The 125,681-nt window shown below is 49.7% G+C and overlaps 1 protein-coding gene across 3 annotated transcripts; it reads left to right on the forward strand.

Moving 5' to 3' along the window:
* Window positions 1-323: 323 nt before the first annotated feature.
* MRPS5 (mitochondrial ribosomal protein S5) lies at window positions 324-94,394 on the forward strand. Of its 3 annotated transcripts, none has more exons than XM_075925829.1 (11): window positions 324-590; window positions 13,523-13,660; window positions 32,337-32,462; window positions 33,436-33,669; window positions 41,226-41,260; window positions 63,508-63,598; window positions 74,876-74,922; window positions 76,234-76,291; window positions 77,148-77,210; window positions 92,368-92,504; window positions 93,917-94,394. In XM_075925829.1, the coding sequence occupies exons 1-11, from the start codon at window positions 530-532 to the stop codon at window positions 94,139-94,141; spliced, it is 1,215 nt and encodes a 404-aa protein (XP_075781944.1). In that variant the 5' UTR covers window positions 324-529; the 3' UTR covers window positions 94,142-94,394. The 3 variants fall into 3 exon arrangements, with proteins under 3 accessions (XP_075781944.1, XP_075781945.1, XP_075781946.1); XM_075925830.1 differs by having other exon boundaries at window positions 564-697; XM_075925831.1 differs by lacking the exon at window positions 324-590 and adding an exon at window positions 1,382-1,514.
* The last annotated feature ends 31,287 nt before the right edge of the window (window positions 94,395-125,681 follow it).

Here is a 125,681-nt window from a genome sequence, read left to right on the forward strand (position 1 = left end):
TCCTGTAGGCTAGGCCCCAGTGGCTCGGAGGGGGATGGGCGGGGGGTAGCCCGCCTGTGTGAGCAAGGGGCTGGGTCACTGGTTACTCCTGGGGGGCTGGGCTCAAGGCACTGGGGAGGGCGGGGCTGCTGGAGCTGCGCCCTGCACTGGGCCCCCTGCAGGGGAAGCAGCAGGCAGGACCCCCAGGCCCCGCCCCCTCCTCCTACCCCAATGAGAGCGAGGCTGGGGGGGTTAACGGCCCCGCCCCCTCGCCCAATGAGGGCGGGCTGAGCAGGGGGCTCGCGGCAGCTTTAGCGCGCCTCAGCCGAGGGTTAGTGGGGTCCTGATGTAAGGCCCCCGCGGGGCTGCCCACCGCGCTGCCTGTAGCGCCGAGCGGGCCCCTCCCCGGAGAACGCGGGCCGCCGTGTGACGCGTTGTGCTTCCCCGGTCGGTGGCAGTTTCTGCCGCACACATCAGCTCGCCCTTCCCCGCCAAACCCTCTTTCCTGTCAGGCAGTGTGGCGGCCGCTCCCTACGGCGGCCGAGGGGAGATGGCGGCGGCCGCGGCCAGGCGCTTGTGCGGCGCTGGGGTCCTGAGCGCTGCCTGGAGAGGTGAGGCCGCTCGCGCCGCGTCCTGGCGGGACGGCAGCCCCCCTCCCCCCGCGGGAGGTGTCGGCGCGCGGCCGGGCGGGTCCCTCGGCTCCTCGCGCCGCCGTCGGGTAGGAACGCGGGGCCCGGAGCAGCCTCTGTCAGCCCCCCCCCCCCCCGTCACGTGCCCCGCCTCCGCCGCCTTCCGCGGCAGCGTCCCGATTGGGCGCGAGCGCCCCCGAGCGGCGCGGCCGGGCCCTGCCCTGCTGCAGGGGGGGGGGGGGCGAGCGCCCCCGAGCGGCGCGGCCGGGCCCTGCCCTGCTGCAGGGGGGGGGGGGGCGAGCGCCCCCGAGCGGCGCGGCCGGGCCCTGCCCTGCTGCAGGGGGGGGGGGGGCGAGCGCCCCCGAGCGGCGCGGCCGGGCCCTGCCCTGCTGCAGGGGGGGGGGGGCGAGCGCCCCCGAGCGGCGCGGCCGGGCCCTGCCCTGCTGCAGGGGGGGGGGGGGCGAGCGCCCCCGAGCGGCGCGGCCGGGCCCTGCCCTGCTGCAGTGGGGGGGGGGGCGAGCGCCCCCGAGCGGCCGGGCCCTGCCCTGCTGCAGTGGGGGGGGGGGGGGCGAGCGCCCCCGAGCGGCCGGGCCCTGCCCTGCTGCAGTGGGGGGGGGGCGCCCCCGAGCGGCGCGGCCGGGCCCTGCCCTGCTGCAGTGGGGGGGAGGGGGCGAGCGCCCCCGAGCGGCCGGGCCCTGCCCTGCTGCAGTGGGGGGGGGGCGCCCCCGAGCGGCTCCCCGGGCACCCCACGCTCGGTCGAGACGGCCGGGGCAGGAGGACGGTGCCTTCCGCGCCAGAGGAGGAAGGAGCCGGGCACGTGCTTGGGGGCAGCGCAACGACACGTGCACGCTTGTTTCCCGGCTCACTGCACCTGGGCCCTTGGTGCTGGGCGGGAAGGAGCTCAGGGTATGTCTACATGCATCTGACGAAGTGGGTCTTTGCCCACGAAAGCTTATGCTCCTACACTTCAGTTAGTCTATAAGGTGCCACAGGACTCCTCATCGCTTACACTGCAAAATTAATTCGAGCATCTGGGGGAGGGGGCAAAAGAGGCAAAGGAACAGCAGTGGTTGGCTGATTCCCGGCTCACGCCCAGTCCCAGATGCTGCACCGCTCTGTAAATATAAATATACAGGCACATGAAGAGAAAGGAGTACCAATCAAGAGGAAGGCCAGACATAATGAGGTCAATTCAGTCAGGGGGGATGTGACCCACTTCTAGTAGCTGATGCGGAGGTGTGAACACCAAGAGAGGAGAAACTGCTTTTGTAGTTGGCCAGCCATTCACAGTCTTTGTTTAATCCTAAATTGATAGTGTCAAATTTGCAAATGAATTGTAGCTCTGCAGTTTTTCTTTGAAGTCTGTTTTTGAAGTTTTTTGTTGCAGGGTGGATACTTTTAAATCTGCTACTATGTGTCTGTGGCGGCGCGTCGTGGTCCCCTGCCTCCTGCACCCCTGTAGGGGCTCGAACAGACTCCACCAGCCAGTAGAATAGAGGGAGTTTATTGCTTCTCCAGGATACAGCACAGATGTAATCTGGTTACAGGAACTGGGTCTAGGAGGCCTCAGTGCCCCCCCTTGAGATGGGGGGGTGGCTGGGCCCTACAATCCCAGCTCCCTCCCTAGCTCCTTCTCTCCTGCTTCCCAGACCGAAACTAAAGACCGTCCCTTCCAGCCCTACCCCCCAGCCACGGGCGGCATTCCACCTTCCTTTGTTCCTGGGGGTAACTGGTAGAACAGGTTACTTCCCTGTCCCATCAGCTACTCGGCTGGGCCGTGGTACAGACAGCAGCCAGTGGGGATCACCCACAGCCCAAGCCTAGCAACCACAAGGTACCCACACTATGTCACAGTGTCCAGGGAGATTGAAGTGTTCTTCAGGTTTTTATATGTTACCATTCCTAATATCTGATTTGTGTCCGTTTATTCTTTTACGTAGGGACTGTCCAGTTTGGCCAATGCATATGGCAGAGGAGCATTGCTGGCACATGATGGCATATATTACGTTAATAGATGTGCAGGTGAATGAGCCCGTGATGGTGTAGCTGATGTGGTTAGGTCCTGTGATGGTGTCGTTGCTGTAGATATGTGGGCAGAGTGGGCACTGAGGTTTGTTGCAGGGATTGGTTCCTGAGTTGGTTACTGTGGTGCGGTGTATAATTGCTGGTGAGAATTTGCTTCAGGTTGGTGGGCTGTCTGTAGGCGAGGACTGGCCTGCCTCCCAAGGTCTGTGAGAGTTGAGGGATCATTGTCCAGGATGGGTAGTAGATCACTGATGATGCGTTGGAGAGGTTTAGCTGGGGACTCTAGGGCTATGTCTACACTCTCAGCTTCTTGTGTGAGAAATATGCAAATGAGGCTAAGGGTGGAATATCGCCACGCCTCATTTGCATACCTAATGAGCCACCATTTTTGCAGAAGAGGCTCTTGCACCAGAAGGAGCTGTCTACACTTCCCCTTCTTGCACAAGAAAAGCCCTCTTGTGCAATGTCACTATTCTTGCGCAAGAAGGGGAAGTGTACACAGCTCCTTCTGGTGCAAGAGCCTCTTCTGCAAAAATGGTGGCTCGTTAATTTTGTGTGCTCTGCAGCAGCATGATGTCCCTGATGCTATGGGGGAGCCCTGTGCCTTGGGGTCCAGGTCCGGGCAAGCCGGGGATCATATCTGGCCCTCAGGCTTAGATTTCCCACTCCTATCTTTGAGGGAAGAGTCCCCAACCTTTATCATTTTCTACTCTCATGCATTCTCTTCCACATAAGGCTTCCCTGTCTTTGGTACTTCCTGAGACTAAGATAAAGTTACATGATTTATGCTGTGTATTTTAAACATTTCTAGGTTTCTCAACCATGAGTTTCCAGGTTGAGATTTTTTTTATTTAAATTGGATATTTTTAATTTTTCAAATCAATACAATACTAAATTTCTCATTTAAAAATGTTACAATTAAATCTCATCACAAACATTCCACACGTACACTTAGGCCTGGTCTACGCTACAGCAGAAGGTCGAATTAAGATATGCATCTCCAGCTACGTATCTTAAATTGAGTTTCCATGCCATCCACACAGCAGGAAGACTTGCAATAAGGCTAATGTTCCCGTCACCTTCCCTTATTCCCAGGGATTTGGAGCAATCAAATTTTTGAATTCCTCCACTCCAGCTCCGCTCCGGCACCAATAGTGACTGCTGCAGCTCTGCTCTGACTCAAATTAATTTTTAACTAAATAAAAAAGTGTATCCTGTAATTTTGAAAAAACATTTTTATTCAGAGTTTTAAAACAATTTAAATGTCATCAACAATGATACAAACTAGAATCATTCATAATTCAATCTGTAAAAAATTATTGCAGCAATCAAGTCATCTTTCATAGCGTGCCGCAGATCATTTAAAATTAACTTTAAAGCTGAAAACAGTTGCTCTACACAAGCTTGAGTTGTTGGCATGCTCGAAGCAATTCTACAGGCAGCCTGAATGCAGTGTAGGTAGCTGTGAATGGCCTCAAAAACAGACTTACTTTTAGCTTATCAATAGACTCCATCGCCTCACAATCTTACCAAAAGTTTCTCTCGAATGATGCTTCATTACAGTTATGAATCGCAGAAACTCGCCGGCGTCTTTCTTGTTTATCCAGTTCCTTTTCGAAGTCGTCATCTTCTGAAGAATTGGTGCTTGAATTATCTCCATTTCCCTGTGATGGTTGAAGACGCCTCAGGGATGGACGCTCGAACAAGTTCAGAGTGGAGACAGAAATTTGAGAACAACCTGCTATTTCTGAAGGATGTGAACTTTCCAAAACCGTAAATTCGATTGTTGATGACTCCTTTTGTTGTGTTTTGTTTTCATCAACCTCTTTCGCCGAGTTCAAATGTAGCAATAAATTTTGTTTTTCGAGTCGTCGAGCAATATCAAGGAACCCTTCCTTTGCCTTTGGTATTTCCCTTGAGGTAAGAAGAATCCGATGCCGTGAGTCAACGTAAACTCCATCAAGGAAATGAATATTGTCAAAAAGCTTCTCTTCGCATTTCTGCATGGAGGATAGAACTCCTTCTGCAATTTGTCCACCATTTTCTTGCAAGAATTTTGACAGTTTTCACCATTCCTTCATTAAAACTCCTGGGGTTACATTGACAGCTTGAAGATTCACTGTTGTTTGGTTTGGCTTTGCCAAGAGGTCTCGCAGGTTCTTCACTTGGTCTCATTCAGCTTTTGTTAACTTGAGGTCTCTTATTCCGACGGCAGCCACTTGTTCACAGTAAGATTGAAAAACAAGAAACCGATCAATCATCGCAAATGTTGAACCCCAGCGAGTCAGTGTCCAATGATTGAGTTACCCCATGTAGATCAAGCAGAACACTTCGAATACTTGGGGTTTGTAGTTTGACGACTTGTCAAATTTTTGCCAGAAATTTCTTCTCATGTTCTTTGTTCAGTCCATCCCAGATTGCCAACTGAAGAGTGTGAATACCACACCTCATCAGTTGGACTTTTGTGTCGTACTCATGAAGCCATGTTGGAAGTATGAGGCTAAGATCATTAACCCATTGTGCAGCAGCATCCATGTTGAGTTCAATTTCATCCATTCCTTTAGTTCCTTCATCCGGCAAAATAGCTTCAGTTCTGTCCACATCCCTGTTCTCAGAGGTAGAAATGGTTTCATTGTCTTTGCTGAAATTTTTGATGGCACACATCATGTTTGCTGCACTGTCAATGCAGATGCTCAGCACTTGCATTTCACTGATCCCAAATGTTTCTAAGATAGCTTTTACTTGACTTTTCATGTAGGAAGAATTGTGATGCCCTTCAGTGTCGATTATGTCCAAGGTTTTTACCACAGCTTTATCTTTTCCTTCTTCGTAGTACTGAGCATTGATTGCAAGGAAATTTCTGTTTCCACATGTTGCCGCACCCATTTTCAGGTAGTACAATTTTTGCTCCAAAGCTTCCTTGAGCTCTTCGCGACCAGACTCAGCTGTGCTGACAACTAAATGACGAACCGCATTGTGCCCCATCGAAATGCCAAGCTGCCAACCCATTTCACCTGCAATTTTTTGCAATCCCTTGTTCTTTAGCCTGAAGGTAACGAGCAGTGTTGAACTGAAGCAAATCATGTCTATCAGCCCTTCACGGAAAGTATTGGCATCCATGGTGACTGTAACCTTTGAGGACTTCAAATATGAGTCAAGTTTTGTTTGCTGAATTTTGGCATTCTTTTCAGATGAAGCTCTGCAAAAAATCTTTTCTCCAGGAGTTCTCTAAGAGCCAGATGAATGTCGGTTAGCCGTTTCAGCTTTGTTTTGCCTCATCTTCCTGGTCCTTTTTTGTAACCCCAGCCGCATAGTTTTCAGGATGGTTACGTTTTACATGCCGCCAAAGGTTGAAGCTTTTCACGGCACTTGATTCACTTGCCTTGAAGCTACGTGGTTTGAGCTTGCCATTCACTTCCTTTTCCACCTGGCACGTTGCTGCTTTCTTCTTTGCTTTTCCCAAAAGCCCAAATTTGGGCTTTTCAAATTCAAAAGTAAAGACATCGTTGAAATCCTTTTCCGTAAATTGGCTATCAATCATGGTGGTGCAGATTGGATTTTTTTTTGTTGTTGAGGCTATGGCCAGGTCTTCTTGTGCTGCTACCACATCCAAATGTTTCTTGTTACGATCTTCGAAAAGCAATGAACAAAAGCATTACATTTTTTATAGTGTACTTACTTGTGATATCTTAACCACTTAAGGTACTTCAGATTTATTTTGGATTTTCTGGACAAATATGATTCCATTTTCTTTTTACACAATTATTATTAAAGTGTATATTAATATTTTAACACGTTTTTGCAGTTTTAATGAAGTAAGTACTTTTAATATACATAATTAATATACATTTTTATTTATAAATTGCAAGTTTTTCTTATGAAATTTTGTGGTAAAAATATTCAAAATATTTTCCAAGTTTTTTAATTAATATCTCAAAAACGCTTTAATATAGATATATCAATGAAATTTGGTATGTGCTGTAGCGTTAGTACGTGCTATCGCTGTTCTACAGCATTAATTGTTGGGAAGTAAAGAGGCTACACATTACAAGGCTGAAAATAAACACACGTTAATCTAACTATCTAACTAATCTGCGCGAGTACGTACTCGCCTAACCTTGGGTGAAAGCAGTCTGCAGTGCTGCCGGATGTCTGATGATTATCTGATTCTTTAATAAAACATATCGCCAAAAAACTTTGTAATTTTGTATCTGTACATTAAATCTTGATTTTGGCCGAAGTGAGAATAACTATGACATATTACGTAAAGTGGTATGTTAATATCAATTGTTATACAATATGAAACTTTTTGGCACCTTTAGGAATTTCTTGACAAAATATCATTCATTTTGGATTGAAAACGGGGAAAAAAAAACCTGGAGCAGTGGAGCAGTCAAGATTTTCTGTGCTCCAGCTTCGCTCCAGCTCCGGGCAAAAACCTGCAGTGCTCCATGCTCTAGCTCCAGGCTCTGCTCCAAAGCCCTGCTTACTCCTCATGAGGAGCAGAAGTACAAGCACTGATGAGGTCACCCTCTGAGTTCAGTTCAGCAGGTCTTCATTTGGCAGTCCTCTGTAGGCTTCCAGCAGAATGAAGGCTGTTAGTGAATTTCTGCTCCTTTGTTCCTCAGAACAATGTAAAATCAATAATGCCCATCTTATAGCAAAGCTGGAAACAATCAGGCCAGTTGTGTTTCTGATCACAGGGACAGAACTCTTTTCTAGAGGTAGTCTAGGAAGGCTGAAAGACTGTAACTGTGCCCTATATCTTCTGTTCAACACTTGCCTCATCATGGAGTGCCAGGGTTTTCTGACCTGATCATCCTCTTGTCTCCCTCTGGGCCCACACAGGTAGTTTACCCTGTCACATGCCTCTGTTTTTACTTACATTTCTTAAGAAGGCAAATTGCTTAGCCCAAGTTTCATCATAAAAGTTCATGTTTTCAATAAAAAGAGTGTACCAGTAGTCTTCAGAGTTTCACACTGAGCACTTGTGACTTTCTGAAGTGTGACATGAGGTAAGAAACAGGTCACATATTGGTTTCTATGCAAATGAAGTATGGAATGGAAAACACAAGGTAAATGAGTTTATTGACCAACAGAAGTTAAGTAAGATTTGATATTTTCTATGTAGCTATCTTGGAATTTGATCAGTACATCTGTGATTTCCGTACATTAACTTCTCAAACATCGGAGTTGTTTCAGACTGGAGCTTTCCATTCGGTACCCTTGAATTACACCTCACCAATTTTAACTTGATAGTTCTTCGAAAAATAAATCTTATGAATGCAGATCATGCTGCTTAAACCTGCTTCATGCAGTGTTTTTTCTTGCAAGGACAGACTTTAAGAATGCTTTTCTGTATTTAAATTGTGTAGAAAATAATTAGAGCAGCAAAGGGGATTATTAAACTGCCACTGACTATAAAAATTAATTAGTGCCCAGGTTCTGCAGAACACCACATTCCATAGTGAAATAAATTTCTTAAATGTTAAGTTAATTTGCTCTCAAGAATATATTAGGATGTAAGTTAGAATGGAAAGCAAATGGTAGTAATTTCCAACCCGTGGACATGGATCATAGTCCTTATGATTGCATTCCTAGATTCGAAGTGTTAAAGTGATGTATTATTAAAAATAAGGGCAGCATACTACAAAGTTCCACCTCTTCCACAACAACTATTCTTCTGCATATACAGTAGATTAAAAGCTAGGGCCACCATTTTAGAATAGCAAGCAGAGCAATTTCCTCCCTTGGCTCAAGTGAAACCAAGTTTCTTGGGATTTGGCTTTGGCCTCTGGTGGTAGGACTTGGGCTTTGGCTTTCTGCCTAGGCACTCAAAAATGAGGCACTCAAATGCACTCAGCTTAGTATTTAGACTTCTAGCATTTGTATACAAGCACTTATAAAATGTGTCAATATTTAGTAAGTGCATGTATACTAATATTAGAAGTCTAAAAATGCCTGGTAAGGTGCTTCTTTCACCAATAAACATGTTTATTGTCAAGATCCAGACTCCAGAAACACATTTTTCACAGTGCAGTAACAGCAATGATGATATTTCCTAGTCTACTCAAGTGTCTTGTATTCTGGAATTGGCCCACAGTCTACCTGCTGACTAACCCTGATCTAGAGTATACCAACTTGAGCTAACTGTTGCTGTGAAGACAGGCCTTAAAATTAAAATCTTAATTGCTCTATAGTATGTCTGCATTCTAGAAGTAGTCAGAGGCAAGATGCTTTTTAGCGTTTTTAGTACAGAGCAGATAACCCATTATGTGCATTCTTAGAACAAATCCTGACTTAAGTGCTGCCTTTTGGAAAAGTTACAGAAAGCAACTTGTGCAACTAATGTATATGTTTGCATTGCAAAGTGGGTTTTGTATCTAGATGTATGACTTTCCAAACTGTTTCCCCTCCATAAATATTTGTCCTTTTTCTCTGCTTTTTAAAATGTCCATTCGCTCGGTGGGAGTATGTGCACAGCAGTGCGTGGGTATATTAAATACCAGCAGTCAGAGATTCATAATGTGGGAATGGTGGGTTTCTGCTGTATCTTCCTTTCTTCCACTGCAATTCAGAGACCAAAATAGTCAGAATATTGTCAGCAAAGCTGCTTTGGGTCCCTGGATGGCTAAGTGTGATTTTCAGCTCCAGGCTGGAATTCTCTAGCTGTAAGGGCTTGTGTACGCATGGAGTGCTGCATCGGGTAACTGTATCGCAGGAGCACTTGGTGCAGATGCTGCCCATGCTGACTAGAGAAGCGCATTCGTCAGCATAGCACTGTGTGCACCAGGCATTGGGTTGGTAGACCTATGGTGCTCAGTGACTGGATTTTCTACACCAGTGGTCCCCAACACGATGCCTGCAGGCGCTGCGGAGTCCGCAGGCGCCATGGCGCCCGCTGGGGTATTTATGTGCACCCACCTAGTGACCGGGGCCGGCCCAAGCCATTCTTGTGCCCCTGGCCACGGGCGCCCAGTGCATGCACGGCTTCTGCCTCCAGGCGTCTGGCAGCCCCAAAAGGTTGGGGACCACTGTTCTACACTCCTGAGCGACTTCGTTGTACTGATGTAAGTCCCTAGTTCTTACCATAGATTGCAGCCTGATAGCTGCCTCTGTACATAGTGTTGTAGGCAGGGGGGTGAAATCATGGCCACATTCAAGACAATAAGAGTTTTACCATTCATGTCAGGGGAGCCAGGATGCTTAGAAGTCCTGCTAGGAGTAGAAAGGGCTAGGAGTGTAGTGCCCTGGCAGCTGGTTCCTGATCCCTAGGCCTCCTGAGACCAATCTGACTTTTCCCATGACTTTTATTGTTATGATTCCCGTGTTCATCGGGTGTATTTTTCCTTTCCTCTTTTGATGCTTGACTGATGTACTCCATCTATAGAGCCCTGTGTGGATACAAAGTTGGTATCTGCAGATGCAAAAATAATCCCTGGTTATCTGCATCCACGTCTACAGATGCAGATGCCCGTAGATATAAAGAGTCTTCTTTGGGCTAACTATCCCGTTCACTTTTAATGCCTCTCTGGAACTGTTGTGGGCTGCTTTTTTTAAATTTTATCTTATTTTTAAACCAATCACTGTTATTCCCTGATCTTGTTGTCTCTGCATTCGTGTTCTTGGACTCCCATGATCCCTTCACAGTTGGAACAAGGCAAACTGTAATATAGTGTATGGAATTTTTTTAATGGACTTAGAATGTAGAAAAGCAAAGAAACACAGCAAGGTCATTTTCATTAATGAATGTGCTTTCTTTGCTCTTCTATATTTTGTTTTCAAATGAATGTTTTTCATTTTTTCTTACTGTGCTGTACAGTACAGTTTCATGTTGTGTAACCATGATCATTTTGGTTCATGAAGGACATTTACAACCAAACTAGTTAACATGCAAATGACCAATGCCACAGCAGCTTATTCACTTTGATACGCATTATGCAACTAAGATCAAAATCTAGCCCCCAGGGTCTGTGCTGTCCTAGGTACTAAAAGCAGGTTTGTTCTCTGTTGATTAGACATTTTAGTGTGATTAAATATAAAATATTCTTGATTGTGTGGGCACAGATCGTACAAACGAGGCAGCATTTTCACAGACATGAAGAATCTGAGTTTACTTAAGTGCTGGTCATCTGCTGCTGCGGAATTATTTTTGTCAGTTGAGAAGATGCTCAGGTGTATGGGAAGATCATTATTACTGAACTGGAAGAATTGTAAAGGTTGGAGGAGAATTGTTTTACTGGTGAAGTAGTGCTTGAGGTGTGATTAGATTAATAAATGAGTTAAGGCAGGATGGTATTCTGCAAACCATTTTGAAATTATTTCCTTGATAGCAGTTTGCAGCTGTGGAAGATTTAGGAGTGTAACAAGGGAAATTGGAAATATTATAACACAATATGAAATTACATTTGTACTTTAAATGACTTTTTAATGTGCATAATACCCAAAGCTAAAATGAATCATTCATATAATTACCATGAAAAGTTGTTCCAAAATTAATTGTTCATGTAATGTAGATTTCCTGCTTGTTGTTTTAAAAAAAAAAGAGGGGGAGCTGCAGCTTGAAAGAACAAAACTTTAAACCAGAAGTTTGGATTTCTGCATAGTTCAGGTTCTAATAAACAGATTATTTAACCGAATATTATTATACTTTAATATTTATAAATCAAACTTTAACATAAAGGAATCCCCAATGAATTAACCAGGATTTTAAGAATAAACAAGTAACTTTTCTGTTGCTGTTATTTTTTTAGTATCAATTTCTGGGCAACTTTTTATTTTACAGAAATTTAGAGACGCTCAGACTATTTTCAAAATGGACTTTTTAGCAGTCAGACTTTTCTCAGAAATAATTTGCTTTCATTTAAATAAAACTTGATATTTTAAGGGGATTTTTAAAACATCTGCTGATACAGGGCCAAGTGAAATTAATAAATTGTCATGTGTCTAGGAGAATTAATTAATTTCTTCACTTTGAGAAATGGACCACTAGATCAATCCACGGATGTTGCTGGACCAGATTGCTCCAGCAGCAGAGGTTGTGGGTGGCTTGAGAGCGGAGCATGTCCAGTGGTGCTACACACCTTGCGGGGCAGTGGAGCCAGTCAAGTGGAACTGGTGGGGCAGTGGAGCCCATGAAGCCCATGCGGCTGGCGACAGTGGACAGTCTGCGTGGCCAGGGGCAGTAGCCTGGTGGCTGTGAAGGGGAGGCTGGTGCCCCCCGGAGCTCAGAGGCCTGGCTTCCCCTGGTCCAGCAAATTCCCTTGTTCGGTACCAGTCAGGTCCAGGAGCTGTTGCCCAGACCAGGGAGATCCAACCTGTATTGGAAAATAACAATATATGGCAATGATCAATGCTTATTTTGTGCTTTTAAATCTAGTAGGAAAGATTGAATTTTAAGAATCCAGTTTGAGGAAGTAATTTGGGATTTAGATGATTTATAAATAGCTATATTTGAATGACCTTTTTCAAGGTCAGTTTGCTGTGTGGCTATTTGTATTTTAAACATACTGTTTTCATTTATGCAGATTTTTTAGTAAAAAATAATAGCAAATTCAGATTACCCATGTCAGCTCAAATTTCAAGAAATGCGACCCCACGCAAGGGTATAAATAAAATACACTCAACTTCCATTGCTTTGGGCAGAAGCCGGAATGAACAAAACGTTCTGTACCCTGAAAGTCAGCGGACTTACGAAGTGAATTCAAGTCGTATACCTTCTTTTGAAAAAGCTCTGCCCTTATACCAGACGCTCTCACCTGGAGACTCGGGGGGGGGTAGCCCAGTCTGTTCTACAGATACTGGATAGGCCTAGCCCTGTGTGTAGGTGCAGCAACAGAAAAGGTTTCTTCTGTTAGCGTAGAAGTAAAACATTAGATATGTCAGCAGAAGCACTTCTCCATTGACATGACTATGGCTAGGTTGATGGCTGTGCCAGTCAGAAATGTAGGAGTTTTTTCCGTCCCCTGACTGATATAGCTGTACAGCTATAACTTTCAGGTTAGACCAAGTCAGAGGCTTAGAGTAGATCAGATGCTGTCAGTTTCTGGATGGCAGCTTCTCTTGTGTCTAGAACCCAAACAATGGAGGGCTTTAACTGTCAGTGTCAGCACCTTGAACTGTAGTGATAACCAAGTAAGGCCCGAGTACTCCTTGCAGTCCTGATGTAGTATGCTCTCTGTAGCTAGCACAATTAATAAAACAGCTGCTGTCTTCTGCATAAGCTGCACCTTCTGAATGGTCCTTATGTCATGGATCGCATTAATCTGGTCTGCGGGTGACAAGGACATGGATAATTGGCTGGGTCTGCAGGAGAGAAACAATCACCTTTGTACCAAACATATGAGGGAGGCTTTTTTGGCCGCTTATGCTGCCAGAGGCTCCAGAAGCATTTGAGAATCTGGAAACACATCCAAAAGTAACAGAAGGTGGGAAGGGCCTTTCATTTACGGGCAGACATTCTCCTGCCGCACTTTCTAAATGTTTCCTCTCCACCTGCCTTGCCATATGCAGCTTATAAAATTCCTCACTAAACCGTGACGTGATCCTCATTAACACTTTAGGCAGGCATTAGAGTAGCTCTCTTCAGCTACCTGACTTCAGATTGACAGTTGTCTTCAGATTTTCTTTAGAGGGTACCTGATGGATGGAGAATATTCCTCTAATCCTCTTCCAGTGATATGGAAGAAGTCCTCTGTTGTTTAAAAATAAAAATCGGTGTGTGATACCTATCATTGCTCTCCCTTCACCCCAAGTTCCTCAACTCATGCAGTCCGGTGACAGAAGGTAGAAGTTAGCTGAGATAATTGTGGGTTTCCTACAAAAATCAACCTTTTAAAATCTTTTGGCTGATACTTTCAACCTGAAAATAAACATATCTTTATCCACAGGCTCTGTCTCGTTACCGGTGAATAGGAATGGCTGTCGCTATATGAACCTGGCATGGACTGTAGAGACGCGCTGTTACATTTCCGCTCCATGTAGTGTGGCAATACAACAATGCAGGCAAAGCAGTTTTTTCAACAAATGTAAGTCTTGAAAAAGGCCACGTTTTTATAACACAAGCAAAGTTTGTCTAACTCTCTTCTGTTTCTGATACTGATTTTGTCAACATGAAAATCCCATTTTGTACTAACATTTTACATATACTATAGGGCTGCGTCTAGACTGGCATGCTTTTGCGGAAATACTTTTAACTGAAAAGTTTTTCTGTTAAAAATATTTCCGCAAAAGCGCGTCTAGATTGACACGTATGCTTTTGTGCAAAAAGTGCTTTTGCGCAAAAGCATTTGTGGCCAGTCTAGACGCGATTTTGCGCAAGAAAGCCCCGATCGCCACTTTAGCCATCGGGGCTTTTTTGCTCAAAACAGTTCTTCCCTGTCTACACTGGCCCTCTTGCTCAAGTATTCTTGTGCAAGAGGGCTTTTTCCCGAGTGGGAGTGCGAAAGTATTTGCGCAAGAAGCACTGATTTTGTATATTACAAAGTCAGTGCTCTTGCGCAAATTCAAGTGGCCAGTGTAGACAGCGGGCAAGTTTTTGCGCAAAATCTTGCCAGTCTAGATGCACCCTAGTAGTAAACATCAGATAAGATAACTGCAACTGAAAAGCTAATGGGATGGGAAACATTTTTCTTTTCCTTTTTTTCTGTTTACCTTGTACATTTAACAGCATCTGATTTAATAGCTTCCCCTGTATAGTCAGAGTCCAGTCCAACTCCCAGTGAAGCCTTAGATTCATTTTTAGTCAATTAAAAAAAGTGACAGTGTCCATCTAATCATCTGCACAGCTGCAATATTAGACCCTTCCTCCCCCCCCCCCCCACTCTGCAAAGACTTGCACATTTACTTAACTAGACACACTGAATAGTTCCGCGGTAGCCAACAGAACTGCTCACTGGGCATTCAGTTAATCCTGACCGCGTGTTCGCAGGGTCAGCTCTCAAGTAACTGGTCAGCTTGTCTCCATTCTTTAGCTATATACTCTGTCAGGTAAGATGATCTATTCATTTAATCTATTTTAAGGGAATTAGTATGATAAAGATGTAGTGTAGCAATTAGTGACCGCATGATTATTTTGTGAATTAGATATTTTCTTTGTTTCTGCATATTGGATCCATATAAATCCAGGCTTAGATGTTTTCTAGGCTCGAAAGCTTTCCACCCCTATTTCAGTCTTTAGATAACTGGATTAAAGAAAAACACTGTTTTACAGTTTCCTGTTTGACTCTGGACATTCTGAGACAAACTGAACTTGGACCTTTCAAAAATAATTGCAGTAACTAATATAGAGTGAGGGATGATTGTCTCGTCTAGAGTCCCGAGAATGTAAGCACGTAATCCCTTCGTGTGTCTGATGGAACGGAAGCCGTGGGTGGCCTCAGATAGCCAGCAGCCCCAGTTACAATCATTCCTAAAGCCCAGCAAGTTGCCTAACATCTGAGGGGAGCTACGCGTGTAGGTATGGGCTGAGATGCCTGCAGTCTGGTGGCTCTGTACAGAGGTGATTGGAGTTTTAAGCTGGTCCTGTCAGTTGGTGAGACCCTACCACACTAATACCAGCCCTGGCACCTTCCCTTGCAACAAACTCCGTTGCCTGCTTTGTCCACATATTCACTCTGCTGATTCCATTATTGGACTTAACCAATTGAGTTATAAGATCAAGAACACATCTTCCTGCTCATTTAGAAATATAATTTATGCCATCATGTGCCGAAAATGTCCGTCTGCTACGTACATTTGACAAACGTCTCAGACACTTTGGCAAAGAATCAATGCCCACAAAACAGATATCAGACAGGATCACAAAGAAAAAACAGTTTCTTGCCATTTCAACCAGAAAGGGCAGTGTCTCAAGGACTTGATTACCTGCATCCTGCTTCAAAGACCTTTTAACACCAGACTTGAAAGAGAATCCTCTGAACTGCCATTCATGCTTAAATTCGACACTTTACGCCTCGGTCTAAACGAAAACATTAATTATCTTATCCATTACAAAGATAGCCTCCCCAATTATTACCTCTAATATCATTAGCTCACAGACATAAACCTTCCCCTCCCCCATGCCCCTTCTGTTCTGAAATTTGATTTGTCCTTTTCATATGTGTTCATTTTTTTTGATTGTGTCCTTTGGTATATATGGGCGTGCCATTTTTCTTCCACATATTGATCTGAGGAAGTGGGTCTGGCCCATGAAAGCTCGTCACCTAATAAACCATCTTGTTAGTCTTTAAAGTGCTACACAGTCCTGTTTTTTGTTTCACCTTAATGGTATAGGCCTTGGAGACGTGCCAGACTGCCTCCTATTGCCTCTTTGTCAGTAACAGCAAGCACATCCCTGCCGACATCATCGAGCTGCCAGTAGCATGCCTCGCTGTGGTGAACTTTCTCTCCGCTCATTTACACCCTAACCAGGGTTCCCTCTCATTTTTATGTCCATGTGCGGAATGCATTTTGTTAGGAGCCCTAATATGGAAGTGATGTGTGACACACAACGTCCATATTGGTGCACATCACAATACTCATTCCACACGTGGACCATGTGTGGTGGGGGTGAGCAGGGGCAGAGGGCTGAGGTGTGGTGGTCAGGGCTCTGGCTCAGGTGTGGGCTCTGGGGTGAATCTGGGGATCGGGGTGCCGACAGGGACTCAGGAATAGGATGCGGAGGGAGAGTCAGTGCTCCGGGTGGAGCTGAGGGGGAGAGGGTTGGATGAGGTACAGGGTGTCCTGGGGAGAGAGGACTATCCCCAACAATCTCACTGCAGAAGCTCAGGCAAGGGAGAAGCATCTCTCCATGACCGTAGCAGCTCCTGTGAAGGGCACCACTCCGTGGCCCTAGCACATCTGGGCTAGCCTGTGTGGAGGCCACAGTAGGGGCACCGCAACCCCAGCTGTGGCAGGTCTCCGCTCTGGGACCAGTGGGCAGAGGTGCCTCTGGAGCCAGTGGGCGGAGGTGCCTCTCCCCGACCCAGCCCCCGTCACAGTAGCTCTGCTCAGGGGCCGGCGGGCAGAGGCGCCTCTCTCCACCACAACCCTGAGCCCTACATGCAGGGCTTAATAGGCAGCTGTGAAGCCACGCAGCTTAGAGGGAATTTAGAACCTAATGCACCTAAAATGTTGTTTCTGGAAAAGAAAGTAGATGGCTGCTGATCCTGTAGTTCTCTCCCGCTAAATCTTGTTGCCTCTTCCTCTTTAGAAAATGTCCTCGATTTGCTTAATCAAAACACCCTCAAAATTCAAACTGATGAATGTGCTTTGTACGTGTAACAATGTACAATGGCCAAATCCTTTGGCAGACTGTGCATTAGAAATAACACTGAAAATGCAAGTATAAACATTTTCAAGTGAATGTCAACCCAAATGACTGCCATCTGCAATTCGGGAAGAGACCATGCTGTTCTGTCTCCTCATTAAAGGGTTACTTCTCTCACCACAGATTTTTATAAACATTAACAATCTGTTAGCAAGGTCATCTCTACCTCTTGACTGACCTTTCGAATAGTAATTCTCATTTAAGAAAGAGGAATTGCAGTGATCTTAGACAGCTGGACGTCCAAATCCAGACAGCTGGCTGTCCCTTTCTGACCATACAGTATTTAGGGGGTTTCTCTAAGTGAAGCCCTGGGATGGATTCCTTAGGGAGGAACCCATCCCATCCCTAGAGGTTTTTAAGTCCTGGCTTGACAAAGCCCTGGCTAAGATGATTTAGTGGGAGTTGGTCCTGCTTTGGGCAGGGGGCTGGACTCTGTGACTTCCTGAGGTCTCCTCCAGCCCTAGGATTCTGACTCCCTGTCCAGTGGCACATCTAAGTTGTGTTGTCCCAAGTTTTGCTTCTTCTCCTTGGAAAGCTGTTAGGTCTAAATATGCAAATGTGCCTAGTCATTGTGCTTGCTCATCTTGAGACATTCTGGAAGGATCTGGTTTTCAGAAAGTGCTGGACGCCTGCCTCCAGAGAGTTGGGCCATTTATAGTATCTTAAGTTGGTCACCCAAAATGTGAGCCTCTCTAGATCAGCAGTGTCTGTGTACATTACCTCGCTGTCATGGCTACTGGTAGATCAGTGCAAGGCCTGAAGAGTCTGCTTTCCCGCCATACTATGAGGTAGCTGTGTGGGTTCAGAGCTTAGGTTACTGCTATCCTTGTCTGTCAGTGCCTAGAATCTCTTTAGGAGAACGTTTGTAATCTGTTGAAACCCTTGGACTCAGATTTATACCGATGTCTGAGGTTGCCTGTAGCTATTACTCAGTACTAACGTGTAAACTTGAAGGTACAAAACCGAGCCTCTTTATTCAGAACAGGTAATATTCCTTGTGGGTCAAAATCTGTGTGCGTTATGTCGGCATTTCCAGATAGTAACCCTTTCAAAGCCTTTGGTGGTGGTGCCATCCAGATACCAAATGGAAATTATAACTTGAACACAGTTTGCTTCTGTCATCATTACAAGGCCCACACTAACCACTCTTAGAGCCCTGCTCTGGAAACAATGAGGAGACAGCCTGGCCCAGTGATTAGAAATCGAGACAGGGTGTCAGGAGCATGGCTGTCTACCCCTAAACAAGTCTGTCAGTTTCCTTTCTGTAAAAGGAAGGGAATTAATTTTTACCTACTTCACAGTGATCTCAGTTAATTGTAAGGTGCTTTCAGATCTTTTGGTGATAAGAACTAGAAATTCAAAAGACGATAGCACTTTAAGTAGTAACACTGAAGTTGATTATTTTCTTGCAAGGAAAAAGTTCCAAGTGTTGTCAGGCTTCCTAGAAAGCAGATCATTCAGAAACAAAGTTTTTAATATGGTCGTAATTCTGTAAGTTATCACCACGTGGGAGCAAACTCCCTTGGCCGCTGGGCTTCTGCTGCCGAGAACATGAGCCAGTTGTCACACAGGTCCGTGTTCCGGAACAGCCGTGAGACCCAACACTCTGGATGCGCACACAAGCTTACAGAAAACTCTTGGACATGTGTAATGTCAGTAAATGCTCAGCCTGGTATGTTCTGGGGACACTTCCCCCTTGAAGCTCTTCATAAAAGGAGAGTGATATTTAACAGCAGCAAGCAAATGCATTACTGTATTTTAGTCCAAAAAGCTAATTCTGCAGCCGCATTGTGTTTTCTCTAACAAGTCACAATTCTCATATGATAGAGAACTGGTTTAAAGACCATGGGGCTAGAGCTGATAAAGGTATAAACAACAAAGACAAGTAATTGCATCCTGAACGCTAACTTCTTGTCAAAGTACCCAGAGAGAATATCAGCCTTTAATCCAGCAGTATGTTTGTACAGGGTGACTTCAATCCCAATCAGCCATACCTCTTCAGTTACTGGAACAAACACATGTTCCACAACATCTGCTTATGTATACAAGTGCACTACTACTGTGCTACATACAAATCGGTTTTCTTGTGTGTGTATACAATGATTGCTGTCATCCGTAGGGGAGATGGAAAAGGGCATCCAATTCTGAGCCCCTCACTACAGAAAGGATGTGGACGCATTGGAGAGGGTCCAGCAGAGGGCAACCAAAATGATTAGGGGGCTGGAGCACATGACCTATGAGGAGAGGCTGAGGGATCTGGGCTTACTTAGTCTGCAGAAGAGAAGAGTGAGGGGGGATTTGATAGCAGCCTTCAACTTCCTGAAGGGAGGTTCCAAAGAGGATGGAGAGAGGCTGTTCTCAGTAGTGACAAATGCAGAACAAGGAGCAATGGGCTCAAGTTGCAGTGGGGAAGGTCTAGGTGGGATATTAGGAAAAACTCTTTCCCTAGGAGGGTGGGGAAGCGCTGGAACAGGTTCCCTGGGGAGGTGGTGGAATCTCCATCCCTAGAGGTTTTTAAGTCCCCATTTGACAAAGCCCTGGCTGGGATGATTGAGTTGGGGTTGGTCCTGCTTTGGACTCTGTGACCTCCTGAGTAGAGATGTGAAGGATTAGTTGAGTATCTGATAAGCTAATGCTTGTCGCTTCCCCCCTCACTGCCTCGATCAGAAAGAGGCAGCAAGGGGAGGGAGGGGTACTTCAAAGCAGCAGTGCCACTTCCAGCCTGAGGACAGACCCTGGGCTCCATGCAGCGCTGCAGCTTTGAAATGCCTCATGCAGCCCGGGGCTAGCTGGGGTGTCCCCAGGCTGCATGCAGCGCATGGAGTCCGGGATCAGCTGGGGAGTCTAGCTGACTCTAGGCTCCACACTGCGCTTTCGCCTTTGAAGTGTAGCACCAGCCCTAGGCTGTTGCAATACTGCATGAGAACATAAGAACAGCCAGACTGGCTCAGACCAAAGGTCCATCCAGCCCAGTACACTGTCTGCGGACAGGGGCCGATGCCAGGTGTCCCAGAGGGAGTGAACCCAACAGGTAATGATCAAGCGATCTCTCTCCTGCCATCCATCTCCACAGTCTGACAAACAGAGGCTAGGGACACCATTCCTTACCCATCCTGGCTAATAGCCATTTATGGACTTAACCTCTATGAATTTATCTAGTTCTTTTAAACCCTGTTATAGTCCTAGACTTCACAATCTCCTCAAGCAAGGAGTTCCACAGGCTGATTGTGTGCTGTGTGAAGAAGAACTTCCTTTTATTTGTTTTAAACCTGCTGCCCATTAATTTCATTTGGTGGCCCCTATTTCTTATATTATGGGAACAAGTAAATAATGTTTCCTTATTCACTTCTCCACACCACTCATGATTTTATAGACCTCTATCATATCCCCCCTTAGTGTCCTCTTCTCCAAGCTGAAAAGTCCTAGTCTCTCCAATCTCTCCTCATATGGGACCCGTTCCAAACCCCTAATAATTTTAGTTGCCCTTCTCTGAACCTTTTCTAATGACAGTATATCTTTTTTGAGATGAGACCACATCTGTACGCAGTATTCAAGATGTGGTTGTACCATGGATTTATATAAGGGCCATAAGATAGTCTCCGTCTTATTCTCTATCCCTTTTTTAATGATTCCTAATATCCTGTTTGCTTTTTTGACTGCCGCTACGCACTGCGTGGACATCTTCAGAGAACTATCCATGATGACTCCAAGAGCTCTTTCCTGATTAGTTGTAGCTAAATTAGCCCCCATCATATTTTATGTAGAATTGGGGTTATTTTTTCCAATGTGCATTACTTTACATTTATCCACATTAAATTTCATTTGCCGTTTTGTTGCCCAAAGGTGGAGCTGCCCTATCAACTAGTTGAATAGTGAATGCAAAAATGCATTGACTGTTCGACTAGTCAGTTAGTCGATACTTAACATCCTTACTCCTGAGATCTCTTCCAGCCCTAGGATTCTAATGATTCTATGATTCTAAAGCTTTGCATTGCAGAACCCTAACCCTAACCTTCTGTGGTTTATAATAGGTGAGGATGGTAGCCACTTCCCTTGTTCATAAATCAACCTAGTAATGTAAAATTATATTGAAGATACTAATCACTGGTTTAGGAGGCTGTGGTAACTGAAAGGCATTTTACTTGGTATAAAACTTGGCATTTGGGTTCTTTCTAGAAATCTCAGTCCATGTAGCTACTTTTTCATTAGCTTATTATACTCTAGCTCCTTTTCTTTGTCCAGATCAGCAGTTCCCAAACTTTTCAGAATCACATCCCTGTTTTGATTTTTGAGAAATCCTCATACCTCCCCACCTCTTCTTTACCATCATCTAACCCCCCATTTTAACAAAAAATTAAATTCATAATTTAAAATTAAAAATAAACACACAAACTTGGTATAAAAATGTATTTAAAAATAAGCACAAATAGTTTTTCTTGGCACAAAAATTTAATGAAAATGTAATTTAACATAAGAAATAGCAGAAACAAAACAAATTTAATGCGAAGGATGATGTTGCATTTTCTTCACGAGTTGGGAAATCCTAGTTTTCAAAGATGAAAGTGTGCAACACAAATGGTTTTTGACATCCAGTTAATTTCTTTGTTTCGTTTTTAATATGACTAAATTTGAAAAGCTTTTTTCACAGAGGTATGTCAATGAAAACGGAAGAATAATATGTAGCGCTTCTTGAACTTCAGAGTAAGTTGGGAAGTATTTTATCCAAAATTCCTTCACGCTTGAGTTTTCAAAATTATCTTTTGCACTTGAATCATATTTCATTTCAAGTGCTTGTTCTTGCAATACTTCTGGCAATGAATCAACATCAACATTGAATGGATTGTGTACTAATTTATGAACGGGGTTGCTAGAAAAGTTGCCTGGAAAATAGCAGATGAATTCATCAGCAAGGCAGTCAGATGAAACACAATTTTGTTCTTTGCATCCTCTTTACAAAGTTCTTGGAAACCTTCATTTTCAACGGGTGATGAAAATGTCGGAAAAGACAAAGTTAGGCGTCTGAGCTTGAGTTTGATGTTTCCAAAGCTGGATTTTTTCCATAAACGCTTTGATGGCATCATGGTTCGCTATAATGTTTGCAGTATTTCCTTACAGCTTCAAATTTAGGTTGTTCAAAGATTCAAAAATGTTCATGAGGTATGCCGGTGAAAGTTGAAACATTTGGTCCGTTAATGCACATTATAACTTCATTCTTCTGTTGCTTGAGGAAAATTTCCACTTCGTCTTTCAGTTTGAATAATTTCAAAAGCATGTTACTTTTGGAAAGCCATTGTACCTCAATGTGAAACAAAAGAGTTTTATGATCCACTCCCAAATCCGTGCAAAGAGCAGCAAAAAGTCTCGTATTTAAAGCGCTATTCTTCACAAAATTGACAACTTTGATGACCAAATTCAACAATGTTATGTAGGTCATCTGGAAGGGTTTTAGCAGCCAATGCTTGTCTGTGTATGAGACAGTGAGTCATGGTTCTAGCTGGATTTTTTTTTTTTTTTTTGCCTATGTCACAAATCCAGAGCGAGAGCCAAGCATCGCTGGAGCACCGTCTGTCCATACACCAACCAGTTTTCCCCATGAAAGTCTATTTTCTTAAAAAAATGTCAGAAATTATTTTCATAACATCAGAAGTCTTTGATGTGGTCATCAATTCCTTCGAAAAAAGCAGTTCTTTTCACAGTTCCATCGTTAATGAATCGAACATAGACGAGCAACTGACAGCATTGTGCTATATCAGTAGTATCATCACACTGAATTGCGGAAAAAAGGAGAAGCCAACACTGCCTCCACAAGTTGAAGTTTAAGATCTTTCACTAGGTCATCAATGCGACGTTTCATGGAATTGTAGAAAAGAAAAATTTCTTTCAACAAGCAAGGCTTCACAACAGTTTGTCCTATTATGTGCGCTTTCTTGTGCGATGAGCAATGACAGTTCATGAGATGCTTCTACCACTTTGGCCAACGCTTGAAAAGCTCTAGTAGTGTCCAGCTTCATGTGTTTCAAATTTTGAAGGTTAGCAGCAAAAAGCTCTTTTGGTTTGTCTGTCAAAGCGTTATGGTTCTTCATCAAGTGTCGCTCAAAACAACTAGAGAACTGTTGTGGCATACTACTCATTGAGGATGATCAGTCCCGGTTTTTTCCATGACAGGGAAGCCATACTTAATTCCTTTTCTTAATTGTGGCCATAATATATTAATATAAAAAATCTATAAAAAATAATTTTCCTGATTCAAATACATTTAACGGATGCAAGTTATTTTGATAAGTTATCGCGAGTGTTTATTTACTACTACTGTTATGTACTGATGCATGCTGCCTTATATATACCCCATCACCAGTCATCGTGCAAGACTGGCTACCTACTCCCACAATAGAGCAGTCCCAAACGCTCCTGCGAACATGTTAGAAAGTTCGAAAAAGTTTAATCACATTCTACATCGTTCTTCGGCCTCCCCACCGACCAAACCGGTACCCCTACACATCAAAAGGCAAAAACACACACACACACACACACACACACACACACATATTTGCATTTCGTGGTATGAAATTTGAAAATTAATTTTTTTTTACGCTGATTAAAAACAATTCGTTATGAAAATTTCTCAGCCTTGCACTCCCCCTTGGATTGTCTTCATGCCTCCCGGGGTGTGTGTATGCACCCCCCACTTTAGGAACCGATGGTCCAGATGAACTTTCAATGGGCTAATTCTTTCATGCGTGTCTACCCAACGTAAGAAATAGAATCTGTGGGAATAGTAACTGTTCCTTTCCATGTTAAAAGGGGAAAGATCTTTTGAGATAAGAGCATGTCTACTCCAGATGGACATAAATTGTTCCAATGGGAAGAGAGACAGGGATTGACTACTTTTATGGGTGGTTATAATATAAATACCTACATTTGTTCAATGCTGAAGAGCTCTAAAACCAGGAAAAACCAATGTTAAATTTCTACAGTGATGTTGAACAACCTGCATGCTTTGTTATAAATACTGACTAAAACCTGTATGTCTAATCAGAAAAGCAGGAATAGAAAATTACATGTTTATAGCTGAGTTAATTACACTGTGTTGGAGCCCTGAACTTCCTGTCTGATTTTTACCCATGCAGACTAACTTTGTGTTAACAGTTCTGTGTGCTTCAGATTTTTTTTTTTAAGGAAAAGGACCCGCTTTGCAAACCTGAATAATGCTCAGTGCCCAAATCTCCTTATTGGTGTCAAAGGTCACTTCCTTGTCACCCTTTTTTTTTAAAAAACTCTTTAACATTGGAAAGTTTTAACCATCTTTTTTTATAATGAGGTCAACTGGCATGACCTTTGAAGTGCTGTAGCACGAGTACAGCATCCATTAGTGAAGTTCAGGATCCCATTTTCTATTTTAAGCTGCTATTCAGAAGTAAAAACATTTTTCCATTGTTTGACAAAGTAAAGTATTCATAGCAGTTTTCATTTGTTATTAAAGTGACAAGAGTTAGCATATAGCCAGATAAGCTTGTGGTTGGATTTGCTCAGGGTTTGGATCATGCTTTCAGTCTTTACATTTTTAGGTTAAGAATTCAGTCTCTTCATACTGAATTCCCTTTGGGCAAATCACTGAACCTTTAATGTATATATTGAGTTTTGAAATCCTCAGATGGAACATACTATGGAAGGGCTAAGTCTTGTTCATCTACAGTGGAGCAAGATTATTCATTGTGCTACATGCAGGAGCAGGAAAGCATCTTTCAGGATAGCTTTTTCCAGCTCTAAAGTCCTCTCCAGGAGCCCATCAAACAGCACAGTTGTAAGTAGGAAGTAGCTTCTGGGTATCAGGAAATTGCCAATGGCTTCTCAGATGGACAAACTTTGCCTTCTCTGCATCCTGATCAGGTCTCATGGAGCCAAATGATAAACCTGCCTGTTTACAAAACTTTAGTGATGTCACTTACAAATAAGTGGATTTCTTATTGAGACACTGAATAGCCACAGCGTAGGTATGGTTGCTGATGTGTCTACAATAGATGCACTCTGTACAAATCTAGCTGATCACTGTTTCTACATTACCTATGGGAAACTGTTCCCACTGAGTTGTAGGCAATCAGGGTTCGCTTTATTAGCAAGCTATCGTCTGTGTCTGCAAAGGAGAAGGCGCAGGCATTGTCATCCCACTGGTCCTCCTGGGTAGCAGTGAATGAAAGCAGACAAACATTAGGAGCTGCTCAGTGTGACACTGGCGAGTAAAAGCTAGTGTCTTACCCCTGCAAAGACCTGTGTGCATACAGACCTCCCCCCTTGAGGTCAGTGTGGCAGAGAGTCCTGAAGCGAAGTTAAAGAATGCTATTTAAATACTGTTCCAGCACTTCCATAGCTCTTTTGGGGTCTGAAATTTGATGTGGGCCTCCACTCCCACTGTGCTGACAAATAAATCAGCAGCAATATCAATAGTTCGTTGCCATACACAGTTATTGTCTATTCAGTTTTAGAATTGTCCTGGAAATCCACGTAGTGCTGGATGAACACCTGGGCTACATCTACACTGGCATGAATTTCCGAAAATGCTTTTAACGGAAAAGTTTTCCGTTAAAAGCATTTTCGGAAAAGCACGTCTAGATTGGCAGGATGCTTTTCCGCAAAAGCACTTTTTGCGGAAAAGCATCAGTGGCCAATCTAGACGCGGTTTTCCTCAAAAAAAGCCCCGATCGCCATTTTCGCGATCGGGGCTTTTTTGCGGAAAACACTACTGTGTTGTTTACACTGGAAAAAGACTTTTGCCCAAATGGGAGCAGCATAGTATTTCCGGAAAATCACTGACGATCTTACATGCGATCGTCAGTTGCTTTTCCGGAAATTCAAGCAGCCAGTGTAGACAGCTGGCAAGTTTTTCCGCAAAATCAAATGATTTTGCGGAAAAACTTGCCAGTCTAGACACAGCTCTGGTGTTTAAGGGAAGAAGTCTGCCACTAACTTTTAGGCTGCAATGTGCAAACCTTGAACACATGGAAGTTTCATTCCGTATCTGGGATTCTTAATGCTCCTTACATTTCCACTCCATCGATCCCTAGAAGGCTTCTGTTCTTTCCTCCTTCAGCCCCTGAGTAATCCTCAACTTATTCAAACTCCCTGAATGTCCAGAAGCTTAAGTAAATCCTCAGCAAAACCCAAGCTGTTTCTTAGCACAATTTTGGAGTGATTTGGTAGCATGCTGTCTAGAATGCCTATAGAACAGACAGTAGGAGAGATGGCCAGATATGAGTTCTTCAGGAATCTCCAAAGAGAAGCAATAAGATCTTCAGGGGTTGAGAGTGGAGTCACCAGTAAAAAAGGAACAAGGCCTTTTTGAGCGTGGGATGTGTGCGACTTTTTTTTTTTTTTTATAAACTTAGCATTTTATAACAATTTCTATCTAAGAAACTGTCAGTGGTTCCCAAATGTTTACTGAGGTCTTCTCCAACTGCATTTTGTCTCTGGTTGTTACTCACAATTATACATATGTGCCCTGACATCACACCCCTAATCTTGGGCCTGTATAGAAGGGAGCCACTTGGGGGTAGAGGATGTTTGGAGAGGCATAGGAACTGCTGCTGCAGGCAAGTGCATTGCTCTCCAACTAGCCTATCTTCAGGGCACCTCTCAATCTGCTCAAGTATTTTAAAGATTTCCACAAGCATATTTAAACACTGAGTGTGCTTCACAATTAGATTGCTACTTTGTAAGAGTCTAGTTCGGAAGATATCTACTTAATGCTGCTTTTGGGACTAAACCAATTCAGAGGAGTTGATGTTATGAATGCAGCTGGCTAAGTTTTTGAAAATCCTCTAAAGGGTAGACCTCTGCTTATCCTTCTTCAAATCTGCACAGAGAATTCTGCAGACAATTTTGGGTTATTACCCCGGGATTATGGAGGGAAATAGAATCAATCCACATCTTTATCTATTTTTAATGGTAGGCTTCTGTTCTGTGGTCAGACATTTAGTGATAAATGATAAAACTTCCTCCAGCTGTTCTAATGAGTATTTGCTTGCAAATAAGCATTTCACATGCAATTTGAAAATCACACTTAAGCCATTTGCTTCAGAATTGTTCTTGTCTATTCAGTTGAGAGATGTAGGATTTGGTTCTGTGCCAGATGATCTGTAGAATACTTTGCATTTACCTAGCACCTTTTATCCAGAGAAATCAAAATGCTTTACAAATGCACATTTTAAGGGCAGTCCTGAGTGGGAATGGGGACCGGAAGCACAGAAGCAAAGGTCTGGATTAGAAAGGCATGCTACATTTGCTCAACATTGCAAACCTGAAGTGGTTCACGTGTCCAACTTCCATTTTCAAAAGTGACTTCAGTGACTTAGGCTTAGATTCCTGAGAGCCTGTGTCAGTCTGAAAATGGTACTTAGCCATCTGCAGTGCTGAGGGGAGTGGGGCTTCAGGTGAGTGATTAGCTGAGAGGTGGGCAAATACCAGCTTGCAGGCCAGATCTGGTCCACCAGAGTTAGCTCCTGGGGAACACCCACTGCTGTATTTACCTGCATGGCCAGAGGGCCAATGATTGCAGCTCCTATCAAATTCTTTACCATAAAAAATGTATCAGAGGCCATGAACTCTGGTCCCTTGTTTGCTTTCACCTTAGACAAAGTTCAGGGGGAGACCAGCATTTCTCAGATTGGGCCTCCTGACCCAAAAGGGAGTTGTAGGAGGCATGGCTGTATTGTCGCCTTTGCTTTTCACCCTGCCTTCAGCGCTGGGTGGCCAGAGAGTGGGGATTTCTAGCCAGGCACCTAGAAATGCAGGTAGTGCTTTGCCAGCGCTAGTGTAGAGGTAAGGGTGGCAATACCATGCCACACTTCCCTTATTCCTACACTCCTCCCTTCAGAGCTGGGTGGCTAAAGAGTGATGGTATTTATAGAGGGGCCAGCGGCCCAGAAGTAAGCATGACCTTCCCATGCCATCTTTTCTTCTGCACTGCTTTTGGCCACTCTGGCTTCTGGCCACCCAGCTCTGAAGGCAGCATCACTGCCAGCAGCAGCACCATAGAAGTAAGGGTAGCAGTACTGCCGCCTCGCATACAATAATCTTGCAATTCCCTCCTCATCTCCTTTTTGACTCAAGGTTCTGACAATTGCAGCACTGTGACATTTCATATTTAAATAGCTGAAAAAATGAAATTCACAATTTTAAAAATCTTATGACCGTGTGAATTTGGTAGGGTCCTGTTTACAATTGCTGGCAAATTCATGTCAGCTGAAAAAGTTTTTAAAAGCTGTTACAATAAAGAGCGGGAAAGGGTCGTTTGTACCTTAAAATTGTTTTTTTTATGGAAGTTTTCTTTTAATTTTTTTAAACATGCATGTCAGTGCAACATTTATATGAATTTAAAGCTGTTAAATTCAGACTAAACATTCCAAAGTCAAGTGTTTTTTCATCTGTGCCTTTCTGGAGTTAAGTTTTATAGCAGTGTTCTCTGCACACCGTAGTCTGATAAAAAACCTTATTGCTGCTTGTGGGAACACCACATCTAGCAATGCTTTTGCTACTAATGGAAAATACTGCATTTCTTACTCTGATTTTTGTGTGGGAGTGCATGCTCTGGCTAAGTGAAAAATCAAATGAGAAATTGGCTACGTTATTGGGGTGGATTTCGTTAGCTCTGTTTTGATTTCCTTTCGACTTTTGCTTTTGCCTTTTCTAGCAAATATAATAATCTTTTCAGCACCCTTGTTGGTTTGGTTGGTTTTTTCGGTAACATGATTTCACTGCATTTGCTACCACCCGTGGGGATGCCATGACAGAGAGCTTTTCATTTCTGATTTAAATACAGGAGGCCCCCAAGATGCGACCGCCCAGGTTCCGACCCCCCGCACTTACAAAAATGGTTGTAAGTGCAGAAGGGGCTGGAAACCCCCAACTTACGTCCTCTGGAACCAATCGCATCGCAAGTCGAGGGCCTCCTGTATTAGATACTTTGTTGTGATGGGGCCAGCCTTTGAAAAAGCTCTGTCTTGTCTTTGATGCTATACATCTGGACTTAGAGTAAATCAGTATCAATTACCTAAAGAGTCTCTCTCGCATTACAGATCGTGCAAGCAACCCCTTGCCTCTAAAAGCAATGGTGAGCAGCCTGTGGCCCATGGGGTTCTGTGTGCAGCCCACTAGAGATCTTGTTTGCCACTGGACTCTCACAGTGTTGCCACATTCTGCTGGTTCCTGTCTGTGTGGGTTTTTCCTACCAGTGTTACTAAAGTGACACACACTTCAAGCAAGGGCATGTGCTGATTGCACACAATGTTGACTGTAAGGGCCACGCAGTCCATCAGCATCCAGTCAGAGCGCGGCGACAGTTCAGTCAGCACCCCTGCACATTCTAGGGACACAAGCGCTGTGAGCACAACTGCCCTAGACCAGGAGACCATCTTGGTTCCGATAATCTTGAGGCCCACTGAGTGAAAGGGCCCCTCCTGCAGCCCGCTCACTAACCTAGGTTGCCCATCGCTGCTCTAAATCTGCCATGTCATAACTTCAGTAATTGTTTTTCTCTTTATTTGCTTGAGGGGGCAACGTATTTGAAATGAAAAAAATACATGGGGGTGTTTGTGTGTTTTACAAGAGTTAACATATTTGTACACTAACATAAATTTGTCCATAAAATATATTCTCAGCTGAAGGTGATACGGTTGGCCTAGAAATCCACATTTATTATAGAGTCTCTGTAAAGATCGTATAGATGATACAGATTAACTACCATGGCACTAGCAAGCATTACGGTGCTGGGATAAAACACACTTTATCATGGCATGTTCACTAACCTTTTGTAAAATGTACCACTAATGTTAGTTCTTTGAATCCCTGCTGTTAAAATCTGGTAAGTGACTCTTTGGGCATCAGGCAGTATTCAGCAAAATTTGTTTTTAAGTGGAAAAATTTCAGCCTATTAAACAATATTTAATCATTGTATGAAATTAACTCCTCCTTTCCCCAGCACTAATTAGGGGTGTGAATGGTTAGTCGATAGGGGCTGGAGCAGGGCCTGCTACAGGTGGGGGATGTTCCAGCCCCCATCCGCAGCAGACCTGGCCCAGCACACCAGCACAGTCTGGCCAGAACAGCCCCTGCCCGTGGGGGTGGGGGATACTTATTCCCTGTTTAATCGGCTAATCAGTTACACATAAATGGTTAACCAGTTAACTAACAAAATGGGATTTTACATCACAAACACTAATATTGATACACGTGTGATTCCTTCCACATCCCCAATTCATCTTCTTTGTTTCTGCTTTGGGGGAGCTGGGGCTCTCCCTTTCCGAATGAGCTAAACTGTGCCTTTACTCTTGGTAGGCTGAGAGAGATTGGATTTAAAAATTGTGGTGATGTTTGCAGAAAACCGGTCTTAGATAATAGCTTGGTGTCAGCAGTAATTTGCATTCTAATCTTCCTCCCCTTCCAAAGCCTGTGACTCGAGGCAGTCTGCTATCTCAAGGTGGCAAATTTAAAAACTGAGCTACATAAAACCACAAATAACTAACTAACCCTTTTGCAGCCTTGCTAGCATCCCTATCTACATACTGTAACTCCCCAAAGTCATTGTTTGTCCTCAGAGTCAAACCCCCTGTGGTTTATTCCCTGATGTGCTGACTCCATGTTGATTTTTTTCCTCCATATGTTCTCTTTGGATGCAAGCTGGGCTTCTGTTATTCTAGCTTATGGGACTCGACTTGCACAGATAGCTGACTGTCCAGCCTTTGTCTTGCAGAAACCTGTTAGTTGACTCTTCCTTGGACACAGACTTGAAAATGTATTTTCAGTTCATATATCCAGCTCCTTAAACATCATCCGTATGTCTCGAACCGTGCTTGAGAGGAGCAGTATGCCCCAAGCTACCAGGAGAGCTCTCACGTGACGCAGTGTAGTGATCAGTCCCATGGCAACAGTCTGCTAGGTGTAGTAATTTGATGTGTCCTGTTAGGAGTTACTGTTACAAAGCAGTGAGCCCTTTGCCAGCTGGCACCGCGGTGCTCTCTGCCACAGAAGGCAGTTCCTGTTAGTGCCACTCTCAGTGGCTGATGAATGATCTTGTTTTGTTCTGTCTGGTGCACCAAGGCCACTCGTCCATTACACTGTCCACACTGGCTAGGAGCAGTGTGTGTTTAACGGCAGCATTCAAAATAGATTTTAAACCAGGGCTGCTCAGCTTTCGAAGCTCCGGGGGCCATAATGGTACAGAACGTGCCAAGGGCTGCAACTTAAGTGTGGTTGTATATACATGCAAATAGATATGCAAATATATGCAAGTAGCTTTTCACAGTGACAGGTATGAATACAAAGATTAAGGCAGGACTACACAACACGCAGGCCCCATGTAAGTCAGTTCTGCTGCTATTAATAAAATGCAATATTTACCCGATTTCCACCCATGTGACAACACCTTTCATGAGCAATGACAGTCCAGGAATTTAACTAGTAAAATGCTTATCAACAGAAGACCATCCTATTGACTCTTTTTTGCTTTGGCTCCCAGCGGCGGGCCGCATACTGAGCCCTGCGTAAATCCGGACTGCGCGGCGGGCCGCGTGCTGAGCCCTGCGTAAATCCGGACTGCGCGGCGGGCCGCGTGCTGAGCCCTGCGTAAATCCGGACTGCGCGGCGGGCCGCGTGCTGAGCCCTGCGTAAATCCGGACTGCGCGGCGGGCCGCGTGCTGAGCCCCGCGTAAATCCGGACTGCGCGGCGGGCCGCGTGCTGGGCCCTGCGTAAATCCGGACTGCGCGGCGGGCCGCGTGCTGGGCCCTGCGTAAATCCGGACTGCGCGGCGGGCCGCGTGCTGGGCCCCGCGTAAATCCGGACTGCGCGGCGGGCCGCGTGCTGGGCCCCGCGTAAATCCGGACTGCGCGGCGGGCCGCGTGCTGGGCCCCGCGTAACTCCGGACTGCGCGGCGGGCCGCGTGCTGGGCCCCGCGTAACTCCGGACTGCGCGGCGGGCCGCGTGCTGGGCCCCGCGTAAATCCGGACTGCGCGGCGGGCTGCATGCGGCCCACAGGCCACAGGTTGAGTAACCCTGTTTTAAAGCATGTGCTCACCTGGGTACTTCCTTTGCCACCGTATTTATGTGGTTTTGCCTCCTCTGCCGTGCCAGTGCTCACCACGTTAGGAACCACTGTTGTTTTGAACAGGGTTTAAACAGTTGATTCATTTGCTTTGAGACCCAATGTACACAGGACCAAAGAGAGATGGGGTATGTGGAGAGAGCAACAGAGAGCAGATACATGCTTTCTAATTTGGCATTAATGAAGGGGAGAGTTGTTATGAATTCCCAGAACAGAGCAGCTAAGGGTTAGTGTCTTCTTTTGGTCAGTAATGTTACCAGTATTAACTGTTGTGGTACCACTCTTACAAAAGCCATCTCTTTACAGTGACAGCTGATGAGCTGTGGAAAGGAGTTTTGGCAGAGTCTGGTGCTGGAGCAAGGAAGGGAAGAGGAAAGCGAACCAAGAAAAAGTTTAAAAGGGATCTCAATAGAGGCCAGATCATTGGTGAAGGTAAATGCATAAGTAACCACAGGACTAGTAAATAAGTTGTTCTTACGGTTCATAGTGTTTTTGGGTTTGGAATTAGGGTTCCCAGCTTCCTAAACGCACAAAACCGAAACCCTTGCATTGCCCTCTGCTCTGCCCGTTCCTGAGGCCCCGCATCTGTCCTGCTCCTTTTTGTGGCTCCACTCCCACTCACTCCACCCCCCTTCCCTCCATTGCTCTGGGGGGCTCAGGGCAGCGATTTAGGATGGATGAGGAATGATTGCAGGCTCTGGAAGGGAACTTGGATGCAGGAGGGGACTCCGGGCTGGGGCAGAGAGTTGAGGTGTGTTAGGGAGTGCAGGCTCAGCCTGCTCCCAGAAGCCGCCAACATAACTCTGGCCTCTGCGCATTGCCCGTGCCCACAGGCTCCATGCCTGCAGCTCCCATTGGCCATGGCTCCCAGCCAATGAGAGCTGCAGAGCTGGTGCTCCAGGCAGGGGCAACGAATAGAGCCCCGGAGTCTGGCCCTGGATATAGGAGCCAGACATGCTGGCTGCTTCCAGGAACCATGGGGAGCCAGAGCAGGCACAGAGCCTGTCATAGCCTGGGGATGCCACCAAGTGGACTTTAGTGGCTCAGTCTGCAGTGCTGACCAGAGCTACCACTGTTCCTTTCAGTCTGGTGTTTACTCACAAAACGGACATGTGGCAGCTCTATTGGTAGTGCCTGTACACAGTGCAGTGAGCACAAGAGCATAATTTCTGCGCAGTCATGCCAGAGTTAGATGAACCTCTCTTCTTTACAGTAGGTGCTTGTGGTGATGATACTTCATTTCACATAGCTCCAGCTTTTGGGACCAATTCTGTCTTGTGGGAAGCAATAAAAGTGACCATTTCAAACCTCTGTTTTATTAGATTCACCTTGTGCACTGCTGAGTTTTAACCTTCAATTTCCCATTCAGTGTTGGGCAATCTTCTCACGTGTTGTATTTCTTCAGGACGTTCTGGTTTCCTTTGGCCTGGCCTCAATGCGCCTCTGCTGAAAAGTGGAGCAGTCCAGACAATAAGTCAGCGCGACAAAGAGGAGCAGGAGAAGGTACAGTCTGAAATTATCCGGAAGAGGGATGAGTGGGAGAAGAGAAGAAAAACAAAGGTGAAGAGAGAGAGAGGCTGGACTGGAAATTCTTGGGGAGGCATCAGTCTGGGACCACCTGACCCAGGTCCCAATGGAGGTAAGAAGAGTGAATGTAATTTCTTTCTGAGAGAGAGGCTGGGGGGAGGAGTCCATGCTTTCCCAGTGTCGGACTTTTCATTATACGCATTCTATTCTAGGAACTCAAAGAACACTATCTGGTCGGTATGTAAACTAAAGAGTTCGTCATCTGAACTAGACTGACAATTATTATATTAATGTTCAGCACTGATTGACTGCTTCTCAGTTTAGCCTGTTAGTCTGTAAATGTGAAGCTGCTTTGTGTAGGCCTGACGTCTGCAGCCCTCAATACAAGATGTAGCCATATTTGTAGTGTTCCCTTTAGCTTAGTAACAGAAATAAATATTTCATGTGTTGCAAAAACAAGGAAAGAGCGGCAAATAACATGTCTCATTAGAAATACAAGTTATAGGAGATAAGTATAAGACTTGCATATTTAAATCTCTTACACAGACTCAAGACCCTTCATGGCAAGGTGAGCCTAAATTCTGTGCCCTGGGTTCTCTGCAACAGTCTTTTGTGGTGACTAGAAAGTCTGTGGCAGCTTCATTTAAAACAAAAAAGTTATCAACAAATGTGAAAACAAGTAGCAGTCAGCAGAGTAATGCCTGTGAAACAGTTAATTTTGACATTTATATTGTCATGGTTGGGTTTTTCTGGTGCTATTTCACTGCGGTTTACCGGATAGTTCACATTTCTCAGCAGGATTGTTTCAAGCTGTCTGCAGACTCAGATGTAATTCAGCCAATTAAGCTTGATGTTTGGAAAGTTTATTTCAGAGCCATACGAGCATAATTTCTTTTCCTAAACAAAGTCTGGCTTCTGGAGCCTATTTCTGCTGCAAAGGATGGCTTCTGTGGCAGATTTAATGGCTGCAGAACACAGGGAGTCCTTACCAAATTATACGTGTTGAGGTTTTCTTATATTCAGTCCCTATCCCCAATCAGTTTTGGGGGGGCTTAGTATTTGTTTTATATAAATTCCCTACAGTGTGCCAATATTTTCACATAATATGCTGCATGGAATGCCATGCAAAGTTCCAAGGGTGCGTTTGCACCAAAGTCATGGAAACTGGAACCATAAATTCTCTGTGTCTGTCTGTCCAGACTTACCTGCAACTGACAGTGTAATTTTAATGCCCGCTGCCGTCCTTAAATCTCTTTCAGCATCACTGCTCTTGGGTTTCCTCCAAGTGTTGAAATTATTTATAATCATTTCTGAAGCCTACAGAAACTATACAATGGGAATCTCTGTCTTCCGATTAATTTTCCCAGACACATTACCCTGCATGTTTATAAAGTGAATCTCATGTGCCTACTTTCCAGTCTCTCTAGGCCTTTTTTTGTTCTGAGTTGGATACAGAACTCATTCTACTCTGTGAATTCCTAGAAAGCACTGAAAGAGATGCTGTAATTTTCTTCAGTTCTACTTTAAGTCAAAGGTGCATCTTCACTAAAGAGAATTCACACACACACACACACGCGCGCGCGTGCGCGCTAATCCGTTAATTAAAGAATTGGGAAGGAGAATTAGACAAACTGTTCATGAAATCTGCAGTAGAGCAGAGAGCCAGTAATCTGCTGCCTTCTAGTCCTACACTTTAAACACACACAGATGTTCTTATTGGGAGAAATTTGAGTGAAAGATTGAAGGAAAGAGGGAACAAAGGCACTTTGCTACAGACAAAGTGCTGTCAAGTGCACAAAATAAACTGAGAAAGGAAAGGGGATTTTTCCCCCACAAACTTTGAGTTGTAGTTATAAGTGTTGGTTGTTACTACAGAAGGAACAGTGTTTTACAGACAGAAATGTGATTTTTTTTAAAATATCCAAAACACATTTTTTATTTAAACTAGGAGCTGCGCTCCGTGGGGGTAGGCAGCCTGGACTTCCCCCTAGCCACTGGGGCTGGACCAGCCCTCTCTCCCGCTTCTCCCCTGCCTCCCCACCATTGGGCAGGGCCAAGGCCATGCCAGGCCTGGCTCTCTTCCCCCCCCCCCCCCCCCCCCCCCCCCCCCCCCCCCCCCCCCCCCCATCCACTGGGAGAGGCCGGGCCGACTCAAGTCTGAGCCAATCCTGGGTCCCATCCTACCCCCAGCCCTCGGGCAGGGCTGAGGCCAGGCCAGCCCCAGGTCTCCCGCTCAAAGAAATGTTTCAGGAAGCCCTTTAAATTGAATACCCTTTAAAGTACTGAACGAAGATATTATGGTTGATTTGAAATGACAAGGGTTTTTTTTCCTGTAGTTATATAGAAATCTGTATCCTATAAGTCTCATGGTTGTTTGCTTGAATCATTGTAAATTGTCTAATATTCTGTCATTCCAAATAGCCTCAAATAATGCTAGTTAATAGTGTAGACATGATGGAAGGGAGCCATTTATAGAAATATTATTCCTCTAGCGGTATGACAGTCTCCAATCAAAGCATGTATGTTCAGGTCACTCAGGGTAGTCGTCGGAGTGATGCTTATGGAAGTAGGCAGCTCGTGCATGCAAAAGATGAAATACACAAATGGATCATCACTGGAACATACTGCGCCCAAGTGTTTATCCCCCCACCTCCAGCACTGCTTCAGCAGTGAAGAGCTCAGAAGAATAGTGTGTGACTTGGGTCCCGGAATAAATGCGAGCTGTGATTCACTCAAGAAATGAGTAACGGTGCCCCAAGGGTTTGAGATGCAATTGAGAGAGGAAGCTTGGTCTTTTCAGCAAGGCACTGTACTGAACATAAGAACGGCCAGACAGGGTCAGACCAAAGGTCCATCCAGCCCAGTGTCCTGTCTGCCAACAGTGGCCAATACCAGGAGCCCAGAGGGAGGGAACACAACAGGTAATCCTCACATGATCCCTCCCCTGTCACCCACCTCCAGAGAAACAGGCTAGGGAGACCATTCCTACCCATCCTGGCTAATAGCCATCAATGGACCTAACCTCCGTGAATCTATCTAGCTCTTGTTTGAACCCTGTTAAAGTCCTAGCCTTCACCGCATCCTCTGGCAAGGAGTTCCACAGGTTGACTGGGATTCATGATGTACCTAGATTCTGTTTCCAGCTTTTGGGTAAATCACTTAACCTTTCTGTGCCGCACTTCTTCTAACTGTTTCACTTGTCAGTTCCACTGTTGTTGTGTGCACAGCCAGGCACAGATGTCAGAGATTTATCTTTCCTCAGCAATGTCTGTGAAGGTGGGTCAAGCTCCTCTGCTGCCGTGTACCTCTGCACGCTAGTATAAGAGTGGAGCCACCCATCACAGCTCCTGTTTAACGCCAGAGCAAATCCAGGCTGGAGTGAATCAGCTGCTTCCCTCACTCTTCTTTCTGCACAGCTGTAAACTAGCAGTGGGCCGGGCATAGTTAGTGTCAGTTCATGTTGATAGATTTAGGGGTAGGTGTCCTTATTTTCTCTTTTGACCCTTTTTTCTTGGTATTGGGAGGGAGCAATATCTTGCTCACTGGCGTTTAAGTTCTGCAGGATCTGCTCAAAGCCTGTGCTAGTCATCCTGCTTGAAACATCAGTGACAGCTGTCGCATCTGGAGAAGTGGCAAGCCCTGTTTAAAAAGCGTGAGAACGAGTGGTGAAGCAGGGCCGTCACACAGGCAGAGCCTCCCAAGAAAATCAGTTTTTGTACACAGCACCCTGCCAGAGATGATTGTGGGTCTTCCTTCTAGCAGGGACCATAGAGGAAGGTCCAAACTCCCCTAACCCTCCGGGAAAAGGCTTCTATTCCCATTACTTCATCACCCCCTAAGCAAAAGGGGCGTTCAGACCTGAGATCTGAACACATCCCTGAAGGAAATAGAATTCTTGGAGTGCTGGTCCCAGTGAGAATTCTGTGGATGAGATCAGCATGCACCTGAATCTAGAGATTTTCACGAGCAGCATCCATTGGCCTGAGATGTGTACACAGGGTGCGCACACACTTACAGTGGAATTGGCATACACCTAGCTCATCTCACGGGACAGTTACAGTGTAGCCTATAGGGCTAGCCTGCTCACCTATAGATAGATGTGGAGAAATTGGAAAGGGTGCAGAGAAGAGCGACAAGAATGATTAAAGGTCTAGAGAACATGACCTATGAAGCCAGGCTTCATGAACTGGGCTTGTTTAGTTTGGAAAAAAGAAGATTAAGGGGGGACATGATAGCGGTTTTCAAATATCTAAAAGGGTGTCACAAGGAAGAAGGAGAAAATTTGTTCCTCTTGGTTTCTGAGGACAGGACAAGGAGTAATGGGCTTAAAGTGCAGCAGGGGAGGTTTAGATTGGACATTAGGAAAAAATTCCTAACTGTCAGGGTGGTCAAATATTGGAATAAATTGCCAAGGGAGGTGGTGGAATCTCCCTCTCTGGAGATATTTCAGAACAGGTTAGATAGACATCTGTCAGGGATGGTGTAGACGGAGCTTGGTCCTGCCTTGAGGGCGGGGGGCTGGACTCGATGACCTCTCGAGGTCCCTTCCAGTCCTATGATTCTATGATAGATATATTCTTAGAGGTGTGTGATTTGCTATGGTTTTGGTTATATGTTTATTACTAGAGGATTTACCCAGCGTTGCTTGGGCCTCAACTCAATGTTTGTTTTTCTTCATTTGACTCATTTCTCTGAAATGGGGCTGGAGATGAGCGGTTCAGTATTCAGGCTGCTCCAGGGACAGAGGACAACCCCAGCCCTCTCTCTTTGCAGTGGTTTGGAGCCAAGTGAAAGGCGCCTCTCCATGGCCGATGCAGCTCCAGCGAGCACAGCTGTGGGGGGGGCGTGTCTCCTAGTTGGAGTAAGTCCAGGTTCATCTCCCCAGCCAGAGTGAGGGATGCAGCAAACTGCACTTTCCCCTTGCTCCCTGACGAAGGGGAACAGCCAGCAGTGTCACCGTGCGAAAGAACAGCTCGGGGCTTGAGCACTCATCGAATCGCAGGGCTGGCAGAGACCCCAGGAGGCATCAAGTCCAGCCCCCTGCCCAAGGCAGGACCAACCCCCCAACTCAATCAGCCCAGCCAGGGCTTTGTCAAGCCGAGACTTAAACACCTCTAGGGATGGAGACTTCACCCCTTCCTAGGGAAATAGTTTTTGCTAATATCCAACCTAGACCTCCCCCACTGCAACTTGAGGCCATTGCTCCTTCTTCTGCCATCCATCACTACTGAGAACAGCCTTGGAGCACTCCACTTGAAACCGACCGCCAATGAGACATCAAGCCAATGTTCACTACCCGTTGGGCCCGACAATCTAGCCAGCTTTCTATCCACCTTATAGTCCTGTGGTCACCAACAGGTCGAGGCCTCGACCAGTCGATCGCGAGGTGTCCTGTCCACCCCGCCCCCATTTCCTTCCCACCCCCGAGAAGCCCCACTACCTACCTCAAGTGAAAATGGAGGTAGTGTCAGCTTCCCAGGAATGGACAGAAGTCCCGCAGCTTAGCGCCACTTCCGACGATTCCGGAAGTGTGCTAGCTGCTCTGCCAGGTGTACTGTGGGAGGGAGCATCGGCTCCCTGCACTGCAGAGGAGGGGTGAGTCAGTCCCGGGGGAGGCATGTGCGGGGGGGTCGGCCCTGGGGCAGGCACGCGCGGGGCTTCCCTGCGCTGGGGGAGTCGGCCCTGGGGCATGCGCGCGTGAGGCTTCCCTGCTCGGGGCGGGGAGGGTCGGCCCCGGGGCAGGCACATGCTGGTTTCTCTCAGGGAGGGAGGAGGCGAATCCTGGTAGGAGGCAGATGCAGGGGACTCTCTGCCTCCACTGGCACCCCACTTCCCTGACCCCAGCCACAGAATGACGTCCCCACTCCCCTGTCCCCAGCCACAGAATGCTCTGTCCCCTGCTGCAGAACCCTGTTCCCTCTCCCCTGCCCCCAGCCGCAGAACTCTGTCCCCACAAAATGTATAATTATAAATGCTTCATTTTAGATTTAAATAGCATAAATAATAAACAGACCATTTATTTCATAACTATAAACACGTGATTTTAATTTTATATATCACATAATTTAAAAATAAACTGTTTATCAGAGTGTGTAAGTAAGGACTCAGGCTAGCAAGTGATGGACAGGAGGAGACTAGAAAGGGCGGGGCTTCAAGGAAGGGGCGGGGCAGTAGAGCTTCGCCTGTTCTGAGATTTAAGAAGAGATCTTGGGTGTAAAAAAGTTGGAGACCTCTGTTATAGTCCATTTATCCAATCCAGATTCCGTAACTTGCTGGAGGGAGGGGGCACCCCAGCCACCCCCTTTCACATGCTAGGTGATTGTCTCTTTTCTGTTTGGTTTTATGAGAAGCAATTCCATTCCAGCCACATCCTATTTTCCTGACACAACCAACCCTTGACCTTGCTTTAAGTTATGGTAAGAGGAAGCTGTATACGGGATTTGGGGACCCTAGCTCTTGCTGTTTAGGAGTTCTTGGACAGACAGACACTCTCAAATGTGTACAGATGATCATAGAATCATAGGACTGGAAGGGACCTCGAGAGCAGAGAGGGCTCAAGAGCTACTCTTAGAGCCCCTGAGATCTACCGGTAGCTCGCGATCTACTGGTTGGTGACCACAGGTGTAGAGGATAAGTTAAGTTGGAACCAAATCTCTTTAACTATTGAGTTGTTACAAGTATGGAGGAGTGTGGAATATGTTTTTTACTTTCACAATTCAGAGTCAACTAACTCTCATTTTAATTTTTCAGGATAATTTAGAATTAGAATTTTCCATGCTTTTACAAAAATAAAAATAAAGAAGCTTACTGCTGACATTTGAAGCTGAAATATGTAGCAGCATTGTAGGTAGTTGTCACCGTAGTTCCAATGCACCACTGACTTCAGTGGAGAAATGTATTCTGTACTGACATCTTTGTGCAACAATAGAGCTTCCATGCCCTGCAGGAAGAAGCTGCTCTTCTCAGTGTAGAAATGTATTCTGAGTGCCCCAAGTAACTGGAATGAGATCAGTGGTTAGTATCTTTATAGCACCTCTGTCTCATTTTCACTGCAACTCAGTGAAGTTTAGATTCACCGTGCCATCCCGATCTTCTGCTGTGTATGATACTGCGGTATGCGCTTTGCTTCTGACATGATCCATCAGAACCTTACTGACAAGCCAAGTTCCATGTTGTTTTTCATACTGCGTAGTTCCAAACCTGTGTATTTCATCATACCCAAGGGGAGATAACATAAGAATATTTAAGCAATTTACAGAATTGTGCAATATTGTAAGCAAATGGGGAACACTTTTTGGGATTGATCTTGTCTTGTTAAGCTTTTTCCAGTGAGGTTGGGTGGCAAGTGTGTTATCTGAAATGTGTGTACCCTAGAAAAGTAAAGGTCCATGTTACCCTATAAACGTGCTGAATGCCTGGCTTAATTTGAATGTAGGGAGCATAGGTTTCCAAATAATTGTGATACTTTAAATTATCTTTGCAGACCACCATAAAGAAAACCAGCAATGCACTTTAATTTAGTGTATATCAGTTGCAAGCCATACCTACAGAGTCTGCATCCTACAGGGGTTATCAATTACCACCTGTCATCCTAGGTCATCTTAGTGTTGTATGCTGTATTGATAATTAGGAGCAAATAAGTACTTCTGTTTCTTTTTTTTCCAATAGAAACTTACGAAGACTTCGACTCCCGGGTAATTGAGGTAAGCGTTGTAAAAATCTTCAAGGATTTACATTTTAAGAAATAAATAATGTTTAAATCCTGCACTTTAATTATTGGCCTCTGATAAATCCACTTTATTGTGATGGGAGCTAGCTTGAGCAAGGGAAGTATGAAACAATCTTCTGTTTCATATGCACAATAAAATCTGCCGGTCTTTTAACTGATGTTTGATCTTCTATGCTACACAGATAGTATCTAGTTCAGAGGCAGCTTTGTATGACATTGAAAAGACAAATGTTTGATGATAAAGCTTGTGCATGCTTTAGCTTAAGGAAAAACTAAGTTGTTTGAGGACAGAACTCGTCCTCTTATTATCTCCTACTACAAAACAAAGCTTCATTATAGCAAATACCAGTGGTTCTCAAACTGCAGGTCACTCCCACTCCCTCCCGCCCCCGGGGTCTTGTAGTACTTTATCAGAAGGGGGGGTGCGGAGCAATGAAGTTGGAGAGCCCCTGGGGAATACTAGAGCTCCATGTGTGAAGAAGCAGAAAGACAAGTCAATTACAGGAGGTGTGCATGGTTGTTCCTCTCCCTCTTTTTAAAACCAAACAAACCCCCCAAAGTTGTGGGTTTTGTTTTTTCTTTTTTCATCTCACAAATGCCTTACCTTAGGTGCTTCAGACCTATTAGGGCAGTGGTTCCCAAACATCTCCCAAACGCCCCCTTTTTGATTTTTGAGAAACCCTCACGTCCCTTTCTCACCCCCCCCCCCTCACCCCCCCATAGTTGAGCAAAAAAAAAACTGACTGGGGCTGAAAAACAAAAATAGCAGCAAAACTTGGGGGGGGGGGGGCTGGGTTGCCTCGCACCCCCCCAATTTGGGAACCCATGTACTAGGGGATACTCTCATCTGGTATAAACCCAAGCATGTGAAATTTGATGAAGGTGGTGTTGGTAACTACAATCTGAAGGCTGATAATACTGCAGCCGTAATCATAGAGATTAGCATGTATTCTCTAGTTGGATATAATTTTAGCACCTTTTCAACTATTGAGGAAAAGGTGTTGTTAACGAACTCTGTTTACTTTCACTGGTCTTTTTATCTCCTCCTCTTGATAAGCAAGCTACAACACTGGCTATACTCTGTAGATTCCCTCAGACCTATCTCTCAATCTTTAGTCATGGTTAAATATTTTGGAATTATTGTGCATCTTTTTCGGTTTCCTGATTGGTTGCTCCTTTTCTACAAGCTTGGACTTCTGTAAGAGTTGCTACGTTACAGTGCATGCTGTATATCATAAGTACTTAGCAAATGCTACGAAAATGTTCCCAGTTGCCTTCGACATTTTTGATGATGGTGAATGTTAGCATGGCAGTTGAATTCAGATTACTTTATAAAAAATTGTGATCCAAGTATGATCCAAAAACTAAAGTTTTTATTTGTTGAGTTCACACCACAGCACTTTAACACTTGAGAGGAAGATACAAACAAGAACAGTAATACAGTCAAATGTTGCAGATCAGGGAACTACACAAAGTATAAATGCGTTTTTTAGACTTCTACACGACATCACATGGGTGGGTTTTGGTTTTGGTTTTTTGCCTGTAGAGGTAGAGCAGAAGCGGGCAATAAGACAGTGGCCGTGGCTGTTGCCATGGTTAAGCCCTGGCAGGCTGCTACTGCTTTATTTACCTCTGCCGGTACAGAGGTGATGGCAGCTCTGGTTGGCCACGGATCACCATTCCTAGCCAATGGGAGCTGCAGGAAGTGGATTGCAGGTGAATACAGTGGCGATGGCCTGCCAGGAGTTAACCATGGTGATCTGGATCCTGCCTTCAGTCTGTTGCTTGCCCACCATTGCAATAGAGCAATGATTCTGAATGTTATTGACGACAGAAGTTACATGCGTTGTCTGTAATTATGACCTGTAGCGAAGAATTCACCTGCACGATTGTTTAGTTGCTTGTTGTCTGCTTTTCTGTGTGTATTTCTATGGAAAATGTTGTTGGCTGTTGTAAGACTTTTAGTTAGTTAACCTTGGTAAAGTTCATTGTGATCCTTGGGTGCCAAGTGAGGAAGTAATGAGAAGTGGTATTAGTTACTAAGTGTTGTTCATGTAAGTTCCTCACCAGCCATGGCTTTAGGGAACTGGTAGGAGAAAGTTATTTTAAAAGATTTAAAACTTAATTTCAATTCGAAAAAAAACGACAGAACTGGAGACTGTGGTGGGAGGATATAAAGGTTTTATTGCACAGGTCTGGACTGACCCCATTATTTATCAATGGTGGCGTTATTAATGAATTATGTAATTCAGCCCAAAATAGTTAACACTTACCGCTGCCCAGCACATGCCATCCCATATCATGTTTATGCCTCCTCTTATATTAATCGCTCTCTGTTTCATTCACCGTGCTTTAGTTGCTATGGAAACAATGACATTGCCTAGGCCATATGTAGTGATCTTCTTAGATATGGAACAAAGTCGATGTCTGACTCACTTGCATGTGAACAGTGGGAAATATTGTGTCTTTCAGATTGGAAGCAACTGGTTTTAACCCCCCCCCCCCTCCCCCCAAGAGCAGGCTCCACCCTTTCTCCCCTGATGCAGTGAGGCTTGGGCAGTGGTAGCAGCCTGGCCCCTTCAGCCTCCTTCAGATCTCAGTAGCCATTGGACAGCTATGCCCTGAGTGTCTGAGCCCTGCAGAGGTCATGAGCCCGCTGCCTCTGGAGCTGACCTCAAGGTGGGCAGCCAGACACTTGGCTCACACGATCCCTGATCGCTTGTGAAAGTCTTGGCCCAATGTTTCCTTTCCAAAATCATTCTGCTTCCCCCTCCCGGGTATGGAGGGAAAGGTCAGTAATTTGCTGCTTGCGGCAGCTTCCAGGAGACCAGAGGTTTGGGGTCACATTCAGAGACTTGTGAGCCAGCCTTGGGGCCACATGGAATGCCTGCTCCGAGCAGCTTTTTCCAAGCAGTGAGCTGTGCAAGTCACCCTTTCATAGGGCTGCACAGGGAATTCTTCAGAGGGAGTTTCCAGCTGGAAACTGGGAAAGGAAAAGGTACGCCAAAGGCATAAACCACCATGGTGGCCTCTAAAATCTTGTGTTTGAAAAGGTGCACGCTTGCGAGAGCATAAACTTTCTGCTGCCGCTTTCAAGCAAATGTTCAGCTGGTATTTTTAAAAGGTATAAAAGTGCTTATTAACACGGTAGCTTCAGCCCCAAGCTAACTTGGTGGTTACACCTCAATTATATGCTCCTTAGAACAGAGGTGAATAATGGAAGCCGACTGGCCTGCAACAGGAGCCGTACTCATGCATGAATCTTTGATTTTGAATTACAGATAAGTCCTCTTCACTACCGTTGGAATTCTGTATGTGATTGCAAATGCCATAGGAACTCGCTCACACACTGTGGTGCACCCTATGGAAAGCCTTCTCTTTGTCCTGTGGGAGTGGCTCCCTACTTGGAGGGTAAAGAATCCAGACAAATAAATGCCCAATGGGAAGACGGATCAGATCAATGTAACTGAGAAATTTACCAGGGAAGGAATAGCAGTCTTTGGTACCATCCCCTCTCCCTGAAATAGTGAACAGTGTGATCTCCGTGTATGGTGACGGGATCTCACAGCCCATCCCCTGTCAGTGAAATAGTGAACAGTGTGATCTCCGTGTATGGTGACGGGATCTCACAGCCCTGTCGGTGAAATAGTGAATAGTGTGATCTCCGTGTATGGTGAAGAGGTCTCCACAGAGTGGGGTGATGCTGTTTGAAGGCAGGTGGCTGCAGGCAGCAGCAGAAAGCGGTGCAAAACCAGCCAGGGAGATTCTGTGATGCTGGCTGGGCCCTGCAGAATGTGACTAGCCCAGCTTTGGGATATGAATAATATAGTGATACGCAGGGCTTGCTGAACCGTGGCAAGCCCTGCTTGCCAGCCACGCTGTCCGGCACTCTGTGCATGCGCAGATCGCCCGAACCCGGCTCTTCCAGGTTGTAATCTACTTGCCAAGGGTGAGTAGATTATAGTTTGTCGAGCCCTGGTGATATGTACGTAGCATGCGTTCAGTATTTTATCCCTGGCTCCAGGCTAAAGGTTCTCCTGATGCATCTTCCAGCAATAGACCTGAATACAAGGGCCAGATTCCACACTTGATCTTTGTGCAAATCTCCCAAAGACTTCAGAGACACTTGCTGTGAATTAAGGGGAGTATAATGTCCTAAAAGGCAGGTTGGTGCTTCACTGACTTCTGGCCAGTTAAGTACATAGGAGTTCCTGCAGCTGAGACTTTAACTATAGAGTTGTGAATTGGCCTCTTAAACTGTCAGCCCAATGAAAAGCCTGCGTCTCTCCGAGTGCCACTATTCCCCCGCTGTTAGTATCCAGCAGCTCCATTAGTTAATGCAGAATACATCTAGCTCTATTTCTAACCCCGTTTCGAGAGCTGGGGAAAGCTTAGGACATTACGCTCCCTTTAAACCACAGCAGGTCTCCTTAAAGTCTTTGCGAGAGGTGCACAAAGATCAAGTATGGAGTCCAGCCTTGTACCTGGGCTTTCGTCCTGGCTGTGCCACTGGCCTGCTTCGATGAGTCACATTCCCACCCTGGGCCTCACTTTCCAAATCTGTAAGGGTGAAGGGGAGTGATTCTCACCGTGGGTAGCACTTTGAGAGCTCTCGGGCCTGGGAAATACAAGTTGAACCTCTAGTCCAGCAATATCCGTGGTCCGGCATGATTTTAGCGATGGCCGGATGGCCACTTATCATGGGGGGGACCAAGTTTCCCGCAGTCCCATAAAGTTTGTTGGCAGCCCCCAGTCCCGGCTCTGTGCTGTTGTTTAGCTCTAACTTACCCATGAATGTTTTCTCAGAGCCCGGGAATCAGCGGAAGTGCTGGTGATGCTGCTGGACAATATTGTTCTCCTGGGGTTCGGCAGACTCTCTGGTTTGGCACCGCTCAGGTCCCCAGGGGTAGAGAGGTTCAGCCTGTAGCAGTATTCTGCTTATACCATAACTAACCATTGACTTACGAAGCGTCTTGTTGTGTTCAGCGGGAAAGGAGGTTTGCTTTTAGGACCATCATTGCGTTTCTGCCTTTTGTGTCTTAGCCCATCTCTCTCTGCGCTTTCCCCTGAACAGTGGCTACCGCTTCCCCCTGCACTCTTCCCTCTCTATATGCTAACGTGATCAGCCATGAAATAGTTAAATGTCCACATCCGTGTCTTCATTGGGCTTTGTAGTTAATGTCCCAGGAAGATGGACGGGGTGACAGAGTGCTTCACATGGTTTCTTGCATCAGGCTGGATTGGTGTAAACCCTGTTCACCCTGGGAAGTCATCTTCACAACCATTAGGACCAGAAACCCTATTAATATTTTTTAATAAAAGCTGAGAGTCAGCAGATTCGGAACCCTCATGGGGCCACTGCAGCCAATCAAATAAAAGCGTTAGCTATTTCCTGTGAGCACCATTGAAACAGTGCTTTAATAGAACCGAAGCACCATGGGGCTGGAAGAGCCCTTGCAGGCCCTGTGCTCAGGCAGTATGCCATCCCTGATGGCTGTCTAACCGGTTCCTAAAAACAGTAACCCAGTACCCAGACTGGCAGCAGCAGAAACTAAGACTGCCCAGTGTGATAGCTTTTTTTGTTTTCTCTTAACACTGCCTTTAAAGAAAGAGGCAGGTGCCCCAGTGCAAGCTTAAACTTCCAAGGAAGTGCATCCATTTCTCAACACACAGCCAGCTCAGATAACATTGATTCAGCTGCACCCATTATCATGAAAAAAGTGTATCTGGGTAATAAATGTGCAGGCCTGTGCATGTGAGCCCATGTTGCACAGATGGGTAGTGTAGTGTTGGAGCAGGTAAGTCAGCCCCACAGTTCAGGTAGCTACTAGATCTCCGTGCAGAATGCTTTCTTCGGGAGCTTCCATCGTGTCCTGAACGCTCGACACTGGCAGATAGGGCACTGTTCTCCATGCCCTATTTGTTTCCTTTCCTGCTCCTTCTGGGCATTTTTCCATGCTGGAGCTACCACCCTGATGTCACATATGTCTCTCTCCAAACAAAAACAGCTGCAGCAGGCTGGCGACAAGTGTATAAATAAACCCAGCGCCTTGGAAGATACAGTCTCCCTGCCTCCGCTGTTCCCACGGCGGCCTGACTGCTGTGTTCTGTAACTCAGTTGTAAGTTCTTTGAAATAGAAGCTCTTCCTCTTCAGGTGCATCACATTGCCAGTGCCAACAGGGATTCTCATGACAGCAGCGTCAGGGCTGGCTGCGCTGTCGTGGCCCCATCAAGCCCCTCACCTTGGTCCTTTCCAGACTATTGATGGACCCCTTTCAGGCAGCTGATTTGTCTTGCGTACCCCCAAGTTTCACCTCGCTTAAAAACTGCTTGTTTACAAAATCAGACCTAAAAATATGAAAGTCTCACTGTGCACTATTACTGAAAATAGCTTATTTTCCCTTTTTCGTACGATAGAATTATAAAATAGATCCACTGGAATAAAAGTGTTTTACTTACATTTCAGTGTATAGTATAGAGAGTCATTGTACGAAATGTCAGTGTGTACTGACTTCACTAGTGCTTCTTGTGTATCCTGTTGTAAAATTAGGCAGAGGTCTAGATGAGTTGATGTACCCCATGGAAGACCTTTGGGCATCCCCAGTAGTACACATACCTCTGGTTTAAGAACCACTGAGATAGGGAATGCAAAATGTCTTAATGATACCTTTATGAAGATTTCCAAACGTTGTTTGTATTTATCTAGTGGTTGAAAAAAACATCCTGGAAGCAGAAGTTTCAAATACTGGCTGTCGTACCAGGGCTGTCATCCATGGGTGCAAGAGGCAATTTTCTGTCTTTGTTTTTAGCTGCCTCTTGCCTCCCTGTCTTGTCCCCTTGTGTCACCTCTTCTAAATCTGTACCCGGTTGCCTCTTGGTTACAATGGCACTGGCCCATCTTGTGATATATTTTTTCCATACAGAAATGTTGAATTTGGAATTCATTGGCATTTGAAAGGTAGAGAGGGAGATTTGAGGTGAAAATAGGAAGTTCTCCTGACTCCATTAAAATGCATTGGGTAGACAGGTTGGGGTGGGGGGGAACCAATTTTTTTTGCTAATATTGAAATAGCATTTTAAAACTACCTTGGCAATTGACAGAGATGTCCTGTGTGATTGAAAGAGGCAGGGGAGGTAGACTGATAACTATGTCTGAGTTAACACACTAGCAGATCACTGATGGTTAATCTGAAAATGATACACCAGTATAGCAGTCCCAATTAAAATGCTCTTTCAAGCAGCCCTACAACCTGTTTTAGCTCTCTGCAAAGAAAGGGACAAAAGCAATTCCCCGTTGTACTAGTCCCTGCGTCACCAAAATGTGCAGCTAACTGAGGTTCACTGGCAGCTGTACTCCTGACCAGCCATCTGATGGTCCTTGTTGCCCTCTGCTAAATTGGCCACTGCTCTTTGCACTTAATTCCCCCTCCTCCTCCTGTCCTGGCTGAAAGGATAATCCTGTGGGACAGTGGCCTGCTATCTGTGTTATTGCTGTCACTTCCCCAGCTATTGGACCCTTCCTCTGCTCCCGTGGGAGGTCTCCGGGGGGTCCTGGGACCTGTTTTTTCAGACATGCGGGGTACACAGCTTCCCTTCAGTTGGACTTATGAAGGTCTGCACATCTGAAAAGCCAGCCTAAGTTGGACATCCAAAAATCAGAGGCCACTTCTGAAAATGTAGGTAACTGTTCTGTACCACCATTGAGTAGGTGGCAGAGATGGGAATAGCCTTAAGAATCCTGACTTGATATTGTCTCCTGGTTCACTTGTATTCCCTACTCTGTGTCCATCTGTCCTCTCTTCTAGTTAGTGTGAGCTCTGAGACTTTAAAGTTAGACTTCAGTAAGGCATCTGACACACTCTCGTATGACCTTGTCAATAAACTAGGTAAATACAACTTAGATGGGGCTACTATAAGGTGGGAGCAGAACTGGCTGGATAACCGTTCCCAGAGAGTAGTTATTAATGGTTCAGTCATTCTGGAAGGGCATAACAAGTGGGGTTTTGCAGGGATCTGTTTTAGGACCAGTTCTGTTCAATATCTTCATCAGCAATTTAGATCTTGGCACAGAGAGGATGCTTATTAAGTTCGGAGATGTTACCAAGCTGGGAGGGGTTGCAACTGCTTTGGAGGATAGGGTCATAATTCAAAATGATCTGGACAAACTGGAGAAATAATCTGAGGTAAACAGGATGAAGTTGAATAAGGACAAATGCAAAGTGCTCCACTTAGGAAGGAACAATCAGTTTCACACATACAGGATGGGAAGCGACTGTCTAGGAAGGAGCATGGCAGAAAAGGATCTAGGGGTCATAGTGGATCACAAGCAAAATATGAGACAATAGTGTGACGTTGTAGCAAAAAGCAAACCTGATTCTGGGATACATTAACACAAGTGTTGTGAGCAAGACACAAGAAGTCATTCTTCTACCACTCTGCGCTGGTTAGGCCTCAGAGTATTGTGTCCAGTTCTGGGCACCACATTTCAAGAAAGATGTGAAGAAATTGGAGAAGATCCAGAGAAGAGCACCAAAAATGATTAAAGGTCTAGGGAACATGACCTATGAGGGAAGACTGGAGGAATTGGGCTTGCTTAGTTTGGAAAAGAGAAGACTGAGAGGGGACATGAGAGCATCTCCGGGGCCTCTGAGGATAGAACAAGAAGCAATGGCCTTAAACTGCAGCAAGGGAGGTTTAGGTTGGACATTAGGAAAAACTTCCTACCTGTCAGGGTGGTTAAACACTGGAATAAGTTGCCTAGGAGGGTTGTGGAATCCCCATCTCTGGAGATATTTAAGAGCAGGTTAGATAGACACTTGTCAGGGATGATGTAGACGGTGCTTGGCCCTGCCATGAGGACAAGGGTCTGGACTTGGTGATGTCTCGGGGTCCCTTCCAGTTCCAGTGTTCTATGAGTCTGATTCTCTTTTTGTGGTAGGGACTATTCTTTTGTTCCGTTTGTGCAGCACCTGTTGTGATGTGGTCCTGGATTCTGGCCAGGGCTCATATGCGCTATAGTAATAAGCAGGGCTCGACAAATCAGTGTATCTACTCACCTATGGCGAGTAGATTTCAGCTGGTTGCCCAATTCACCGGCGGCGCACACGTGCGCAGTGCGGGGCTGGCGCATGTGCAATGCGGGGCTGGTGAGTGGATTTTACCACGGTTTGTCGAGCCCTGGTAATAAGCCACTAGGCTATTCTTCTTCTTCTGTTTCAAGGGAATAAATTTAAAAATCCACAACCCCAGAGCTGGAAACATTTTAGCATTGATTTGCACCTCCGATGAACTTGAGTAGCTGCGTCTCAACTCCGGACAGGGGTTTCTCCTATGGAAACATTAACAAACGTTTCCTGCTAGGTGGTGAAATGATCCTAGAATTGTTCCATTCCTCTTTCTTCACTAGGAAAAAAAAAGCCTGTGTATGTATAAAAGTTCACAAATGTTTCGTTGGCTCAGATTGTCAGCCTACGCGACTGACTTGGAATGCCTTGATTGATTAAAGTGTTGTGGTGTTTTGTAGGCTTACACAAAATAGGTTTTTGCTTTATTTAGATAGATGATGTGTGTCCAAAGAGTTGCTTCGCTGAGTTTTAATTCACTTAGCCCTGGTGAAGTTTTGCAGAATTTGTTTTCTAAAGATATTTCATCTTTGTTGTTGTGAGTAAACTAACTGAGGGTTCACCATAGACAGTGATATAATCAATAAATCATATACCAGATGTTGTCATTCTGCACGTTAAGTCATATTTTACACCACTCAGTGCAAATTTCAGACTTGTTTTTCTGGGTTACAATAATCGCTAGACAGTTAAGTTCCATCTGTTTTCCCCCATGGAAAGGGGATGAGCAGAAGTTCCCTTTAACTTAATACTTTCATGTCCTCTTTTCCTTTGTGAAGGCAGTTCTTGCTCCAGAGTGGTTGCCTGAAGTAAACAGACTTTCTTGCTGAGAATAAATTTACAGGAGACGTTGGTCATGGCAGCTGATCTGTTTAGGATGCCCACCGCCCAGAGCATTAATGCTTTGAAGGGAAATAAGCAGGAAGGTACAGTCTGAAAGGCCTTAGCTAGTGAGCAAAGAGAAGTCCAGGAGAACAGGTGACTAGCTACCACTGAGTCCTTGTTGAGTTCCTCAGGTACTTTCCATATGGGCAGTGTCTCGCACTCTGCGAAGCATCCCCGGTGTGTGATGAACGGCCTTCGGGGAAGAGGAGCCCGAGCACGAAGGCTCCCCAGGATGGTGACATGCAGTCTCGCTCCTCAGCTTTGCTTGCCTGCAGCCCCCCAATTTATACTTATGCAGAAAGTAATGAACCGGTCTCTCGTCCTCATTCTGCTGAATCCAGTCATCTGAAGAAGGGGGCTGTGCCCTCGAAAGCTCTTGATCCCATCTCCATGTCTTGTAAGTCTATAAAGTGCTACCAGACCTTTTGTTGTTTTTTAAGTTTATTCGAATTTTGTTGCAAGTAAACCAAGGTCCCTTAGAGGTCAAAAACTCCCTGCAGGGAGCCACCCCGACAGGCTGAATTGTGGGTAAAAGAAGAGATACCTGGTAGGAAATGTCCAGCTCTGGGGACAGAAAGGACAGTTACTCCAGCAGCCAAAACCAAGAGGGAACTGTCCCCTTTGTGCTTGCACAGCTGAAGCCTTCCCTGACTTCTCTGGGCTCTGCCCAGTTCTGTAGGAATGGAAGCACCTGCTTCCAAGCCAGGAGCACTTCCCAGCATTGCTGGGGGAGGGGGAGAGGCATCATCTTTCCTCGCTGGTCCATCGCACCCCAGGTGGCCCTTCTCTGTAGCAACAAAATAGACTACAGCCTCTCCTAGGGCTGTTTTGTTCGTGAGAAGCCTGCTGTCGGCACAGCATAAAATCCTTAGAAGCCATGAACTGCATCTTTCCGTGGATGGAAGTGTGTGGATTTTGAAGTTTATTCTCTAACTAGTGTGTCCAAAAAGAATGCATTTCAATTTGGTCACATCTCCGTTGCAGTAGCTAAAACTAAAATACTCTTAGAGCACCCAAGAGATCTTTGCTTTTGTGTAGCTTTATGGTGTGCTGTTGCAAGTGGCTTTCGCTCTTTCAGCTCCATGGCCAGGATGATCACCAGGTTAGATACTACGCACAGGTGTTGGGTAACATTGGAGCCTTCTGTCTGATAGATGGGGGAGGGTTTTTTTTAAATAGTCAAGGTATAACTATTAGATGGAGTTATAAAACTAACCATTGCACTGTACAGTAAGTACTAGAGCAGTTAAAGTCCATTTCTATCTGCTACGTTATATATGAACAGCAGAAATGTTTTTAGGAGAAGCAGAAGGCTGTGTGGTTTTAATAGAGTATTATGGATTTCAGCTGATAACAGTAAGAATTGTGGGTTGTTTGAAATCTGTCAGCGGCAGCAGAGATTGCTGTCATCCAAGGCCAGCTGTGAACTCAAGTAGATAATTGAGTCCCATCATTTATATGGTTGGGAGTATGGGATTTGAAATAAACAAGCCTTGTTAGTAGCCATACTTTAAATAGATGGCATAGCCAGTGTGTCATTTGTACGCAGTGCCCAGTGTTCTCCTGTGCTGCTGCCAGGATGAAAGCTAACCTGCAAGGCTGCCGAGTTTGTCCTGCATTTGCCCTGCTTTTCTCTGCACTTCTGTGGAAGTGAGACTGCTCTCACCAGTGGTTTGTGAAGACTGGCTGGTTTAGCTACTGAAACAGAGTAGTAACATTTGGAGGTGGTACCATTTAAAAGAAGAAAAATCTGCCTTAACTTTTCCCTAAATGTAGATTAAGGTACAAACATACTGAGGATTCCTGTGAGCCAGCCCAGAGGTCATTCCAAAGACAAATTGGCCTCTTCTGAATGCTGAAGCATAGGGCTGTTTGTGGCAAGGTAGGATTTCGTGTCCTGGCCCTCCTGGGTGAGTTGGAGCTTTTGACTGAAACCCCATCCTGTACAAGGAGTGTAATAGTGGAGTCGATGACCTGATACGCAGATTCTGATAGGCTAATAGTATAAACCACACACATCCACCCCACCAGTAAATTTTTTAGCAGGTTGGCCAGCAGCCTGGTTCAGTCCTGGCTTGCTCTGGGTCCAGGACCTACCCCCCCTCCCCCACTGCAGCTCTGCATTTAAAGTGTATTAGGAGCCAGCTGGGCAGGCAGCCTGGCTCAGTTCCAGCTCTCACCAGGTCTGGGAACTCAGACCACCCCCCTGGAAAAGTGCTGCTGCCACCCTGCGCTACTGCCTCTGAGGCAGCAGTGCAGAGTGGCAGGGGTCTTCATGGGAGTGAGGCTGGAGCGCACTGGCTGCCGGTCCCACCCCGGGGAGTATAGTATAGTTGAGTAACTGATAAGAATTCATGAGGTTAATCGACTGTTCAATTAACCGAGATATAACATCCCTATTCTGTACGTCACTTTGCTCATCTGTCAATAATACTTCCGGGCTCACCTTGTTGTTTGCTGAATGCTTTGAGGTCTGAGAATGTAAGGTTCAAAGAAAGCCAAATGGACAGTGCGGCTCGTTATTTAGGGCTTGAGCTAATGAGGATTAATAGCTACGTTACATTTGACAGAGATAACATGCTGGTTTTACTCCTGTAAACGCAAGAGCTCTTCTCCTTTTACCTATAATAAAATCATTTTCTTTCCTCATAATATGAGGCCTTCAGTGAATTGTGTGGCCACATAACCAAAACAGTGTATAACAGTGCACTGCAGCACCTTGCCGCTCAGCAGGGTGAGATTTGGGAAACGAGACCTAGACCATTAATACATCAGCCTGGCATGAAAGCTTGTAAGGGGAGGTTGGAGTTCTTTTGACTCTTGCACACAGGAGAAAGAAAGCTCTAGAAGGAACCCGTGTGCAGTAATAAACAAATGCCCTTGATCAAAGACAGACTGAGTATTGTGCGTGACACTGAAGCTGCCTCTATTTGTAGAAACTAGGGATGTTAGTGTGTAGTCACTTACATGATTAACCAGTAAGATTAACTGATAAGCCCATGTTTAACGACTACGCACCCGCTTGCTGGCTCTGTATCAGTGGTGGTGGGGAGTGGGATCTGGTTCCTGTGAGGACCGGGCTTATAAGCCAGCTCCCCTGCCTTGTACTTTTGCCTCTGGTAGAGAGGCATCAGTGCACAGGGAGGAGGTGGCAGGCAGGACCCTGTACATGCAGGAAGCAGCTTTGAAGCCAGCTCCCCATGTGTATCAGCTCTCACAGAGCCGCCGGCGCCCTGTGCTGCTGCTGCTTTATCAGAGGCAGTGGGAAGGGGGAGACGGGAGCCAGTGATCACCTGCTCCCCTGCATGTCAACGTGTGACCACTAAAAAAAATCAGCCCTCTACGCGTTTACACAAATACACTCTCGTTAACATCCCTGCTAGAAACCCTGTGCCCCTTTTGGTCATTTACTCTCGTTTTCAAATGTTTGAGTTTCCGTTGCTTCTCTTCGATCATTGTTAGTTCACTTGAGGAATTTTATATAAGTATTGGCACCTTTTAAGGTGTCCTAGATCAATCATGCAGCCCCTCCAAAATTTTAGATTCTTTCTTTTCATTCTCTTCAGACAATAGAAATCTTTCTCCTTTTCAGTGCAATACAGATTTGAAGATTATACAAAGTGCAGTGATGTTTCTTTTCCAAGCAGTTTGGTACTCAGAATCTACCTAATATTATACAAAAAAAATAAAGTGCACGAGTAGTAACACAAGGCTATTAACACCACAAGAAGCCAATCCTGTATATAATAGAAAGCAAACCTGCAAATGTTGTACTCTGTTATGGAAGTTTGCTATGACATAAGTTAGGCCTTGTCTGTATTAGCTTGCACTGGAAAGTGTGTAAATTCTAGTGCATGCTAGTGTGTTGTGCAGAAACTGTCCAGTGTAGCCCCTGGTGGCACACACTAAAAGTTCCCAATTTCCCACACTTCAACTATCAGCAGCTAAGCAGGTTCAAGACTACTCTATGGCTAAAAAGCCAACCGCCACTAGCAGCATGTGAACTCCATGGAGCTGCACTAATAGAAGCAGCAGTGCAGGGAATGGAGGGGGCAGGCGGCACCATGGAGGCATCCCTAGATCTGACTCCCAGATCCTCCTACAAAAATAAACCAAACCAATTTCTGATATTCCTTCTCTGGGTATGGCTTCATTGCACGGTCACCAGGTGGTCACCCCAGCTCTGGCATGATCCAGCTATGCTCGAGTTACTGGCCCCATGCTCCTGTCTCCTGGGCTTTAGTGGGCACATTAAGCAGTTTTTAGTGCTACAGTGAGCTTAGACGCTCTCACTCTGTCTTGGGCACACTGGGGAATCCTAGGAAGGCATTGGAAGACTGTCAGCATTCAGCTAGCTTGGCCTGAACCCTCACTGCAGAGTGTAGGAATTACCAGCCTTGGGCTTTATCCCACTCAGGCCAGCTAGCCTGAGTTGAGAACTTCTCCACACGGGGGACAGAAGTTTGTTCTGTGGATGGAGCTACGTAAAATACGTTGCTGGAGTTGGCTTTCCTCAAGCCAAGCTTGGTGCTGTCTTCACAGAGGGAAGCCAATGGGAGCAAATGCTCCCATCAGCTTCTGAACTGTCATTCATGCTTAAATTTGACACTTTACGCTTAGGTCTGAACAAAGACATTAATTATCTTACCCATTACAAAGATAGCCTCCCCAATTATCACCTCAATATCATTAGCTCACAGACATTTACCTCCCCCCCCCCCCATCCCCCTTCTGTTTTGAAATTTGATTTGTCCTTTTCATATGTGTTCATTTTTTTGATTGTATCCTTTGGTATATATGATCATGCCAATTTTCTTCCACTATTCGATCTGAGGAAGTGGGTCTGGCCCACAAAAGCTCATCACCTAATAAACCATCTTGTTAGTCTTTAAAGCGCTACATAGTCCTGTTTTTTGTTTCAGCTAGACCAGACTAACACGGCTACATTTCTATCCGTATTCCTCATGGCTGTGAGGAGTACTGGCACCAACTGGAGCCACCCTAAGTATTCAATTTAGCGGATCTTAACTAGACCCGCTAAATCAAACACCAGAAGATCGATCTCTGACGCAGCTAGTGAACATGTGGCCTTAGGCTACAGCATCCCGATTTGTACTGCCATAATTCCTGCTTTGAAACTGTTGCTTTTCCTTCCTTTTTTATAAATATTTTATGGGATTTGGTTTGGTTTCAAAGAAGCGCTCTTAGTTTTTTTCATTTTTCCAGTGAAAGCTGAATTTAAATTTGTTAGCACTGAATAATGAATAAACTGAGGCAAGTTAGTTCAGGGTACACTCACTGTAAGTAAGGGTGAACATACGTCAGCTTAAGGGTTAGCATTAAAACTCAGTTGAATCAGAGCCTGGTAAATAAGGGTAATTGTGACTTGATTTCAGTCTTTTTTTGAGCTGTGCTCTTGATTAAAGTAGCAAACTGTTAATTCTGTATTAATTAATTCTGTTGTATTTTAATTATGTGCTTTCAGCTGCATAGTCTAATGCCTGAGCAGAAAGGGAAATCTACTGTGGACTGTGTTCCAAAAAAGGGCTGTGTTCTTTGATTTAGTAAGTCCAAGGAAGAAGATAGAACATCCCTGTCCTCAGATTCTAACAGCCCTGGCTGTCTGTGCACATTATTGAGCTTGAAAGGCATTTACAGAGTTGGAAGGGAGATGTGCTAGCTCTGATTCTGATGGGTGACTGAACACATTTTCCTTCAGAGCTGCTCAGAAACAGCTGACAAGTGGTTTTTGAAATTGCTTTTCTTAAAGAGCCCATTCCATGTGTCATGATTGCCACCTCCTGGATAAGGGAGGAACAAGGTCTTCATGGATTCTGATAGAAATGTAGCCGTGTTAGTCTGGGGTAGTTGAAGCAAAATGCAGGACAATGTAGCACTTTAAAGACTAACAAGATGGTTTATTAGATGATGAGCTTTCGTGGGCCAGACCCACTTCCTCAGATCAAATAGTGGAAGAAAGTAGTCACAACCATATATACCAAAGGATACAATTTAAAAAAAATGAACAAATATGAAAAGGACAAATCACATTGCAGAACAGAAGGGGGATGCGGGGGGGTGGGAAGGGGGAGGAAGGAAGGTAAGTGTCTGTGAATTGCTGATATTAAAGGTAGGGAGAGTGGGATGTTTGTGAGTTAATGGTATTACAGGTGATAATTGGGGAAACTGTCTTGATAATGGGTGAGAAAGTTCAAAGACTTGTTAAGTCCTTGTTGGTAAGTGTCGAATTTTAACATGAATGACAGTTCAGAGGATTCCCTTTCAAGTGCAGATGTAAAAGGTCTTTGTAGCAGAATGCAGGTGGCTAAGTCATTTAGAGAGTGTCCTTTCTGGTTAAAGTGGCAAGAAACTGTTTTCTCTTTGTGATCTTGTCTAATATCTGTTTTGTGGGCATTAATCCTTTGGCGAAGTGTCTGAGATGTTTGTCCAATGTACATAGCAGACGGACACTTTCGGCACATGATAGCGTAGATTATATTTCTGGATGCGCAGGAATATGTGTTCTTGATCTTATAACTCACTTGGTTAGGTCCAATAATGGTATCAGCAGAATGAATATGTGGACAAAGCTGGCAACGGGGTTTGTTGCAAGGGAAGGTACCAGGGTTGGTATTAGTGTGGTATGTCCTGTGGTGGTTGGTAAGAATCATCTTGAGGTTAGGTGGTTGTCTATAGGAGACTATGGGTCTGTCTCCCAGAGCCTCTTTGAGTATGGTATCCTGTTCCAATATAGGCTGTAGTTTCTTGATAATGTGTTGGACAGGTTTAAGTTGGGGGTTGTAGGTGATGACAAGTGGTGTTCTATTGTTGGTTTTCTTGGGTCTGTCTTGAAGTAGATGGTTTCTAGGTATTCGTCTGGCTCTTTCAATTTGCTTTTTTGTTTCTCTGGGTGGGTAGTTGAGATTTATAAATGCTTGGTAGAGATCCTGAAGCTTCTGGTCTCTGTCAGTGGGGTTAGAGCAGATGCGGTTGTATCGAAGGGCTTGGCTATAGACGATGGATCGTGTGGTGTGTTCTGGATGGGAGCTGGATGCATGTAGGTAACTGTATGAGTCAGTGGGTTTTCTGTAGAGAGTGGTGTCTAATTTTCCATTGTTGATTTGTACGGTGGTGTCCAGGAAGTGGATCTCTCGTGTAGAATGGTCCAGGCTGAGGTTGATGGTGGGGTGTAGGTTGTTGAAATCTCTGTGGAATATCTCCAGTGTTTCTTGGCCATGTGTCCAGATCATAAAGATGTCATCGATGTACCGTAGGTAGAGGAGGGGTGAAAGGGGACGGGAGTTGAGGAAACGTTGTTCTAGGTCAGCCATAAAGATGTTAGCATACTGTGGGGCCATGCGTGTACCCATGGCTGTGCCGCTGATCTGGAGGTATAAGTTGTTCTCAAACCGGAAATAATTGTGGGTGAGAACAAAGTTACATAGGTCTGCTATCAGGTTGGCAGTAGTGTCCTCTGGGATAGTGTTTCTAATTGCTTGTAATCCGTCTTCATGTGGGATGTTGGTATATAGAGCTTCTACATCCATGGTGGCAAGGATGGTATTATTGGGGAGGTTATCGATGTTTTGTAATTTCCTTAGGAAGTCAGTAGTGTCTCGGAGATAGCTGGGGGTATTGGTTACGAAGGGTTTGAGAAGAGTGTCTACATAGCTGGATAGACCAGTAGTGAGCGTACCAATACCAGAGATGATGGGACGTCCGGGGTGCCCAGGTTTATGGATCTTGGGAAGTAGATAGAACAATCCTGGTCGGGGGTCAGAAGGTGATTCTGTGAGGATTTGTTCCCGAGTAGCTGTGGGGAGGCTTTTAAGGAGACAGTGTAGTTTCTTTTGGTAGTCCAAGGTGGGATCAGAGGGGAGAGGTTTGTAAAATGTGGTGTTCGAGAGTTGTCTGGTTGCCTCCTGGTTATAGTCGGCCTTATTCATAATGACCACAGCACCCCCTTTGTCAGCTGGTTTGATTACAATGTCCAGGTTGTTTTTGAGACTCTGGATGGCATGGTGTTCAGCGCGGCTAAGATTGTGTGTCGCTTGTTGTCGTTTGTGAATAATGTCAGTCTGTGCGTTGTTGCGGAAGCTGCTTCCGCAACAACGCACAGACTGACATTATTCACAAACGACAACAAGCGACACACAATCTTAGCCGCGCTGAACACCATGCCATCCAGAGTCTCAAAAACAACCTGGACATTGTAATCAAACCAGCTGACAAAGGGGGTGCTGTGGTCATTATGAATAAGGCCGACTATAACCAGGAGGCAACCAGACAACTCTCGAACACCACATTTTACAAACCTCTCCCCTCTGATCCCACCTTGGACTACCAAAAGAAACTACACTGTCTCCTTAAAAGCCTCCCCACAGCTACTCGGGAACAAATCCTCACAGAATCACCTTCTGACCCCCGACCAGGATTGTTCTATCTACTTCCCAAGATCCATAAACCTGGGCACCCCGGACGTCCCATCATCTCTGGTATTGGTACGCTCACTACTGGTCTATCCAGCTATGTAGACACTCTTCTCAAACCCTTCGTAACCAATACCCCCAGCTATCTCCGAGACACTACTGACTTCCTAAGGAAATTACAAAACATCGATAACCTCCCCAATAATACCATCCTTGCCACCATGGATGTAGAAGCTCTATATACCAACATCCCACATGAAGACGGATTACAAGCAATTAGAAACACTATCCCAGAGGACACTACTGCCAACCTGATAGCAGACCTATGTAACTTTGTTCTCACCCACAATTATTTCCGGTTTGAGAACAACTTATACCTCCAGATCAGCGGCACAGCCATGGGTACACGCATGGCCCCACAGTATGCTAACATCTTTATGGCTGACCTAGAACAACGTTTCCTCAACTCCCGTCCCCTTTCACCCCTCCTCTACCTACGGTACATCGATGACATCTTTATGATCTGGACACATGGCCAAGAAACACTGGAGATATTCCACAGAGATTTCAACAACCTACACCCCACCATCAACCTCAGCCTGGACCATTCTACACGAGAGATCCACTTCCTGGACACCACCGTACAAATCAACAATGGAAAATTAGACACCACTCTCTACAGAAAACCCACTGACTCATACAGTTACCTACATGCATCCAGCTCCCATCCAGAACACACCACACGATCCATCGTCTATAGCCAAGCCCTTCGATACAACCGCATCTGCTCTAACCCCACTGACAGAGACCAGAAGCTTCAGGATCTCTACCAAGCATTTATAAATCTCAACTACCCACCCAGAGAAACAAAAAAGCAAATTGAAAGAGCCAGACGAATACCTAGAAACCATCTACTTCAAGACAGACCCAAGAAAACCAACAATAGAACACCACTTGTCATCACCTACAACCCCCAACTTAAACCTGTCCAACACATTATCAAGAAACTACAGCCTATATTGGAACAGGATACCATACTCAAAGAGGCTCTGGGAGACAGACCCATAGTCTCCTATAGACAACCACCTAACCTCAAGATGATTCTTACCAACCACCACAGGACATACCACACTAATACCAACCCTGGTACCTTCCCTTGCAACAAACCCCGTTGCCAGCTTTGTCCACATATTCATTCTGCTGATACCATTATTGGACCTAACCAAGTGAGTTATAAGATCAAGAACACATATTCCTGCGCATCCAGAAATATAATCTACGCTATCATGTGCCGAAAGTGTCCGTCTGCTATGTACATTGGACAAACATCTCAGACACTTCGCCAAAGGATTAATGCCCACAAAACAGATATTAGACAAGATCACAAAGAGAAAACAGTTTCTTGCCACTTTAACCAGAAAGGACACTCTCTAAATGACTTAGCCACCTGCATTCTGCTACAAAGACCTTTTACATCTGCACTTGAAAGGGAATCCTCTGAACTGTCATTCATGTTAAAATTCGACACTTACCAACAAGGACTTAACAAGTCTTTGAACTTTCTCACCCATTATCAAGACAGTTTCCCCAATTATCACCTGTAATACCATTAACTCACAAACATCCCACTCTCCCTACCTTTAATATCAGCAATTCACAGACACTTACCTTCCTTCCTCCCCCTTCCCACCCCCCCGCATCCCCCTTCTGTTCTGCAATGTGATTTGTCCTTTTCATATTTGTTCATTTTTTTTAAATTGTATCCTTTGGTATATATGGTTGTGACTACTTTCTTCCACTATTTGATCTGAGGAAGTGGGTCTGGCCCACGAAAGCTCATCATCTAATAAACCATCTTGTTAGTCTTTAAAGTGCTACATTGTCCTGCATTTTGCTTCATGGATTCTGTAATTCCAAAATGCCATCTTTTTGAGACTGTGTATAGCCTCCAGCAATTAGTTACATAATAAATGAAATCTTTGTGATCCACTTCAGACTTCGTCACAAGTGCCTTGTGCCTGCAATGCTCCTTTGCCACGTACATTGGACAAACTGGACTGTCTCTAAACAACAGCATAAATGGACAGAAATCAGATATCAAGAATGGTAATGGGAACATTGTATCCTCCCTGGACACAGGGTTACAGATTTGAAAGTTGCCATTCTCAAGCAAAAAAACTTCAAAAATAGACTGCAATTTGAAACTGATGAGCTGGAATTCATGTGCAAATTTGACACTATCAGAATGGGTCTGAACAGGGACTGGGAATGGCTGTCCCATTGCAATAGGTGATTTTCTGCTTGAGGTATTTTCGACATCCATCCTGATTGAATTAGCTCGGGTGTAACTCTCCTATCTCTGTGCCACGCTTTTCTGTTTCTTTTTCTTTCCCTTCGTGCAACTCATGAAATCTTATGTCGTAATAAATTTTAGTCTTTAAAGGTGCCACCGGACTCCTTGTTGATTTTGGGATGAGCTATTCGTAAAGCTTAGAGAAGATAAAGATGATGCATCTCTAGAATGTGTGTTGAATTTAACATAATTACTGCAATGAAAACCAGACGTGAGGTTTTCAGAAGTTCTCACTGTCACTTTCAGTCTGTTCCCAGTGAAACCGATGGGAGTCTTCTTTTGTTTGTCAGTGGGAACAGAATGATGCCAGTGCCACATGTTTTTTACAGTCCTCGCCCAAATGTTGTGCTATAAGACTGATTTCCTGAGGCACCAATGCTAGAATTAAAAGGGCTGCACTTCTTGAAATATGCTTTATTAACTGTAATCCAGCTGTTACCGACATACTGTAAAGGAATCCTATGGGTGTTTCCAGAAAGCATACCCTTGTACAGGTGTCGTCGTCTTGCTCCTCTTTTTCCAAAAGGATAAGGAAAAGCCTTGCATGGTAAATGAACTGCCAAAAAAGCCCTCTTGTTTATGCATCATGGTACTATTGAGATACTTAATCAGGAAATACCAGTAAGTAAATTAAAAAAAAAAAAAAAAAACCCTCAAGTAGCAAAGGGTGGGAGAAAGGACTTATAGCCCCATTTTACAGACGGAACCTTGGGCACAGACTTCAAGTACTTCTGTGAGGGAGTCGGTGGCAGAGCCAGGAAGTGAGCCCAGCTCTCCTGGATTCCATTGCAGTACTTGGCCACAAGGCTGCCTTCTTCCTGAGGAATTTTATATCCAGCTATTCCAGAATAAGTGGCATTTTCACTGTACTCAGAAGTATTTGCAGAGTTTGTATTCATATCTTTGCCCCTGGAAATCAATTTAGCTGCCACTGCTTCAGTAAGTAGTTTGGGATCCCAGTCTTCAAATGGTATGAATCAATAACTTGATTTGAGCACTGTATATTAGAGAGTTTCTAAACTGTGTGAGTTTGAGCTTCTAAACTTGTGTGAAGCAAGATGTTAATGTCTCTTCACATTTTCATTCTTTTATTCTTTGCTGTGATATTTCGTAAGCAGGGTACTTGAAATTAAGTGCAAAGCTGATCATAATACAGGGTGTTCATTTATTATGTAACTAAACAGTACAGAGGAAATCATAGATAATGTTCATTTTGTTTTAGTTATGCCTCACTGTATTGCTTGTTTTATGTTGTGCACTAGGTAACAGGATTTTTAGCAGACTTTAAATCTTTATGCCTTAAAATCAGTTCCCATTCCAAATAATATTCATTCCCAAAATGTAGTATGTCTGAGGTATATATTTTACAAATCTCTCTCAAGTAAAGTGACTAAGAGCCTCATAGAAAACTGCTTTGGTTTTTTCCTTTAGGTGAAAAATGTATTTAATATGACAGCAAAGGAAGGGAGAAAAAAATCTGTTAGTGCTCTAGTGGCTGTTGGAAATGGAAATGGAGCAGCAGGTAAGTGTAATAATGTATTTGAAAGATGCCAAGTGAATGATGCTCAGGGTAGGGCTGTGGGAAGAATGTTTTTAAATCACATTCATTTCAGGGTGGGGGAATATTAACATACATACAAATATACCACAAGAAAGAACAATAGAATCAAGGTTTGCAGTGGGAATATACAATCATTGATGATTACAAAAAAGTCAATCAGGGACACGTCTCTTCTGTTTTCTTTTACACAATACAAAGTAATATACTAACAAGATTAGAGTACAATAGTAAGTTACAACAGCCGCTCTTAATTCCTGAATGACACCGCCTATCTCCTTGGCAGATCAAAATGGATTATGTTTGATTTCCTTTTCATGCTGTTCCTTTTTGCTTTGGGACATCATAGTATTTATTATTAAAAAGGACCTCCAGAGCTGGGAGTGGTCATTACAATGATTAAAGCCATTAAGATGGGGAGACCAAACTGAGATGAATGCCCATGTTTTTAAAATAGATTTTACCTTCTCTAGTATATGCCGCACTTGCTGTAACCAGTGTCTGGCAGGCTGGTAGCACTGATTTCTGTACTCCTATGAATTTTTTCCTAGTTAGAAACAAACTTTTATCCAGTTGCCTTCTTATTTTTCTCACCCTGTACCTCAGAATAACCTGACCCAAGTATATTTCTTCTGGCTGAAGTTTAATGCCTGATTTACTAATGATCTTCTCAGCTACCTTGATTAGGATAAGTCTACAACATGTCCTAAGCTACCTTCTTGCTCACAATAAGCTTTGTTCCTTTGTAGAAATTTACTTTTTTTTAAAAAAATCCAGTTTCTGATGGAGTTCCTTTTAAATAGTACATCCAGGAATTTTATTGAAAAATAAAATATCTTGATGAAACCCTGGGTCTATTGTAGTCAATGGCAAAACTTCCATTGACGTCAGCAGCTCGAGATTTTACCATTTGTGTTTTTCTTCTCCTCTGCAGATGTTTATATCGGTTTCTTCAACATGGAAGAAAATTACTATGTATTAGGGCATCAGCGGAAACTAACTGTAGATAAAGTGCTGTCAGTTGTACAAAGAAAACTGAAAAAAATAGAAACATCAGATTGTGAAGTCTAATAATTATTGGCTGTGGACAGGTGCATTTGCAGACAAGTTTTTACAAGCTTCTCAATGCAAGAAGAGTGGAAGACAAGAGGCTGGCTAGAGGGATGTGGTGGGCTTAATTTTTTTCAGAGTGGGACTTAGCTTCCAAACGTTTTGGAAGTGCAGCATTAATGTCATGATGGTGCCTTCGAAGGAGGCATTAGCAGTTTTAAGATAGACATGGCCCCAGTTGCACAGACATCGTCTTTGCAAAGCAAAAGGGAAGAGATCTAGTGTATTAAATCTCCCTTTCTGGCCATATGCAAATGAGAGCATCTTAGGGAAAATAAGCCACCAGTGAAGCTGAACCAGTGTTAGCACTGATGGGGGCCCTAATGCAGCCCTGATAGTTTCTGATGTTTTCATCACTGCCTTGAGCTTACTGTGGAGAAGGGCTAATTAATAAATGCTGAAATCCACCTGAGACATGTCTGCACTTGAGTGCCTGCTACCTCAGCGGGACTGGAGAAATAAGCCTTTTTCTAGCTATCTAGGGTGGGCAAAGGCAGTTTGTCCAGCACTTTGTGTAGTGTGAATGGGCGTCTGGGGAACTGGGTGCCATGTGTCCTCAAAAATCCTCTCCTGAAACAGGGCCAAAGAAATATTCCCCTTTTAGCCCCAGTGCTGGTATCACTGCCTCGTGAATAGAATTGACTCTGACGCCTGGTGAGCACACACTTTTTGTACTGCTCTAATTGCCATGTACGAGGATGATTTCTCCTGATCTGGTTAAACCAGTCCAGCCTGAAGTGTGGATTCCATTACACAGATATTGAAGCACCTGAAGTGGGTTTATACTTATTTCCCTTCCCCATATGGGAATCGCTCTAGGGATATAAAGCACCTTTGTGCGCCTTTCATATGCACAGTAGAGTGCTGTACTACTTGAACGATACCACTATTCAACTTTTTGCATAGACAAGCCTTCCTAGGCAGTTTGCTTAGCCCCAGCAAAATAATTGTTTATAAGAAAAAATGAACCAGTGTACTCTTTATAGCACATTTCTATGTAAAACGAGGGGAAAACGTTCCATAAGGCACCTATGTCTATAAACACTTTCATCTGTCACATTGTGTTTTTAAAACTGAGATACCAGCAGCAAGTAAACTTACACTGAGAATATAAGGTTGAGATAGAAAAGTGCTCACCCTCTCTAAATAAATGCAAGTTTCACCTCTAACGGTTCTTGTCAGTTACAAAAGGTGTTCAAACATATCTGTCCTCTAACAGTGCCTTCTCCCCTCAGCAGCCAGGGCAGGACATTTATTGGGGCATTGGACTAAACTGGGAAGACAAAGCAATACTAGACAGACTTAGCTTTTTGTCATGATGAGCTCTCCAAACAAACTGCACGGCTGCCCTTTGCTATGCTGAGATTATTTATTCTTTGCCAGTTCTGTTTCATGGGAGTTAGCTGTTGACCTTGTCTCTTATCAGAAAGGCCAGGGCTTTATAAAGCCCGTTAGTAAGCGACCAGGGAGCTTTGCGAACAGGGGCAGCTAACAGGGAGTTTCATGAGAGAGTTTAGATGGCGAGTTCAAAGGGGGCTAGGTACACTTGACATTCTTTAAAACTTTTAAACTAAACTAAAACCAAAACTACCTGATTTAAATAAAAACCCTATCAATAATCTAATTATCTGTAGGAGAGAGAGAGAGAATGCAGGCAGAAGCTATCTGCAGAGGGCTATCCTGTTTATTGCACCCAATGTAGCATGTACAATTACCTGCTCTGTGGGTGGGTGGCGTATGTGTGCATTCGGTTCAAGGAGCTCCTGTCCCTCAGAGACACGTACAGGATTTAGAGGCCAGGGTGGCTGAACTGGAGGAGCTAAGGAAAGCACAGAGGTACGTAGATGAGGCTTTCCAGGGCACTATAAAACTGTCCCACCTCCAGTCACACAGCCCCTGTGCTAAGGAGGATGAAAAGCTCAGGGAAGGAGAACATTCAATTGGAGCAGAGGGAAACCATCCCATAGTTGGGACCCTTCTTCCAGATGATGTTGGGGTATTCTCTTGCACTGACGATACCTCTCCGGAGTAGGGAAATCCAGTAATTAGGAAGAGGCAGGTGTTAGTAATGGGGGATTCGATCGTTAGAAACATAGATAGCTGGGTTTGCAATGACCGGGAGAACTGTACAGTGACTTGCCTGCCTGGTGCAAAGGTTGTGGATCTCTCGAGACCTCTGGATAGACCTGTGTAGTGCTGGGGAGGAGTTGGTGGTCGTGGAACATGTAGGTACCACTGACATAGCGAAGGGCAGGAGAATGGTTCTGGAGACCAAATTTAGACTGCTAGGAAAGAGACTGAAATCCAGGACCTCTGTGGTGGCATTCTCCAAAATGCTTCCAGTTCCACCGCAGGGCCAGGTAGGCAGGCAGAGCTTCAGAGTCTCAATGCGTGGATGAGACGATGGTGTAGAGAGGAGGGGATTTGATTTATTAGGAACTGGGGAAACTTTTGGGAATGGGGAAGCCTATACAGGAAGGATGGGCTCTACCTAAGCCAAAATGGAACCAGACTGCTGGCACTTAACATTAAAAAGGTTGTGGAGCAGTTTTTAAACTAAGAGATGGAGGAAAGCCAACAGGTGCAGAGGAGCATGTGGATCGGACAGAGACATCTATTAGGGGAGGTTCTATTAATAGAGATGCTCTGTGTTCTAGTCAGGAAGAGAGAATGGAAGAATGGGTCATATCAGATGACACAATCAAATGAAAAAGAGTCTAACACATCAGGAAATGGCAGACCTAAATAGTGACACATTTTTAAAGTGCTTATACATAAATGCTAAAAATCTAAATAGTAAAATGGGTGAACTAGAGTGCCTAGTTTTAAAGGAGGGTATTGATACAATAGGCATCACAGAAACTTGGTAAAATGAGGCCAATGAATGGGACGCAGTCATACCAGGGTACAAAATATATAGGAAGGACAGAACAGGTCATACTGGTGGGGAAGTGGCACTATACTTGAAAGAAAATGTAGAATCAAATGAAGTAAAAATCTTAAGTGAGCCAAAATGTTCCATAGAATCTCCATGGATAGTAATTCCATGCTCCAATAACAAGACTATAGCAGTAGGAATATATTATCAACCACCTGACCAGGACAGCAATAGAGACTATAGAATCAGAGAACACTAGAACTGGAAGGGACCTCGAGAGGTCATTGAGTCCAGTCCCCTGCCCTCACAGCAGGACCAAGCACCATCTACACCATCCCTGATAGATGTCTATCTAACCTGCTCTTAATTATCTTCAGAACTGGAACTCTAGAGATTTCCAGAAAGCGTTTGACAAGGTCCCTCACCAAAGACTCTTAAGTAAAGTTAGTTGTCATGGGATAAGAGGGAAGGTCCTCCCATGGATTGGTAGCTGGTTAAAAGACAGGAAACAAAGGGTAAGAATAAATTATAAGTTTTCACAGTGGAGAGAGGTAAGTAGTGGGGTCCCTGCAGGGGCTGTCCTGGAACCAATTCTATTCAACTTATTTAGAAATGATCTAGAGAACAACAAATAGTCTAGCAGCACCTTAGAGACTAACAAAACATGTTGATGGTGATATGAGCTTTTGTGGGCACAGCCCACTTCTTCAGATGACTGGAGTATTAAAAGCCCAGATCCAAGAATAAATAGGGGAAGCGGTGGGGGGGGGGGGGGGGGAAGGGGGTATAGTGTATTAGAGTGTTCATATTACATGAAGCTGAGAGAGGAGGTGCAAATTGTTCTTAAGCACCCATTGTTTGTTTGTTTGTTTGTTTGTTTGTTTGTGTTAAGTCATTCGCATGTGGAAGGTCGTGTGCTCGCCAGGTAATATCTTTATTCAGACCTTTGTGATGGGTCCCAAACCTGGACATGAAGTTAAGTTCCAACACTTCCCTGTGTATTTGGCTTGTGGAATTGGTCTGAAACAGCACAGTGACTTTGAGATCCATTAATGAGTGCCCGGACAGGTTAGTGTTCTCCAACAGGTTATTGTGTGTTGCGTTTTCCGATATCTGATTTGTGCCCATTAATTCTTTCCCATAGAGACTGTCCTGTTTGGCCAACATACACGGCAGAGGGTCATTGCTGGCATTTGATGACATTATGCATGTGCAGTTAAATGAGCCTCTGATGTACTGCCTGATGTGGTTGGGTCCAGTGATGAAATTGTTTGTGTAGATGTGTGGACAGAGTTGGCGCTGGGGCTGATTGCAGGGGTGGGTTCCTGGATAATTATGATGGAGGTGTACTGCGAGGTTACTGGAAAGAATTTGTTTGAGGTTAGGGGGTTGTCTGTAAGCAAGGGTTGGCCTTTCCCCCAAGGCTTGTGAGAGTGAGGGATCATTTTCCAGAATAGATTGTAGATTGTTGATAATGCATTGGAGGGGTTTAAGTTGGGGGCTGTAGGTGATGACAAGTGGAATTCTGCTGTTTTCTTTTTTGGGCCTGTCTTGAAGTAGTTCATGTCTAGGAAATCTTCTGGCTCTGTCGGTCTGTTTTATCACTTCTCCGGGTGGGTATTTCAGTTTTAAGAGTGCTCTATATAGATCCTGTAGGTGTTTGTCTCTGTCTGTGGGATTGGAGCAAATCCAGTTGCATCTTGGGGTTTGGCTATAAACAATAGATTGAGAAATGTGTCTGGGATGGAAGCTAGAGGCAGGAAGGTAAGTGTAGTGGTTGGTAGGTTTCCGGTATAAGTTGGTGGAAATGCATCCGTCATGTAATTGGACTGTAGGGTCAAGGAAGTGGATCTCGTGGACTGATCCAGGCTGAGATTGATGGTGGGGTGGAAGTTGAAATCCCTGTGAAATTCTTCAAGGGTCTCTTTCTTGTGGGTCCATATGATGAAGATGTCATCGATGTAGAGTAAGGGTGATAGAGGGCAATTGCTGAGGAAACGTTCAAGGTCAGCCATAAAGATGTTCATATTGTGGGGTCATGTGGGTGCCCATGGCTGGGCTGCTGACTTGAAGACACAAATTGTCTCCGAATCAGAACAGAGGGATGGCAAAATTTGCAGATGATACCAAACTGCTCAAGACCAAAGCAGAATGTGAAAAGCTTCAAAAAGATCTCACCAAACTAAGTGATTGGGCAACAAAATGGCAAATGAAACTTAATGTTGATAAATGTAAAGTAATGCGCATTGGAAAACATCATCCCAACTTTATATACACAATATGATGGGGACTAATTTAGCTACTGTGACACTTTGGTTTGGTGATATGATGGGAGCCTCAAGAGTTAAAGCCGACTACCCAGTGAAAACTGGATGATGGTGAAATAAATGATTTTTATTAAGTGGAATGATTTTTTTTTAATCAAAACTAACAATTAGCAAATGGTTTTTTAAACTAGCAATTGCCCAATGCTTTTACAGGGTAGAAAACCCTAAACTTAGCTGTACTTAACTACAGGCAGTTCCCGGGTTACGTACAAGATAGGGACTATAGGTTTGTTCTTAAGTTGAATTTGTATGTAAGTCGGAACTGGCTCCAGATTCAGCCGCTGCTGAAACTGATCAGCAGCTGACTACAGGAAGCCCTAGGCAAAGTTGCTCTGCCCCCGGCTTCCTGGAATCAGCCTGATCAGTTTCAACAGCGGCTGAATCTGGACTCCTGGGACAGAACAGCTGGGGTGCTGCCGGGTAGGTCCCCGCAGGACCAACCCGGCCCGGCAGCACCCCAGCTGCTCTACCCCAGGCGTCCTGCAACAAAAACCTGGTCTGCTGGAGGGGGGGGAGCGCACTAGCTGTGCCCCCTCCCCCCCAGCAGACCAGGGAGACCCGAGCAAAGCCGCGGAGGTGCAGAGGTCCCGCCGCCTGTGCGGCTTTGCTCCTGTCTCCCTGGTGTGCTGGGGGAGTCCCACCCAGCACAGCAGGGAGACCCGAGCAAAGCCGCACAGGCGGCGGGACCCCGCTGTCCGTGCGGCTTTGCTCCTATGCCCCGGAGCAAAGCCGCAGAGGCGGCGGGGTCCCCCGCCTCTGCAGCTTTGCTCCTGCACAGCAGGGAGACAGGAGCAAAGCCGCAGAGGCGGGGGACCCCGCTGCCTGTGCGGCTTTGCTCCGGGGTAAAGGAGCAAAGCAGGGAGACAGGAGCAAAGCCGCAGAGTCCCCCCCAGCACACCAGGGAGACCCGGAGCAGCTTTTCTCGCCCCGGAGGACGTGGTGGCGGGACCGGTGCGCTCTGGGCAGTCCCGCCGCCCGCGAGCTCCGGGGCGAGAAAAGCCCTGTTCGTAAGTGCGGATCCGCATAAGTCGGGGACTGCCTGTAATCACAAACTTCTTTTTTTACAATTCAACTATACCAAATCACTGTTTCTAATTTGCTTAAAGAATATTCAAAAACAAAGCCAATATAATGGTAATAAAAACTCCGTCCAAAGCCAGCCCCTCTACGGTTATTTTAGGGCAGCTGGTGGAGTTAGTCATAAATCTACTTTTACAACTTAACAACTCCGGGACTTCTATTTCTAACACTTATACTTAGCCTAAATACAACACTACTACACAACACAAAATTATACAATTTACAGTGTGGTTAACAGAACTTAGATACACTTTACAGAATTACACAGTGAAATTAACACAATTTAACTATTAATTAAACCAATAACCAATACATTTAAGCAATACTTGCAAATCCAGCAACGATAACAACACAAAGACACACTAGAACTCGGAGCATGCTCAGGACTCATGCACCCCTATATTTGATTCAAAGGGTGGGGAGGCAGCCTCAGGGTGATCAATCCTTTAGCCGGGCAAAAAAAGACACGTGCCCTCAATATACAGAACCTCCGTCGAACAAAGGGGTAGAGGGTCTTTTATACAAAAATTCGGCATCTTATTGCCTCTGGTGTAAATCCTTGGTACGCCCACATCTGGAATACAGGTTGTACCTCCCTGGTCTGGCACCCTCAGGACCTGACTGGTCCCGAACCAGGCAATTTGCTGGACTGGCGGAGATCAATGTAGTGTGTGGGGGGAACGGGAGGGGAGGGGAGGGGAGGGGGACCGCTTCCCCCTGGTTCCTCAGGGGCTCCACTTTTCCCCAGGCAACTCCACTGCCAACCAGGGCTCTTCTCTCCCGACAGCACCGGGAAGGGAGCTCAACTTTTCACTTGCTGCTTAGCTGCCACCTGGGGCTCCACTCTCCACACAGTGGCAGGGGACTCCACTGCCATTTGGAGCTTCTCTCCCCTCATTGGCTTTGCTGCCACCCAGGCTCTGTGCTCCTGCTGGTGGCTGGGGCGCCACGCTCCCCCCCAACATTCCTCCAGGAGCTGCACACTCTGCCCAGCAGCCCCACTCTCCCACATCAGAGCTCAGTGCTGCACTGAGCAGCTCTGCTACCACTTGGGGGCTTCTGTGCTCCTTCCAGTGTTTCTGCACTTCCTCCCCCAGCACCCCCGCTATGGCCGGGGGCGCCACACTCCCCGCTGGTAGATGTATTGCTGCTCTCAACCATGTTGGGAGCTACGTCCTCCTCTCCCCCCCCCCCCCCCCCCCCCCCCCCCCCCCCCCCCCCCCGCAGGGACAAGGGTCTCTGCATTCTTCCCAGCTGATCCGCTGCCCCCAGGGCTCCATTTTGGCCCCCTAGTTTGGCAGCACTCCTGGCCCCAGCCCAATGGTTTATCCCCATGATTGCTCTCAGTGGGACACTTGAGGATCCTGGACCAGGGAACTCTGGATTATGGAGTTTCAACCTCTACTGTGTACACATGTGGCCACCTCATCTCAAAAAAGAGATCTTGGCACTGGAAAAAGTTCAGAAAAGGGCAAGAAAAATGATGAGGGTTTGGAAAGGCTGACACGTGAAGAGAGATTAAAAAGACCTGGGCTTTTCAGCTTAAACAAAAGGAGACGAAGGGGAGATAGGATAGAGGTCTATAAAGTCATGTCCAGTGTGAAGAAAGTGAATAAGGGAAAGTTATTTACTTGTTCCCCTAACACAAGAACTAGGGGTCACCGAATGAAATTAATGGGTAGCAGGTTTAAACCAAACAAAAGGAAGTTTTTCTTCATGCAGCACAGTCAGCCTGTGGGACTCCTGACAGAGGAGCTTGTGGGCCAGGACTTTACCAGGGTTCAGAAAAGAGCTAGATAAATTCATGGAGGGTAGGTCCTTCAATGGCTGTTAGTCAGAACAGGCAGGGAGGGTGTCCTTAGCCTCCATTTGTCAGAGGCTGCGAATGGGCAACAGGAGAGGGATTACTTGACAATTCCCTTTTCTGTTCATTCCCGCTGGGCACCTGGTGCTGGCCACTGTCAGAAGACAGGATACTGGGCTAGATGGACCTTTGGTCTGGCTGTTCTTATGTTCTTACAAACATTAAGGTAGCAAAGTCCATTGCTCACATGTTAGGAAATACCAGTATTAAGGTGCATCCAGGACTTCTGCTCATTAATGGCTCTCCAAGTCACCATGTTCTCAGGCCAATTCCACAAGCCAAACGCACAGGAAACTGTTGGAACTTAACTTCATTGACAGGTCTGAGACCCATCACAAAGGTCTGAACTAAGACATCACCTGGCTAGCACAGGACCTTCCCCATGCTAATGACAAACAATGGGTGCTTAAGAACAATTTGCACCCTCTCGATCAGCTTCATGTGGCATAAGCACTCTAATGGACTATTTCTTTCCCCCTTTTTCCTTCTTCCCTTCCTACCCCCATTCCCAATTTATTTTGGAACTGGACTTTTATTAACTCCATTCATCTGAGGAAGTGGGTTGTGCCCACAAAAGCGCATGCTACCATCTACATGTTTAGTTACTCTAAGGTGCTGCTAGACTGTTCACTGTTTAAGTTTTTATGGGTTCAGATTGTGATTGTATTAAACAATGGTCTTAAATGGCAGCAAAGGGAGGTTTAAGTTGGACACCAGGAAAAACTTCCTACCTGTCATGGTGTTAAACACTGGAATACATTGCCTAGGGAGGTTGTGGAATCTCCGTCACAGGCGAGGTTTAAGAGCAGGTTGGACAGACACCTGTCAGGGATGGTCCAGACGGTGCTTGGGCCTGCTGTGAGGGCAGGGGACTGGACTTGACCTCTCGAGGGCCCTGCCTGGTCTAGAGCGCTATGATTCTATGATTTCCTGTCAATGGTGCCGACTTTGAGCATCTGATAGTCTCTTCTCCCATATCTAGCTCCACACTTTTTTCCAGTCTACTCCATATGAGTCCACAGTGCTACACCCTGCTTCAGATCCTCAAGATCATTTTTGCTGTGGTTCATGCAAGAAGTCAGTGAACTAATGATCACTCTGACTTTAGGACCAGAAGAGTAGAGTTACGACCCATCACCTGCCAAAACAACAACAAACCCCCAAAAATCCCAAATCCATTACTTTGGAGCCATGACTTGTGCACGTTATCAGCCTGTGTAAATGTAATATAGTCTATATAGCCCTCACCTTCTCTTCATTTGTCTGTCATGCACAGTTGTCTTCTCTTACGCGAACTCTGAGCTCTGCAGGACATGAATTGGCTAGTGAGCGCTATCACAATACTAATAGTAAATACAACTAGATCCAGGAGTTCAGTGAAGTTGTTACTTTGCTCTGTGTTAAGTATAATAATGTAAAACATAAGCTGAAGGTTCAGTGTTTCTTATCACGTTTGTGTTTTGCTGCTACTCCTCTCTGCTGGTAAAACTTAATTTTCATATTCCCCGTATTTGGCACTGTACAGTCACTCTGCTGCTTAGCCATGCTTACCTCTTGTGTGATGGGTTTTACTGTTACAGCTGTGATGTCTGTCTTGTTTTCTGACCCCCTCCCACCCCCCCCCCCCCCCCCCCCGCGCCTACAAAAAGTTGGCAGGTGTCTTGAAGCTCTTTCAACAAAGCGGTGCTTCTTGGACACAACAGTGAGGTTGGAGTGCTTGTTTGGAACAAATGGATGTGGGAAATTTCTTTCCTTGGCCAACTCAACTTGACGTGGATACAACAGAACTTCATACAGTTGTTAGCTATTTGTAAATGTTACATGTTTATTTTTGAGTCTTTTTCTGGTCCATTTCTTACATATGTCTAATTCAGTGGAGTGGAAATGCCATGTAGTCACAGTTTTCTCTGAACCCATGTAAGAGTATGTACTGTTTACATTTGTGTATTTTTCTAATAACACATCGACTTGGTGTCTTTCAGGTTTTGCAGTGGGGAAAGCAAGTGACAGGATGACAGCTTTAAGAAAAGTATGTAATTATAAAAAGTTAATGTAAATATTTCATGCCTATTATAGTTGTCAAATACAGAAATATTTGCAGATATCAGTATTTAGTACATGCTATTAGTAGAGTTTTTCCTATATGCAAACTAAATAGTTTTGTTCATCTTGTCAGACAGTAGCTGGTAGTGTGTTATATCGTACACTCCTGTCACTTATTCATGGCTGTTCCAAACTGGGTACTATTGATACATGCTGTCTTTTGCAATTAACATGTTGAATTTTGAAAAAAATACATGAACAGAATAGCTCTGGTAACTTTATATATATTGTTGCCAGTTGTTTTCATTTCACAGTTGTTGTATCTTTGAAAGAAGGAAAAATATTTGTTTAAAAATCTAATTTTAAATGTAACTTTGTGCCTACTGCTTTTTTTGTGTGTGTGTTCATTTTTGGTTTGGGTTTTGTTCATTTTTTAGGACAAATATCATTGTCTTTGGAGTTTCATGTTACTGGGTCTGACTTCTCATGCTTCGGCACCCTAGTCAGCGGGGGGGAGGGGAGGGGTTGGTTTTCTCTGAAGCACAGTTGCTTCCTCGAGCCTTCCCTAAGGGTATGTCTAGACTACATGCCTCTTGCGACAGAGGCATGTAGATTAGACTACCCGGCATAGGAAAATGAAGCGTCGATTTAAATAATCGCCGCTTCATTTAAATTTACATGGCTGCCGCGCTGAGCTGATCAGCTGTTTGTCGGCTCAGCGCGGTAGTCTGGACGTTCCGCGGTCAACATCAAAGGCATTTGTCGACCTCCGAGGTATGTCTCATCCCAGAAGGGATGTCGACCGCGGAACGTCCGGACTACCACGCTGAGCCGACAAACAGCTGATCGGCTCAGCGCGGCAGCCATGTAAATTTAAATGAAGCGGCGATTATTTAAATCGCCGCTTCATTTTCCTATGCCGGGTAGTCTAATCTACATGCCTCTGTCGCCAGAGGCATGTAGTCTAGACGTACTCTCAGAGTGACATGTTGTTTCCCGGAATCCTGCTCAGATACTACATGCCCAGCTCAGCTGTCCTCAAACCAGTAATGATAAAATAACCAAACTTTAATGCATGCCTCTGTTACCAAGTTCAGATAAATCTCTCTGGGACGGTATCCATTTAGTTGAAAATATGTTATTTTATTAGGTTATTGGTGTTCAGTATGACATCAAGGTGGACAAAAAGTAGCTATCGTTTCCTGAATGTAGTTGTGCTTGGATGACTAGCTGAAGATTTGAGGTCCTCCAGTCAATTATTGTAAGAAGAAATATTTTGCTTGTTTGCTTTTTCTAGGCAAAGAACAGAGCAATTCACTATTTACACTATGTAGAGCGATACCAAAATCACACAAGTAAGTACTGAGGGGGTTTTTTTAGACTCCTTTAAAAGTTTTCAATTGTTAAATATACCAGTCTGCAGCCGGCTGTGGCAAAACCAGATGTATTTACTCACATTTTTCTCGCCTGACTGCGTTGTATTGTAGTTCTGCTTGTATTTCATTTCTTCAGAGTGCTGTCTTTCGTCCCAGGCCCAATCTGTATTGGCTAGACAGATTGATCACATCAGACAGCTCCATGCCAGCTGCAGTGGAGAGAGTAGTCACCATTATCTGGGATGAATATCCAGTTTACACTTTATTTTCATTGTCTCAAATCAACAATTATAGGAGGATCAACAAAGAAAACATGGCTTGGTTTCAATAGGGGTTGCTGTTCCCCAGGCATTAGCTCCAGCCAAGCAGAAAGGGGATTTGATTGTATCTAAGGAGTAAAGCAATCTAAATACTTGGCAAGTGGATAACCTGGGGGGAGGAACAGCCAAGCTGGGGAGAAATATGATAAGTTTTCAGCTTTGGGGTGGGGGCTTTTGTTTGTTTTTGAAACTGTTAAATCTGAATCCCAGGAAGGAGGTGAACTTTCACAATATATAAACACTGTGCAAAACAGAGTGGATGAGAACCTGCTCTTATAACCTTTGTATTTGCAAATGACTGCTGATTCTGCCTGTGTAATACAAAATTAACAGTATTACAGCTTTGCAGTATCAGATTTTTATCTAGATGCACCCTTCTGCTGAGATTCCTAAGAGAGAATAAGCTATAATCCCTTATCGGAGGTCTGGACTCTGCATATGCTGATATCCTGAATTTAATTGAACTGAATAATTCTCAGAGACTGATACTATAACAAGATTATTTTTATTTTCAGTTTATCATGATATTACAGCGACTTTTAAAAAAACAACCATCCGGATGAAAAAGCAAAACAAAGGTAACTAACAACTGGGTTGGAGGTTCTCAGCATTATGAAGCAGATCATTAATGTTTTGGTGGCACAGGAAATACGTACCTACTGAAGCTAGTTATTCTTTGCTGTAAGGCTCTCGGAGACAACTTTCTGTTTCAGAAGGTTGAAAAAGCTACCAGAGGAGAAGCTGTTCTGGATTTGATTTTAACAAATAGGGAGGAACTAATAGTTGAGAACTTGAAAGTGGAAGACAGTATGGGGGACAGTGATCATGAAATAATAGAGTTCATGATCTTAAGGAAAGGTAGAAGGGAGACCAGCACAATTGAGGTAATGGATTTCAGGAAGGCAGATTTTGATAAGCTCAGAGAACCTGTAGGTAAGGTCCCATGGGAAGCAAGACTGAAGGGAAAAACAACTGAGGAGAGTTGGAAGTATTTCAAAGGGACGTTGTTAAGGGCCCAAAAGCAAACAATTCCGCTGTGTAGGAAAGATAGAAAATACGGCAAAAGACCAGCTTGGCTTAACAAGGAGATCTTGCATGATCTCAAAATAAAAAAGGAGTCCTATAAAAATGGAAACTAGGACAAATAACAAAGGATGAATATAGGCAAGCAACACGGGAATGCAGGGGCAAGATTAGAAAGGCAAAGGCACAAAATGAGATCAAACTAGCTACAGGCATAAAGGGAAACAAGAAGTCCTTTTATAAATACATTAGAAGCAAGAGGAAGACCAAGGAACAGGGTAGGCCCACTGGTCAGTGAGGAGGGAGAAGCAGTAACAGGAAACTTGGAAATGGCGGAGATGCTCAATGACTTCTTTGTTTCGGTCTTCACTGAGAAGTCTGGAGGTGTGCCTAACGTAGTGAATACAAGCAGAGAGCGGGTAAGTTTAGAAGATAGGATACACAAAGAACAAGTTAAAAATCACTTAGGAAAGTTAGATGTCAGCAAGTCACCAGGTCCTGATGAAATGCATCCCAGGATACTCAAGGAGCTGATAGAGGAGGTATCTGAGCCTTTAGCTATGATCTTTGAAAAATCATGGAAGACAGGGGAGATTCCAGAAGACTGGAAAAGGGCAAATATTGTGCCCATCTATAAAAAGGGGAATAAGAACAACCCAGGAAACTACAGACCTGTCAGTTTAACGTCTGTCCCAGGGAAGATAATGGAGCAGGTAACTAAGGAAATCATATGCAAACATTTGGAAGGTAATCAAGTGATAAGGAATGGGTTTGTGAAGAACAAGTCATGCCAAACTAATCTGATAGCTTCCTTTGATAGGATAACGAGCCTTGTGGATAAAGGAGAAGCAATGGATGTCATATACCTAGACTTTAGTAAGGCATTTGATACGGTCTCGCATGATATTCTTATTGATAAACTAGGCAAATATAACTTAGATTGCACCCACCTTTTCATGGCTCTTAATTGGCTGGATAACCGTAGTCAGAGAGTTGTTGTTAACGGTGCTAAATCCTGCTGGAAAGGGATAACAAGTGGAGTTCCGCAAGAGTTTGTTTTGGGACCCGTACTGTTCAATATCTTCATCAATGATGAAGTACGCTTATTAAGTTTGCAGATGATACCAAACTGGGTGGGGTTGCAACTTCTTTGGAGGATAGGGACATAATTCAAAATGACCTTAGCAAGTTAGAGAAATGGTCAGAGGTAAACAGGATGAAGTTTAATAAAGAGAAATGCAAAGTGCTCCACTTAGGAAGGAACAATCAGTTCCATACATACAAGATGGGAAGCGACTGCCTAGGAAGGAGCATGGCGGAAAGGGATCTAGGGGTCATAGTGGACCACAAGTTGAATATGAGTCAACAGTGTGATGCTGTTGCAAAAAAAGCAAATATGATTCTAGGTTGTATCAACAGGTGTGTTGTAAGCAAAACTCGTGAAGTCATTCTGCCGCTCTACTCTGCACTAGTTAGGCCTCAGCTGGAGTACTGTGTCCAGTTCTGGATGCCGCATTTCAAGAAAGATGTGGAGAAATTGGAAAGGGTACAGAGAAGAGCGACAAGAATGATTAAAGGTCTAGAGAACATGACCTATGAAGCCAGGCTTCATGATCTGGGCTTGTTTAGTTTGGAAAAAAGAAGATTAAGGGGGGACATGATAGCGGTTTTCAAATATCTAAAAGGGTGTCACAAGGAAGAAGGAGAAAATTTGTTCCTCTTGGTTTCTGAGGACAGGACAAGGAGTAATGGGCTTAAAGTGCAGCAGGGGAGGTTTAGATTGGACATTAGGAAAAAATTCCTAACTGTCAGGGTGGTCAAATATTGGAATAAATTGCCAAGGGAGGTGGTGGAATCTCCCTCTCTGGAGATATTTAAGAACAGGTTAGATAGACATCTGTCAGGGATGGTGTAGACGGAGCTTGGTCCTGCATTGAGGGCAGGGGGCTGGACTCGATGACCTCTCGAGGTCCCTTCCAGTCCTATGATTCTATGAAATCGACAGCCTGACGCTGGTCCATCGTATTGTAACTGCTGTTGGTTGCTGATTCCGTGCATTGGAACTCCCAGCCATTGCTGTATCACTGTCGTATATTTAAATCATTGATCTGCTCTTGTCTTGGTCCTCTTTTCTTCCCTGAGTCCCAGCCTCTTCCTCCAGGGCTACCTTAATTTCCTCTCCTTCCAGCTTCCTGAGGGGCCCTCCAAGCCGCCTGGACGTGGGAGCTGCTCTAGTGCTGGTGGGGTTTCGGGCAATTTTCCACCCGGAAATGCTTAGCAACAAAGCCCATGAGCGCTAGTGTGGGTGCTCTCCTAACGTATCACCCGAGTTATTTTTCCCCCTCTCCCTTCCTTTAGAACAGGCACGTTACCACTTTCCTTTGAGATTTGGCTGTGCCTCCCATGAGAGACAATAAGAGTGTCCCTCAGGGCCACACATTCACCTTGTTCCTTGTGTTTCCATGTGAGGACATAACAGGCAGGGTGGCTGCCTGCCACCCTTCATCAGGTCCCTGTTCCTGGCCAAGGCAGTGAGAGAGAACCCAGTGAGTGTGCCAGAAGCTGCTGCTGTTTGAGCTTCAAAACTTCTTCCTTTTTGTCACTAATTTGGTCATGAAACTTTGTCTTCCCAGAACAAAGCAGCAGCAACTCTCCAGTACCCCTGTGCAGTGGGGCCTCGTGCTGCCCACCATAACTCGTGGCTGAGTCTAAGCCATCGCGGTTCCTACCCATCTTGTGCTGGACTCCTCTCCCTCACTGACAGGCACAGCCAGGGCTTCTCCTGCCCAGGAAGGGCCATATCCCTCTGCGAGTCCTCAGGGACCCACCAGGACACTCAGCTCAAGTTACATCTGCTGGCACAGTTCCTGAGAGTCACGAACACAGAGGAAACAGCAGCCACAAGAGCCGAGCTTAGACGGAGCAGCCACCTTCGTTCCCAGAACCCACGCCGCCGCCTGGGCTCAGGCAGAGAAAACAGCACAAGGGTCATCAACAAAGTTCCGACAGCAGATGGTGCAGCTGCGGTCATGGCGCGAAGGCAGATACCGAGAGGCCAAGCCAGACAGTGTGAAAGCCAGGCACAGTGACGCAAAGCACGACTTCTCCAAGCCCTCCGCCCGCACGGGCATGGTTCTAGGAGAGCCAAAGCCAGCCTGGAGCCAAGAGCTGTTGGTGGAGGAGTTGGCCTCGGGAGAGGACACGCTCTGTACCAGCATGTGGATGAACGCTACGGCTGTGTCACTGCTGGCACCAGCATTTGCAGAGATGTGCTCCTCCATCCTCGCTGACCTCCTGCTCCTCACTGACATCAAGCGGGTGTCTCTCTCCCCCACCCTTAGGGCTCAGCCCAAGGAGGGTGCAGAAAACCCCTAGTTTAGAGCCCCACAGATAAGGGATGGGCTACACTGGGCCAGCCAACCTCGGTTTTGGCCACATGGTCGTATTGGCCTGGCTGCTGGAGCAGATTGGTTTTGCTTGTCCCAGAGGAGGAAGCAATCTTGTTCTCCAGGGGAGCCAGGCTGCCCACACAAGAGCCAGCTTGGAGCAGTGGAGAGACAGCTGCAACCCCCATCTCTACCTACAGGCCCAGCCTCATCGCCTGGCAAAGCAGTGGCAACTTGCCCAGGCTGAGAACTGATGAACTCGGGGCATTCCTGTATTTCAGGGGTCTGAACATTGAAACCACAATCATCCCGGCTCTGTAACTCGGCCCAGGCTCACCCTTCCTATCAGAGAGGGTGTAGGGGAGCCATCCAAGGGCTTCTGCCCACACCTACATGAGCAGAAGAGAGATCCAGTATCATGAAGGGCTTTGAACATTTCTGGGTCCACTCAAACCCAGGATGCCTGCAGGGATCAGTGCCAGAGAAGTTAAAGTCTGCAGAGGGCGCAGCTACAGGTAAAGATCTCTCTGGGCACACAGCATTCTCCTCTGCCTCACTGCCATGCCCTCCACTTCTTCACTTGGGAAAAGGGGATTCCCTTCCGCTCTCAGCTCCCCCAGGAGAACAGAGAAGCTAAAAGACGACATGAGTGGGCCAAATGATCACTAAAACCATGGTCTCCATCTGACACAACTGCAAGGTCAGTGGCTGCGTCTGTTGTGATGAGGCAAGACTGTGGTTCTAACATCCAGTGTATCAATAGCAATCCAGGCCCCAGAGGGATCTGCCCTTCGAAGGGAGCAGGAAGTCTTTAGCAGCAGAACAGGCAGTTCATTTGCTGAAAGACCCAAGGGCTGTGCTGGTTTTAGATGGTTAGGAAAACAGCTGCCGAATCAAAAACCACATAAATACCAGCCCTGGCGAGGCCATGCTCTTGCTGTTAGAGCTGACAGTGCAAGTACTGACCGAGAGACCAGGGTAGGCCAGAGGCTACCCACTGTCCCTCTCCTCCCCTGAGCACCTAGCGCCTCCAAAGGCAGGGTGCTGACGGCAAGCTGCTCCGACATGCCTCCCTGTGTAAAGGCTGCCATTCCTTTGAGAGCTGCCTTTCTTTTAACGGAGTGATTCAGCTGGAACTCCCAGACCCCTTGAAGAGCCAGGCTCGTGCATGCCGGAAGGGAAAGTATCGCTTACCCCGCAGTGACTGGTCCTGCAGGATGTGGTTGCATGTGTAGGCCCCCGGCCTGCCTTCCATACCTGCCTTGAGTGTCAGAGAATCTGAGATTGTCTGCCACGGCCCTGAAGGAGAGCCAGGCCCTCTCTGATCTCCCAACAGGAGGCACCAGCTATGTGCCACCACGACTGATGCAGAAGATTCTGATCTCGCATGCACAGGGTGTGCAGGCACCCCTGCGGGATCCATGCTGCCTGTAGTGCCTTGTAGGGGAACAGTTCTCTCTCATGACACGCCTAACTCCCAGCCCCTGACCCTGGTTACACGCACTCCAGCCCTAGGTGCTGATGTCTCGCTACTATAGACTACAATACAGACACCTTCAGGCAGGGGGTGTATAAACCCTTCACATGTAGCCATTCACTTTACTGTGTTTGTGTTCAACCTATTCCATTTTTATAGTCTTAAGTACCTTCTGTTTAAAAAAAAAACCCATGTCATAAGTTGGCAGCGAAGGCCAAATTTAAAGTTTCTGGCATGGACCTGGCTTCATCTGGAAGAGCATCCTTTCTGAGTTGTTTGATTGCTGTCAGAGATGAAGAATGCAGTCAGTAAATGAAATCGCATTCACGGTAGGCAGGTTTAGACCACTGCTGAGTGCCTAATTGGTGCTTTAATTTTAATACACAGCAGGGTTACAAATACATCCATATGGTCCCTTCTTTGAATATAACCCCAATTTCACTATAGCACTAAAACACTAACTACCAATGTGTTTCCAAGCGGTGTTATATTTCCCAGGTAATAAAAGTCACTCAGAGGTTGGTTCACAGTGAAACAGACGCCTGCAGTAGTTGTCCAGAAATACTGTCCTTTGATTTTGTTCATCTGCTTTAAACTGGCACTTTGCGAGCACTGCTTGTTTTGCTTGCATGTTCTGTACTGTCATGTTACAATAGCTAATATGCAAAGTTATTAGCATAACATGCATTGTATTAGCATCTACAAATCAGTATAAATCCTTAAACTCCTTTTCTAGTGTGAAAAACTTTTATTTTTTCAGTAAGGGTAATCTACACTAGCCCCCTAGTTCGAACTAGGGAGGCTAATGAGGGTGACCGAAATTGCTAATGAAGCGCGGGATTTAAATATCCTGTGCTTGATTAGCATATTCCCGTCCGGTCGCCATTTTGGAAACTGACTAGCCCAAAGTAACTGCCCCTGTCTACACGCGGCAGAGAAGCAGGATTCTGAGATAAACCCCTTAGTTCGAATTAACTGATAAACCTCATTCCACAAGGAGTAACAGTTAATTCAGACTAAGGGGTTTATCTCGTAATCCTGCTTCTCTGTCGCGTGTAGATGCGGGCAGTTACTTTGGGCTAGTCAGTTTCCAAAATGGCGACCGGCCGGGAATATGCTAATCAAGCGCAGGATATTTAAATCCCGCACTTCATTAGCAATTTCGATCGCCCTCATTAGCCTCCCTAGTTCGAACTAGGGGGCTAGTGTAGACGTACCCTAAGACTTCTGTTAGTGAGACAGTCAAATCATCATGCAGATTACAATATTACTTATAAAGCAGCGGATACAGAGTCAAATTTACCCTTCATTTAGATGTCTACAGCCCCATTGATTTTAATGAGGTTGTAAGATTATAAATAAGTAAAACTTGAAATACACACAATTGTTTAAATTAAAATGAAAAATTAATTCAAAATTTGAAAAACTCTTAATTTCTCATGTCAAAATGATTTTTTGTCCATTTCACCTTTAACTGTTCGTTTTAACAACCATCCATCCTCTCCACTTGTTGGGGGTTGTGCATATTCTTTTTTTATTTGACTAGCCAAGAAATCTTTCCATCATCATACGTGATGGTGAACTCTGTAATCCCCCTAACAGTAAAAAAGGCAAAGAGAAAGAAAGATGACAGTACCAAAATTTTCAGAAGGAGCATACAGACTCTTGTATACATTTGTGGAGAGGTCTGGGTCTCCACAAGGTCTCACTTGTAGTGAGGGATTGTTCTCAAACAAAAAAATTTCATGACAAAACTTGCAGCATTTGCTACAAAGTACCCCGAGTGAGATGCATGGAAAAAAAGCCCGTGAGAAGCTGCAACGAAAAATGAACATCGGACAAAATAGCCTGCTGATATGGTCAAAAAAGGGTGGGATCTTAAACTCCACAAGTTTTGCAGGCTCATAAAGCATTATTCGAGAGGGGAGGCCTTTCACTGATGAGGATTACATGAAGAGATGCATTGGCCATGAACTATTTGACGAGTTTCACAACAAGGATAAAATCTTATAGAAAATTCAAGCCATGCCATTAGCAGCAAAAACAGTCCATGACACAGCTGTGAAAATGGCCCATCAAATTGACAAGGAACAAATGCAAAATTTGAGTTCAGCTACTTATTTTTCATTTGCTTTGGACAAGACAACCAAAATATGTGACATTAATAAGTTGTATGTTTTGGGACGAAGAAGTGATTGAGATATTACCAATGAAAAATCAAACAAGGGATAAACACATCATTAAAATTGTGATGAACTTTGTGAATGAGAAAAAAATACAGTTGGATAATCTTGTGTCCGTGTGTACGGATGATACATCTAGCATAGTCGACAAATATAGCGGATTCCTTACTCTTGTCAGAACAGCTGAATCGCCCGCTTTTGAACTTCCATTGCATTGTGCATAATCCTGTGGAACTGAACTTGGAAATGCAATGGGACTGGTCGTTCACTTTGTCAGTTAGATTCTCGCCCAAGCCCTCAATCATCGTCAATATCAGTCACTACTCGAGGAAGTAGATTCCAAATACCTCGATCTACCAATGCACAGTGTTTGCTGGTTATCTCATGGCAAAGTTTTATCTTGTTTTGCCACCTGCATTAACGAGATTAAGCCATTTTTTGACATGAAGGGTATCAGACACCTTGAGCTTTCAGACTGGCTGGTTGCTAAAGTTTTACTATCTCATCAACATTACCAGTCATTTGAATGAGTTGGCCGTTAAGTTACAAGGGCAAGGAAATACAGGCCTGACTCTGCAGCAGGCAGTGTTTGGATTTGAATAAAAATTGACTGTTTTCATCAAAGATATCGAGCTGGGCAGACTGGCCCATATTGAAAGATTACAAATGTTTCCTGATTCGGATCAGAGAGACTCCAAATAACAACCTTGATTTGCTTCAGCTTGCCAGCTTTGTTTCTGAGCTCCTGATGGCATTCATGTCTCATTTTTTGTTGACATTTACAAACACAATGTTTAAGTTTATGATTGGTCCACATAAAGCATCCATTGAAGAACTGGATTTGACGGTTATTCCAAGCATCTCAGCGATTTGAAAATGGAAATAACAGATTTCAAGGAGTCAGATATCTGGGTGGAAAAATTCATCAAGCTGAATTCTGATTTAGAATGTGCAGAATTGGCAAAACTGCACAAATGGGCTGACATGGAGAAATTGGAGCACGATGATAATCTGATTTTGCAAAGCTGGAAAGAACTTCCCATCACATACAACACCATGCAGAATGTCAGCTTGGCCTTACTTTTAATATTTGGTTCCACCTATATATGTCTCTCATTTGAATCACACCAAAGGTAAAAATTTGCACTCAAGACTGACAGAAGACAGCCTGAATGTGGGCATAAAGCTGAATTTGACCAATTATGATGTAAACTTCAAAGAAATGTACGAAAAGATCCAGCAGCAGATGTCCCATCCAATGAAGTCTTTGACTACTTTGCTATTATTAATCATCTTATCAGTTATTAGTAATATCAAGTTGTATATTTTCAGGCATGCAAATGGGCATTCTTATACTGGCACTTCGTTGATCACTTGTTCTGAATTTGATGTGGTTTGGCGATGTGGTTTGAAAAAGTTGCCGAGCCCTGTTGTAGACACTGCTTTGCTCATTTGGCTGTTGGCTGTCAGTCCAGGCTCCATCTGCTCCTTCCTGTCTCCTCACCCACCCCAGCACAGACAGCCAAGCAGTCAGCTCGAGGCGGAGCTCACAGCTGGGCCCTGCCTCTGCCACTGAGGCTATGTCTACACTGCACGCGTATTTCTAAATAAGCTATTCCGGAATAGTTATTCCAAAATAGCTTATTTTGAAATAGCATGTCTACACTGCAGAAAAGCCTCAAAATTAGTCCCTAATGTAGACGGGCTATCTCGATTTAGAGCCCCAGGAGGAATAACGTAGAATGGCCCTGGTGGGGGCTATTTCGAAATAGCAGCAGTGGAGTGTCTACACACGCCTTATTTCGAAATAGCTTTTTCGGAATAGGGGTTATTCTTCATAGAATGAGGTTTACAGATGTTACAGGTATTTCGAAATAACGGAATTGCTGTGTAGACGCTCGCATTTTTATTTCGGAATAATGGCCGTTATTCCAAAATAACTTTGCTGTGTAGACACACCCTGACAGCCCACGCTGTCAGCTGGGCACAGGCTCACAGCTGGAGTGCTCTGGCCCAGGCCTGCCAGGCGGAGAGGAGATCCCTTCGCTAGCATTTCCAAGGTGGGGTAGGGCCACTCACCCATCCATTGTATCACAGTGTTCCTTACTGGCCAGTTCAATCTTGATAGGCCCCTGAACTGAGGAGAGGGCGGTTCCTGTGCCTGGGTTCATAAATTCAGCACCAGTATTTTCAGAGTTGTGAAACAAAACTTAAAATGCCCTATAGCCAGGAATAGCCACGCTCCAAGTGACCCCCCAAACGAGGACATCCGCCCATGTTCCACGGTGAGCAGTATCAGCAGGTCTTTCCCAATAGGATGAGATCATGAATCCATAATAATGCTTTGTACCTTTGAATCATTTGCTCCCTTACCTCCCGACCCCAGAACGATACCTCCTGGTCCTTCCATAATGCTTCTCTAGAAGAAATCTAGATCTGGTTATAAAAATCAAGGCCCTGTTCCATTTATAGTGAGCAAAATCAGCATTTATTAGCAGTTTACAGCAAATGTACCAGAAATACAAACTTCATTAAGAAATAAGTTTTAGCGCACACCTTAGAAAAACTAGCTCTGATTTTATTTTCCCTAGGGCAGAAGAAGAGAGCGAGATTATAAAGTGGTGGTTCTTAACCTCTTTGGCACTGTCACCACTTAAGCTTAACCAATAAACCAAAATTACCCCTCCTCTTTTTTTAAATGGCAATAGACAAAAAGAAAATTACGATTAATCATTTTTATTGTATTTTGTTTTCTCATACATTATATTGAACAGAATTGAACACCTTGTATTTTAAATGTATTACCCTTTGAAATATGCAAATTACCCCTCGAGGGATAATTACCTCCAGGTTAAGAACCACTGTGTCTTGTCTTTGGCCTGTCCATGTGACATTTCATCCTGTGGATATGCACAGCCAGACAGCTTTTTTAGTATTCCCGCAACTGTCAACCAATGTCACTCATTACATTACACAAGGGTTTGGTTTCACTATTGCTCTATCGATACGTTATCCATTCTTTACTCTGAAGCATAACCCAACAGGACATTTACCTCTTTGATTTTTTTTTTTTTTTTAATACGCAATATTTCATTTTCCATCTCATCCAGTTATGGCTTTGTGGTGGTGGGGTTTTTTATACCATGTGTTTTGTGTGATGTCTTTTCTTTTATTGTGTCAGTAATTCTACTCACACAGAATGTTCATACCTGTACAAATTTCTTTCACCAGAGAAAACAGTATCCTCTTCCTGTTTAACTGATTGGTCTGGGTCACGCATTTCTTCGTGCATTTCCAATGCTGCATGAAACATTCATACTAGTGGCTGCTATGCTCTGGAAAAAAACACTTGGGATTCATTTAGATGTATGATTCTAATTAACATTTAAAATATTAGCTCGAGTGTGTGTGTGTGTGTGTGTATCTATATGTACGATAGTTATATTGTCAGTGTTATAAATCACACATCTGTGGTTCCTTGGCCATATTAACTAGTGGATATCTGTGGGGTTCTAGATTTTTAAAGTCCTACTTCAATCCATGATTGGCATTACAGAAACTAAATCCAAAGCTGTAACTAAGTACGCTTTCTGCCCCATTAAAACAGTCATGATTGTAACCTACAAGAATAGTCGTGGTGAAATAAGTGTGTCACTTGAAAGCTAATTTTGAAGATTAACTGAATAGAAAAAAATGCTAAGTAATTTGTAAAATGCAGCAATATAGCCATGAAGCGCTATACCAATGGCTTATGGCTACCTTTAATATAGAGAGAAAGTTACAGCACTTCTGCATCTCCAGTGTAATAGGAGAGTGATGAGGCTAGGCATATGCAGATTCATCTTCCGTTAAGGTACCTTTTCTCCTTACTTGGCACAAGAATGGCCACACTGGGTCAGACCAATGGTCTGTCTAGCCCGGTATCCTGTCTGCTGACAGTGGGCAGTACCAGAGGCTGCAGAGGGAGGGAACACAACTGATAATCCTCATGTGATCCCTCCTCTGTCACCCATTTCCAGACAAACAGAGGCTAGGGGCACCATTCCTACCAAGTCTGGCTAATAGCCGTTGATGGACCTAACCTACATGAACCTCTCTAGCTCTTTTCTGAGCCCTGTTAAAGTTCTAGCCTTCACCGCATCCTCTGCCAAGGAGACCCAGAGGCTGACTGCCCTGAGTGAAGAAAAACTTCCCTTTGTTTGTTTGAAACCTGCTGCCTATTAATTTCATTTGGTGACCCCTAGTTCTTGTGTTATGGGCAGGGCTCACCGAACTGCAGCGAGCCCCGCTCACCAGCATGCGCAGATCGCCCAAACCTGGCTCTTCCGGGTTGCAATCTACTTGCCATGGGCGAGTAGATTGCATTATTTGTCAAGCCCTGGTTAAGGGGATAACTAAATAATTTTTCCTTGCTCACTTTTTCCACACCTGTCATGATGTTATAGACCTCGATCATATCCCCCCTTAATCTCCTTTTTTCTAAACTCAGCTATGTGTTTGACCAGTGAATTGCTCACCACATTGTGCTACAGGTAGGAGGGGCCAATGCTTGCCTAGTAGCCAATTATCTGGTTACCCTTTACATCCCTAATACTTGTGGGACCCTACTAGATCCATTCTTCCTGTTTGACAGCCAGCCACTGATAAATATTCTGAGTGTAGTCTTTCAACTAGTTCGGTATCCTCCTTATGGTAACATCATCTACACAATATTTCATTAGTTTATATGAACATCAGCTGAAACTGTCAAAACTCTTACTAATAAAAAATTAAGGTACATCAAGCTCAGCCGCAAAAATTATATGTGGATATCTGCAAATGAGCAGGTCTCTAAAGATACATCATGTCCACAGCTTTCCTCCTATCCACTAGGTCAGTAATTCTATCAAAGAAGGGAGTGGTTGATTTGGCATGTTTTTTTCTGGACTGGCTGGCTATACCTTGTGACCCCCCCCCCCACCTTATCTTCTAGGTCAGGGTGAGGAACATTTTTTGGGTTGGTGCTGCTGACTCTCAGAAAAAGATCAGTCGGGCCACACACACATGAGAAGGAAAAAAATAAAACCTCTCACTGACATAGAGATGGAGAAATGTGAGGAGAGGTGAGGATTGTCTATCAGAGACATGGGGGACCCAGGCTAGTAGATTTTAGGGATGTTAAATTTCAAGTAATTGACCAATCAAATAGTCAATGCATTTTGCATCGGCCGTTAGATTAGTCGATAGGGCACCTCTGCCTTTGAAGTATAGCAGCAGCCCTAGGGCAGTCACACACTAGCTCCTATTTCTACGTCCTGAAGCCTCTTGTTTTGCAGTATTAAAGCTGACAAGGTGCTTTATAAACTACTTCCTCACGAATTTATAGCATTTCTCTCAATGAATGGTCATAAAAGACAAAGATTTAGAGATTAAGTACAAAATTTGTAAAACTAAGCTTTGTATTATTTTGTTTGTTAGGGTTTTTTTTTATTATTTTCCTCAGCTAAGCTATCTTAATAGCTGTAATTTTATAGCATGTCTGTAACATTTAATTCTCATAGTCTGACAGTAGACAATCAAAAAACTTGGTTAAAGAACTCTTTATTACAGAAACACTTAAAACCTAAATGCAAACTTTGCTTTTAAAAAATACATTTGTTATATTTGAGGGTGCCATTATTTTCTTATCTTCTGATCTGAATTTAGTTAGCTACCCAGAGAAGGTAACAGGTTATTCCATTCACATGTTTTACTTGAGTTTTATTTGTTAGAACCCTGAAGATTTATTTTACTAGCAGGAATTAACTTAAACTGGCTTCATTTTATTACAAGCTTATATCTTTGTTTGGCATGTGAAAAATGTTCATATGGATTTAGGCTCCTTTCAAAGCTATGCTTTTAAGTGGCTCCACTGAATTAAACTGCAGTCCCATAATGCCAGCTCTCCAGAGCCATCCTCTCCCTCAGGTGTACAGAGATGCCGCTTTGCAAATGGAATACTTGTGCTCAGTTTAAGTTGGGAACAAATCCTGGCCAGTAGTTGATTGTCTAAATTGCAAGACTGTGATTTTCATCCATTAAAAACCTGCAGAAAGCTGTGCTTTGCCTAAAGTGAGGGGAAAGACAAAAGCAAAGCTGTGGAAATGGAATATTGTGGGCCATTAATAAATGGAAATGATGAATAACCTCTCAAAGATCATTCAGATGTAATTGCATTGAAAACTTGATTCAGTCTTTGAGAATAAAACCAACACTTTCTCAAATGGCAGAGGAATATTGTCATTTGTTTTCCAATTATAGGTTAAAAGCAGAAGAAAATGTTAGTGCAGTAAAGCCTGCAGTACTCTAATAGATTGTTTCCCCCGTTTACTTAGCAACAAGGCTGCCCCTCAGAGTGGAGTAATCTATAAGAGCTGTCTTGGCAGGTTTTAAATAACATGCATTAAATCTATCTCACACGGGCTTTTAAAGATTCATAGACGTAGGTCACATGCAATATCTTACTGGGGAACTAGGAAAACCTTTCAGTAAAATACGCTGGTCTTAACAAGACATTGCAGTTAGTACTGAGGCGCTATAATTCTGCAGTGTTTCTCTCCATCCACCCAGCTACTCGGCTGGTTTTTCTTTGAGTGTGTTTTCCTCCTATATGCCCACTAATAATTGGTTTTAAGTATTAACTTTTTGTAGCCTCATCTATGTGATGTTCTTCTGCATAACAAAAATTAGCCTAAAAATCTTAAACTTCCAGCACTTTCTGCCTTCAGTTCATGCTCACTAGATTTCAACCCTGATAGTAACCCTCTCATAGCAGTTCAGCCCTGAATCCTTTAAAATGACGTCTTTTCTAGAAATTATTACTCGTAAGCCTGAGTATGGAAGTGACCCTTAGAGCTCATCGAAAACAGCGCCCCCTTGTGCTTGCACTGTACAGAGTGGCAGGTACATCTCTGCCCCACGGAGAATTCAATCCAAATAGAGCAATTATTGTACTAACCTCTCCACGCAGCTTCTGTCCCTGGGACTCTTTTATCATCCATGTGTCTATCTCTGCTTCCCTGTCCAGGTCTTCAGCATGCTGCCAGGACTGCTGTGCCAGAGAGCAAACGCCTTCTGACGCTCCCGGTGTCCCTGTGTCCAATTCCCATGTTGTCTCTTGTGCTCTAGGCCTCTGTGGCTATCGCTTGGTTCTCTGTCTGCTCAGACAAGGCTTCTGATTCTTACATTTCTAGCTACTGTTGCCTTGAGACCCTTCTGTGTGCTGTAGCATGGGACCATTTGTGAGAAAGTACAAGGGTCGTGCTAATGTCTCTCTCACTGCTGAGTTCGGGGAGAGTTGTCTTAGTCTGATGATCAGTCGCTGGGGGTGTTTGCAAAGAATCCAGGCTTGTGAGCCATTTGGCCAAGGCAGTCAGTTTGCAGTCGCGTGGCTTTCATGCTTTACCCTTACACATCATTCGGCAGATTCTGTTGATTCCATCTGAGGCACGTGGCATTGGCCACCATTGGAGGATAAGTGGCTAGATAAAAAAGAATCTGAACGCTTTCAATCTTCACAATCTAAGTCCATGCCGTTTTTAGGCTACTACCGACTAGCATGCAGTATCCTTGGGGGGAGGCAGTTTAATTCACGTTGTAATGATCTTACTAGTGTTCACATAATGTCATTTACATCTGACTTTTCCAGGCTATGGTCTTCATTGCCATCGAGCCATCATTACCATCTGCAAGCTAATTGGGATTACAGACATGTATGCCAAGCTTTCTGGATCCAACAATTTACTTAACCTCACCCGAGCTCTCTTTAAGGGACTAGCACGCCAGGTAAATTTTACAATCCATGTTTGCAATCTTATTTTCGAACGCCAAAAGGTAGAATAAAATCAATGCTTTGTGATCTAACACAGTGAATTCTAGGTTCAGAAAGGAACAAAGTTCAAATGAATTCTGCAATTCCAGGCGAAAACAGAACAGAGCTGGAATTTCAATCTCTTCTTTCCGCCCCCTCATCAGTCATGTTCAGCTGTCCATCAGTAACTCTGAGGCATTCAAGCAGACGGTGCCTCCAGGGGAAATCTGAATTTGTGGGATTAATTTGCTTTTGTCAGTGACATTTAAAAAGCACAAACAGAGAAAGCCTTAATCCTACTTTTATTGGTGTTATTTCTCCAGTTGCATTTTGGGTTTTCCCTGTTGGTGTATGGAACGCAATCCTTGCTTCTCCTGAGAGTCTAGCTACAGGGCCTGAGAAGTAGTGAGGAGGAGGCTGTAATCCTGGCTGCTGAGGGCCAGTCCATAGTCATCAGACATTTTAAATGAAGTCTGAAAAAATACCTGAGTCTAACATTTCTCCTTTCATCAGCTGCTAGTCTAGTTAGAGACTTTCAGGAGCTTCCTGCGGCACTGCAATGGGCCGGGCTGACTGAGGAGCAAGAGCCCAAGTGGCTAGAAATAGGCTCCAGAGCTGGCAGGATGGAAAAGTGGCAAGAGGCTTGTGTGAAAGGCGAGAGAGGCCTGTTGGGTGCAGCGTCGCTCAGGAGACGTTCCTCAGTGCGCTGAAGGGGCAGCAATGGTGCTTGCTGCTCCAAGTGAATCCACAGTCCGCAGAATGAGGGGCAGTTACAGAAGTTACCGTCTTGAGACTTATGTGCAGGGAATGATGATAAAGCCACAAGGTTTCTGGCAAGCTGCCTTGTACCGTCAGGTGAATGGCAAGCGTACTCGGGCCACACGAAGCTTGCCACATGACCGCTAGCGTCCCATTACCTGCACGTCTGCAAGATCTACTTCCTGGCGGTTATTCATTTGATTGAATTCATCTTTAGTCAGTTCTTTGTAGGGACAGAACTATGCAGCCCTGTCGCCCAGAGAATGCCTCGTGCTTTTGGGGTGTTGCCATCACTGGTTCCTGTGAGTTGACTGTCCCACTGCCTTTCCAGAAAGCAGCAAATCAGTGGTCGTGGGACCAGGGCATCCCTGCCAAAAGCTCACAGCAGAATTCCTGCTGTTGGCGCAGGGCGCTGGGCTCCACGGATTGTTTCTTTAGAGTACACACACTGCCTGAAACCTGCCACTTGTTGCCACATGTGCTGCTGAAAGAGGCAAGCGGTGCTCGGCACCAGTGTGGCGGGGACGCAGTGAGGGTGCTCTGGAGGGCGGTCATGTAGAATTGAATCGGGGCAAGCTGAGCCTCCTGGTGGCAGTGTTTACAGACACCCTTTTAACCCCTCTCGCAGGAGACCCACCAGGAGCTGGCAGAGAAGAGGAGCCTCTACGTGGTCGAATTCCGGGAGGAATGTGGCCCCCTGCCCATCGTCGTTGCTGCTCCAAGTGGCGCCGTCAGGAAGGAACCGGAGCCTGTGGAAGAGGTTCCCGACATCAAGCTGGAGTGGAGCGAAGTGAGAGCTGCCCAGGGAATGAAGCGTTCTCCCTGGGCACATGTCCGAAGGACCGTGTGGTGAAGAGCAGGCCTGCCCGTGCCAGACAGTGCAGCAGCTCCAGCGGGCGATTGGCCAGGCGTGCACCTGCGCTACCTTGCATGCTCAGCAGCCTCGCTGGACATCCATGTTCAGCCAGCGGCCAGTCTGACCAGCGACGTGATTTCGGACACGCCAGTGCTCTGCTGCTCTCTCGCAGCTGCTTTGTAATCAGGAATCCCTAATTGTTCCCTTTACAGATACTTGGGAAACTATTAAAAACATGGATTAAATCAAAGCAGATCGCTCTGGTAATGTGCTGGGCTGCTGAGCCGCCTGTCTGTGCTTTCAGAGTGCAGTGCGCAGGGCGAGGAGAGATGCCAGCACCTCGGCTCCCTGCCCTTGCTGCGTGTAATCAAGGCCAGAGCAGGCGGGTGGGTTAGCTGTGGAATTCGAGGGGCAGAAGTACTGGTGGGGAGGAGTGAGGCTGAGCAGAGCTGCTGGAGGTGAAGCAGGAGACTGACTTGGGGAGGGGATTGGCAGGAAGGTTTGCGCCGTGCATGAGGAAGGCGAGGGGGGAAGATATGGGGATGAGGGAGGGCAGCAGAGTGAGGTAAAGTGACTCAGCGTGAGGCGTTACAGTGTCTTGACTTTGCCAGCTGGTGACCTCTCGGTCAAAGTTCATGATAATTCACAGCCCCTTGACGTTGCCTGTGAAAGATTGCTGTCCGTGCCAAAGCAGTGCACTGGATTTGTGTGCGTGCATTGGGAGGGTGACAGAGAATACCTGACCTCGCATGGGGAGTGGAGAATTTGGATTTTCTTTGCTTTAGAATTGTAATAAATTGCTAAATGATTCCTGACGCTTGCCTTTCGTGACCCACCAGAAACACTGCTCTAGATCGGAGTAATGGGGCAAAAAGATGAGCTGCCAGAGAAGTTATTTGACAGTCAGTAACACAATCAGGGAGCAAGTCAGTCCTTGAACCAGCGTGGGCAGCTGTGTTAACACTAGGGATGTTAGTGATTAATTTACTAGTCGAGTAGGCTATGGAATTTCCATCAACTATTTGACAGGCACTTCCGCGCTCATAGACTCATAGACTTTAAGGTCAGAAGGGACCATTATGATCATCTAGTCTGACCCCCTGCACAGTGCAGGCCACAGAATCTCAACCACCCCTCGAGGGGCTCTCGGCATTTCAAAGCGGAAGCACCGCATAGAGCCCCGGGTCAGCGAAGTCCCGTCCTGGCCCCAGGCTCCATGCTGCGCTTCCTCTTTGAAATGCACAAGAGCCCCCGTTTAGGTCAGCTGGGGAGCGTGGAACCCCAGGTCAGCTGGGGAGCTGATCCTGGGCTCCATCTGGCATTTCAAAGCGGCAGCACCGCTTGGAGCCCGGGATCAGCTGAGGACTCCCCAGCTGACCCCAGGCTCAGTGCGGCACTGCCACTTTGAAATGCCTGGTGGAGCCTGGGATCCACTCCCCAGCTGACCTGGGGTTTTATGTGGCATTTAGAAGGGGTAGCACCACTGGGAGCCCACTCCCCAGCTGACCCCGGACTCCACGCAGCGCTGCTGCTTTGAAATGCCAGCGTTTCCAGGGGCAGCGCCACACAGAACCCGGGATCTGAGCGTCACTGCCCCTTTGAAACACTGCAGTGGTGATTCAAAGGGGAAGTGCTGCGTGGAGCCCGGAACACGGGGCTCCGCGCGACGCTGCTGCTCTGAAGTACCCTCCTCCTTCCCTCCCCCGCCTATCTGATAGAGGCAGCAAGGGGGGGGAGCGACTAGTCGACTATTCTGTCGACGACCTGATAAGCATTTGCTGATAAGCACACACGAGTCATTCACCGCGTGGTAAAAAGCACAGATGCCTGAGGGCCCGCTCCTCCCAAGAGAGACGCTCCGAGATCACCAGCAGGAGCTAATAGTCCGCAGGTCCCGGGGCGTGTTCTGCACCCACGTGGAGAGACTCTCGCAAGCACTGTCTGTTGGCCCCATGTGCACTCGCTCCCAAGCAAGGGTATGAAGGGCAGAGCGGCCGATGCCGCCGCCATGTAACCTGAGTTGGAATCCTGAGTCCTCCCTTCAGCTCCATGGCGAGCCCCGTACGTCCAGTTGTGAAGAGCCTTGTCCTGGAGCCTACTGACAGTTTATATTCTGGTGAGCACAGGGCGTCCCCCCTTCTGCAGAGGCCCTGGCCAGGTCTGGGGCTGTGCGCCACGTCCCAGGCTTCAAGAATTGCATCCCTTGCCCCCGCCCTGTCAGCAGCGAACATCAGCGCTGCCTGCCTGTGAGCGGGTGAGAGTCTCTCTCTGCAGGCTGGAGCTTTGTCCCTACCCGGTCCTCCAGCGTCTCCTTCGTTCCTCAGGCGACGCTTCTCCTGGGGAAGGCCACAAGACCCCTCTTCAGTCTGAGCCCCCCTTGGTGTGTCGGCCTCAGCTGGCGAGCAGCGCCCCTCCAAGAGGGTGCTCAGGAGCGGAGCGGCCGCTACCCAGCTCCACCAGAGCCCGCTGAGGTCAGGTGCCAGACCCTGAGGAACGGGCTCTGCTCAAAACCCCTGGACGGGAGAGGGGCAAAACCTGCCTGTTCCCTTGGTCGTGTCGGTGCTGGAGGGGAAGGCCCCACATCTGCTGGCTCTGCAGACACGTTGGGGCCACCTGGTTTGTTCAAGGGCCGCACTGCCCCAGGACACCACAGTTCCAGCAGACGCCTGCCCGGATCTTCCGGACACTGGGACCTACAGAGACTTGCACAGCACCAGATCTGTCCCCCTGCTTCCCGGCTCAGCCTGCGGAGGGGTGTGACCGCACCAGAGCAGGCTACTAGCTCAGTGTCCCAGGAGCTCTCTGGCCGCCCCCCTCTGGCAGGAGAGCTCCAGCACTGACAGCACACTGCTGCGGCGGAGCCGTTCGCAGACTCGGATGAGTCTGGCTGCTCCCGTGTCTCCACAGAGAGAGCTGAGGGTCAGATTTCCCCGGGGAGTCCTTGGGGTTCCCCTCAATCAGCTGCCCCCCATTTCTGTGTGGGATAAGGAAGTTAACTAGTGGTTAGTTGACTAGTCGAGTAGTCGATGGAATTTCCATCGACTAGTCAATAGGCGCTACCTCATTCCTCCTTTGAAACGTAGAAGGGCCCCTTGCTGACTGCAGGCTGCATGCGGGTGCCAGCTTTGAAATGTACCAGGGTGCCCAGCGGGGGCTCTTGCGCATTTCAAAGCAGATGCTCAGCATGGAGCCCGAGCTCATTGAGGGACTCAGAGTCCCCAGCTGACCCCAGGCTCCGTACAGCGCTGTCGCTTTGAAATGCCACGTGGAGCCCGGGTCAGCTGGGGACTCCTCAGCTGACCATGGGTTCCACAGAAGTGCTGTGGGGAGCCCGGGCTCCATGTGGCGCTGCTGCTTTGAGACACCTGATAAAGGCGGGGAGGAGACGTTGACTTGTCCTTGACAGCCGTAGTGTGGGATCCCCGTGGCGGACGTCCGGCTCCTCCTCAGAAATTGTTCCACTTCTCTCCTCAGCAGCCAGATTGGGTCCCTTCCTCAGCCTGGGAGAGGCAGTCGCTCCTTTCTCTGCAGCCCCCACCCAGAACTGTGCAGCAGACAGCGCTGCAGGCACTTCGTGGAGACTGGAGAGTGGGAATCTACTGCCCTGTGCGGAGCAGAATCCTCCCACGAACTGAAAGCTCCATTCTGGGGTTCACCCTTGAAATCGAGCAGCATTGGAAACAAACTTGGTCCTGCCTTGAGGGCGGGGGGCTGGACTCGATGACTCTCGAGGTCCCTTCCAGTCCTATGATTCTATGAAACAGTTGCAATGTTGCACTGGGCGAATGGCGGAATAACCGGTTTGGCTTTCTGAACGGGTTTGTTGGGGTTTTTAACTGAAGATGTTTATCAAATTCGCTAATAGTTTGGGCTGACCCAGAACTGGCTGTTTTACTGAACAAGCTGTTTGTCCAGAAATGTTTGCCTTGCGCACTCCCCTTGGTTGCTCAAGGGGCTGCATCACTGGAGCAAACCACGCAGCCGGGCCCTACCCTGTGGCTATGAAAGACCCAGGCGCTTGTGAGGCCTTTGACCCTGCCTGAGAGCTGATCTCTTGCTCTGTCAGATCTCCCTTTGCACCAGGCTTGTGGCTGATTTATGAACCTCGTGAACAAGCCGTGAGCCAGTTGCTATTCCTAGATAAAGCTCACTGTAAATGGGATTCATCCATAACCCAAAACATGCCGGAGCGCTGGATCTAATTTTGTAATCTTTTGCCATTCAGGAGAAGATTGTGGAGGGCTTAATTCAACCTTTCTTCCCTACAGGCATTTCTAATGGAGAGCTAGCTTTTCAATAGACGGGATTGTGGGTACCACATTTGCATACCTGTGTGGAGCAGTGAGGCTAAGATTACGATTAAAAAAGCTGTTTTCTAATTTTCTGGAGACGACCAGCATGAACTTAGTGGTTTCTATAGCTGCAGCCTATCAGCTGACGTATTAAAGCTGTGAGATCTGATATGAAAACAATTTGTTGCTTTTAAGTGTATTGGAACCAAAAACAATTTAATTCAGCCAGATAAGAGAAAAGGAAAGGGGAGCATGCGAGAAGCTCGGGTTTCGTCCCCAGTCAGATAGTATCAAATCACAGTGGCTTTCCAACATGCCGACCACCAGAAAATTGTCCTGCCATCGCTACTGAAAGGCATGGCCCTGCCATTTAAATACAGCAAGCGTTTAACATTAAATTCAGGCAAGACACTGTAGCAATGGAGACGGCCTGACGTTTGCATTGTTGCTGTCTTTGTGGTACTTCAACAAAATCTGCTGTTTGCTGGTTTGGGGTTATAGCTCCTCCTGCTGCTAACCCCCTACAAGAACTCTGGGGCTCACCGCGCTGGTCAGAATCCATGCTGACTGGAACAGGCCCCAAGCCGCTGTGTTCCAAGTGGTGAATTCAGGCAAAAGGCCCTGTGAGTTTCCCTGACAAATTGCTGCTGCTGCTGCTTGTGTTTCAGTACATGTCTGGGGCCTCCCCTCGGGCTGGGCGTGGGCAGCCTTGTGGCTGTGCTGATCCGGGACATGAGACAAGCAGGGAGGCAAGACCATTTATTACACTGTCAAGAGTTGTACAATGGGACCTGAGATTCAACGGGCCTCGTGCTCACTGCACTGTGATCTCTGTATCTGTCCTCACGGACACCCTCTCTGCCCCCGGCACTCCCTGGGTGCAGCAGAATGCCCAGCTGACCAAAGAAAAAGCCTACGGACTGATTTAATGACAGTCAGCTGGCCGTGAGTGCCAGCGGGACACCGGTGACCCTGGGCTGTAGCACTGTGGAATATTGACTAGAAATAGCAAGTCAGTTTCACCTCTGCGTCTGGCACTTGTGCTGGGAGCCTGTGTCCAGCGCTGGTGCCTGCAGCTCTCCAGGAGGCTGCTGTAAAATGGGAGACAATTCAGAGAAGAGCCCGGAAAAGGATCTGAGTTTGGAAAACCTGCCTGACGGTGACAGATATGTGGAGCTCCAGCTGACTCAGTCCCACAGAGAGATGGTTGAGGGGGGAGTTCAGTCTGGAAGTGCCCTGCCGGGGGGGGGACAAGTGTTTGATAATAGGCTCCGCAGCCCAGAAGAGCAGGGTCTGGCACAAGCCAGTGGTTGGACGTGGCAGCGCGACACGTTAACTAGAAACAAGGGCCACGTTTTAAGCAGGCGGATAATTAACCATTGGCGTGGCCACTGGAGTGGTTGTGGTGGCTTCTCCATCGCTGGTGGCAAACCAAGATCGGCTGATTCTCTACCCGCTTTGCTCTGGGAATTCTTTTGGGACAGCTCCCGGGTCTGTGCTCTCCAGGAGTCCCGACTAACTGGCCACTGGCCATGGGAGCGTAATCCATGATTAGCAGCCAGTCACACGGAGGTGCCAGAGAGCAGGGAGAGCTGTGCACCCAGGGACCCCTCCAGGCTTGCTCCAAACCAAAGAGCCATTGGGATTTTTGTAAAGCAGAGTCCGGGTACCTTTAAACGGTGGCTTGGGGAGTTCCCTGATAGATAAGGGTGTGAGGGGCTCCTAGCAGCTGTGTCCTCTCTGGAACTACAGGTGGGAGCCCAGGGAAGAAGAGGCCAGTGCACCTGGGACTGAACTGGGCAAAATCACAACGCTCTGCTGCCTGCGGCCAGAGGGGCGAGTCCTCACTGCTGTGCTGCGGTCTAGGCAAGTGCTCGTTAGGCGTAGACGATGCTCATTATGTGGGAGGTTCTTCATGATTACAGGGCTCCCGCGTAGGGAGCAAGTCAGCCCGGTGGGGTAGAGCGGGCTGACTTAGGCAGAGCGGGCTCTGGACGCCCAGAGCAGCGGTGGGTTCTGCGCACGGGCTCAGCAGTGCCACGGCAGAGATCGGTAGCTTTGCGACGCCTGCAGTGAGCCTCGGGGAGCCAGCTGTCACTGCGATGGACGGCAGCCGCCTGCCGCGAGCATCGGCCCCGCGCCTCGGTGATAGACGGGCTGCGGCTGGTTAGCTGGAGTTTTTAGGCCTTCGCATGAGTCTAGAAGCGGCTGCTTTGTCAGCTGCATCAGGAGCTGCTCCGTGCCCTCCACGGGCTGCGGCGGAGCCCACACCTGGTTCTGCCAGCAGGGGGCGCTGTCCTCCAGCTGTTTGGGATTGTGAGCTGGGCCAGGAGGCCGTCAGCTCAGGGATCCCTCTGCCAAAGGGCTTTGGGACCCGAGTCCTGGGCAGCTCCAGATATCTGCTGCACGGCCAGCTGTGCTGAGCTGCCGAGAGCCTGGGTCAGCGCCAGGCCCATGGTCCTTCCGTCTGCAGGCGACAGGAAGGGGCGGAGTGGGGAGAGGGTGGCTTGTGGCTAAAGCACTGGGCCCAGACAAGGGAGAGCTGGGTCGGTCCTGGCCACAGACTTTGTGTGGCCCTGGCCTTGGCCATGTCACTGCCCAGTGCCTCAGTTCCCCACCCATAAGCTGTGGGTGAAGTTATCCTTCTCCCCACCCCGACCCCGGTAATATGGAGTGTAAACACCTCCTGGCGCCACCATCTCTTGCTCTCACTGCAAAGAGCACAGCACCACCGGGCCTCATGCTTAGCTGGCTGGTAGCCAGATCTGGCGAGGTGTCCATCCGTCTGGAAAGGCCACGACATCCGTGTTAGCGCAGCTCAGTGTGTGCGTAGTGCGGCAGCACGGCAAGCAGCTGCAAACCCAGGGCTTGTCCCCGAAAGGCGGAAAACTGGTCCGAAGGATGAAGCTGGTGCATTATTAGTATTTGAGGCCTACTGTGGCTTCCTCTCTCTGTTCTGCTCTTGGGATGGAAGAATCCAAAACACTGCTACAGGCTGGGGACCGACTGGCTAAGCAGCAGTGTGGCAGAAAAGGACCTGGGGCTTGCAGTGGATAAGCTGGATATGAGTCAGCAAGGCACCCTTGTAGCCTGCAGAAGCGAAGAGTGAGGGGGGATTTGAGAGCAGCCTTCAACTTCCTGAAGGGAGGTTCCAAAGAGGCTGGAGAGAGGCTGTTCTCAGTGGGGGCAGATGGCAAAACAAGGAGCAATGGGCTCAAGTAGCAGTGGGGGAGGCCTAGATTGGATATTAGGAAAAACGCTTTCCCTAGGCGGGTGGGGAAGCGCTGGGCTGGGCTCCCTAGGGAGGCGGTGGAATCTCCATCCTTGGAGGTGTTTCAGTCTCGGCTTGACCAAGCCCTGGCAGGGCTGATTGAGTCGGGTTGGTCCTGCTTTGGGCAGGGGGCTGGACTCGACTCCTGGGGTCTCTGCCCTCCCTGGGCTTCTGTGATTCTCTAACAGACACTAGTGAGTGGGCAGCCAAAGAGCCTTTGCAAAGGTCTCTGACCCCCCCCAACCACCCCCTGTTCTGTGCTGCCTGAAATCTGGGGCCGAGAGTGGTTCTAGTCCCGACCCACGAGCACAGGAGAGTCAAGCGCGCTGTCTGGTTCCACCTGCTGGAAGGGGGGCTAGGGCCGAAAACCAGTCAGCGGTGGGCAGGGAATTCGCCCGTGTGGACGGCCATGAGCGCCGATGGCACTAAAAGGCTGGAGATGGTTTCAGCCTTTCCCTGGGGCGCTGGCTCTTGTGCCACCTCAGCCCGGGGCTCAGGATGATCATTAAAACAAACCCCCGAGGGGCGTCTCCCCTTGCAGCCCCTGCAGCCCAGGGGCTTGGAATCAGCCATTGGTGCCACTGGTGTTGGCTAGGGAAAGAGCAGATGGATCAGGCGGCAGGGGCTGCAGCGTGGGGTTCCCGGGGGACGTGCCGTTCACTCCCAGCTGGGACCATGGGTTTGTGGTGAAAGTAACGAGCCACTGGCCCTGCCGTGCTGTTTGGTCCGTTTGCACCGGCGGCGCTCAGAGCTTTGGTGAGGGGACAGGGCGGCGGCAAAGGCTGGCATCGCAAGCAGCAGGGTGGGCTTGGCCTCACGTGAACAGTGAAGAAGCTCTCGGCAGTCAGCAGGAATTGGGCGCGAGCCCGCCCTAGGAGTCCCACCCTGGAAGGCCAGCGTTGTCCAATGCACCCCAGCTCCTGCCTCCTCTCTGCGCCCACAGCGAGACACCTGGGGCCTGCAGGCAGAGGTGACCTGACCTCCCAGGCACTGTGGTAGCGGGCGTTTGGCAGCAGCAGTGGGGGGGTCAGCACCCACATCCCAGCCAGAGCAGACCTGGGAGCCCGGCACCTGCCAATCTGGCCGTGAGCGCCTTGCGGTGGCTCCACGAAGCGCCATCAGGCACACAATGCACTTGGGGCGCCTGGGTAGGCCCCCGGGCCTCTCTCTGGGCATCCCAGGGGCTCTGCACGGCACGCTGGTGGGGGATGGTCTGGCACAGCCTGCGCTCTGCACTGCTGGGCACTGGGCTGCACCTGGCCCCAGGGAGCCTGTCTGCCCTGCCAGCTCCTGTGTTCGGCCTCAGGCTGGGACTGAGCTTGCCGGCTGCCTCGGCTAGCGGCATGGGCCGGGTCCCTGCTGCGGCACGTGGCTTCCATCGCTAACCGCTCAGCCATGTCTCACCCGTTGGCCGGAGCGCGGGGAGCCCAGCAGCGCTGCGAGGCGGCCCTGAGGGGTTCCAGCACGGGAGGAGCGGGCAGGGCCTGGGGGAAAGCCAGAGGCTTGGGAGCCAGGGGGAGAGGCCGTGCTAAGCGCAGGCTGCGCAAGGGCCTTGGGCAGCCAGTGGCACCTCAAACCTCACCGCTTAGAACAGGGCCCTGGACTGGCACCCGGAGCCGGGCCCAGATTCCCCGCCCCAGCCCTCAGGAAGGGGCCTGCAATTCCCGCGGGGCTGAACACAGAGCCTCAAGGGTGGGCCAAGGAGGAACCGAGGAGGGGGCAGAAGGTCTTTGGCGGGGGGACTACAGGAAGCAGAACAGGGAAAGGGCCACCGGGCTCTGGGGGAGCAGGGTGGGGTCCCTGGGCAGGGCAGCTGGAGCTGGGAGAAATGGCTCCCCTGGGGCGCAGGGGGGGGGGCGGCAGGCGTGGAAAGAGCCCGTCCCAGAGCCCCGGGCGGTGCCTGGTCCCAGTGACGGGGATGACACCGTCCCGGGTCACGCAGGGCAGGGCCAGGCCCGATTTCCCTGCCTGGGCGGGTGCGTTCGCACCTAGGCCAGTGGGGACGCAGGAACGGCTCGAGCCAGGCTCAGTGGGGGAGGGGTGACAGCCCCCCCACCCCCGTCACTGGGCCCAGCAATCCTGCAGCGCGGGGGGGGGGGGGACCTTCATCCCACGGGCAGAGTCCGAGCAGCGGGGGGAGGATTTCGCGGCCGGGGGCTTTGGAGCCCGGAGTCCGCGGCCCCAGGCGCACGAGCCCGGCTGCAGGACGCTCGGTCCCGGAGCGGGCCCTGGGGCAGCGAGCGGGGGAGTCGCGGCCCCTTCCGCCCCCCCCCCCCGCCCCGGGAGAGCAACGCGCCGCGCGGGGGGGTCCCTGCACCTCGCCCCCCCAGAACGGGCCAGCGCATCCCGCGGCGCCGGCAGCCCGACCCCCCTCCCGCGCCTGCCAGGGGAGGGCGACTCCGGATTGAGTCCGCGGTGCGGCCGGGCCCGGAGGTGGCTGCATGGACCCAGGCGCAGTGACACGGAACATGGGGGGGGGGGGGACTCCCAACCCCCCCCCCCCACTGCACATCGAAGAGGGGCGAGTCGGGGGAGCCGCTCCACGGGCCGCGGGGCCGCCGAGTGCAGCGCAGGCTGGAGGCGGCGGGTCGGGGCCGTTTGGGGTCCTGGTCCAGGCGGGGTCAGTGCACGACCCTGGATCCCTGCCCCGACGCGCCCAGAGCTCGTGCCGAGGCGGCGCCGAACCAGCTGTGCGCTGCGGGGGGGGGCGCCCCCTGGCTGTGCGCTGCGGGGGGGGGCGCCCCCTGGCTGTGCGCTGCGGGGCTCTGGGAGGGCGCCCCCTGGCTGTGCGCTGCGGGGCTGTGGGGGGGGCGCCCCCTGGCTGTGCGCTGCGGGGCTGTGGGGGGGCGCCCCCTGGCTGTGCGCTGCGGGGCTCTGGGAGGGCGCCCCCTGGCTGTGCGCTGCGGGGGGGGCGCCCCCTGGCTGTGCGCTGCGGGGGGGGGCGCCCCCTGGCTGTGCGCTGCGGGGCTCTGGGGGGGCGCCCCCTGGCTGTGCGCTGCGGGGGGGGGGCGCCCCCTGGCTGTGCGCTGCGGGGCTCGGGGGGGGCGCCCCCTGGCTGTGCGCTGCGGGGCTGTGGGGGGGGCGCCCCCTGGCTGTGCGCTGCGGGGCTCTGGGGGGGCGCTCCCTGGCTGTGCGCTGCGGGGCTGTGGGGGGGGCGCCCCCTGGCTGTGCGCTGCGGGGGGGGGCGCCCCCTGGCTGTGCGCTGCGGGGCTCTGGGGGGGCGCCCCCTGGCTGTGCGCTGCGGGGCTGTGGGGGGGGCGCCCCCTGGCTGTGCGCTGCGGGGCTCTGGGGGGGCGCCCCCTGGCTGTGCGCTGCGGGGCTCTGGGAGGGCGCCCCCTGGCTGTGCGCTGCGGGGCTCTGGGAGGGCGCCCCCTGGCTGTGCGCTGCGGGGCTGTGGGGGGGCGCCCCCTGGCTGTGCGCTGCGGGGCTCTGGGAGGGCGCCCCCTGGCTGTGCGCTGCGGGGCTGTGGGGCTGTGGGGGGGGCGCCCCCTGGCTGTGCGCTGCGGGGCTGTGGGGGGGCGCCCCCTGGCTGTGCGCTGCGGGGCTGTGGGGCTGTGGGGGGGGCGCCCCCTGGCTGTGCGCTGCGGGGGGAAGCGTCCCCTGGCTGTGCGCTGTGGGGTCCGGGCAGGGCTGTGGGGTCCGGGCAGGGCTGTGGGGTCCGGGCGGGGCTGAGGGGGGAGCGTCCCCTGGCTGTGCGCTGTGGGGTCCGGGCACGGCTGTGGGGGGAGCGCCCCTGGCTGTGCGCTGTGGGGTCCGGGCAGGGCTGTGGGGTCTAGGCAGGGCTGTGGGGGGAGCGTCCCCTGGCTGTGCGCTGTGGGGTCCGGGCGGGGCTGTAGGGTCCGGGCGGGCCTGTGGGGGGAGCGCCCCTGGCTGTGCGCTGTGGGGTCCGGGTGGAGCTGTGGGGTCCGGGCGGGCCTGTGGGGGGAGCGCCCCTGGCTGTGCGCTGTGGGGTCTGGGTGGGGCTGTGAGGTCCGGGCAGGGCTGTGGGGGGAGCGCCCCTGGCTGTGCGCTGTGGGGTCCGGGCGGGGTTGTGGGGTCCGGGCGGGGCTGTGGGGGGAGCGCCCCTGGCTGTGCGCTGTGGGGTCCGGGCGGGGCTGTGGGGTCCGGGCGGGCCTGTGGGGGGAGCGCCCCTGGCTGTGCGCTGTGGGGTCCGGGCGGGGTTGTGGGGTCCGGGCGGGGCTGTGGGGGGAGCGCCCCTGGCTGTGCGCTGTGGGGTCCGGGCGGGGTTGTGGGGTCCGGGCGGGCCTGTGGGGGGAGCGCCCCTGGCTGTGCGCTGTGGGGTCCGGGCGGGGTTGTGGGGTCCGGGCGGGGCTGTGGGGTCCGGGCGGGGCTGCTCCTTTTCTCTGGTCCCTCTGCGGGACACGCCGAGCCGCAGGCACCTTACAGGGCCCCCGCCTGTTCCTGGGGCGTGTGGGGGGCAGGGTTCACAGGCACCTTTCCCAGCTCTAGCCCTGGCGCTAGGCCCCCTGTGCCCCGGCAGTGACTCCCCAGACAGCCCCACCGGGCCCTGCCCCACACTCTGCCCCAGGCCCCTTGCGGCTAGCTGGCTGGGCCACCCACCACTGGGGTCTGTGGGGGCGGGTGGAGGGGGCTCTGGGTGGGGCAGGGCTCTGGCAGAAGGGAGCCAGTGGCCGAGCTGCAGCAAAGGGAGACTCGGTATCTGGGTGGGGCTGGCTGAGCCTGTCGGGCCAGTCTGCATGCCTGGCACAGGCTGGGCTGTTCCTTCCAGGCCCTGGGACCTCTGCCCCTAAGAGCCAGCCTCCAGCCCGCCCGCCTGCCTCACTGACGGGCCGTCTCGGGGCGGGGAGCGAAACCCTCGCGGAAAGCCCCAGGGCACACGCCCTGCCTGCCTGCCCGTGGCTCCCGGAGCGCCGGGCGCTGTCCGAAACCCGGAGCCCAGGCGCGGCTGAGCTGTGGGACGCAGCCGAGGGAGGAAATCGAGCGGCTCTGGAGACAGCTGTTCCCAGACTCCTCCCCTCCGAGGCCCTGGGCAAAACCGTCCCCAGGGCTTTGTGCTTTCCAGCAGGTGGGTGGGATTCGAGGGCCTGGGGTTCGGAAGGCAAGAGCTGCCGGATTGGGTCAGAACAAGGCCCCTGGGTCCAGGCCCCTGTCTCCAGCAGAGCTCAGGGCCTGCTGCTCCAGGGAAGGAGCCAGAACTCCCCAGCAGGCAGGTCCTTTTGGCACCGGAACTGGCCCCGTGGGCTCTGCACCTGACGGGTGGTGGCTGCGGGGAGGAGGGGAGCAAGAGCTGCTGGGGGTGGGCACAGGCAGCTTGCAGAGGCGATGGAGAGAGGGAGGCTGGGTGCGTGGGAACAGAGGCCAAGCTGGCTGCAGGCCAAGCTGTGAGGGTCAGAAGAGTGGCTCTGGTGAGGACAGAGGCTGCCCCTGCTGGAGGTCTGGGTGGCTCAGCCCATTAGGCAAGGGACAAGATAGTTAAAGGACAGGCCCAAGGCCACGAGATGAGTGTGTGTCAGAGGAGGGAGCAGAATTCCCAGTAGCTGGTTCTCACAGCTCAGCTGAGCTCACCAGACCACTCTGCCAGTGTGGGCCAGCTGCGAGGGATGTTCTCCTCATCTAGTCCGTTAGTGTGAGCGCTTTTCACAGAGACGGTGCAGCCAGCGCGCCAGCCATGTGCACGCAGACCAACTTCCAGTGCTGCCTAGGCTTGCCCCTGCTGCTACCGCTGCTGCTCCTCCACGTTTCCTGCAGGTTTCCACGCAGACCTCGGCTAGGAGGAGAACAGCAGGCCCCGTGGGACCATTCCCTCCATGCCGGATCTCACGCACCCGCTGTTTGTTTTCACTCAGTCCCAGGTCAGCGCTGGCCTGCTCTATGTGTTTTATGGGCTGTTTCCTCCTACCGGGGTGGGGTATCCCCAGCCAGGGAGGGGCTGAGCTCCGACTGGTGCACTAGAAAGTTATGTGGCTACCACACATACGCAAAGCCCCGCAGGAGCATTTGTGTGTCAGAGGTAAGGCCGGGGGTGTTGCCCAGAACTCTCGGCCCTTCTAGGCAGCCGTGTCGCTGTGCGGGGCAGGGCTGGGCCCTGGGGGAGCAGGGGCAGGGCTGGGCCCTGGGGGAGCAGGAGCGGCGCTGGGCCCCGGGGGAGCAGGGGCAGGGCTGGGCCCCGGGGGAGCAGGAGCGGGGCCGGGCCCCGGGGGAGCAGGGGCGGGGCTGGGCCCCGGGGGAGCAGGGGCGGCGCTGGGCCCCGGGGGAGCAGGGGCGGGGCTGGGCCCCGGGGGAGCAGGAGCGGGGCCGGGCCCCGGGGGAGCAGGGGCGGGGCTGGGCCCTGGGGGAGCAGGGGCAGGGCTGGGTCCTGGGGGAGCAGGGGCGGGGCTGGGCCCTGGGGGAGCAGGGGCAGGGCTGGGCCCCGGGGGAGCAGGGGCAGGGCCGGGCCCCGGGGGAGCAGGGGCGGGGCTGGGCCCCGGGGGAGCAGGGGCGGGGCCGGGCCCCGGGGGAGCAGGGGCGGGGCCGGGCCCCGGGGGAGCAGGAGCGGGGCCGGGCCCCGGGGGAGCAGGGGCGGGGCCGGGCCCCGGGGGAGCAGGAGCGGGGCTGGGCCCCGGGGGAGCAGGGGCAGGGCTGGGCCCCGGGGGAGCAGGGGCGGGGCCGGGCCCCGGGGGAGCAGGAGCGGGGCCGGGCCCCGGGGGAGCAGGGGCGGGGCCGGGCCCCGGGGGAGCAGGGGCAGGGCTGGGCCCCGGGGGAGCAGGGGCGGGGCACAATGAGGAAGCTCTAGCCAGAGGCCAGCCAGAGGCCATTGAGCTGGGCAGCCGTGTGACAGTCGCCGTGTTTTCTGCCTTGTGCATTTCTGGGCTCTTGTGGTCCAGACACTGGCCTCGTGTCCCAGTGCTCAGTGTGGAGCCCTCCCCTTTTGTGTTGTATCTCTGGGCCGACACAACCGGCTGCGAGCCGCTGCCCTGCCCTTCCTCTGGCGCGGCCGGGGGCCTGGAATGCCGGACTCGGGGCCGTGGTCAGCGAGGCGCCGGCTGTCAGCTCGTCCCTTCGCTCACCGCGGGCTGAGCGTGGCTGCTGCCCCCAGGCACAGGTCCGACACAGCAGCAAGCAGCTTCGGAGCTAGACAGGCTGACATGGGCCCCAGCTGGGCACCGCACAGGCCCCCCACGACAGGGCCTGCAGGCCTGGGTTAGGGGGCACTTGAAACCCGCTGCCGGCAGTGTTAGCGGGAGGGCCCTGGGCTCTGCTCGAGGAGAGTCTGTTGCTTTCAGGCCACCGCGGGAGTTGTGCACCGAGGCCAGGAGAGGGCAGGCGGGCTGTGCAGCCGGGGGAGGGCAGGCGGGCTGTGCAGCCGGGGGAGGGCAGGCGGGCTGTGCAGTCGGGGGAGGGCAGACGGGCTGTGCAGCCGGGGGAAGGCAGGCGGGCTGTGCAGCCGGGGGAAGGCAGGCGGGCTGTGCAGCCGGGGGAGGGCAGGCGGGCTGTGCAGCCGGGAGAGGGCAGGCGGGCTGTGCAGCCGGGGGAGGGCAGGCGGGCTGTGCAGCCGGGGGAGGGCAGGCGGGCTGTGCAGCCGGGAGAGGGCAGGCGGGCCGTGCAGCCGGGGGAAGGCAGGCGGGCCGTGCAGCCGGGGGAGGGCAGGCGGGCCGTGCAGCCGGGGGAGGGCAGGCGGGCCGTGCAGCCGGGAGAGGGCAGGCGGGCCGTGCAGCCGGGGGAGGGCAGGCGGGCCGTGCAGCCGGGAGAGGGCAGGCGGGCCGTGCAGCCGGGGGAGGGCAGGCGGGCCGTGCAGCCGGGGGAGGGCAGGCGGGCCGTGCAGCCGGGAGAGGGCAGGCGGGCCGTGCAGCCGGGAGAGGGCAGGCGGGCCGCGCAGCCGGGGGAGGGCAGGCGGGCCGTGCAGCCGGGGGAGGGCAGGCGGGCCGTGCAGCCGGGGGAGGGCAGGCGGGCTGTGTAGCCGGGGGAGGGCAGGCGGGCTGTGCAGTCGGGGGAGGGCAGGCGGGCTGTGCAGCCGGGGGAGGGCAGGCGGGCTGCGCAGCCGGGGGAGGGCAGGCGGGCTGTGCAGCCGGGGGAGGGCAGGCGGGCTGTGCAGTCGGGGGAGGGCAGACGGGCTGTGCAGCCGGGGGAAGGCAGGCGGGCTGTGCAGCCGGGGGAGGGCAGGCGGGCTGTGTAGCCGGGGGAGGGCAGGCGGGCTGCGCAGCCGGGGGAGGGCAGGCGGGCTGTGCAGTCGGGGGAGGGCAGGCGGGCTGTGCAGCCGGGGGAGGGCAGGCGGGCCGTGCAGCCGGGGGAGGGCAGGCGGGCTGTGCAGCCGGGGGAGGGCAGGCGGGCTGTGCAGTCGGGGGAGGGCAGGCGGGCTGTGCAGCCGGGGGAGGGCAGGCGGGCCGTGCAGCCGGGGGAGGGCAGGCGGGCTGTGCAGCCGGGGGAGGGCAGGCGGGCTGTGCAGCCGGGGGAGGGCAGGCGGGCCGTGCAGCCGGGGGAGGGCAGGCGGGCCGTGCAGCCGGGGGAAGGCAGGCGGGCTGTGCAGCCGGGGGAGGGCAGGCGGGCCGTGCAGCCGGGAGAGGGCAGGCGGGCTGTGCAGCCGGGGGAGGGCAGGCGGGCCGTGCAGCCGGGGGAGGGCAGGCGGGCCGTGCAGCCGGGGGAGGGCAGGCGGGCCGTGCAGCCGGGGGAGGGCAGGCGGGCTGTGCAGCCGGGGGAAGGCAGGCGGGCTGTGCAGCCGGGGGAGGGCAGGCGGGCTGTGCAGCCGGGGGATGCAACTTCCCTGCCGCCTGGGCCCCAGCCCACTAAGGGAAACCGGCTCCTTCTGCCCTCCCAGCGACGGGCGCAATAGCTGGAGCTGCGCTTCCCTGCCGGCCCATTGCATTGGGTTGCGCAACTCGAGCTGTTGCTCCTGTCGCGGGGAGGGCGGAAGGAGCCGGTTTCCCTTAGTGGGCTGGGGCCCAGGCGGCAGGGACGTTGCATTCCTCAGGTTAAATGCTGAGTCCTGTCTTAAGACGGTTTCAACAAAAATCCCGGACACACGTGACATGACATCACAATCGACATCACGGCTCATTGAGAAAATCCCGGACACACGTGACATGACATCACAATCGACATCACGGCTCATTGAGAAAATCCCAGACACACGTGACATGACATCACAATCGACATCACGGCTCATTGAGAACATACCAGACAGTTCTATGGTCTCAATGTGTTTCCCGAACAGAAAGCTCGAACACTGGTCTGTCCGGTTCAAAACCAGACCCCTGGCAACCCCACTGTTTCCACTCGCCCGTCCCACTCCCAGGCAGTCACCAGTGGAGGTGTCGCACCCTTGGGGCCCAAGGGACTCACTAGAAGGCTGCATCAGCTGCCGGGGTCTTTGGGTGCAGTGTCTGGTTTTCCGGAAGCCCCGCGCAGGTTTTGCCTGGGAAGAAGGTGACCAAACACATTTTTCACATGGCAAACCCACTGAAGTCTAGGTGCTGTTCAGGGGATCTAAGCAGCAGCAGCTCGTTTGCATGTCGGTGGGGCCGGCCCGTGTGCGTCGAACACTGGCCTGGGGCCGTGGGAAAGGACCCCGGAGATCTGGGCCCATCTGCGTGTAGAAAACTGTTAATGTTGATGCCGAAAAGGGGTCGTTTTCATCGGCGTGACTCAGCTGGGCAGGCGGGGGTTAAATTCTGAGTCCTGTCTTAAGGCCCTGGCGAGGGATGGGCAGAGTTTTCTGGTTAATGGTTGTAACGTGCACCACTCTGCACGTCACCTCTGTCCGCGCCTCGCTGCCATGCCGCGAACGGGCAGAGCTTTCTGTCCCTTTGGAATAGCGCTGTGCAAATAAGTGAGCATCACACAAATGGTTTGCAAAGGCATGATGGCCCCAGCATTGGGGGCCGGGGGGGGGTCTAAAACAGCCCCAAATCTGAGCCACTGTTCAGCTTTGAAAGCTGCAGTTTTTCCCTGTGGTGCCTGGTCCTTAAATGAAGGACACCAAAAGGAACATTTTCTTTATTTGAAAAAATCCTTTTTTCCCCAAGCCTGGCCTGGGAATAGCAGCTCCTCTGAAGGGCAGCGTATAATATTCAGCCCGGCCCCTTGTGCTACGTCTACACTAGCGTGATCTTGCGCAAAAACTCTATAGTGCGAGAGTTCTTGTGGTAAAGTAGCTGCGCACGAGAGCATCTACACTGGTATGTGGTTTTGCGCACGAGCGCCCATGGCAGTGTAGATGCTCTCTTGCACAAGAAACCTCTGCTGGCCATTTTAACCATCGGGCTTTCTTGTGCAAGAAATTCATGTTGCCTGTCTACACTGGCCTCTTGCGCAAGAACAGTTGCACAAAAGGGCTTATTCCTGAGCGGGAGCGTCAGAGTTCTGGCGCAAGAAGCCCTGATTTCATACATGAGAACGTCAGTTTACTTGCACAAGAACACACGGCCAGTGTAGACAGGCAGCAAGTTTTTGCGCAAAAGCAGCCACTTTTGCACAAGATCATGGCAGTGTAGACACAGCCTGGGGGTTTCACTCTGCCACGGCCACGGCGGGGCCTCCAGCCCGTTAGTGTATTTCCGGGGTGCCCACAAGAGGGGGCTTCAGAGAATGTGACAAAAAAAGCCCCTGTGTTCTGCAGCGCCCCCTGCTGGAGTCAGGTGGGGTGACTATGCTGCACGCGCAGCTGGCGGGCAGAGGGCAGGCTCGTGTGCCTGGTGGGAAGCACAGGGGTGACACTTTACGGGCTAGCGGAAAACATTGCCCACCCGGCGCCTGCTCACAGCTGTGAAATGCCGCCGGCCACGTGCTCGCTGCAGCGCGCCCCCTCCGCCCTGGGGCGCTAACACGCCTGCCCAGGCATTCCAACCAGGACCATGGCAGGCGCACCACCTCCAGGGCCTACCACCCCACCAGCCCCTCCCGCACGCCCAGCCCTGTGCCTGCCAGAGGGGCAAATACCATCAGCCCCTGTGCGTGGGCGCGAGGGGCTCTGGGTGCTTCCAGCACTGCGCCCCGGCAATGCCGTGTGTGCCCCGTCGCACAGCAGCCCTCCCGTCTCCCTTCTTGGCGCCCAGGGCCCGTTGTGCCAGGCACCCAGAGGGCCCTGTTGCAGCCCAATGCGAAGCACGCCATGCGTCCCCTCACTAGTCTGCGGCAGGGCTGGGATTCCAGGGCGTTCACTGCCCCTCCCACCAGGGAGGCTGGGTCAGCATCTCGCAGGCCTGCCCCGCGCCAGCCTCGCACCGAGCCGGCCGTGAAAAACCTGCGTGCCGCGCAGACCCCCCACAGCGTGCCGCAACCCCCTCTCCTGCACCCCGCCTGTGGCACGGCAGGGGGGCGCTGAACCGTGCAACCCCCGTGTGGGCTGAGAGCTGGCCTGCTGGGCTTCGGGAGCGGCTCCATTCGGAAAGAAGGAAGCCAGCGCCCCGGTGAGCTGCTGGCGTGCTCACCCGGCGCAGTGTTTGCTCGCTGGCGTGGCAGGGACACAGCAAATACAGCTGCAACGAGGGGAAGAACCGCGCCGGGAAAGGGCCCGGCTGCCTGCCAGACAGGCCTTGTGGCCGCGCCCACGGCAGCCTCTGAGGAACGGCGCGAACGCTCGCCAGGTGCCACGCCGCAGCCCATCTGTGGTGTGGCGCGTCCTGGGACCACCCGCGGTGCGGCTGAGCGTGTGCTTAGTGCCGCACCAAACCCTGGTTCACGTCCAGGTCCCAGGGCTAATCCATCATCCGCCCCGGCCCATCGCTCTTGTGCCTGACAATGCTGGGGGGGCCGTTGCGTAGCAACGCGACTAGCGGGTTCAGGTGTCTCACGGAAGCCGCCTGCCAAAGGCCCGACGCTCAGGAACCCACCGGAAAGCAGGCCGCTCCCAGGCGCTGCACGCGCACCCAGCGCCTCCGCGCTGAAACGCCTGGGCCCGGACAGCAGCCACCGAAGGGATGGCTCGTTAAGACCACGTCTCCCTCAGTTCCCAGCCAACAAGCACGCACGAGCCACTGCTGGCAATCTCCGCGCCCGCTCACTAGCCTCCCCAGGCGGACGGGTCTGTGCCCACAGGGACCCTTCTGGGACGTGTTGCCCGGGGGACCTTTGGAGATCCCGCGTGTGCTGTATTCCCCAGACAGGGCTGGCTTCTCAGAGGTGCTCAGCCCCAGGTGAGATCATTTCATTAGTAACATAGGATGGGGCCTGGCGGGACTTGACAGACACATACACTTCATCAACACACAGCCAACCTGTGGAACTCCTTGCTAGAGGATGTTTCAAAGACCAGGACTTTAAGGCTATGTCTACACTGGTGGGTTCTTGAAGAAGAACATCTTGCGCAAGGGTGCTTGTGCAAGAACTCTTGCATAAAACCACATCCACACTGCCATGTGCTTTTGCACAAGAGCATCCATGGCAGTGTGGACACCTTCTTGCACAAGAAAGCTCTGGTGGCCATTTTAGCCATAGGGGTTTCTTGAGCAAGAATCCCCCGCTGCGCGTCCACACTGCCCTCTTGGGCAAGAGAGCCTACACTTGTTAGAAAAGAGCGTGGCTTGCGCAAGAAGACCTCTCTTCCCACGCTTTCCTGTACATCTTCTTGCGCAAGAGCGGGCAGGCCGTGTGGCCGCTCTGCACGCGGGCAGTGTGCACGTAGCCGAACAGGCTTCACAAAGAGCTAGATAGATTCATGGAGGTTGGGGCCGCCGATGGCTAGTCGCCAGGCTGGGTAGGGATGGGCCCTGCCCTCTGTCAGCGGCTGGAAATGGATCGCTGGATTCCCTGTCGTGTCCCCTCCCTCTGGGCCCCTGGCACTGGCCGCTGTGGGCCGACAGGACCCTCAGTCTGACCCAGCCGGCCAGTCTGGTGTTCCTGTGCGGAGCTACATGCGGGAGGCTGGGCCGTGGCGATTCCAGCACACGCGTTGCACCCTGCTGTGTGCAGGGCACAGGCTCCTAGCCAGAGCTCAGGCCCCAACGAGCAGGGATCGTGCTGTGCTGCCCCTCGCGTTACAGCTGCAGGGCCGGACTCCCCAGGCTCACGGCAGGTGCCTTTGAGCCCAGGCCTGTTCCAAAGCATTGAATTGTGCACAGCCCCCGGCGGGGGGGGGGGGGGGGGGGAGATACTGTCGAGCCTTTTCCAATCCGCTGCTTGAAAATGGCTGACATGGGGGGGCCGTTCCATCCGGGGGGAGCTCAGGCCTTAGCTGTGACAAAAAGCCAGCCGGTCGGTGGCCATGTGAACGTTCGGCTGCACTGCGGGGTCTGCAGGCGTCACTGCTCGCTACGGGCCCCCACCCAGCACGTTCCCACCAGCCCTTTGCAGAGCCTTAGCTGCACCAGAGAAGCCCAGCCCCCTTCTAAGACTGAGGCCCGCGGGGCCCCTGGCAGGACCTAGGGCTGCCCTCCAGGGTAAACTCCTGCGCTACCCATGGGGCCCAGCCAGCTCCATACCCTGCAGGCCTGGCCCTCCCCAGCGCGGGCCCACGATGCAGGCACCAGCCGAGCGAGTCTGACCGGCTGGGCTCCCGCCCTGCATTCCTGCCGGGGGCACGGGCCTTCTGAGCCCCTCGGGTGACAGAATCTCCCAGCATCACACGGACACTGCAGCCTGCTGCCCACAGGGGAATGGGAGCTGCAGCTTGAGGGAAGGGGGGTGCAAGCAGATTGAGGGGAGCGATTAGTCCCCTCCACTTGGCGTGGGACAGGCCACAGCTGGAGTGTTGCGTCCAGGTCTGGGCCCCCCACTACAGAAAGGATGTGGCTGCATTGGAGAGGGTCCAGCGGAGGGCAACCAAAATGATTCGGGGGCTGGAGCACATGACCTATGAGGAGAGGCTGAGGGACTTGGGTCTGTTTAGTCTGCAGAAGCGAAGAGTGAGGGGGGATTTGAGAGCAGCCTGCAACTTCCTGAAGGGAGGTTCCAGAGAGGATGGAGAGAGGCTGTTCTCAGTAGTGATGGATGGCAGAACAAGGAGCAATGGGCTCAAGTTACAGTGGGGGAGGCCTAGGTTGGACATTAGGAAAAACTCTTTCCCTAGGTGGGTGGGGACACGCTGGGATGGGTTCCCTGGGGGGGGTGGAATCTCCATGCCTAGCGGCTGTGTCTATATTGGCGAGATTTAGCGCAAAAGCAGCTGCCTGTCTACACTGGCCGCGAGTATTTGTGCACGAACACTGATGTTGTAATGTATGACATCAGTGGGTCTTGCGCAAATACTCTGGCGCTCCCACTCACGGATAAGTCCTCTTGCGCCACTGTTCTTGCACAAGAGGCCAGTGTAGACAGGTAACATCCATTTCTTGCGCAAGAAAGCCTGATGGCTAAAATGGCCATTGGAGCGTTCTTGCTCAAGAGAGAGTCTACACTGGCACAGAGGCTTTTGTGCAAAAGCAAATCTTTTGCACAAAGGCACATGCCAGTATCGACGCTCTCTTACTCAAATACTCTAATGCAAAAACTCTTGCGTTGAGAGTATTTGCGCTAAATCTTGCCAGTCTAGACATAGCCAGAGTGTTTAAGTCCTGGCTTCCAGACAAATCCAATTAGAAATCGGGTGCAATTTTTAAAGCTCTTTATTGGTTTAGATTAGAAGGTTGTAACCAGCATACGAGCGCTAATACCAGAGCTCTAACAATCATTATAGCAATGAGCTTTGTTTACAGAGAGATTATACAGGGCTCTGCTCACCAAGTCGTTCTATTTAACCGGCCGTTCCCAGGGAAACACTGTTACAACACCTGGGCTATGTCTAGACTGGCCAGTTTTTCCGGAAAAACTTGCCAGCTGGCTACACTGGCCGCTTGAATATCTGCAAAAGCACTGACTTCCTACTGTAAGAAATCAGTGCTTTTTGTGGAAATACTATGCTGCTCCCGTTCAGGCAAAAGTCCCTTTTGCACAAAGCTTTTGCGCAAAAGGGCCAGTGTAGACGGCTCAGCTTTGTTTTGTGCAAAAAAGCCCCGATTGGCGATCAGGGCTTTTTTGCACAAAAGCACGTCTAGATTGGCCAGGGACGCTTTTCCACAAAAAGTGCTTTTGCAGAAAAGCCTCCGTGCCAATCTAGACGCGCTTTTCCACAAATGCTTTTAACGGAAAACTTTTCCATTAAAAGCATTTCCGGAAAATCATGCCAGTCTAGCCGTGGCCCTGGGTAGTTCCCAGTGCTGGTGCTCAGTGAAATCTTCATGTGCACCTCTAGCCACTAGTGACACTCACTGACATTGGAGTTACGCTGGGGGCTTGGCAGATAAATGTGTCTGACCAAACTGGCAACTTTTCCAGACGATCCGTGTCAGCCAAATGCACGTTACCGGGTCCAACGCGGGGGTGAGCAGGTGGAGGTCAGACCAGCTAGTCTAATGGTCCCCCAGGCCGTAACCTCTGGGAACCGAGGGGGCTTGCTAGAATGATGTTGTATTTTAACAGAGACAGACTCTGCTGTGATCCAAATGCACACTGAGCACAGCTGACGGGCCGCGCCTCCTCGGTGTGGGCAGCACGTGGCGTTTGACACAGCCACGACCATGAATGTCAGGGTGGGTTCTGGAGGCCAGGCACACGCATGCGGAGAGGCGTCGGGCCCCCAAGTGTTTCTTGAGTGAATCAGTCCCAGTGCGAAAGGCAACGGGGGCACTAAGGGCCCTTTCTGACGCAAGGGGCGGAGCAATTAGACCCCTGTGCGGTCGTGTGCTACAGCAGGGGTGAGGCTGCCCAAAGACGTGGCAGAGCAGTCACCCTGTGGGCCGAGTTTCCCGTCTTTGCAGCTCCCTGCGTGTTGACTGAGGCCCGGCGAAGCGTCAGGTGTGTGAGCCCAAGAGGGAGCAGAGCCACAGAGCCTGCTGAGCACAGCGCTTGCTCAGGGGCAGACCTGGGGATTTCTGAGCCTGCCGTTTGGCGCCACCATGGCTGGGGGGCAGAACTCGGGGCACATTGTCTGTAACTTGCAGTGAGCGTGGATCTGCGGGGCAGCACTGATGTCTGCACCCAAGGGAACCACCCGGCCACTTCCCAGCACCGTCAGGGTAAGCGGGCCGGTGCCGCATGGCTGGAAGAGGAGGGCTGGGGCTTGGGAGAGTGAAATTCATTTTCCTTTCCCTGCCTCTGCCCAGATGGAAAGAGAGGATCCCAACCCAGCGCTGGCTGCCCGTTAGCTGACGTCCCGGTGCTTGTGGTCCCCACAGCGCCCGCACCAGGCTGAGAAACCGCCTGGCTCTCATGCTGATGTGCACTGCTGCAGGGGCCGGTAAGGTCGCCAGGGGTCCAGTTTTGAACCAGACACTCCAGTGTTTGAGCTTTCTGTCCGGGAAACACAATGGCTACGTCTAGACCTGAGCCGTCTACACTGGCCCTTTTGCACAAAAGGACTTTTGCCCGAACGGGAGCAGCATAGCATTTCCGCAAGATGCGCTGATTTCGGACAGTAGGAAGTCAGTGCTCTTGCGGAAATTCAAGCGGCCAGTGTAGACAGCTGGCAAGTTTTTCCGCAAAAGCAACTGCTTTTGCAGAAAATCTTGCCAGTCTAGACACAGCCATTGAGAAAATAGAAATGAGCCAATAGAAGTGCCCGGTATGTTCTCAATGAGACATGACGTCGATTGTGATGTCATGGCAAGTGTGTCCAGTGTGTTCTCAGTCAGATGTGATGTCCATTGTGATGTCATGGCAAGTGTGTCTGGTATTTCTGTTGAAACCAGCTGGCACCCCTAGGGCCGACCCCAGGCGTGCAGACCCCAGGCTCCCCTATGGCCTGAGCGAAAGCGTCACCTGTGCACGCCAGCAGCAGTAGCAGGCGCATTGATTTTCTCCAGTGCTCAGTCAGCAGGAGGCGCCCAGGCGCCCGTTCCCGAGCTGGGGGGGGTGGGACGTGAGCGCCTCTTCTCTAAAGGTCGAGGAGCCCCGGCCTGGAGGCCCGTGGCTCAGTGAGCCCGGCAGCCCGTGAGCGCTGCTCCCAAAGCGAGCCTGCCTGGTGTGCGCCCGGCCGCGTGGGGCTTTCCAGCGTTGCTTTTGCTCCTTTCATGCCTCCTTGCAGCGAGGCAGGCGCAGCGGCTCCGCACCCGCCGGGCGTGGCCGAGGGCACAGGCGCGCGCTGCTCAAACACGAAAGCAGAGGGCACGGCTCGGCACCCTCCCCGCTGCCCGCTCTGCTCCCGCCAGGTGAGCACACAGCCCTGGCCCCGGGCACAGACCCAGACAAAGGGCGCTTTATGGGGCAGCTGGTTCTGCCACATACTTGTCATTGCTGGTGGCAGGCGGGGCCGCACAGCACCCGCTATAAAAGCCGTGAGCTCCCTTTTTAGCCCGTGCGCGGAGGAATGCAGCCCCTGCGTGCCAGGCAGGGGGCGGGGGCTCTAGGGGTGCTGGGAGGCTACGGCACCCAGGACGTGAGTCGGGCACATTCGTGCGAACGCACAACAACGGGAGAGCCCAGCAGCAGGCGGGTTCCTTGCTCAGCTGGCCCAGGCCTCTCAGGCCAGCTCTGTCGCGGTCCAGCCGCCCTGGCTCGCTGCAGGGCCACCCAGCGCGCCGCTGCCTGCTCCCCACAGCTCCTCTGGCCCTGCAGAGCCCCCTGCCCTGGCCGGACACGGCTCGGTTGCATCCCAGGCCTTGGGCACCTCTGCCACTTGGGCCGGCACGGGGGGGCACGGCCCAGCCCCTGGCTTTAGCAGGGCTCAGAGCCGCCAGGCTGCTGCATGGCCAGTGCGCAGCCCTGCCCACACGCAGGCGGCCACTCGCTCTCTGCCCCCAGAGCACCTGCTGAGCGCTTGGCCCAACGGGAGGGGGGGGGAGTCCTGCTGAGCGCATTGGGCCAGGCCCGGCCCTGGGCGGAAACCAAGGAACGAGGCCCCAGGCTGGCGCGGGCCAGCAAGACCCTGGCTGGGGCTGGGGGAGGGGCACAGCGTGAAGGTGCCTTTACTGCGGGGAGGGTCAGAGCACCTGTTGCATCAGGGACAGGCAGGGCTGAGCAGCCTGTGGGCGGCGGAGGGGTGGGCACAGAGATGCAATGGCTGGAGCACAAGGCGCAGGCTGCTGCAGCTGGCGGGGGGCAGGACAGTGGGGGGGCAGGGCATGGGGCAGCCTGTGGGGGGGTGACACAGAGATACAATGGCTGGAGCACAAGGCGCAGGCTGCTGCAGCTGGCGGGGGGCAGGACAGTGGGGGGGCAGGGCATGGGGCAGCCTGTGGGGGGGTGACACAGAGATACAATGGCTGGAGCACAAGGAGCAGGATGCTGCAGCTGGCGGGGGGCAGGACAGTGGGGGGGCAGGGCATGGGGCAGCCTGTGGGCGGCGGGGGGGTGGACACAGAGATACAATGGCTGGAGCACAAGGAGCAGGATGCTGCAGCTGGCGGGGGGCAGGACAGTGGGGGGGGGCAGGGCATGGGGCAGCCTGTCGGGGGGTGACACAGAGATACAATGGCTGGAGCACAAGGCGCAGGATGCTGCAGCTGGCGGGGGGCAGGACAGTGGGGGGGGCAGGGCATGGGGCAGCCTGTGGGCGGCGGGGGGTGGACACAGAGATACAATGGCTGGAGCACAAGGAGCAGGATGCTGCAGCTGGCGGGGGGCAGGACAGTGGGGGGGCAGGGCATGGGGCAGCCTGTGGGCGGCGGGGGGGTGGACACAGAGATACAATGGCTGGAGCACAAGGAGCAGGATGCTGCAGCTGGCGGGGGGCAGGACAGTGGGGGGGGGCAGGGCATGGGGCAGCCTGTGGGCGGCGGGGGGGTGGACACAGAGATACAATGGCTGGAGCACAAAGGAGCAGGATGCTGCAGCTGGCGGGGGGCAGGACAGTGGGGGGGCAGGGCATGGGGCAGCCTGTGGGCGGCGGGGGGGTGGACACAGAGATACAATGGCTGGAGCACAAGGAGCAGGATGCTGCAGCTGGCGGGGGGCAGGACAGTGGGGGGGGGCAGGGCATGGGGCAGCCTGTGGGCGGCGGGGGGGTGGACACAGAGATACAATGGCTGGAGCACAAGGAGCAGGATGCTGCAGCTGGCGGGGGGCAGGACAGTGGGGGGGCAGGGCATGGGGCAGCCTGTGGGCGGCGGGGGGGTGGACACAGAGATACAATGGCTGGAGCACAGGGCCAAGCATGAGGGCTGCTCGGGGCGGGGGGCTGTGACCACAGTGCTGGGGGGGAGGGGTTGCCTGGCCACTGCATGTGGTGCACTAGACAGTGTCACATGGGTGTCCCCTGCTACGCTCAGGGCTGTGGCCCATGCGCCCAGGAGTTACTAGAATTGGTTTTAAGCATCATCACGGGATTTATCACCTGGCATCCGGGCGCAGAGGCGGCACCAGCAGCGCCTCAGCCTGCCTGCCTCGCCCCGGCCCCCGGGCCCCCGCGCTGGCTCTGCGCCGCTAGGTCAGGCCCCAGGCAGACAGCTTGGCCGTGTAGCAGCATTAACACATGCTCTACACACACGTGTAATGGCCAGTGGCAAAAGTCAGGGAAGCACTTGTGCTGTTTGCCCACCTCTGGTCCAGGACTGGGCTGTGTCTGCCATTCGCACACGGCTATCTAGGGGCTGCACTGAGCCCGCCACTGGGCTGTGGCACTGCGTGGCCGGGCGCGGCGCTGGCCCTTGGTGGTGGCAGGTGCACGGAAGTCAGCCGGGCACCGTGGCTGGCTGCATTTGGCTAATGCCCCGGAGAGCCCCTTGTGGTGCCGTTACCCTGAGACACGCGTGGCTCGTCACCAGGCAGCAAGATGCTCCGTGCTCAGTCGTGGGGGGCGGTAGTCCCCCACCCCGGTCTCACATCTGGGGGGGGAGGAACAGCCACGCTGAGCTGCGAGTGGAGACCAGCCCCCAGAGCCCGCACCAGCTGCTCAGGGTGCCTCGGTGCACAGCGAGAAGGGACCGACACTGCGCCCTCCCTCCCCCCCAGCACCTGCCTGGGGAGGGCTGGGCACCAAGAGCCACAGGGCGTCTGGGAAGAGGCAGGGGGCAGAGCTGAGGGGGGAAGAGGTGCTGGGCGGGGGTCAGGTGTTGAGGGCCCTACTGCACCGGGGGCAGGGCCAGGATCAGTGGGGGAGGGGGTGGCAGCACGAATTGGCTCCATCCACCCTGCCCAGCCCAGCCTGCGTGGCAGGATCCGTGTCCCCTGAGCTCACACACCCACCAGCCTAGGGTCCGGCCCCAGCCCCCCGGCCACCTTCGTGGCCAGACGCTGCTCCGCCTGCCTGTCCTAACACCTCCGTCCCGCGGTGCCCGGGACAGGGGGCACTGCTGGGCCGAGGGGATCCCGACGCCCGCACACAGCGCCTGCAGCCCGTGGGCTAGCGCTGGATCACGGCACGGCCCACTGAGACCAGGAGACCGCATGGTACACAGCTGAGGGCACCGCCCACACGCCAAGCACTTCTATAAAGGACCAAGCGCCGGGCCCCGGGACCGGTTAAATGACCAAGCGCCGGGCCCCGGGACCGGTGGAAGGACCAAGCGCCGGGCCCCGGGACCGGTTAAATGACCAAGCGCCGGGCCCCGGGACCGGTGGAAGGACCAAGCGCCGGGCCCCGGGACCGGTGGAAGGACCAAGCGCCGGGCCCCGGGACCGGTGGAAGGACCAAGCGCCGGGCCCCGGGACCGGTGGAAGGACCAAGCGCCGGGCCCCGGGACCGGTTAAATGACCAAGCGCCGGGCCCCGGGACCGGTTAAATGACCAAGCGCCGGGCCCCGGGACCGGTTAAATGACCAAGCGCCGGGCCCCGGGACCGGTTAAATGACCAAGCGCCGGGCCCCGGGACTGGTGGAAGGACCAAGCGCCAGGCCCCGGGACCGGTGGAAGGACCAAGCGCCGGGCCCCGGGACCGGTTAAATGACCAAGCGCCGGGCCCCGGGACCGGTTAAATGACCAAGCGCCAGGCCCCGGGACCGGTGGAAGGACCAAGCGCCGGGCCCCGGGACCGGTGGAAGGACCAAGCGCCAGGCCCCGGGACCGGTTGAAGGACCAAGCGCCGGGCCCCGGGACCGGTTAAATGACCAAGCGCCGGGCCCCGGGACCGGTTAAATGACCAAGCGCCGGGCCCCGGGACTGGTGGAAGGACCAAGCGCCGGGCCCCGGGACCGGTGGAAGGACCAAGCGCCGGGCCCCGGGACCGGTGGAAGGACCAAGCGCCAGGCCCCGGGACCGGTGGAAGGACCAAGCGCCGGGCCCCGGGACCGGTGGAAGGACCAAGCGCCAGGCCCCGGGACCGGTTGAAGGACCAAGCGCCGGGCCCCGGGACCGGTTAAATGACCAAGCGCCGGGCCCCGGGACCGGTTAAATGACCAAGCGCCGGGCCCCGGGACTGGTGGAAGGACCAAGCGCCGGGCCCCGGGACCGGTGGAAGGACCAAGCGCCGGGCCCCGGGACCGGTGGAAGGACCAAGCGCCAGGCCCCGGGACCGGTGGAAGGACCAAGCGCCGGGCCCCGGGACCGGTGGAAGGACCAAGCGCCAGGCCCCGGGACCGGTTGAAGGACCAAGCGCCGGGCCCCGGGACCGGTTAAATGACCAAGCGCCGGGCCCCGGGACCGGTTAAATGACCAAGCGCCGGGCCCCGGGACTGGTGGAAGGACCAAGCGCCGGGCCCCGGGACCGGTGGAAGGACCAAGCGCCGGGCCCCGGGACCGGTGGAAGGACCAAGCGCCGGGCCCCGGGACCGGTGGAAGGACCAAGCGCCAGGCCCCGGGACCGGTGGAAGGAACACTGCGGGATCTGTGTAGGCTCAGGGCTGGGTACACAAAGGCTACATCTAGACTGGCATGATTTTCCGCAAATGATTGTAACGGAAACATTTTCTGTTAAAAGCATTTTCGGAAAAGAGCATCTAGATTGGCAGGACACTTTTCCTGAAAAGCACTTTTTCTGGAAAAGCGTCCGTGCCAATCTAGACGCGCTTTTCCGCAAAAAAGCCCCGATCGCCATTTTCGCAATTCAAAATTCAAGCGGCCAGTGTAGACAGCTGGCAAGTTTTTCCAGGAAAGCGGCTGATTTTCCGGAAAAACTGGCCAGTCTAGACACAGCCTAAGAGCCTATGGTGACCATCGTGGCTGGGGCCCAGCGAGGTCCCTTGGGGCTGCCTTCGGGCTGGGGGTGGCTGCCTGCCGAGGGTGGGGTCCGTTCCCCGGGGCTTTGCGTTCTCGTGGCGTTGGCGTGTGTCGAAGAGGCAGGGCGTTGTGCCGTGTGGTGCCTGGCGCACCCCGCGCTGTGTGGCTCCCAGACGTGCCTTGCCAGAGACCCATGCTACCCAGGGCGGTTGTGGCCGCGACCGGGGAGCTGGGGCAGTATTTGCGACTGGCCTGCAGGGCCTGGCCCGCCCCGCCTGCTGTGATGTGTTGTGCATTTGTGCGTGTGAGGGGGGCGGCCGACGGAGCTGGCTGAGGCGCCCGGCTAGCGAAGGGGTCGGGCAGCGAGTGATGGAAGAGCTGCTGGCTGCCTCCGGCCTGTTACGCCGGGTCCTGCCGTAGAGGTCTGGGGGCTGCAGGGCTGCTGGAGGGAGCAGCCCCCCCTCACCGTGCATGGTGCCGCGCTCCTGCGCGGAGGCTGCCCTGGCTGAACGTACCCGGGCCCTGGGCCGTGCAAGGGACCGCGGTTACACCCTGCTCCAGGCGCTGCGCCAACTCAGGCAGAGGGAAGCTGCGAACTCCCGTGTGCGCCCCCCCACTGCCCAGTGAGCACTAGGGGAGGGGCAGCTGCTTGGGCGCCTAGCTCCGGGGGATCATGATCAAGCCTCCAGAAGGGGGGGTGTCTTCTGCCACCTGAAATTTGGGCCTAACTTGGAGGCCTTGCCCCTTCCCGCCGCGTTTCCCAGGGGTAGCTCGGCCTTTCTGGGCACCTAGCTCTCCGGTACGGAGCCCCGGGCCCCTCACTCAGGGACGAGCCCTCCCCTCGGCAGCAGAGCCCCGAAAAGGCACCTAAGGCCCCCGTGAGAATCTCGTCCTTAGGCGCCAACTCCCACTTCCTGTCAGGCGTAGGCGTCTCAGCGCACCCCTGTGCAGCTGGGCGCCGCCCCTGCGTGCCGGCCTGTGTGAGCCGCACGCCTGCCATGAACCGCACTCAAACCTGCTGCAAAGATCCTGCCGCCCCGGGGGGGGGGTTCAGCACCGGGCCCCAGCGCCTGCACAGCTAGGTTCAGTGCAGCCCAAGCGAGTGCAGCTGGGCTCTGAGTGGCTCTGCCGTGGGCTGGGCAGCCGCGCCCCGCGTGGCCAAGTCACGTTCGAAACCGAGTCCAAGTCCCCTTTGGAAGCGTCCCCAGGGGCTCCGCAGTATCGCGAGCGCCGCCGAGGTCACGCTACCGGCTCCCGGGGACTCGCCTGCAAGTCTCTGCACGGGCCATGGAGACGACAGAGGCAAACGGGTTTGGAAAACCCCGGGCAAACTCGTTTTATTATTCGTTTTATTAGCAGGATTTGTACATTGAAAAATAATTGAAATCTTCCTACTGAACAAACCAAACCATTTGTCTGAGAGTGATTTAGCACCCAGTTGTGGTGATCATTAGTTTAAAAGTAGCCTACACACTACACAGCACGCTGGTCATCTTCCCCTGCTGAGCAAGACAAGAGCAAATTATACACCCAAGAATTACGCTTAGTCCAAGAATACCCTTAGCGGCTGCACAAATTCCCCCTCCCCCCCAAGGAAAGCAGCGTGGTTCCTGTTTCTTGCCGCTTGGAGACGGGACCGTTTACAGCGAGGGCCAGGACTACTTTTCTGTCACAAGACAGTTAGCGGATCCGGCTGTTCCGCAGACGCCCTGAGGTGAGTACATCGCAGAGGAGTGTGTCTTGTTCTGGGGCTGTTGCCGTCCGGGTCAAGACGAGAAAATCGGGTTAAAATATTCAAATTCAGGTGCCCGAGTACGGTCTGGGTGTCTGACACTGGGCAGCAAAGCCGGAAAACATGGCAGGTGGCTTTCAGAGGAGCAGGCGTCTGCGTACTTAGAACCGGCTTCCTCTGGGGTCCGTGGCCATTGGCCTATTGGCTTCCCGGTGCTGGAGCAGCGCGTAGTCCTTTGTGACCCTCAGTTCCCGCTAACCAGCATCTCTGAGCACCGCTCACCGGGAGCCGCCAGATAACCCTGCG

Source organism: Pelodiscus sinensis, chromosome 3 (genome assembly GCF_049634645.1).
Source record: "Pelodiscus sinensis isolate JC-2024 chromosome 3, ASM4963464v1, whole genome shotgun sequence".
NCBI classification, from domain to species: domain Eukaryota; kingdom Metazoa; phylum Chordata; order Testudines; family Trionychidae; genus Pelodiscus; species Pelodiscus sinensis.

Coding starts and splice junctions, on each gene's coding strand:
- MRPS5 (XM_075925829.1), top strand. CDS start 530: ATGGCGGCGGCCGCGGCCAGGCGCTTGTGCGGCGCTGGGGTCCTGAGC. Junction 33,670..41,225: donor TGACCCAGGTCCCAATGGAG/GTAAGAAGAGTG, acceptor TTTTTCCAATAG/AAACTTACGAAGACTTCGAC. Junction 76,292..77,147: donor GCGATACCAAAATCACACAA/GTAAGTACTGAG, acceptor TTTTATTTTCAG/TTTATCATGATATTACAGCG.